Source organism: Chiloscyllium punctatum, chromosome 38, assembly GCF_047496795.1.
Source record: "Chiloscyllium punctatum isolate Juve2018m chromosome 38, sChiPun1.3, whole genome shotgun sequence".
Taxonomy (NCBI): Eukaryota; Metazoa; Chordata; class Chondrichthyes; order Orectolobiformes; family Hemiscylliidae; genus Chiloscyllium; species Chiloscyllium punctatum.
In genome coordinates, this window is record NC_092776.1 from 29,551,640 (window position 1) to 29,695,818 (window position 144,179).

Below are 144,179 nucleotides of genomic sequence, written 5' to 3' on the forward strand. Positions count from 1 at the left end.
TCAATGATGGTAGAAGGTGACAGGAAATTTTCTCCCGCAGGTTCTGTATATAAAACTATATTCACACAGGGTAAAAATGAAGATTGTTTAACTGCTCTGATCCACAGTATTAATTTAAATGGGATTTAAGTTCCAGTATTGTGGCTGTAGAATTGTGTCCAAGATGTTTAGAAAGGATATAATGGAGTCAGGAGCTGAGTGACATTGCTGTTTATCTTGATAGCACTGTTGACAACATCTTTGAAGATATTTATTAAAGTTGTTGATATTTCATTAGGAATGGACCTTGCTGGACATAGGTCTTACACCTTCACAAAGAGTCAGAAGAATCTGATTCAGCCCTTTAAGTGACTATGTATAAAGGAGATCAAATGGCCTATAAAAATCCATGATTCCCTGTAATCCTGCTGAAAGTAATTCTTTTTTCCTTTGTGGTTAATATAACAGAATTTGAATTTTTAAGATCAGTTCTCTTTCAACATTTTTCAATATTATCTTGAGTACTGTACATGTAAATTTATGAAAAACAAGCAAGCCAGATTTCAAGTTAGCAAGTAAAGCTTGCTTTGCTGTTGTTTAATAACTCATTCAATTGAAAGTACAGATGTTATTTAAAAAGTAAAATTGCACCAAATGCTGTGATATACACGCACAAGCAAACAGATCAAGTTACAGGGTGGGAGATGTAGCATCAGAAACAATTACAGTCTAATAGAGAGAAAAAAATATATAATGTTTAGTTTATGTTGATTTTAGTTTGTTACAATAAATGTCTTGAAATGTGAAATCTTGTTGTGTGGTCCTTTGAATTAGTCACTGGGAATTCAGATGTCTTTTTAAAGTTTTCAGTCTCTATGAGGATCATAATATTCTAAGGTAATATTCTGTAATTTACTTTTCATATAATAATATTAATCGCATTCCTGATCAATATATTGATACTATCTATTATGTATTGATTAGGAAAGGGATTTGGGAACTACTGTAATAAAAATCAGATCAACATGTTGATGTTGCAGACAAGAGGAACATGTAGACAAGGTATAGAATGGCATTGGAGGAACAGAATACAAGCTAAGAGCTGATGTTATTTTCGGTTGGACCTCACCTGGAGTTCTATACGTTGTATTGCTCGTTGTGCTGGACAGTCGATATAATCACCTTCAGGTTTAATTTGGATTATAGCTTTTTAGACAAATTACAATGTCAAAATTGAATTTTGACTTTTATTCCACAAATTATGTATTGTATATCAGCTGTAAAATATGATCATTACTTAATCAACATGTGTTTCTTTTCTTTCTACATCATTGAAGATATTTATTGAAGATATATACTTATTTTGATTGCCAGTCAAGAAAGCAAGCATTTTTGCAGTTGCCTTATTTACTAATGATAGGAATAGAGCTTTGGGACCATAACAATCATTGAATTGTAATATTTAATCTTCATTTAGGGAATTTCCAAATAACTAATGGATATGTAGATGACAAAGTGGGAGATATTTTCCATTTATAAAATTGAACTATCTTTTATCCACACAAATGTTGTAAATTCATGTTAAGAAACACCGAAATTCAAGTTTAAATCTAATCAAAAATGAAATGTTTCCTATCCTATTTCTGGTTTTGCCACTTGCACATTATCAAGTCTCTCTCCTTTATAAAATAAATTGGATATTCCATTGTTCTTATTCCTTTGTTTATACAAGCTTCAACGTCTCTTGTTAAAACATTACATTTTTGTGAGCGTATTCATTTAACACTCTAGCCAATAAAATTAAAAATTCAGAAAAATGCATTTCATTGAGATACTTAATCTTTGGTCATCTTAACATGCCAATTATGAATCTTGATGTCAATGATCACCTTGTGGAGGGATTATAAACCAGGCAGATTTTCCAATAATACTGCTGGAACAATAGTATGCCTTTAAATTATCCAGAATAATATCAACTCTCTGTTAATTAATATTTTTAAGAGCATAAATCATGAATTAGAAATTATTCATACTTGGCTTTAGGCATAAACCCAATGGGAGCCACAAACTGCAGCACCGATATTAATGCACAATCTAACACAATACAGATTTTAAGTGGAGTATTTCGTAGGCAAAAGTTGAACTAACTGTGCCTTTTAATCTAGATTTTAGGAAACTACAAAATAAGTAGACTTAAAGGAAAGAGAGTCACAATGACCTAAAATGAACCTGCTAACAGCCCCCAAGAGCACACAATGATTTCTTTAATAGAACTCACTGACCAAATCCTTTCTCGTGTGCTATTTGTCATTTTCAGCATAAGATGATCAATACTTTGGCTTTGAAATAAATAATATATTATAACTGTCACAATAAGTTACATCATCTGGAAATGATCACGTTGAAGTGTAAAGCACAATGTTGGCTAATATTAAGCACAAAAGTTCTGTTTGAGGAGACAAGAGGTTGAAACAGTGTTGCATTTTATTCCATTTCCCTAATGTTTCCCTTAAGAACATTTTATAATCAGAAGTTTTTATTGTACCAACTGTTTAATGCCAGAGTTGAGCCAATGGTTGAATATATGCAATACAGATTTAACAGCTCAAGACCCTGCAGGACTTTGCATTGAGGTCTTACTGCGTTGTTGCATTATCTCTGCTCCTGTATAAAAACTAGAGACAATGGTCACTCAGAAGTTTGGTCCACTTAATGAAGTATCCCAGACCAGACTTGTGGCAGTTGTAGATTTTGTTGTGTGCCGACAGGTGCATGGGTCATGCACATCGATAGTCCTGTTTTCACTGAATCCTGGAGCAATAGCAGCAATGAACAAGCATGCTACTTGCTTGTATATAGTTAGTGACATTCAGAAGAAAAAGGACTGTGATTAATTATGGATAAGCATGTGACTGATTATTGATAAACACAACCTTATGGATGCAAATTATACAGATTTTTGAATGCCTTCTGACTCACATGGTGCCTTGTATTTATTCTGTCACTGTTACAACTGGAACATCAGCGTGGAACTCCACTTAAGTGTGCTATTGTGCATATTTTAAAGTGATATTTGTTAACAACCATCCTGAAGAATGCATTGTTGTGTAAAGTAGAACATCTGCCATAGCTAGAAGAACGTTGATTTCTGAAAAGCAAAGAAATGTCCAGCAATGCTTTACTCAATGGTGTCCAAAGGAAAGAGGGACAAGTATATTTAAAGGCTATAAGGATCTCAATTTAATGCTTTATGTTTTTTGTAGGGTTTCTAGCCAGTGGTTTGTATCTGCTGCTAAAGTACTCCTGAAAAAATTGGTATTGATTTTTTTTCTCAGTCTTGCAAAAATGTAATGAGATACAAAACTGATTACAAAGATAATTTTGATAGGGTGAAGGGTTACAACTGGTTATCAATGTATAATAATCTTAAGATATTAAAAACATCATACCCACAAAGTAGTTTCACTTCTCAGGGAAAAAGAATAGTATAAATACAGCAATCATATGACATCATAGACTTTCAGACTGTCCTTCATTGTTATCAGTTGCCCTTTCATCCATGTGATGTTATTGTATTGGTTCAATGTGCATACAAAACAATAAAAGATCACCAGCAACATCAATCAATGCTAAAAATAAATATGTTTTGTTGATTAAGTTAAGGCTCATTGGACTCTGATTTAGGCCACTTCTGCTCTACCTCACAGCTATACTTGCTTTTTGTTCCACTCTTCAATGCAAACTGAAACCATACTTTACTTCTTACTAGTCAATTCAATGGGATATCACAAGTGTATAAGCTAACAAGGAATACCTAGTTATAATTCTGATAAGCATGAATCGTGATAAATAAGGGAACTAGTAGGTAACTAGGGATAGGCTGGAATATGGCATGATCAGATCAACTGTGATCTTATTGACTGTAAGAGTAGGCTGGAGGATCAAGTGGCCCAAAGCTATTCTTAATCTATATGAGACTAAGCTTAATTGTCTGTTAAGTTTTGTCATTTGGGGTCAGAAACAAAAAAAATCACACAGCACGGAAACAAACCCTTCAGCCCAACTTGTCAATGCCAACCCAATTTCCTTAACTTAACAAGTCCCATTAGCCTGCATTTGGCCCATATCCCTCTATATTTTGCCTATCCATGTACCTGTCCAAATTTTTTTTAAATGTTGTAATTGTACTTGTTTCTACCACTTCCTTTGGCAGCTAGTTCCATAAGCACACCAACTTCTGTGTGAAAATATTGCCCCTCAGATCCCGTTTAAATATTTCCCTTCTCACCTTCAACCTATGCCCTCGAGTTTTGGACTCCCCTACCCTGGGGTAAACTTTTGGCTGTTCATTTTATCAATGCCCCCTTTCCCACCCCCCCACCCCCACCCCACCCCCTCATGAATTTATAAACCTCTGTAAGGTCACCTCCCACACTCGAACAAAAAAATGTCCCAGCCTATCCAGCTTCTCCATATAACTCAGACCCTCCAGTCTTGGTAGCATCCTTGTAAATCCTCTTTGTACCCTTTACATTTTAACTACATCACTCCTGTAGCAGGGTGACCAGAATTGTACTCAGTACTCTAAATGTAGCCTTACCAGTGTCTCATACAGCCGTAATATAACATTTCAACTTCTGTTGACAATGCTCTGACTGATGACAGCAAGCATACCAAATGTTTTCTTCACCACCCTGTCTACCTGTGACACCATTTCAAGAAGCCATGTACTACATCTTTAGGTCTCTCTGTTTGACAACACTCCCCAGGTCTCTACCATTAACTGTGTAAATTCTGCCCTGGTTTGGCTTACATATATCTGAATTAAACTTCATCTGCCATTTTTCAGCCCATTAGCCCATTTGATCAAGATCTTTCTTCACTATCCACTATACCACCAATATTGTTTTCTGTTTGTTTTAATGAAAAGTTGCCTGAGCAGATTGGTTGGAAGACACCAGTAGCACACCAGAACTTCAAAAGAGTCAGGTGGCAAAGGTTGAGTATAATGGCCATCACAAGGAGAAGGTGCTGGGGAATGTGAAAAGTCTGAAGGTGGATAAATCACCCAGACCAGATGGACTACACCCAAGGGTTCTGAAGGAGATAGTTGAGGAGATTTTAAAGCCATTGCTGGTGATCTTTAAGGAATCACTGGAGTTGGGGAGGGTCCCAGTACACTGGAAAGTGGCTGATGTTACATCCCAGTTTAAAGAAGGAGGGAGGCAGAAGGTGGGAAATTATAATCTGGTTAGTTTGACCTTAGTCATTGATAAGATTTTAGAGTCCATTATTAAAAATGAGATTGCGGAGTACTTGGAAGCACGTGGTAAAATTGGGCTGAGTCAGCGCAGCTTTGTCAAGGGGAGGTCATGCCTGATAAACCTGTTAGAATTCATTAAGGGCATAACAAGCAAGTTAGACAAAGGAGAACATTGGACATGATCTATTTGGATTTCCAGAAGCACTTGCCAAGGTGCAGCACAGGAGGCTGCTAAATAAGATAAGAGCTCATGGTGTTATGGGCAACATTAGAAGATTGGTTGACTGGCAGAAGGCAGAATATGGAAAGAAAGAAGTCTTTTTCAGGATGGCAATGGTGACTAATTGGGGCTACAACTAATCTCATTATACATTCATGATCGAGACAAAAGAACTAAGAACAGTGTTGCTAGGTTTGAAGTATAGATTGAGGGACAGGTAAGTTTTGAGAAAGTGGGAAGGATGCAGAGGGATTTGGGCAGACTCAGATTGGGCACATAAATGGGAGATGCAATACAATGCGGGAAAGTGTGTAGCTATGCACTTTGGTTGGACGAATAGAGGCATAGACTATTTTCTAAATGGGGAAAGGCTTCAGAAATCTGAAGCACAAATGGACTTGAGAGCAGGATTATTTTAAGGTTAACATGCAGAGTGAGTTGGCAGTTAGGAAGGCAAATGTAATGTTCACATCGATTTCAAGAGGGCTAGGACACAAGAGCAAGGATGCACCGGTGAAGCTGTGTAAAGCTCTAGTCAGGCCACATTTGGAATATTGTGAGCAGTTTTGGGTTCTGTATCTAAGGAAGGATGTGCTGGTGTTGGAAAAATTCCGGAGGAGATATATAAAAAATGATCCCAGGGATGAAGGGCTTGTCATTTGAGGAGCAGTTGAGGACTCTGAGTCTGTACTTGATAGAATTTAGAATGATGAAGGGGGATCTCATTAAACTTACATAATAAGAGGCCTTGATGGAGGGGGTGTGGTGAAGATGTTTCCAATAGTAGGAGAGACTAGGACCCGAGTGTGTAGTATGAAGGGATGATCCTTTAGAACTGAGATGAGAAGGAATTTCTTCAGCTAGATGATGATGGATCTGTGGAACTCATTGCTGCAGTGAGTATATCATTTAGACAAGTATTTAAGACAGAGATAGATTCTTAATTAGTAAGGGAATCTGGAGTTATATCAGCCATGGTTCAATAATGGAGCAGACTTGGTGGGCCAAATGGCCTAATTCTGTTCTGAAATCTTATGATCTTATAAAACCGTTATTAACAAGATGGTAGCTCACTGGTTAGCACTGCTTCCTCACAGCACTAGGGACCTGGGTTCGATTCTAGCCTTAGGCAACTGTCTGTGTGGAGTCTGCACATTCTCCCTGTGTCTGTGTGGGTTTCCTCCAGGTGGTCCGGTTTCCTCCCACAATCCAAAGATGTGCAGGTTAGGTGAATTGATCATGGTAAATTGCCCATAATGTTCAGGGATGTGAGGGTTAGGTGCATTAGTCAGGGGTATATGTAGAGTAATAAGATAGGGGGAATGGGTTTGGGTGGGTTACTCTTCAGAAGGCCGGTGTGGAATTGTTGGGCCGAATAGCCTGTTTCCACACTGTAGAGATTCTATGATTCTACAATATTAATCTATGTGTTTAATACTGCTCTCAAGAGAGTTCTTGTCCAAAGTTTGAAAAAAATAGCAAATTCAAGCAGACTGTTTGACTTTTGCAGCTTGTTAAAAACAAAGTATAGACAAATAGAGCAGAATTATTTGAGGAAGGGGAGATGAATGGAAGTGAATATAGAGCTCTAATCAAACACATAAATGTGAACTCAATATATGGAAAATTGCAAAATATCAACACAGCTGCAGTAAAACAGGAAAGAGAAGCAAGAGGTTACGTACTAAGAGGGAAGACCAAGAATCAAAAGTCTTGCCTTCATCTCTACAAACTATAAGCATCTTTCTTTGTGTCAGGTATGATTTCAATCTGTAAAAGTTTTGATCACAAATTTCCAGTGGCTTAGCTCTTGCTCAGAGTTCTTAAAGCCATGCTGGGTCAAACGTTTCCTAATATCAAGTGCTGCTACCCCCCACCCCCCCTCTCTCCTGTTGAGTGCAATTGTTTGCCTTTATTTAGACTAAGGTCATAATGAGGTTTGGATTTGAGTGAGAATGGCAGAAATCAAACTGAGCCTCAGTGAGTAAGTCATTACTGTGTAAGTGCTGTTTGATAACCTTGTCTACAACACCTTCCATCATTTTGCTGATAATGAGGGTAGATGGATGGGTAGAAATTGTCCAGATTGCAATTGACCTGTTTTTATTTTGTGGACAGGACATATCTGGGAAATTCTTCACACTGCTGAATAGATGGGGTTGTGAAATGCCTTTAAAAAGCAACTTCTTCACTTATTCTGCATCTGCATAAGTTAGGATTTCCAGACTTGAAATTATAGGTTAGCTACCATCTCCAACACATCAGGATTCTCATAATGGTGTAAATCAAATTGGGGGTGAGGATATTTTCATGCCTCTCACATGGAAATGGGCAAACTGTTTCATTACTCTTGAGTGTAAGCTTAATTTTAGCTCAAACTGTCTGGCTGTTGGTCATGAGACTCAGAGCGAATCTGCCTTTCCCTCAAAAGATGCTTCTAGATCTATTTAGTTTCTCCAGTGCTTCCTGTTTTTTGTTTCAGATCTTCAGCATCCACTGTTCTTTGTTTTATTTCATAGATATTTTTATTACTTTAACAATTTGAATGCTCAGTTCAAAGTTTTATTTGAGAACTGAAAAGATTTTACTAGCTGTATTCATTCAAATATGAAAAATTGGATAAAAATAAGGAAACGTGAATCTGATCCTGTGGGAGTCTAATTTATTGCAAATACTTAGGATGCAGAAAAAAAATCAATCTGCAGATATCTGTCATACAGTCAAAAAAAAATTGTATCTTATGGAATGAAATCATTTTGAGAAATTTCAGCCCATAGTTCTTTTGGAATCCTTTAGCCAATATTTCCTCCTCTTCCCCAACCCCTTCAATTTCCCATCCAGCTTCCAAATTCTAAACTCCCTTCGCTGACCTGATGTGATTCTAGTCCCCATATTTTGATGCCTCCAATGGCTCCAGGAGCCCATTATCTCCAAAACACGGCTCATACAGAGGCCCAAGCCTGTCTCTGTGTCTCTCTCTTTCTATCTATCCCTCTCTTTCTATCTATCCTCCCTCCTCCCTGCTCCCCAGCTGAGGGAATGTAGCAGGCAGGCAACCACATAATTTTCAATCTGGTCAGCTCTGGTTCTAAAAAAGACGGAAATTGCAAATCATACCCCACATAGTAAATCCAAAGACCTGAGGGAAACTGTTGTTCTGACTTTGCCAACTTCAGTCACCAGCTTCCAGCCCAACTTCATGTTGATACCATGCCATAGCTTCTGTTTAAACCTTACAGGGATAGTTTAAACTTTTGAGAATAGCATAAAAAGAGCAATATCAAACGAGCAGTGCATTATACACTACGCCCACTCTTCCTTACATTTACATTAACAGAAGAGAAAGTACAGCAAGGTATATGATAGATGGCCAATTTGTCCATTTTGCACCATCGCCCAAAGTTAAAAAATCCCTCTTCAATTTATTCATTCATACTTTACTTCTTACATGTTCAAGATGGTTTCTTTATAGCTGCAGGTTACTGAACATAAATTAAACCATTATTTAAAGCCATAAGAATTTTCAGGACCTGGAAAGAACCATCAAGCTCAAACAAGCTTATCCCTTTTTCACAGATTAACCACACCTCACAAATCTTTCTCTCTCCAGAACTACAGCTAAATGTCTCTTGAACCCATATTATTTAATTAATGGACTATTTAATGAGAGTTTGTGTTCACCTTTCATAACAGTTTTATTCTCCACTAATATCACGAAGAAGAAAGTAAGAATTTTAGTCCTACAGAAATGTGATTGAGATCTTTTTACTTGCTTTGAAAGACTTAATGCTTCTGAATTATGAACCAATGACATATAAGAATTAAACTCAACAACCATTCTCAGTGTGTTATCCAGTATGTTAATTCATCTTTTTACCATTTTCCTACATCTTTGGGCACCTCTAATGCTACTTTGAACTGGCAAACGTGAAGTAATCTGACTTACTGCATACCAAATACAGCACACTGCTTATACAGAAGGTACTTGCAATATGTTTTACTCAGAAGATAGCAGGTTTAATTCTTAACAAGTGATTTGTTTATTTCTGCTTTGGAAGGCACATAACCACAATGTCAAATTTAAGCAATCTCAACTGCATACCTGACTATTCCATAGAATCAAACACTACAAAAGGAGGTACCCCAACCTATCATGTCTATACCAGCCTTGAACTTTTCCCCATTTCAAGTATTTATTATTGATTATTACTACTGAGTTACTGTTCAACATAATGGCCTGGTATGGCAACTGCTCTGCCGAGGATCGTCGGAAACTACAGAACGTGGTGTGCACAGCCCAGGCTATCATGGCAGCTAACCTTCCATCCATGGATTCCATTTACACGGCTTGCTGCCACAAAAGCCAACATCAGCAAAGACCTTTCGCACACAGTAATGATCTTGTATAAACTCTTCCATCAGGTAGATGATACAGAAACATGCACACATCAATAGGTTCAGGGACAGCTCCTTCCTGGCCATTATTTGACTATTGAGCTGACTCCCTAGCCTCAAGTAATGCTGGTCTTGCTAGCATGATCCTTCTCTTATACACCCTGTGCAATGTTGACTGTATGCCACTGTCTAAGTTTTTTGTTCACTCCATCCTTACTTACTACGATCTGTCTGTATTGCTCGTAAACAAAGCTTTTCATTGTACTCCGCACATGTGACAATAAATCAATCAAACAATCATCCAAACTGCTTTCACTAACCTCTCAGTCACTGAATTGTAGATTACCATATGTTGTTGGTTGCAAAAGCATGCCCTGGAATCAGATTCAACATTTTTGCCAATTACTTGCAATTTATAACCTCTGATTACTCACATTTTCACCACTGGAAACCTTTCTCCTATTTATTCAATAAGCATTCATACATTTTGAAAATCCCAATTTAAATCGCTCTTTAATTTTCTTCCCTTCAGGGACTTCATTTCCAGTTTTTCTAGTCTCTGAAGTCCCTCAATCTCAGTGTAATTCTAGTAAATATCCTCTGCACCTTCTCCAGACCTTTGATATTCATTCAAATGTGCAATGCCCAAAATTCAGCACAATATTCCAGAAGGTGTTTAAGCAGTAATTCATAATGCTTGAGCAGAACTTCCCTCCTTTTGTATCTTCCTGTGCTGGACTAAATCTGAAACCAGGAGAGTTTGAAGGAGGGAAACCCATAGCCTCTGAATACACAAAAGACAACCGAACTTCCAGCTATTGAGTAGCTGGTGGACAAAACCTTATAGGGCCCGAACAATGCAGGTATGCTGAGAAATCTGAGAATTGCTTCAGAAATCAAGAAAGGCATTTTTAACTTCATAGGCATTTTTAATTAGTTGCATTTTGCAACAGAGTTCTGGGTCATTAAGATGAGGATCTCATTATGCAGCAGCAAGGGGAATTGTTGTTTGTTGTCAGTCTAATTAATATTTTGCCTCGTTAATATTCAGCATCCTATTCCTCCACCCGCCACAAGGAATCTAGATGCTTGGAATTTTTGGTATGGATGTCTGAAAGTACCTGGTAACTTCAAACACATTCACACGTGCTGGCATTTAACACATGCCAGCCTCTCCATGGCACATCTCCAGCACTCTTACACAATGCTGCTACACTGCATTGCTGCACTTTGGAGCATGCCACAATTGTCATTGAAATACTTCATTAAGGAGCTTTTGCACATGGGGAGAAGCACCAGCTCATGTACTGGACCTAAGGCTGCAACACAGGTACTCTTTCGTTTTTAGTGCTCACCCACTTGTGTCCACCTGGATGCTCACAAGCATCCCTGTCTTACATTGGCTTCTTGGGGGCTTTGTTTCTAAGCCAGAGCTTACAGGATCATAGCACTGCTGTATTTCCTTGTTATTTAGTGCAGACACAAAGCCAGGAGGCTTGCCGTGGTTGTCAAGAGGATGAACATGTTGCTGTATGGTACATTGCTACATCGGTGTCATGCCTATACCATGTGGCAGCAGTATATGTGCCAACATGTGCTTCAAACAGCTATGTTTCAAAGACTGAGGGCAGGTGTCCTCACCGATGTCCCAGGAGACATCTACCAGTCAGGGGTCTTTGGTACATTGAGTAAAGGGCAGCCTCTGAGATTATTCCAGGCCTTCGGCACGGTCACCCATCCAGCTGGGATGTTAATGGTCAGGTGGTCCTTGTGAGCAGTGAGCATCGATTGTGAGCAGTGTCCTGGTTTCCAATGGAGGACAGTAAACTATAAAACTTAGCTTGTTTACTTCGTGTGTCTGATGCTGTTAGCAAAGTGGACCGATGTAGATTCAGATGGAGGGGTTAGGTGAGGACTTGAGGAGTTGCAAGAGCTATGGGGTTGATGGAGAGGGCTACCAGGAAGAGGTTGTTGACACCTGTGTGTTAACCCACACAGCAATGTAGAGCCTGGAATTCTCAGTCCAAAAGGAATGGTTTCGATTAACTTCTAGTGTTCTGTAAATCACGAGTGCACAATGGAAGGTAAAATGGCTGCAATCACATCCCGAATAGGTAGGATAACTGTTGTTATCTTGGAGAGAGGGACCTTCTACCTATAGTGATGTATGGCCCTACAAAGTGCAACACTGATGAGCTCAGTGTTCCTTGTTATTCTTGAGCACCAGCCTACTGAGTGCAGTCCAACTCCCTGAGGCCAGTTTTCTTGACCATTTCATGCTGGCTAACAATTGAACCCCACTAATGTCTGTGATGCAGTAGCAATTCTATGTACTTGGAAAGATGGAATCAAGTTGCCAAGGTTGTGGACACCTCTGATTCACCAGTTGCCTACTCACAGGGCAGCAGCTGCTGACTTTACACCTTTGTCCATAAAGCACTATCTAGGGTTAAGGATCAATGGCTTCAAGCTTTATCTTTGGCTGCACAGGCACTCACACAAATAGAAGATCATCAGAAGTGAACAAATATCTGCAAACACCAGAAATGTATTTAAAATCAAGTGTCACACACGCCTCAGAAGGGCTCTTCTTCCTTTCGTCGCCAGTACATCTCAGTGCAGTCCGTTGGCCTTGGTGCTTTCAATAGCCAATCATGGGGACATTTTCATCTAGTGGGCCTAGCCATGCTGACTGCGTCTTTACCAGAGATAAGCACAGCCTCCTCAGCTTGGACTCTCATAGGCAGAGTTGGGTAGAAGGCTCAACTACCTCGGAACTGTCCTCAGAGGAGACTTCTGGCATGGGGTGTTGCTGTATGTGGTTCCTCTTCCAGCTGGGTGTCTACTGTGTGAGGAAGGAATACCAAGAAAGTTGCCTGTTTCCCCCTTTTGCTTTGTTGTTGGTGCTAAGGACCATGACTAAATCAATGGAATCCCAGTCCATTCAGATATCCAGCAAATTCACAGACTGGTGGATTTGGCTTTCTTTGGCAGCTGCCTACCTGTCCATAGAGGTAGCTGGACTAGTCATGCCAGCAGCCGCAACAGGCCCCCCTTGGTGTTGCTGCATTCCTGCAGCCATTGCGATCTGACAGTCATTGATCCCATAAACCTGCGAGCTGCTCCAGTGTTTTCATGTGTATTTTTATGAAGTCACAAATGGCCAACACCATGGGGTTCCCCTCCTGCGTGGAGCTGAGTAGATTCCTGGTCTCTGGCAGTCCTCCAAGTACCAGTGACCTGGGGTATTTCTTCCTTGAACAGCTGCAGAGAAATGGCAGTGATGTGCTCCCAACTGTACTCCAGCTAAAATACCCACTGAGGTATCGGTCTCTGAACTGGTGGACAGTGCAAGAGGTGGCCTTGATGGTGCATTTCCTGAGGGATTCATGGCTTCTTCCTCAAAGATATTTGGTGGTGACACTCTCTTGTCACTGAGACTATGGACATGATGCTGGTACCTGCAAGATATGAAAGAGAGAAAGCACCCCACTAGATCTTCAGCAGTTGCAACAAACATTTAATTATTTGCCTACTCTGTGTACGATGACAAGGGGTATGAGTTATGCTGGGTGAAAACTATATTGATGGTGAGGAAGATTTGCAATGCAAGGAGTGTGGCTCCTATGGCTGGATGTGAATGTTCTGGCATCTTCTCAAGCGTAGTCCCAGTCTTCTCCAGCCAGTGCCAGGAATCTCTTCTCGTGACTGATGAGGAGATAGATCTTAGGCAGCCCACCACCTGTTCTGGCTCTTCTGATGTTATAGTGGTCTGCTTTCCATTGGAACGAGAGTCAGATTGTCATAGCGTCATTCAGCATGGAAGCAGACCCTTCGGTCCAACTCATCTCCATCAACCAGAGATCCCAATCTAAACTAGACCCATTTCCCAGCATTTGGCCCCTCTCCCTTTAAATCCTTCCTGTTCATATACCCATTCAAATGCCTTTCAGATGTTGTCATTGTACCTGTCTGCACCACTTCCTCTGGCAACCCTTTCCATACACCCACCACCCTCTGCATGAGAAAGTTATCCCTCAGGTCCTTTTTAAATCTTTCCCCTCACACCAAAACCTATGCTGTCTCATTTTGGACTCCCCCACCCTAGGAAAAGATCTTGGCTTTTCACCTTATCTATGTCCCTCATGATTTTATAAGCAAGGTGTGGTGTCCTGGCCACATCTGGAACTCCTGGTGAAAGAGAATAACTCCCCTTTCCACCAAGCCATCCACCTGGAGCCTGTCAAAAAATGATGGTGTAATCTAGCTTTATCGGTCATACATATTAAGAGTGTTTGCAACCATACAAGGCAATTTCAGAATGCCAGCTGTTATTCAGTTGTGTAACAGTGTTTTAAGGATGCCAAGGTTCTAGGTCTATTACAGGATATCCAGCCAGTGGTGAGTTCTTCTGACTATGGTGAGTGGGAACATCCAGCTGGCATTGGAATGTGAGCACCAGAGGATTGGGGTAGGTCATTGATGAGCTGAGTTTGGGTTGATATGCGAAAAATATTATTCAGCCCCAGAGAGAGAAACCCTCCATAAACTTGATGAAAATTGATACTTAGCCCCCCAAAAAACTTTCCCTCTACTTTGTTCTTGACAACCTCATTAACTTTATTTCTGTATGTAAACGTTCAGATCTTTTGCATCCACTTTAAAATTGTATTACTTAGTCTTCCTCATGATTCTTTCAAAAATGTATCAATCACAACTCATTGCATTCAATTCCATTTGCCAAATATCTGGCCTTTTCACCAGAATATATCCTCGAGAACTCTTTTACTACCCTCTTCACTATTTGCTACTGTTCTAATTTGGAACAAATTTGGAAGTTACGCTCTGTGTACCGAAGTCTAAGTCATGAATATATATCGAAAACTGTCTTGGTCCTAATTCCTGAGGGGCGCCACATATACTTCTTTCCAGTCTGAAAGATGACATTTCTTACTACTGTTTTAAACAATAAAACCATTAGACCATAAGATGTAGGTGCAGAGTTAGGCCATTTGGCCCATCAATTCTGCTTTGCAATTCAATCATGATTGATATGTTTCTTAATTCCATTCTCCTGCCCTTTCCCCATAACCTTGATCCCCTTACTAATCAACCTATCTCTGTCTTAAAAGCATTCAATGACTCCTTATCTTTTTACTATCTTTTTCTGCTTTATTAGCCAATATTTCTTCATTATTATATTGGTGACTTCTTGATCTCTAGTAGTTGCAACAAACATAATACTTTTAAGTATTTGCCTATTCTGTAAATGATGCCAATATCAGTACGATATCCTCTGCCAGTCTTGTCGATAACAATCTAACTCTGTCATCTGGGCAAAATTGATTACAAACGTGGGTTGAGATTTGATATAGGAGTTCAGTTCACTTTGTTCGAAGTGTCGGCCAGTGTGCTAACCTTTATTTTATACATGTATTTGTATTCATTTTAAGATTGTACACAATACACATCATTGCATGAGAGGTTGTTATAATAACCAGATAATGGAATTAGGTTACAAAGTTACATGGAAGTCTTTTAGCAGCTATTTTAAGCAATACATATTTCAAATCTATTCTGATTGCGGTCATAGGAATTGCCAACATATCATAAAATATAAAATTGCTCACATTTTTTAATGAACAATTATAAAGTAAATAGTCCTGAACAGTAGATGGGGATAAATGAATGTCGAATTAAGAAACAAACCACATGGTGCAATGCAATGATACAGGACCTTGTTTTGTTACCATATTATGTGATGTAGCATTTGGGCCCCAGTTTATCTTTGATTCTTCACAAAGTGTATACCTAATCTTGGCTGAATCATTGACATTATCTGCCAAACTCAGCACTGGACTCCCTAAATAATAGCCTATGGAGACAGAAAGAATGGGTTGAATCATCCTAATAAAAAGACCATAGTCTGCATAGTTCAAGGGTAAGAAACTGAGAGGGGCCACTAAAGTAAACACTAGACGTATTGAGATAGGAGTGAAATTCTCAGGAATTGAGTATCTGTAAAAGGATAGTATTGGGAAGCAAGTTGAAACTTGATTCTACTGTTTGAGTTAAAGTCTTTATAAGTGTAATGTATATGGCTTTTTTTGTATACTAAACCTGTGTTCTGTTATTAAAGAATATCTCCAGCCTCAAGTGAATACATTTCAATGACTAACCATCAGAGGAACCAACTGTAAACATTAAATGTATGAACTATCATGCAGGGTTTCATTCTGGGATTGGACTTTGCAGCACTATCGTCGTCATGGATTATAACACCAGGAACTTTTCCTCATCATCATTCTGAACCTCATCATCCTTGAACTGGGAAGGCTTCAGATAATTCCTTCATCCAGAACTTTTCATTGGAATTGGCTGTCCCTGATTACCTCACAGTGTCAGCAATGTGAAAAGCTTCAGGTGGTCAGTAATAGTTTTCCTGGAGAAGCCATTTCATGTAACACTTCTTAAAATTCACAATGAGCCAAAACCTGGATTTCATTCTGGTTTTCTTTGCATGTCGTGGGTCTTGACATTTTCATCATCTGTCCTCAAGACTTCAGTAGCTTGTTGTGGGAAGGGGGATGTTCTGTGCCTAGCAGTAAAACAGCTTTCCCAGTGCCCTCTGACCTTCAGTGCCTTTTACCACAGGGCACAAATCACCTAAAGAACCAGTCCACACATATCTCCTGTCATTTTGACTTTGTTATTGCTCATTTATATGAGTGACATATAACAATGCCACTTAGCTGTTGCCTTACTTAAATTCCTGAATTCTATTGGCTTCAGTCTTGACAGACAGTGTGATGTCAGGCAGCATCTTCTAGAACAGTCTTGTCTCATCTGAATTATACCCTTGCCCTGATGTGAAGCCTTCTTCGGCCAGGTAGGTTTTCAGTCCTGATGATTGGGTTAGTTGCAGCTCTCTCTCCATATCATCTCTTGAAGCTGTTGAGCTAACCATCACTAGCCAGGTTCTCTGTCTGTCAATTCTTACTTTTGCACCTGGGTCTTCACAATGGTTCTGAGATGGGTTCTGCTGCATTTTGAGGTGGGAGTTCCTTCTGCCTGCTCCTGGACAAACCAATTGATCACAATTGAATCTACATTGGAATCACTAGCTCTTTTCTTGGCCAATCCTTCAGTATCACTGATGCTGTACACAAGTGAACTCAGCTTCTCCCCTACTTTGACCCACTGTTACAATGTAGATGCTGGATTAGCCTCAGGATTGGCTTTAGCTTGCGATTACCCAGACTGAATCTCCCTTATCAATCTGAGTTTTACATGAATATCGTAACAGTCCCTCTCCCCATCATTTTAATACTGCAGAACAACTTCTTGAATCCAGGTTTGCTCACACAAACATCTGAGATTAATTGTCATTAATTTGGTGCTAGTTATATGATAACTATTGGGATTACGTGGTAATGGCTAGGTGAGCACATGCATTTCTACTTTTGGGAGTTATGAGATCCCACAGTGGCTGCAAGAGCAGGTGAAATGCTAGGAATAGTGGGCAATTAATCATCTCCTAACTCTCCAAGCCTGTCCACCATCTACAAGGCACAAGTCAGGAGTGTAATGCACTTGCCTGAATGGGTGCAACACCAATAACACTTAAGAAGTTTGACACTGTCCAGGAAAAAGCAGCTCGCTTGACTGGCATCACGTCCACATGCATTCACCCCCCTCCACCACCAACACTCAATAGCAGCAGTTTGTACTATGTACAGGATGCAGTGCAGAAATTCACCAAAGATCCTCTGACATCACCTTCCAAACTCAAGACCACTTTCATCGAGAAGGACAAGGCCAGCAGATACATAAGGACATCACCATCTTCAAGGTCTCCCCCAAACCACTAACCATTCTGACTTGGAAATATATCATCGTTCCTTCACTGTCGTTGGGTAAAAATCCTGGAATTCTGTCCCGAATAGAATTGTGGATCAACCCACATTATGTGTAATGCAGTGGTTCAAGAAGGAAGCTTACCACCAGCTTTTCAAGGGCAACTAGGAATGCTGTCCCAGTCGGCAATGCTCACATCCCACAAATGAATAAAGAAACTCTATCACCATTTTTGGGATGCATTGAATATTGTTACAATGGGCTTTCACTTTCTTAACATCTATCAGTTCTGATTTAACTGGTAGCATTTTCCATTCTGAGTCTGAAGGTTATGGGTTCAGTTCTCACTCCAGTGATTCAGTACAATAATCTAGGCTGTTACCTCAATACAATATTGACCAAGTTTTGCACTGATAGAGATGCTGACTGACCCTCCTGTCAGAAGGAATGTTAAATTGAGGCCGAGTATGTTCCATCAGAGTATGGAAAAGATCCCATGGCCCTATTTTGATGAAGAATAGAGAAATTGTTCCTAAGTATCTTGGACAACTTATATTTCTAAATCAATATTGCAAAACATATTATCGTATTGAGTTATGAGAAAACTTATTATATGCAAATTTGCTGCTTTCTTTACTACATTACCACTGTGACTATACTTCAAGAAGTATATAATTCATTATAAAGCACTTTAGGATAATTGCAAAAGTATATATAACTTGTGGTGTCCTATTTAAAAAATTAACATTTCTTTTAATTCTATAACTTCTTGTACATACGTTTAGTCAGCTTTGTTAGATTATTAAAACATTTTCATTAAATAAATTCAAGAAATCTTTTCTTTGACCAAATACACTCCAGATTTGGGAATGAGGTACAGTATCTGACCAGCAGGGTGTGTTGTGCATCATCACATCATCACAACCATGTTCTGATATATGTTGAAATTCAAATCAACTTCAGCATTTTCACAAAATAAAATGTTGCCTATATTTCTGATCTTCCACAGCACACGCACATAAAAATGTATCTTATTATTAAGCCAGTGACAGATTGTTTAACTTATAATGATGAATCTGTGAGCAATTTTTAACCCTGTCCAGCAGAACAGGGTGAATGGAATAGTTAAATTTACAACTATGGCCAGCCTGTTCCCTTCCAAATATTTCAACTGATCTGTGCGGCTATGTGTCAGTTAACTGCATTACCAGGTGTCCAGATTTAAAAGTCAAATTTATATTTCAATGCAACCTTATCAGTTCCAACCATATTTCAACTATAAATTTCAGATGCCCTCTTCCCATTCTCAGTCTGTCAGTACACCCTAGTGGGTTTGGCATTTGAAAGCTTTAACATAGATTAAACGGAGGGAGGGGTTCTACAATCTAGCTCACCAGACTACAGGATCTTTAGTTGTCTGAATCACCACAAGCATTTCAAGCTTCCAAACCGCTACAACCATTTGCAACACAGCCTGCTGTTTGCAAGGCTGGCAAAGATGGTGGATGATAAAATTTAAAATGACCCACAGAAAATTCTTTAGGTCTAAAACAAAAGTAGGATTTATTATTGCATTCGAAAGACAGCAAAATGGTGCTTTCACACACACATGCCCAAGAAAGAAAGGAAAAGAGAAGTTACAAACTGGAAATTACTTAAACTCAAAGATATCCATACTCATTTTACATGAATGAGTCCAGTAACCCGGTGTCCACTAGAAGTTCTTCCAGTTGTCTGCGTACAAAAACCTCTTTCTCAGGAGGACAGATGCAGTCAAACTGCTGCTAATGCTGAGGCATTTGTCAGCTGGAAGTCAGTTCACTTTACAACAAAATACAGGGGTTTTTTTTTCCAGAAATCAGACTTTTGAGAAATTGAGATCAGAGAGGTATGCTTAGAGCTATATACTCTTCTGGTGTTATGAGCAGACTGTCAAAATAACTCAAAAACTGTAAAATGAAAAGTGATTCATATCACTGATTTCAGACACTTTTGTTTCAGCTACTCTTCTATAGAGGTGAATTTTGAACACCTGGATAAAACCTATTGTGTTTTCTGGCAGATCATTATGGAGTCATGAGTACGAAAACAAAAATAATAGGTTTTGATGGTCTCCTTTGTTCAGAACAGGCAGAGGTAAACATCTTATTAATCATTCCTTTGTATTGATTTTGTGATAATGCCGTTCCTTTAACAAGGTTATTCTGTCCTTGGTATTTTCTCAATAGGGGTTGTAAAGGAAGAGGTGCTGAAATGTCTGAACTGGTTATTTTAATAATGGCTAACAGATGCTGCCTAAGTCAACAGTCAGAAAAGGCTTTCAGTTTTAAAAACAATTCTGGTACAATGAAAGGGGAGTGCCCAGTTCTCCCACTTCAGGGTTTTTCCTAGTTTTGGGTTAGTTTTATATGGGGACCCAAAGATGCAGCTCCAGGCTGATGCTTTCTCTCTTTCTCTCTCTGATATGTCGCTCCTGTAAGAATCTGTTTGAATTTACCTTTTTGCTAAGGGGTGTATTAATAGAATGTTGCAGGTAATTGGAACAGCTCTTTGTTAAATTATGTTTTTGTGTTGATTGGGTTATCAAGTAGTTATGCTATTTTAAATTCTGCTTTCTTTTGTTCATGTGCAAATGAATTCTGTTTTGTTTAAAACCAAGTGGTTTGACCAGCTGCATCGCTCCTGCAAAAGTTAGGTTCTGGGCTACCTTCCTAAAATCTTTTGATGGAGTCTGGCCTGGTCCATAACAGTTTGGCTGGAATGTATGTCCAGTTCAAGAAGTTGGCATTCCAGGAGGATGGCATAATCTTTTGTTTCGGTTAGTGCTGATCAGAATTTTCCAGAAAGTGTGTCAACCTATGTCATGTGATCAGTGACATCCATGTTCTTAGTCAAGCAGAGGGCCAATTTTTAAGAACATTCAACCAAAACAATACTGTTTTTGCAAAGGAAATTAATGACCTCTAAAATTATTGATCTCCTTATTCCAGCTCTGTGGGCATTAGACAAGCCAAAAAGTTAATAAACACAGAACTGGGCACATAAATGTAATGGCTACAATGTTAGGAATACTACAGTGAGTATCTCACTTCCAACTCCTCAAAGCCTGTCCACCATCTATACGGTACAAGTCAGGAATGTGATGGAAGACTTCTCATTTGCTGAATAAGTACAGTACCAACAATGTTCAAGGAATCTGATGACATCCAGGGCAAATCAGCCCACTTGATTGGCATTTGAGTGACTGTTATGTGGTAGGCCAGGTGGATGTCTTAGAATATGAGTTCCCTGACTGGGGCTGTTAACCAGGTCCAAACAGAGAGCCCAGGCTGACAGGAAGCTGGACCAGTATCAGGCACATTCCATATGTAAAGTAAGGGTAATTTGGCGATGGTATACTGACCTCTGTGGAGTTATTTTACTGGGACAAGAGAAAAGCATGTTCCTGAAGAAACCCACTTGCAATAGTCATCTTTGTGTTGGGGTAAGCATTTCTGACATCATGCCATTATTTGGGAAGCTTGACTCGTTTGACCATGCCATCATAGACCAGGCCCTGTATGTGGAAAGAATGTGTTGTTTATTCCAGTGAAATGTCATTGGAGCAGACAAAAGCAATGAGCAACTCTTCTGACAGCTTGTGGACCCGCAGCTTTTTTGGATATTAGGAGCCTAACTTTCCCTGCAGCACTAGATCCTAAAACTCTTCAAATGTTGACGGATTTAGTTAGGGAATATTATGATTCCAAACCTTCTTTAATTCTGAGACACTATCAATTTTACCTGGCAATTTGAGAACCAGGGAAATCCAAAATGGGATTTTTGACTAGGTTAAGACAACTGGCAGATGAATGTGTTTTTTGTTTATCCCTGAATGACATGCTGACAAACTATTAGGTATGTGGGAAATGAAGAAACAGCTGTCATCTTTTAAGATATTGGCAGATTATGATCCAAAGTGAGATCTGGTATTGACATGCTATGTCTCCCTGTTACAGCTTTGGGGTAATATTAGCTGACAGGTGGCCCAATAGAGAGGAATGCTCAATAGCAGATGCATCCAGGACTTTGGCAAATTTAGAGTGTAAATACACCCATATGGAGAAGGATATTTTGGTAATATTTGGAGTAATAGATTCATAGAGATGTACAGCAAGGAAACAGATTCTTTGGTCCAACCCATCCATGCCGACCAGCTGTTCAAACCCAATCTAGTCCCACCTGCCAGCACCTGGCCCAAATCCTTCAAAACCCTTCCTATTCATATACCCATCCAAATGTCTTTTAAATGTTGCAATTGTACCAGCCTCCATCACTTCCTCTGGCAACTCCTTCCATACACGTACCACCCTCTGCCTGAAAAAGTTGACCCTTAGGTCTCTTTTACATCTTTCCCTCTCACCCTAAACCTATGCCCTCTAGTTCTGGACTCCCCCACCTCAGGGAAAAGACTTTGTCTATTTATTCACTCCATGCCCCTCATAATTTTGTAAACCTCTATAAGGTCACCCCTCAGCCTCTGATGCTCCAGGGAAAACAGCCCCAGCCTGTTCAACCTATCTGTATAGCTCAAATCCTCCAACCCTGGCAACATACTTGTAAATCTTTTCTGAACCCTTTCAACTTTCACAACATCTTTCCAACAGGAAGGAGATCAAAATTACACGCAATATTCCAACAGTGGCCTAACCAATGTCCTGTACAGCCGCAACATGACCTCCCAACTCCTGTACTCAATACTCTGACCAATAAAGGAAAGCATACCAAACGCTTTCTTCACTATCCTATCTACCTGAGACTCCACTTTCAAGGAGCTATAAAACCTGCAATCCAAGGTCTCATTGTTCAGCAACACTCCTGAGGACCTTACCATTAAGTGTATAAGTCCTGCTAAGATTTGCTTTCCCAAAATGCAGCACCTCATATTTATCTGAATTAAACTCCATCTGCCACTTCTCAGCCCATTGGCCCATCTGATCAAGATCCCATTGTAATCTGTCCACTTCACTGTCCACTACATCTCCAATTTTGGTGTCATCTGCAAACTTACAAACTATTCCTCTTATGCTCACATCCAAGTCATTTACATAAATGATGAAAAGTAGTGAGCCAAGCACCATTCCTTGTGGCACTCCACTGGTCACAGGCTTCCAGTCTGAACCCTCCACCACCACCCCCATCTGTCTTCTACCTTTGAGCCAGCTCTGTATCCAAATGGCTAATTCCGTGAGATCTAACCTTGCTCACCAGTCTCCCATGGAGAACCTTGTCGAACGCCTTACTGAGGTCCATATAGATCGCATCTACTGCTCTTCCCTCATCAATTCTCTTTGTTACTTCTTCAAAAAACTCAATCAAGTTTGTGAGACACGATTTCCCATGCATAAAGTAATGTTGACAATCCCTAATCAGTCCTTGCCTTTCCAAATACATGTTTATCCTGTCCCTCAGGATTCCCTCCAACAACTTACCCACCACCGACGTCAGTTCCCTGGCTTGTCCTTATCACCTTTCTTAAACAGTGGCACCATGTTAGCCAACCTCCAGTCTTCTGGCACCTCACCTGTGACTATCAATGATACAAATGGCAAGAGGCCCAGCAATCACTTCTCTAGCTTCCCACAGAGTTCTCGGGTACACCTGATCAGGTCCTGGGGATTTATCCGCCTTTATGCATTTCAAGACATCCAGCACTTCCTCCTCTGTAATATGGACATTTTTCAAGATGTCACCATCTATTTCCCTACATTCTATATCTTCCATGTCCTTTTCCACAGCAAATACAGATGCAAAATATTCATTTAGTATCTCCCCCATTTTCTGTGGATCCACACAAAGGCCGCTTTGCTGATCTATGATGGGCCCTATTCTCTCCCTAGTTACCCTTTTGTCCTTCATGTATTTGTAAAAACCCTTTGGATTTTCCCCAATATGTTATGGACACAAACTCCTACAAGGTTTACTTAAAGAGGACAATTTGCTGCTGCCATAGCGATAGGCCAAATTCAGCCATGGGCTCTAATACAAAGTGCAAATAAGTAGAACACTGTCCAGGAGGCTAAGTCACGAATACGAAATTTTTGAGCTGCCTGCCACTGGTAGATACATCACCAGTGGTACCACCATTGGGAAAGTCCATGATGGTTTTAAATTTTCTGGACACATTTCCAGTCCAGCTGATAATATCAGGCTTTGGACACTGTTTGTCCTTGGCCAATCTGAATCAACTGGTGATGATGGGGGAAACCTAAGGGTCATCACAACAAGAATTGCTGTACCCAGAGAGACCAGATCAGAGTAGGAGATGGCATATTATTATAGCGAGCAAGAGTGATTGGCCTGAGCAAAAGTCACTGCCAGATACTCATCATCCAGGATCTCCAAAATGAAGATGTTGGCGAGACATTATGTCTGGTGGTCAGGATTGGATGCAGACAAAGCCAGGTTGCAGGGGCAGTGCCTACAATGCCAACAAGGACTAAAATTACTGTCAGCAGCTAAGTAAACTGTGGACCCAGTTATACATTAACTATGTAGGTCCTTTCATAGGCTCAATGTTCTTAGTCATTGTAGAGACCCATTCTAATTGGTTGGACATGCAAAGAGTTCATTTGTCAAACACGGGAATGATTTTAGAAAAAACTGTATACATGTTTTGCAAGAATTCCTGGAAGTGTTAGTCATAGATAATGGGTGTATAGGATGGGCTGAAGGGCTTAAAAGGTGATGATGATATTCGACAGCTGCATGAGAAAATAGATTGAATAGGATGGGCTGAAGGGCTGAAATTGTTGATGAAACTCAACAAGCTACATGGCCTTGAATGAGTCCTGTGAACATTCCTTTATGTGCTGAAGGTGGCAGCTACAGCTTGTTTTCCTGTAGCTGTGTTTTCTGTACTAGGCAGCAGTTATGTCTTCTATAGCTGTTTTCTCTGCCTTGCTGTTTATCACACTGTATAAGAGAGAGAGTTTTGTTCCAACTCGTTGGACTTCACTTTGGACCAGGATTGCGAACGGTGCCAGGAACAAGCTAAACCTCCAGACCAGCTATCGATCGAGAGGTCCCCAATGGGCAGCAGTCCGTATGTTTATTGTTTTGTTTTCCTTCCTTTTTTATTTATTATAATTATTATTCAATAAATGTTCCTTTTTTTTGTTTTCTATTATAACTCAGTCAATGTTCATATTTAAACAAATTGGTGTTGTTGAGCTTTCTCTTAATTATGCTTCGCCAAATCCAAAAGACCTGCTTGGGTACACCCTGTGATTCAGGACACCCACATATGGACAGCTAACTAAGGGAACTGAGGGCAAATTACTGGCATGGCTGGGAAATTGGTAGAGTGGCGGGCAACAGTAAGTAGGCATAGTGGTTAGGCACTCAAATTAGCAGGAGGTGACCAATGGTGTCCAACAGGAATCTGTGTTAGGGCTTCAACTATAAACACAATCAATGGCATAGAAAGTCATTTATCCAAATTTGTAGAATGACACAAAGTTAGATTAAAAATCACACAACACCAGGTCATAGTCCAACAGGTTTAATTGGAAGCACTAGCTTTCAAAGTGCTGCTCCTTCATCAGGTGATTGTGGAGGACACAATTGTAAGACACAGAATTTATAGCAAAAGTTTACAGTATGATGTAACTGAAATTATACATTGAAAAATACCTTGATTGTTTGTTGAGTCTCTCATCTGTTAGAATGACCATGATAGTTTCACTTCTTTCATATGAAAATCACAAAACTTTTTTAAAAAAAGTTACATTCTCAGTTTAACTGTAACAATTGGATTCAGCCAGATAATGTGTTGAAGGTGTTAGCCCCCTGTTCCCTGCCTGTGCCAGAACGTTTAGACTGATTCTAATCTAATCAGCAGTGGCTGATAGCTAAAGTCCGTACCCATAGGGAGGGCCTCAACCGAGACCTTGCGTTCATGTCACACTACAGGTGACTACCTTTGCACTATACACATACACACACACACAGACACTCATACACAGACACTCACACACTCACACATGCATCCTCTCAAACACTCACACACAAAGACCCACATGCACACATATACATATACGTTTGTGGGGTGTATTTGTACTTGCAGAGTTTCATTGTACTTTGCTCAAAAACTGCATGAATCCATGTAAGACTCTGTTAACTCACTTTTTAGATTAGAATAAGTCTAAACTTTATGGCACAGACAGGGAACACAGGGGGCTAACACCTTCAACATATTATCTGGCTGACACCAACTGTTACACTTAACTTGAGAATGTAACCTTTAAAAAAAAGTTTTGTGATTTACATATGAAAGAAGTGAAACTATCATGGTCATTCTAACAGATGAAAGACTCAACAAACAATCAAGGTATTTTTCAATGTATAATTTCAGTTACATCACACTGTAAACATTTGCTATAAATTCTGTGACTTACAATTGTGTCCTCCACAATCACCTGATGAAGGAGCAGCGCTCCGAAAGCTAGTGCTTCCAATTAAACCTGTTGGACTATAACCTGTTGTGTGATTTTTAACTTTGTACACCCAGTCCAACACCGGCATCTCCAAATCATGACAAAGTTAGGTGGTATTGTAGACAGTGTAGATGATAGCATAAAATTACAAACAGATATTGGCAGATTAAATTAATGGGCAAAACCACGATAGACGAAGTTCAATGTAAGCAAAGGTGACGTTGCCCATTTTAAACCAAAAAATGGATAGATGAGGGTACTTTCTATGTGGTATAAAGTTAAATACAGTGGATGTCCAAAGTGACTTGGGGTTCAGATACATAGATCCTTGAAATGTCACTAGCAGGTGCAGAAAATAATCAAGAAAGCTAATAGAATGCTGGTCTTTATACCTGAAGGACTGGAGTACTAGGATGCATAAGTTCTGCTGCAGTTTTATAGAGCCCTGGTTTAACCTCCCTGAGAGTACTGTGAGCAGATCTGAACACTACATCTTAGGAAGGATATACTGTTCTTGGAGGGAGCACAACATAGGTTTAAAACATTATACTTGGCCTTCAGAGGTTAAGTTATGAGGCAAAATTATACAAATTAAGGTTGTTTTCTCCAGAAGTTAGAAGGTTCCAGGATCATCTGATTGAAGTTTTCAAGATATTAACAGGAAAAGGCAGGGTGAATAAAGATAAGCTATTTCCACTGGTTAGGTTTCTAAAATTAGGGGGCATAGTCTGAGAATTAGGGCCAGACCATTCAGGAAAGATGTTAGGAAGCACTTTCACATACAAAGGGTGGTAGATGTTTGGAATTTCCTTCCACAAATGGCAGTGGATGCAGAATTAGTTGTTAATTTTATACCTGAGATTGACTGACTTTTGTTAAGCAGACAAAGGCCAAAGGCAGGTATCAGAAGTTAGGCCATAAATCAGCCATGATCTCGTTGAATGGCAGAACAGGCTTAAGGGTTGAAAAGCCTATTCTTGTTTGTAAGTTTCTATTTTCCCCTGACTCTACATCGCCTGATCTTCTTCATTAATCTATTAAGGAGTGCCATATTAAAGACATTCTGGAAACCCAGATGTGTGACATCTACTGCATTACCATTCCATTTTCTGCACTCTCTGTTACCCCCTCAAAAAGTCAAATATAGCTAACCAAGCAACATTTTCCCTTTGAAACCTATACTGATTGTTCTTTATATTTCTCATTTTAAGATGTTCGTCCCTTGTCTTCATTAGTAAGAATTCCATTATTTATTCCTACCACTAACTTTAAGTTGGTAGGCATAAAGCTTCCAGAACATGTTCTAATACCCTACTTCTACAGCCAATGACCCATCAGTCCCTTTCTGTTCCAAAGAATAATCATATGGACTTGAGATTTTAGCTCTGTGGCTCTCTCCACAGATGCTGTCAGACCAGCCAACTGTCAGTAGCATTTTCTATTTTTATTTCTGTCCCCCTTTCTTGGTGGCTCAGTGGTTAGCACTGCTGTCTCAGAGTGCCAGCGACTCAACTTCAATTCAACCCTTGGCAGCTGTTGGTGTGGAGTTTGCACACTCCACGCAATGTTTGCACCTTCTCCCTGTGTCTGCAGAGGTTTCCTCCCACAATCCAAAGATGTGCTAGTTAGGTGGATTGGCCATGCTGAATTACCCATAGTATCCAGGGATAGAACATAGAACTGTACAGGCCCTTCAGCCTTCGACGTTGTGCCGACCTTTTATCTTACTCTAAGTTCAAACTAACCTACATGCACTTCATTTTACTATCAGCCATGTGCCTATCCAACAATCATTCAAATGTCCCTAATGTATCTGAATCTACTACCACAGCTGGCAGTGCATTCCACACAACCATCACATTCTGTGTAAAGAACGTATCTCTGACATCTCCCCAAACCCTTCCTCCAATCATCTTAAAGTTATGCCCCTTCATGATAGACATTTCCACCCTGGGAAAACGTCTCTGGCTATCCACTCTACCTATGCCTCTCATCAACTATCAAGTCACGTCTCATCCTTCTTCACTCCAATGAGAAAAGTCTCATCCTTTCTTCATAAGACATGCCCTCCAGCCTGGGCAGCATTCTGGTAAATCTCCTCTGCATCCTGTCTAATGCTTCCACATCCTTGCAATAATGAGGCAACCAGAACTGAACACAATATTCCACATGTGGTCTAACCAGGGCTCTACAGAGCTGCAGCATGACCTCACCATTCTTAAACTCAATCCCCCGCTAATGAAAGCCAACACACCATACACCTTCTTAATAACCCTATCAACTTGGGTGGAAACTTTGGGGGATCTATGGATGTGGACCCTAAGATCCCTCTGTTCCTCCACACTGCCAAGAATCCTGTTTTTTACACTGTAATCTGCATTCTAATGTGACATTTCAAAATGAATCACTTCACCCTTTTCCAGGTAGAGATCCATCTGCCATTTTTCGGCCCAGCTCTGCATCCTTTCAAAGTCCCGTTGCAAACGACAACAGCCCTCCACACTATCCACAGGTCTACCTGCCATTGTGTCATCAGCAAACTTACTAACCCACTCTTCCACCTCCTCATCCAAATCATTTATAAAACTCACAAAGAGCAGAGGTCACAGAACAGATTCCTGCGGAACACTGCTGGTCACTGAGCTCCAGGGTGAATACTTTCCATGTGTGGGTTGGATGGATTAGCCATGGAAAATGCAAGGTTGCGGGGATAGTACAGTGGGTAGGTCTGGATAGGATGCTCTTTGAAGGGTCAGTGTGGACTTGATGAGCTGAATGGCCTGCTTCCATGCTGTTGGAATTCTGTAATTTTGTAGAAATACAGTAACTATTCAGTTGTCCACTGGTACTACCTCTTTTACAAGCAAATTATGAATTGTAATTCATAATGCCTCTGCTATCTTGTTGCTAAATTCCTTTTTAAAAATATTCAGATGAGACGGTTGATCCTATTTTAATTTGTTCAGTTTATGCAATACATCATTTTTAAAATTTCAAATGTTTTTATTTTGTTACTCATCTCATTATTCAAATTCAAGTCAATCTGTTCTATCACCCTGGGAAGTACAATTATTTTGTATTTCTTCTATCTCTTGATCATTACCTGTGTATTATGACGTCTATTCCCGAGCTGTCTTATTCACATGAGAGTGTTTTTTTTAATTGATGTATCTGTAAAACATCTGACTATTTTGTTTCACATTCCTTGATAATTAAGTTTCAGCATTCTGCTTTAGCTTCCTACTTGTATTTTGTTTGCTCCTTTCCTAAATCTATTTGTATTCTCCCTTATCATGCCGAACTGTCCTCCTATAAATAGATTGAAATTGTGGTTGTTGAGGTTTGTAATGTGTAACTCTGTAAGTGCTCATAAAATTAGTCAATCATTCACTCCAGTTTTGTCCTTCGCCAATTGACTTTTGGAATATACTCTGGTAGTAGAGGATAGTTGTCTAAATGTGAAAGTTGGAAATTAACAAAAACTGCAATTACAGTGGTCCTTGTGGGATGATGGGGACAGCAAATGTAAATGGTGTACGGGCTTGGCATCAGAAAATAAAGTATTTTACGAGTTGGATGCCTGTCAGTTGGATATGATGAAGGTTTAGACTTCCTAACATTGCTGTAATATTGCTCTTGGATGAAGTCTTCAAAAAATATGATTTGCTGAATGCCTTTGAGGAATGGTCAGACTTTGATAGATTCCAGAAAATAGATGGTCATTCAACCGTGGAATATATAAGGGATTGACAAAATTCAATTTGTGGATTCATGGCTCAGTACAAGGATTTAAATTTCTGATTGTCCTGAGGTGTCTCATATGAACAGGCTATCAGTTCTTACAGTTGCTCAATTGTAGGACATGTATTCAGCTTGCTAGTAATACAGGGCCTCAATGATCTCTTATCCTATCACAAATGGCAATCTGGAAGATGTTGCAAATATCACCTGCAAGATACCTAAAAGCTCATGGTGCAGAATGCAATGCCCATGCACATGGATGTATTTGGGGGCAGGGAACCAGGTGATCAGAGGGGAGGTTTCAGTTGGTGGTCCTGCTGCCATCGAGACTCATTCAAATCAAATCCAGAGCAAAAATGCTTGTGAACTCCTCTCCTGCTGGAATCTCAAACAAATTATTAATTGGCCATTTAACAGCAATTTTATTAACCTCATCCTGTTGGATTGTCTGTAATACATTAGTGGGTCCCTCATTCGTGGGTGCTCTGTCCCCAGTTAAAGGTCCTGGTATTTTTAACAGAAGGTCCCCTTCCTGCTCTGGCTTCCAAAAACCTCCCCCCTCTTGCTAACAAAAACCTCCCCACAATCCCCATCTGACCCACACTCATATCTCTCCAGCAATCCATTGACGATCCCTGGTAAAGACCCCGCTGTAATACTAGCATTGGTTAATGCTCCTGGTGATGCTGCCCGCGCTGGAGAGCTGCTGGCATTTGGTGGTCAGAAGCTCTCCAGATATGGATTTCTGCCATACGGTGAGCTTAATTACAAAAGACCCTATGCAGCTAAGTATTGATTGGATTGTAATTGCTTCAAGCCTCCAAGAGAAAAACAACGCAGTTCCCCAACTACACGTCATTCACATTGAGTTCCACCCATGGACATGATCACCTTTACAGTTGCAGGGAATGTCTCCCTTGGCTTATATTGAAGCAGCATTTGGAGCTGCACAAGATGGCAGATTTCAATCAGCATGTCCTTGGTGATGTGGAGACATCCAGCATGCTGCTCCTCTCTGAGGATGAAGTAGGTAAACTCCTTAAACATACTGAATGGATATAAGAAATTGCTGAAAGTACTTTTTCTTTTCATCTTACCTCTTTTATCCAAGAGCTTTCACTGCTTTGTCTCCTTTGCTCAATATCCCTGTCATGTTATAGCGCACACTATGGAGTCCAAGCCTGGGAATAGGTTGTACAGAATGTTGCATTCAATGCCTTTCACACCAATTCCTGTAAATGTCACCACATTTAGGTCACTCTAGAAACCATCAAAAACAACTACAATCATAACAAGATCCAATGGTAATCAATCAGCAATTAATCTGAAATTATTTAATGATCCCTTGAGATCATACTGGTGGGTTGGTCCTTGCTGCTGAAAGCTCAAGGTTCAGTGAGGGAGTTAGCTAGAGTTTGATAGGGTCTGCTCTAGTGCAATGGGAATATCCCTATCTCTGGACCAGAAGGCCTGGGTTCAAGTCCCACCTACTTCAGAAGCATGCAATAAATAAAATTGAGCAGGTTGATTGGAAAATATGAATGAGTGTTGAGCTCCAGCATGACAGTACTGGTCTCAAATCACCCTTATAGACTGATTGATAGCCACTGTCTGTATACATATGGGAGGCATCTGGTATGAATGCCAACGCCTTTCTCAAAATGAGCACTAGGAATGTGCACTGCACGACAGACTCCTTAATACAGTCAAAGCAGCACTTCTAGAATCAAGAAAAGGTGCTAAGGAGCCTAATTTCATGATCTAAATCTACAGTAATTTCAATGTTGAGTAGGACAAGTTAACTAACCCATGGCCAAAGAATTTATCACAAATATAAACCAGTCTGTTGGATTTTCTTTCCTTTGCAGACTGTCATTAGAAAAACAGTGGAAATCTTGATTTTCTTCTCATTGTCGGCAATGATGTGACTTCTGTTGGTTTGAGTTATTTTTAGTGAATTCCTTCGTACCGTTAGATGCAAGAAATTCTTCATTCTTATAATGATAGACTGTGAGAAATGAACTGGAAATGGACTCCATAGTGAGCCTTTTAGTTATTGTGACTTACTCTATTTCTCATCCATATGCAGTTACTATTAATGTCAATGCACTATTGTAAGGTTCTACTTGTAACTGATGAATCAGGATGCCATGCAATCATTCTGCAGTTTTCTGAGGCCAACAGACTTTATTTCGTAAATATTTCACCAATATGAATTATTTTTAAGACGCGGCAATGTACCAACATAGAGTCAATACAAAAACACAAAAAGCAAAGTACTGTAAATGTTAGGAATCTGAACCAAAGACACAAAATGCTGAAAGTACTCTATCAATAAGGCAGCATCTGTACTGAAAAAAACATAATTCATCTTTCAAGTCTATTACCTTTCATCAGAACTGGGAAGAGTTAGAAATGGCGTGAGTTTTTGAGCCAGTGGAAGGGTCCGAATGACAAAAACGGAGTTCAATACCTCTTCACCATTACCCCTACTGACAGTCTGAGAAACTAAATAAAAGCAAAACAGTGCGTGCTGGAATACTGAAAAAACACAGGAAGTAATGGAGGAACTCAGCAGGTCTGGCAGCACAAGTGCAGAAAGAAACAAGAGTCTAATATACTTCTTCAAGTTCCTGCAGAATTTTCTGTGCTTGTTTCAGTGTGAGAACTTCCTGCTTCTTCCTTGAACAGAGGCCAGCAGTCTCCATTCACAATCCTGACTGAACTTGTTTTCACTTTGAACAATTTCAGCTCCAATCACTTCTTCAATATAAGGTATGTTTTTATGGGTGTCTGCATGTATCCCAACTATGCTTGTCTTTTTACCCATAGATTTTGATTGCCACCCCAAACTTCAGTTCTCAGCCATTGACTCTCCCCAGCAGATATCTGAGACCAAACAAATTGTTTGAAACCTTGACCTCATTTTTGACCCCAAAATGAGCTTCTAGGTACCATCACAAGACTGCCTATTTTCACCTTTGTAGAATCACACAACTCCATGCCAACTTGGTTCCATGCACTGCTGAAATCCTCATTATGTGTGTTATCTACATACTAAGGCAGTGCCTCATTTGCTATACTTTGGTAAACTTGAGGTAATTCAAAACTCTGCAGCCCTCATTCTATGTCATACAAAATCCTGTTCACCTATCACTCTTGTATTCACTCATTACATTTGCTTCCAGCTAACCAATAATTCAGGTTTAAAACTCTGATCATTTTCTCCATTTTCAAATCCCTCTTTGACCTTGCCTTTCCTGCCTCTCCAATTTCCTTCAGCCCCACAACCCTTCACACCTATGTCCTGTAATTTTGGTCTATTCGGCATCTGATTTAAATAGATCCACCATTGGCGACCATGTCTTCAGCTGCCAAGAGATTAATAATTCTCTTCTTAAATCTCTATATTTCTTTACCTGTTTTGCATCCTTTATGAAACTCTTTAAAAACTATCTCTTTATCAGGCTTTTGATCATATGCCCTAATATTTCCTTATGAATGTCCATCAATTTTTGTATTATAATGGTCCTGTGAAGCCACTTAAGATGTCTTAATATGTTAGCAGTACAATATAAATATAACTTGTCATTGTTGTTGGAATGAAAGCCTCCATTTTCTATAAGGTATAAAATTTCCACATGAATGACTTCTGCCCTTCTTTAATCAAGTTCCTAACGGGTGTAAACCAACAAGACAAATTGTCTACAATTCTGTATTAAACAACATTAAATTTACTCTCACCTCTGAAGGCCATAAGGTTAAGGTAGGAAGAGGAATAGTTCATACCGCAATGTTAAGGATGTGCTTTAATGCTGGGACTACATAATGATGTGCAAGTTCCCTTCCAAGACACAGAACATTCTGACTTGGAACTTTATTGTCATTCTTTTCATCAATGCAGGGTCAAAATACTGGATCTCCCTTCCTAACAGCACTGTGGGAGCACCTGCACTGAAACACTGTAAGATTCATAGAATCCCTACAGTGTGGAAACAGGCCCTTCAGCCCATCAAGTCCACACCAACCTTCCAAAGAGTAAACCACCCAGATCTATTCCCCCTACCCTTTTTTTTATCCCTGACTAATGCACCTAACCTACACATCACTGAACAAAATGGGCAATTTAGCATAGCCAATTCACCTAACCTGCACATCTTTGGACCATTGGCCAAAACCAGAGCACCCAGAGGAAACTCACATGGACATGAGGAAAATGTGAAAACTCCACACAGACAGTTGCTTGAGGCTGGAATCAAACCTGGCCTGATGCTGTGAGGCAGCAGTGCTAACCATTGTGCCAACATGCCAGCCCTCACACCTATTCAAGAAGGTGGCTTACAGCACATTTTTCAAGGACAGTTATGGATGGGCAATGAATGCTGTGTTTGCCAGCGATGGCCACATTCCATGAATAAACAAAAAAAAAGCTAGTCGTGTGATATCTAAATGCAAAACATTTGATGCTGACAATGGATGACTGTTGCATTCAGTGAAATGTGAAAGGTGCGCACACAATATCCAGGGAGCTTTTACATTCTGGACCACGAACAAGACGCTAACATTATTAATGTCTCTAGTCAGAGACAGGTTGGCTTTTGAAAGACAAGGACTATGCTTTCAAGACCTATCTGATAACGATTGTCAGGAATCCTCAGACTGATTTCAAAGAGAGGTACCACCATGTACAGGACTCCAAAAGGACCACTATTAAACAGACAAAGGAGGGCTGAAAATGAGATTGGAGGCTGGGGCCAATCAGGCAATGGATTGTAATATACACCAGATAGTGACCTGTATCATTTCCAGCATTATCATGGCATGCTACGCCCTCCACAACATCATTTAACAAAGGTGGATGTTACGGGAGAGGAAGAAATGTAGGGGAATGGAATGAGGAAGGGGAATGGAATGATCCTGATATGTATCAGGAGGTCACTCACAGACAGGAAGAAAGAAGGGCTAATGGAGGAGGCAGGCCCATGACAACCTTCTACATGACCTATTCCTGGATAATTGAGGCACCTTTACACATTTTCATCTATATTGTTTTGGAAAACAGTTTACAGGATGGAAACTATTTCCACTTTGTGACATAGAACATTGATTGAGAACTGTCTAACTTTGCTGGTTTAACTAACTAGTGATCACTTAGAAGCATCAAAATGTGGGAATAAACTTGAAGAAGAGAGGCAGATTAGGCCAAACGGAACATGTTCCCCAGTTCTCATACAACCTGCTTGATATCATTAGTTGCCTTATTCCCTCACTATCCCTACAATTCCGAAGAGTGTTAGGTTCCTTGACTGTACCATCTGAGAATCCTGCAGTTGCTGTACAGACTCTATTATGAGTTGGACAAGCCTAAAAATAAGTAAAGTTCTCAACTTTAAGTGCATCGTCCATCTCTTATCCTGAGGGTGTCTGGCCTGGCATTGGAGACTCCGGATGAGAGAAACATCTTTCCTCTCAACCCTGCAGAGCCTAGTGACATTTCGCTATCACTTACATAGATATTCTATGTGGCTTCCATCATGTCATGGTCCTAGTGTTCTGGCTGACAGGCAAGATCACTGCCCCTGAAATCAGTCTCGTGAGCCTTGACTGCAATCCTCAAATGATAGCTCTACATCCAGCTGAACTTTGAGAACAATTTGAAGCATACACATTGCTTATGATGTTAGACAATGACAGTTATCCTAATGGAATGTCAGCATCACCTTCAGATTGACATAAGCACTCCCCTCTTTTCAGTTCAGCCAATCATGTCAGCACCGAGTGGTGTAATGAGACTACAATGGTGCAAGTTTATATATATTTAGAGAAGAGCAGACCACACGCATGTAATGTATATCTGTACCTCCTATTTACCCTCAAATCATTATTGAATGCCAATCAGTATGCCAAGGTGCTGCCTGACATCCCCAATGAGGTGGAGGCAGCCTGCCCAGTTCTATATCGAGGAGTCTGTGATGTGTTTGACAGTCATTCTTTGACTGCTCAAAGCCCTAAGGGCCTGGCCTGCTCAGAGTCTCCTTCTGGGTGCAGATGACCACTTCTCGGCCTAATCTGCTGTAGGTAATTGGGTCATTGGCAAAGGGGAAATAATGACTTAGGGCACCTATGGAGTGTTTGGCTCACATCCTTCCTCATTATGAATGCCTAATGGCACCACTCTGTCTCCATAAAATAAAGGGGCACCCTGATATTAGGTAATGGTGCCTCATTCTCCTCTTGCTTAACCTTTGACACTGTGTACCCATGGTTACCGTGATAGAGTGCAAGTACAAGTGCATGGATGGTAGCCACTGAGGTAAAAACAATGACTGCAGATGCTGGAAACCAGATTCTGGATTAGTGGTGCTGGAAGAGCACAGCAGTTCAGGCAGCATCCAAAGAGCTGAAGGGCTTTTGCCCGAAACGTCGATTTCGCTGCTCTTTGGATGCTGCCTGAACTGCTGTGCTCTTCCAGCACCACTAATCCAGAGGATGGTAGCCACTGTCTGTCCTACTAGATCTAGGTCTCAAAGGCAGCTGCCACTCTCTCCATTGAAGCAGCAAAATGCTCACTTGTTCAACCCCTTATTAATATGGACTCCTCCATCTTTTGCTCTAGTCCACTGGGGTCTCTGATATCACTGCCTAATGTTCCTCTGTCTGTCTGCGTGTTCAGCAAAACACTAATGGTTGAGTACAGAAGCACAGGGCTCAGCAGGCAGAAATCAGTTCTGAGGCTGTGCCAACATGCATTTATGCACTACTCCTCCAGGTTGAGAATTTGTTCCTGGCCATTCATTTCTGTTACTGACATTATTCTGCAATTCCTTTTTTTTTGTTCATCTTTTCCAAATACTTTCTAATTGTCAGTATTTTAAAGGAAATAGGTTTACATTTTTTCAAATTAGTCCACAGATGTGGTCTACTCTCACACATATAACTCAGACTCAGCTTCAACAGTCCTTAGGCAATTGTTATAATGAAAGTTGGTTTAAAAAACTACAGTTCATTAGAAGAGTATTCTGCTGTCCTTACCCAATTACAATAATGTCTCTTTTAAAACATAGCAATGAATTTCATTTCAAAATTAAATATTAATTCAGACTAGTGCATCTGCAAGTAAATCTTGGTATGTTTTAAAATCCTTCCTATTTCTATGATGGTCTGTTCATACGGTACAAAGATCTTGCCTTTCTATTAAAAAAGAGATAGACTTTTGCAAACATTAAAAATTACAGTACATCTGTATTAATAATAAACGAAACTGCAATGCAATAGGTGGTGACTCAAATGTTTCCTACATTTTCCATTGATACCAATTTGCCAGTTTTCCTTCACTTGTTTTGGATGCTCACAGATACTACAGGGTCTTCCAGACAGATTTTTGTTTTTTTTTCTCAGTGCTCCTTGGGTCTAGGTCTACTGAGGTGACTCCACGGGGAAATAGACATTCACTTTCCACACTTGGCCTGAGCACCATGAACCATTTTTTTTGGACATGTAACCTTTCGCCTCAGGCGACTGACTGTGTGGAATTTGCACGTTCTCCCCGTGTCTGCGTGGGTTTCCTCCGGGTGCTCCGGTTTCCTCCCACAGTCCAAAGGTGTGCAGGTCAGGTGAATTGGCCATGCTAAATTGCCCGTAGTGTTAGGTAAGGGGTAGATGTAGGGGTATGGGTGGGTTGCGCTTCGGTGGGGCGGTGTGGACTTGTTGGGCCGAAGGGCCTGTTTCCACACTGTAAGTAATCTAATCTAATCTTTCCTGATTTCCACCTTATCGCAGTGCTCCCCTTTTGTTCTTGTTCCCCACCCTCACTCTTCCTCTTCATTCAGACTCTAACTTTTCCAACTTCTGATGAAAGGTCAAGGACCTGAAATGTAGTGTTTCTTTCTCCCCAGATGCAGCCAAACCTGCTGAGCTCTTCCTGTGTTACTGTTGAAATTCCTTTTCCGGACCCCTCCATGGAAAAATAGCCCCTAGCTCTTTGGGGGAGGAGCTAAAAGACTGGTGACCTCATGACATGCCCTTTGGGAAGAGAAATAAGAGGCGAAAACTAAATTGTAAGAAAACGTTGTCAAAAATTTACACCAGCTTTTTTGTGGTCATTTCATTTCTCTTTTGGTTAAACAATGGTCGCTGATGGATTCACTTGGCAAACATCTGGAAGGAGTCACTGAGTGGACAGCGTGAACAAATTGATTTAGTGTCAATGGATAATCATGAACCCAGCAGGGTCTCAGCGTCCACTGTTCGTATTCACTTATCTTACTCACCTTTTTAAGACTGGGACCCATCCGTCAGCCAGTTCCTCGCCACCAACATTCAGCAAAACAAAAGCACCATTAAAGGCAACAATAAACCAACAGATAATGACAATTCTGGACGACAGCTCGATCGAGGAGGCAATAACCGTGACACCTCATAAGGCAGATTTGAAGCGTAGAACATAGGAGCAGGAGTAGGACGTTCGGCCCTTCATTATACTGTGTACCCTCCAGAGAAATTTGGCATATTAAACTAGTGCGGATGACAGTACTGGCTCTTGAAGTTCCCCAAAATAATTTCATGCGTGAGATAAAATCATGTAAATTAGATGCTTCCCGAAGCAGAGAATTGCAGCGCCATCAACCGGTGCCGGTGCATTGTGTATATCTTTTCAGAAGTAGTAAGGAATTCCGGGCTTTTCTCGCCTTTTCAGCGCAAATTCTGAAAACAGAAATCACTTTTCTTCTTTGTCGGTCGAGTGATTTGTGGAATTCAGGTTCACAGAGACTGATGAAGTTTCCAATGGATCGTGGGCATTTGCTGCGAGCGGTGAACTAATTGATTGGAATGTAGGCAAATGTAATTGAAGGAAACACGTTGACCGATTGTTGCACGGTTGTATCCTTTCTTGACGCCCTGTCCCTTGAAGAATTCGAGGCAAAATATATTGCAAGAATATCAATTTTCACAACCGTCAAAATGGTGTTGACACAGGCTTTTTCCAGCAGTAAGAAATGTGCTTATCATTTCGATAATAATCGATAATTATTTATTTTTGCAATGAAGATTTTTGAGAAAGCAGTAAGATCAGGGGCTACACGTGAAATGTTTTATTGTCATTTCACGGCTTAATAAACAGATGCAGGATTAAAGAGGAAACATCAGCGATGCATTTTACACCAAACCGGTTACAGCCTATTCTCCCCCAACACTTAACATGAGACAACGAACAAATATTTATTATTGATTTTAATATTGAACAGGCAAATTTCTGAAATTAATAACACGCTGTCTGTGCTTAGCATTTAAATGGGAATAGCTGGAGAGAGAGTGCAGTTCTATAATTAAATTGAGTAAATGTTCTATTTAACTTTAGTTAAATATTTTATACTTTTTAAATGATGTGCTTTATGCAATAAATCATATATAACGTGTTATATGAAATCACCTAGAGCACCTAATTTAAATGGGCAATATCTGGACTAAAGCAATGTTGAGGATTCCTTGCCCAGAATTATGTGTAACTGGAATCTCCCTTCGTAATATTGAATGGAAATCAGCAGTTTCCAGTGATTGGCCTAATTCTATTAACAGTACGCGTTATAGTAGATGGTTTTGCATTACTCCGTACCACAATAATGAGCCACACTTCAGAGTCACACACAGACTCAGCCAGCTCTGCACTGCACTTTTTTGGACAGCTGAATTTATTCTGTAAAGTCAGGTTTGTACACCTCCAGTTTTAATAGAATCAGAAATTCATTGCTTTCCAAATGGTATTTTCCCCTCTAAATCCTTTTAAAGATTAATCAATCAGGGTCTTTGGCATCAGGTCATTGGGTACAGGACTAACCTTTCGATTTGCAGAATTGAGGCCTGGCGGGGTCTGGTTGATTTCTCCTTAAGAGAAAGCTGGCAAGTAAGATATTAATGGCTTGTATTCAGTGTATGGTGAATGCCTATGTAACTGTTCCCTTCATTTTTGGTCAATATATTGGATAGATCGAGCGATGAATGCACATGCTGCTGTAGAGAGAAACACTGCATTACTCTATTTTAGTCAATATCTTTTCTTGAACGTTTTCGTCACTTGCCTTTCCTCGTCTTGTCAATCCGGAATATACACTTCAGGCAACTTTAAAACAACGAACGTCAAACGAGCCAAACTGTTGTGTACAAATGTAACCGAAGAGGAGCAAAAAAAAGTCCCAACATGAAATGCTGGTTCGCTTTTCAGATTTCAGATTAGATTCCCTACAGTGTGGAAACAGGCTCTTCGGCCCAACCAGTCCCCACACCGACCCTCTGAAGAGTAACCCACCCAGACCCATTTCCCTCTGACTAATGCACCCCTTAATACTATGGGCAGTTTGGCTTTTGGGTTGTTTCTACTGCAAATCAAGCCAGAAATCAAACGCACTGACTTGGCTGGCGCAAAAAAAAGTGGCAATCATTATCATAAAATCTGCTTTCTCTGCATAGATGCTGCCAGACCTGTTGAGTTTCTCCAGCAATTTCAGTTTTTATCTCAGCGTCTGCGTCCGTTAACGGTGATGTTGAGCGGAGCGATCTGTTGGGGTATCAATACCCAAATGAACAAATCTCATGTTATCACTATGACAAAATCTGAATTGTTTGCCTGTGGTCTAAACAACCCCTTAATAATGAACGGCGACTCCAATATTACATGCTACTGAGCTGCCGAACTTTGGTTTGGATAAATTATTTAGAATCGTGGCGAGGTTAGCATTTTCTCTGTTACTCATTCCCCCACTGTATCATGATTCAAAGCTTTCACTTGGAGCATTCATCATGACCGAGCGCGATAATGCAATAATATTTAATAATTCACACAATCTCAAAATTGTTTTGGTCGCATATTGCCTTTTGCCAATAACGGAATTATGACATTGATATTGACAGCATTCCTGAAGTGTTCCTAATTATGGTGATGCATATTGCATAACGTTGGAATCATTCACATTTATCTGTGCAAGTGCCGACACGTTATTATTGACTATCCATGTCATTCCAATTCTGCCTTTTCTTTCAAGACCTTGGTGCGCAAGTTGTGTGTGTGTGTGTTTAAATGTTTAAATTGCCAGGCAATCCAGGAGAGATCAATATTTGTGTTCCTGATGTTTTCATGCAACACTATGCAACGGATTTAATAATATCACAACCTTTAAAATGTTAAATAGTCTTGGCAAAGTACTAAAACGCAACTGTCACAATTATAGAGAAACAAGGACTGGCTTTGTAAAGACATTGCTGAGTTCCTGGTATCAGCCTGATCTGCATAGAAAATATTCAATTTGGTAATGTTCAGACCTTGAACCTAAATCATAATAACTTCTGCATTTTAATGCAATGTGTAAGACAGCAAATCATATGGTGTGCATAATTTAAAACCAACTACTAATGTGCCTAGTGGTTGAGTAAATACAGGATGGAACCAGATTGTATCAAAATCAGAACCAACTGTAAAATGTCTACGGCCAGATTGGATTGCTGTGTATTTCTAGTCGTCTCTGTTTCTCTACTCAGATCCGCAGTGTTTTCTCCTCATTTCTGACACCAGCTGGAGTTTGATTTCTAACAACCTGTTCAAGCAGTCAGTAAAAGCACAAGCGAACTGAAGATTTTCCTCCTCTGTCTCTCCAGTGGGTTTTTAATCCGGACATGTGTAAACAAATAATTTTGCATTTATCAGGTTTACAAATATGTTTATTTAGAAAAATGGGACGTTTATTTTTAAAAGCCTTCTGAACAGATTAGGGTTTGATTGACCCCCCTCCACAACCCCCAAATCAAACCATTTCATTTGCACTGTATCTGAAAAGACACTTCTTTCGCAGTTTGTTGAATGATACATTCGCGTTTTGGGATTTGTCTCAGCTTTGCCTAGAGTCCCATCTAGCTTTCATAACCATTATGTTAAAAACAGGTTATAGGGTTCTGAACTTAAAATCTGAAGTGCTTTCTTTTTTTTGTAAGTAATGTCCTGACACCTGCTTTAAAACAATCTGGAGTAGCTAACATTTCATTAGAGGAATTATAAAGAAGGGTTTCTAATTTCACTCCCTCTTTTCATCGTGAGCGTTTGTAACGATTCACAAGTTTAGTAATACGGGTATCTCCTTTTTGTTCATTGTTACTGTTGAGCTGAAAACAGGATTCCAATTTCCATCGAGATCGCTTTGACTCGATATCGTCAATTTGCATATATGTTGTCAAGAATCCATTAGAATCATGTGCTCCATGCAAATCAGTCCCAAATTCACACTGATTACCGGCTCGTCTAGAGTCTTGGAATTAACCCAAACTAGATTAAGAACTAGATTTATATAAAGTAAAAAAAGTCCAACACAAGCAATGATCCCTCGGAAATGGCAAATCCAGTATCATAAATTCAGCTTTTGCAGATTTACACAAAGTTTTCTTTCGGTTACTGCCAGACGTGTTTTTATTATTTTAGTTCCCGACTCCAACAAAAATGAAAGAATTTACACCAGGTTTTGCTGTTCCAAATAGAATAGCAAAATGCATGCCGCTGACCTGTAAAGTGCTTGCAGTATAGTGATAAAGATCATATTTATCAACAGGGGGTGCTGTACAGGCAGCGTTCAGCGCACAACCCTGTGTTAATTGTGAATCATTTATACACTCCCATCTGCCGTATTTCTTCGTCAAAAGTGACGGCACTTGTTCCTGAACACAACCCTTGTGAATGGCTTCATCAACCAGATGAGGAAAGTTAGGGGTTTAACATTCATAACATAACTTTAAACTCCGAGAACTAATGGTATACTTCCCCGCCAGACTGGTCTGTTTCCAGCCACAGTAAGTAAGTTATCCCCAGTCATGAAAGAACGATTATGCCAAACGGGCAGAGTTTCGCCGAGATAACCCTGCTCGCACGACACCGAAGACAAATAGGATTGTGAGGTGTGGTTTCCAACTCTCACTGCTCTTACTGCAGCAGACAAAAGGTTAATTGCCCTTGGCTTACTTCTGTTTCTGTCTACTGACATGATTGTTATCTCTTTAAAAAGAAACTGAAAAATAAGAGGGAAAAAAGAATCATTCCCTAAAACGATATAAGTCTTCCACATTCAGGGACAACACCTAAAGTATCAAGCAGCTCGTTTATCTCTTGTTTCAAGACTTCATATTACAAAGGAGCTCCCTGATGATAAGTATCTGCTGTCAGAGAGATTGACTGCCCTGATGGACATGTTCGCGGTTTCTGATGTCTCCTCCTTAGGGGTTGTTTTAAGACCTCGAAAGATGTACCTCTCTGATCTGTCTTCCCATAACCTGAAGGGAAATGATTAGCAACAACAAAAAAAATCAGTCTGTAACACAATAGAGGGACGAAGGTGATCTCCAAGCAGCATCAGAGAGAACAATGCATTCCTTTAGTGAAAGTCATGTAATTAATAAGCTGGGTCGTGTAAAAAGAAACACATTGTCCAATTTAGATGTCTAATAGTTTGTTCTAACCACTAATTGCCGCACTCAAAAAGAAGTCGAATCAAAGTTTGTTAGTGGTGCTTTTCAGCATTGTTGTCTAATTTAGGGATTGAGTAATGCTGTAATATGTGCATAACATTTAATAATAAATATCCCGTTCATTTAGTTTGATACTGTTCACGATGTTATACCTAACCCTTAAATGTTCTTCCAAGTTCTTGGAGAAGTCACTGTATGTTTTGTTTAACTTTTTGGTTGCAGTACACTGGTGATTGCAGAATTTTGGTCTACATGCGAACTTATTGTGGCTTCGTCAGCAACACTTACAAACCATTATTTTCAAATAGAAGACTTTGGTGTGATTTAGGGAACTTTGTGTTATCCTTATATTATATACTGCCTCAGTAAATGAGGAAGGGAATGAATTCCTAAAAACAATATATAGTGGAAGAAAAGTACAGAGAGTTCATACGTTGAACGTTAAAATAAATCCAGGAGTGTGGGTGATTCTAGGTATCATACATAAACATTTACCTATCCCTTGAGAGCAACCTTTTCTCTCAAACATCAATCTATAATAATATATGCATGCATCTTCAAGGGTACTATTTACATCGCTGTTAATCTGTTTATCAATGCCAAACTGACAAAGAGAAACATTCTGTTGTATTTATTATGTTTGAAAGTGTAAAATAGTTATTGTATACTTTACTTGTACCATCTGATATCGCAGCACTGTTCCAAATAACTGGTAAAATAATTCACTAATAAGAGATTTAAAGTAATAAAAGACATGATGAACAATGGAGACATGAAATCTAAGAAAGCGAGGCCTAGATGATGTAGGTGAATATGATAAGAATAGGATTTTAAAAGGATCTTGAGCATTTCAAATGTATTAAAGTTGCTGGACCCACTTAAATTAAAGCCTTAAACTACACTCGCCTGTTGGTTTACAAAATCTGGTAATTGTTAAAGAAATTATAGCATTCGTTACACATAAGGGCATTCCGATTTTAGTTTCATTATTACTGGTTATTCCACATAATTGTATCAATTACCCTAACCCTGCCGCACATTGTTGTTAATGTAATTAATGGTGTTGCATCCTATCCAGTTCCTATCATCATGAATATTAATTCAACTATAATATAAAGAGATGATGAAAAAGTTCCCAAATGATAACAAAGGCTAAATCTGTCACACGGCGGATTCGAAAGAATATCTGCGCACGTTGTCCGCATGTGCCTACACAAACTGCGATTCATGTTTTGATGTCAAACCTTTCTGGGAGTGGTGTTACTGGCCGATGTTTGAATGAGGAACTGCGGTGTTGGCATCAATCAGAAGAAACCCCAAACATATTCACGTTTCATTTGAAAGAAGTCACAGTCCCATTTCGAACATTATTTGGTTCATTCTTCTCCAACTTCATCTATTGCATGTCCCTTTTGATGGCCCATTTTAGATTTGTTTGAAACAGTTGGAAAAACGTATCTTGTTTTCCATTTGAGCGTCTATGGATATTACAGTGTGTATGATCATTCAGTAGGTGCCTTTAAATAACTAACTGGTTTTGCCACCCCTCATCTCCACCTTCCCCTCCCCCACCCCGCCCCACCGCCTTGCAAATAATCTTCCAAACAATCGTGCTCAGTCTCCTTGACTATATTTCAGTTCGCAGGCAAATATGCAATATTGTAGAACAAAGGAGCTTTATAGCGTTGGCGTAATGAGGTTCGAACTTTAGAAGTAAGTCCAGTCCCTTTTATAATGAGTATAAACATGACAATCCTTCTGTGCGTGCAGGTGATTCTCTTTTTGAAAGACAAATTAATTGCAAATGCAAATCGTGAATTACTCTGCAGCCCGTGGGGAAATGTATTGTAGTTGTAATTATCTTTGCAACAGCTACCTTTACTGCCCTGCATAATCGTTAACATGTATTTTTATATATAAAGTGATGCACCCATGATTCATTTTCCCCATAGATTTGACTAAATGTTTTCTGGGTGTCAAGGCGCGTAGAATTGCTTAATTTGCGTCTATCAGAATGGACAATAATGTAATTGTAATAGGTGCTGAAAGATAAAACGTTGTCGAGTTGTAGGTGCCAGTAATTAAACATAAGAGTCAACGGCAAATACCTGGTATACCCGTTTATAGTACGATGCAGCCTAGTAACCAGTGGAATGGCACTAAGGTGTGCACATTATCATTCAGCCGAATGAAACGAAATGTATCATTGGGTAAACAGCTAAGGCCGCAGGTTGCAAGTTATATACAGGGAATGATGATGGGTATTTCAATTTCAACGCACACCCATCCAAATGTGTTGGCATGTTCCTCAGTGCTATAACTTATCTGAATTATAGATAAGAGCTGGGCTGTAGTAATCATTGTCTATTATGTGCTGTCGGGCCAAACTGCAAATTGACGACATATATCCGCTTACAGTTCTGGAACATTATGTAAATATGTAAGTCATACAAACACTGTGCTGTATTCACCGTTAATGTAAAGGAAACGCATTTGTAATATGAAAATATAGATAAACTAAAAGAAAACCTTAATTAAAGCTTTCAAAGAAAATACAATCGAATTCCCATGCAACACCCAGTTATGTCGTTAACCAAACTGAGCTGGCGCGCTGTGTAGAATAAAAGATCTGTCGTGAGATTTGCAGCGGTATAAATTAGAATAATAATAATCAAAACAGGCAGTCCTCGGTTGACATTTACCCAAACCAAGTGCTGGATCTAAGTGGTAGCTTAATATAAAATTGTTCTCGTTTACTGACAAAATATGTCACCTTCTTCAACTCTCCTGATAAATTAGCGCTGTAACATTTTTGTATGTGTTTCCATTGGGTTATAAGCTTTGCCAAAAAATAATACATGAAAAATATTAGAGTCCTTTCTGCTTGTATTTTTAGAAGCATCTGTGTACAAACAGTTCGACTTTGGTGTGTGTGTGTGTGTGTGTGTGTTGTGGGGGTGGGGGGGGTGAAACTGGGAGTTAAAGTCAGGCAAACAGTGAAAATGGTTTGTCTCTATTAAATGAACTCATGAGAAATACAGTATAACATTAAAGTGACATATGCGAAATCCTGCTTAAATCTGAGGTCACAGCATATCGGTTCTACTTATAAATCTTCATATACAAATTGGGCTTGCTTCCATAATAAAATTATTGCTATTTCTTGCAGTGCTACACTTCATAAAATCGCGTTTTAATGTGCCATATATCCCTGGCATATAACACTTTATCACGAAAACCTCACAAACTGAACGTCTCTGTTCAAAGCCGCATGGAATACTGCCTACATCTCTTTTCGAATCTGGCTGCTTCAAATGCGGAGTAGCTTTATTTTCTGTTATTACGCCATCCAGCCAAGCTAGAACCTGGACTTTAAGTAAAGACAAAGCCTGGAAAGTAACCGATTCATAGAAACCAGGCTGTTTTGCTTTCCCGTTGTAAAATGCACTGCCTCAATGGGCACAAACCAAGGCTTGAGGCGCTCAAAGTGACAGAGGAGGAAAAGCCTGGGCACTTTAAACAAATTTCCCCTCCAGATGGAAATGAAGCAGCGTTTTGTGCCAATGGACAGGAGTAAGTCATTTGCCTACTGCTCGTCTAGTGGTGGTTTACAGGACGAGTTTCTTTTGTGGTATTAGTCTCGTCCTCATTTGCTGCCTAATTGGACTATATAAAGCCAATAACAGGCGAGCTCTTATAGCCTTAAGCGAAGCGCAAAGTATAGGGAGGTGGACTCATTACATGCCATTCTTTTTTTCCCTTCGGTAATCCTATTTGCCATTGTGCGTGCCCAATCGCCGTATACTTTCTGCATTTAACTTGTATGACATTTTTATTTCATCATTATCATCTGGCGCCAGATTGAGGCTGAATGCCTCCGACTCTGTTGCAAATTGCTGTGGAGTTCCACTGTCCCCACATGCAAAAGTTTGGTGCGTTTTCCTGAACTCACGGGATTCTGAACAACGCGGTCCGCTTTCTCGCCCGAGCCTCCGCACGGTGCCTGCAGTGTCTGCCCGGAGTCAGGCGGCCATGCCTGAGACAGCAGCGCAGGAGAGTCCCATCGCGCCTAAAGAGTCCTCCTTCTCCATCAAAAACCTGCTGAACTGTGATCGAAAGCCGTCAAAGCCTAAGACTTTGCTGTCCACCGTGAAAGGGGTGGTCGAGGGCGCGACTTTCTCCTTACCTCACTGCAGGGAGCCCGGCTTCCCCAGGTTTGAACTCCCAGCTCAGAGGTTTGCGCTGCCGGCGCACTATCTAGAGAGGTCCCCCGCCTGGTGGTACCCTTGTACACTCACATCAGGGGTGCATCTCCCACGGACTGAAGGTAAGTGATCTTTAAGCACGTTCTCCTTTCTGATGCCCAGCTTCCTAATCGCTTTGGTCTGCAGCGTGTCTAACGCCAGTGCTTTTCTATCCTGCTAGTTGTCGAGAAGAGCAGCGGATGTGCCCGAGACTCCTCCCCGGACAGGGACTCTCCCGAGCCGGCCCTCAAAATCGAACCGGACCGCAAAGAAAAGGAAGACGCCAAAAGCCTGGAAGAGATCGTATTGGAGGAATCGAGCGACGCTGAGGAACAAAAGAAGGAAGATAATAACAGTGAGGACTGGAAAAAGAGGGCGGAAAGTCCCGAGAGAAAGCCCTGTCGGAAGAAGAAAACTCGCACGGTGTTCTCCAGGAGTCAGGTTTTCCAACTGGAGTCGACCTTCGACATGAAGCGTTACCTGAGCAGCTCAGAAAGAGCAGGGCTCGCCGCCTCCCTCCACCTGACTGAGACCCAGGTGAAGATCTGGTTCCAGAACCGCCGCAATAAATGGAAAAGGCAGCTGGCTGCCGAACTAGAAGCAGCCAACATGAGCCACGCGGCTCAAAGGATAGTCCGGGTGCCTATCTTATACCATGAGAACTCGGCTTCGGAGTCTGGGAGCCCTGGTAACGCACCAGTCACCCAGCCATTACTAACATTCCCACATCCAGCCTACTACTCACATCCTGTAGTCACATCTGTACCCCTCCTGCGGCCAGTCTGATTTTATTTTAATATTTATCTTGTTATTATCTTTTTTGTAAGATTAGACCTAGTAGTTTTGAAGCAACGAACCACAGGAAGACCAGCTGTAAATGTCTACATTGCTCACATCCTCCAGCTTCAGCTGTACCCCTTTAAAGGCTACTCTGGGTTTATCAATTTATCCTCATTTTATTTGACCAATTCCGTTTTGTAAGATTAAGCCATGTAGTTTTGAGACGATCTGCTGTAAATGTCTTTTTTTTGTAAGTACTTAAAAGGAGTGGTGAAAATGTTGTTCCTTATTATGGTTTCACGTATCTGTGCAATATTGTACTATAGAAGTTAAAGCACTGTTTTGGAGTTTAAAGAAAATCATTGCAAGTTGAAACCCAATATACATTGGTCTAAACTGGAAGAACGTGTGACGAGTAGCGACTCTGGACGCTATCAAGTTTCTAATGTCAAGGCGCTTTAACTGAAGGACAATCAAAAAATATTTAAGGTTCTTTTTATTTATTTAATGAATGTATCGTTTACGTGGTGACAACGTATATTAATTTACCTGGATTGTAAATTTATTGACAGAGGTCAAAAGATAAAATTTCTAAATTTTTTCAAATAATACTGTTCTGTTTATTATTTCTGGTTATTTCACCAGATGTAAGATAGTTATTTACTGCGAGAATAATTGGTGTTCTGTATGTTTTAGACAAAAAAAAGAAAATAAAATACTTGCGTTTTTGATATTGTAATGGCGAATTTTGTTGAACAGACTTGTTGTGAACTAAAATAAAATGTAAGCAGTCTTTGTTACTCAAATGTGTAGTTTCGTACAACCATTAACTCAAGAAACAGGGAAACTACTGTTTTGCTAATAAAGTATGAATAACAACGCTTGCGGCCAAAAACGGCACGATATTTGCAAATACCAAAACATCGTCAGTTGAAAAGTGTAAAATCTCATGGCGTCCATACTTGCGGGCACAATTACTTAGCGGGAAAACGAGCTGGATTGATAGTTTGGATGATGTGTACCTAGTCTGGGGATACGTTATTCTACCTGGCAAAAGAAACCCTACCTCAGCTTTTATACAATTTTTGAAGCATTCTTAGTCAACTATTATCTGATATAAGGTGTATTTTATTTCGTGTTCAGTGTAGTGAGGTTCTTGTTTATTTGGTGAGCCACATTTAGCAATACAATCTCGGCTAAAGCCTCCTTCAACGGCGATATAGCATTGAAACTTCAGACAGTGTTTAATTAAACTAACAAGTTAGGAAACTGCTGTGCAACCGATATAAACTTTATTTTTCAAAAGTCCCTTCAATTGACAGTGAAGAATATTGGGAGGATTAATTGATTCGCCAAGGGTTTGCTACGCTGAGACTATCTACACTTACATGTATAAACTGTCGACATTTTTCGCAGTAGCTGGCGGGGTCAGTTACAGTGCACCTCACCTGGTAAGTGGTTGTACACACAGGGATAGGGATCTATTTAATAATTAAATAATAAAGCTTTATGCTAAATGACAGTTCGTTATTATTAAATGAAGCTGCTACATGTACGAGGACTTTTATATGAGAGCTTTATTCTATTCAACTGCCCTTGCTAGATCAAGTACAGACCAACTGCGTTTAGTAAACCACTGAACGCATAGGTATGTGCCGGAGTACTGAAAATATATTTCAACCATTCCCATTTTTAGAGAAGGTCACAGTTAAAGTCCTTTACAGATGAACAACTCGAGGTTATTCCGTGTGCATTTTTATGGTTGACATCCAAGAAACCAGCAGCATCATGTTCTGATTTTCAGATAACATTGCTGTTGGTTTTTCGCGTGAAAGCTGTCAACAGAGCTGTCAGATGATTCACAAGTGCCATGGCGCTAATAGGAAGCTCTGCGCCTTTGATTGTGTTTTAATTTGTTATGCATCGTGGCTGAAAATAAACATAACACAGAAGCCAAAATATGTCGCTCCTTGTGTGAAGTAATAACAAAAATTGGGTCTTGTATTGTTGGCGATACTAACTTTATGACAACAGTGTCAGCATGAACTTTTTAGGACGTTTATACAGCAAACACACAACCGTTTAATCAACAGAAAACAGCGACTACAAATATGCAAAAGTACTTTTACTTTATATTGAATGTCGTAAAAGTACCTAGCCCAACCTAATCTTAAACTCTGTCAAGAACTGGCCGATAAAAACAAGGTTATACTTAATATTTTGCCCGTTGACAGCATTTTAAAATTGATCAAGTTGTAGAGCATTTTCTAACAGACGCTCTTGTACGAGAAAGGCGTGGTACCCTGTTACAGATGTTGCTTTACTGATACAATAATGGTGTTCTACCGAATCATTACCAACCTGTAGGGACCTGCTTCACGCCAATAATCAATTCAACTTCACAAAAAATAAAGGATAAAAACACAATCAATGTTGGATTTTTTTTGTCTTTGTGTGATTCGCTCCACGCTCCCTCTTTCATTAAATTCTGTATTTACACAGAACTACGATCTGTTTCTTAATTAAGACAATATTGTAATATAATGAAATACAATCACAGTTTTGATCATGCGATTATTATAAATAGAGCTAAACCAATTAACTATAATTCCATATGGAAGATTTACGCTTGCAACAATCAAAATTACTCTCGCAATACTTTGGTAATTTTGTCGCTTCACTGTTACTAAGTTCTGTCTGCTCAGACGCGTTTCAGTTTTCCAGGTTTTATTTACAACAGTAAATTGGAATTTCTTCAAATTATCAAAGTTCCGGTTAAAAAAATTGTCAATTTGTTTGTACTCTTGTTCTTATATCATTAGCACCACGATGTTACTGATCCAAAGAAAACATTTGACAAAAAGATGTAGACTTATTTCTTGTTCAGGTCTTTCTTTCATTCATCTTTTTGGCTTTTGTTATAGATAGCTTCCCATCAGAGTTACCGTAGCCACCAATGTTACTCCTCATCCATCCCCCTACATAAATAATTTTCTCGCTCGACTCCTACATTAATCGGCAGACAGCTACTGTTGAGCGAAAATTGTATTGTAAAATACCTTCTGAAAATCACTTTCATAAATCTGCATCGATGAAATTATCTTGCTCAAACATGCAGCTAAGAAGCCTTTACACCATTATATAGTAATCCAAGAAACGTTTTCATATGAACACTGTTCCTTCCGTTATTCGGCAGAACTTTATTTTTAATAGAACATGAGTGTTTGAAGCTTGTTTAATGGTTGTGAATAATTACTTAAGCAGGATTTACACAACCGTCATTATAATAGAAAAAATGGTAAGTTATATATTTATGATAAATATGAACAACAGTTATGTTTTAAAGCCGTACTTTCAAAACATTGGCTTGCATACAGAGAAAGGATCGCTTTTGTTACACACAGTCGTTTGTCAGAAATCAGAGGCACAATATATACAAAGGTTCATCATGAATGTGAACAATCCCTGCATTGCACTTAAACGTTCCGGTCTCCAAATCTCTGTATTTGTTTAATCATTCCTGCTCATTTCAGTAAACATGGCTGCAGATATGCCGCTGTCATGTTTGTACCTTACACACACATGTATTTTTTTTTATTTGGTGCAAAATACAGGGAACTTTTGTATAGCCAACACTGCAATCATTCCAAACAGATATAACCTTTCCATCACTCCCCCAGAACAGGCTTCAGAACTACCGTGCAGACCATTTGTGCTGAGCTCAGTTCAGCTTCGGCAGCCTGCGGCTATTTTACAGTTTAACAACTGCACTAATTTGCGTCGAACTGTCCAAAATATCTGTTTAACTGCGGCATTAATCTGTGCCTGACTCTCAATTGTACTTAGTAACTTTCCGGGGGCAAATCGGTCGCATCTGATAGGTCAGTATGTTTGGTTGCAAACTTTATTTGTACGTAAAATGTGTTTATTTGATCAAAATGGGGACGAGTTGCAAACGTACCTCGGAGATAATCACGTTCCTGTATCGACTTGGACGATGCAAGCTCTGCGAGGGGCCATTAAAGAGCATTAATAGATTGGCATCGCATTATGCTTTAGTACGTATTGATCGCAAAATGTCTGTAAAATATTGTTTCAATGAGCTGCATTGTTCATCGTATGCTCTTGGAGTCTTGTGACCTTGGGTTGTCAGCAACGAGGGGTAAAAAGGAGTCAAAATTAGCACATGATACCAGGGTGCCTTCAAACTTGCTCTCTGAACACTCGCTATATTGTTAGACTCATCATATTGGTAGTAAGCAAAGTCAGAATGCAGTTCAGCTGAATGTCTTCATTCGCTGGATGTGTTTTTGTCTCTTGTAAAGGCATCTCTCAAATAGGTTAACTCAGTAATTAACCGGGATTCACACCCAATTTTTTAAATGCTGCACAACAACATCATTAGATGGACAAAATAAATACCGGCCCCCAAGTATCTACTGCTCAGTTGGGAACTAGCACCTTGTTCTACCTGGAGTGAGACTTGAGCCCTATCGAGCAACACCCGGATCTATTATTTTTTTTTAGAAACGCAGTTTAAAGAATCCGTTGCACCTCCGAGTCCCATTCGCCTCAGTGATGGAGTGTAACCATCAGATTTTCATCAAAGTTCTATTAAGTGAAACATAGGTTGCAGGGCACCTCTGATTGAAACAGTTTAAATTTTAATTGTGTTTTTAATTTGACATATAGTTGCTGAAAAGAATGACACTACACGCTACGGGGCGGTCGATTTTCTTAATTCATCCCCGAGGAATTGATGAGTCTATCAGTCCAGTAGATTGGAAACCCATTAACGCTCTATGGTTTACGCGTCTTAGGTTGTTAATTGGAACTTGATGGATTGTAGCCCTTTGATAGGCTATGCTGATCTAATCTCGATGACTTCTGTTTTCCAATAAATTACACAATTCATTTTCCAGGCCCGATTACATAAATTGTACACCTCCAGGCTCCCGTGGAATAGGGAGGCTTTCTGCAGCCCGTTGTGAGATGTCATTTGTACCAGGAACAGCAAGCTTTTGAATGAAAATCGAAACATAATCAACGTTTATACTTAGAAAATTTATTGATATCATTTTCTTCGGTAATTTCCTTATTTTAAAGTTCGACGCGCCATACATCATAATACACACGTGTAAAAGGACTGTGTTTAATATTTATCGAAGCTTGATTCGCAGATCAAACTTGTTTATGACTTCATCTGTCACTGCAGGTGGAACCTTTGCAATATTCTAGGCGGTCAGGAGGCGATTTTCTAGCAGCATAAACCCACTGAAGATCTATTTTCATTAGCAACAATACGAGCCTGACATCCCCTATACTTTTTTGGGGGCGGGGAGGGAGGAATCAATTTTCTGTGCTCCTGCAATCTGTGCTTAAAGCTTAACAGGCGTGATACATTCGCAGTGATTGCAGAACAGTTTCAGTTTAGGTAGGTTACCACTGGCCAGGGTACAAAAGAAAATATCAGGGAAAGAACATATCCAAAAGCTCTAAGGACGTAGAACAGCAGAGGTGGGTTTAGGACGAACCCGTTTCAAAATAGGTGATTTGAAGCGCTCTCTTTAAGCAGATGCGCGCATATTAAGAGGCTTTTAAATAGTTAAGGTGCACAAAATGCGCCTATTTAATACGTCAATGTAGATTTCACGCTTTATCTTTATTACCTTCAAACTCCATTCAAACACGGTTCCCAGCTTAGCTGTAGGCAATGTATCACATGATGAAATGTTTGCTTCTGTGCACATATGGCGACGGATTTGGATTTTAGTTGAGTAACTTGAAGGGAAACTAAATTACCAGGATTTATATGGCGCAATTAGTTTTTAATACAACTTAAGAACAATACTTTTGCAACTCGAGTATGGTACAATGGTAATTCGCAGCAAATGAATCTTTGTTATGCTCTGAAAAGATGGAAACGTTGTTTTTGAGAAATGTGTTTAACATTACAAATCACGCTGTCTGGAAGTTCCAAATAATTTCAAATCATTTGTACTAGTTTGTGTGATTTTCCAACGAGAGTTCCAACCAGGTTTAGTGTCCGCATTAGGAACCTGGAGGATAATAACGCTCTGTTTGGAACTTTCTGCGGCAGCTACAGTTTCTGTTTGTAGTTTAAATACTGGAGGCAGCCCCAAAGCCTGACTGAAAGCGGAATGAAGACTGATCATCCAGCGCTGTTTGCAAGGGCGCGCCACGTTAACGAGCTGACACAATGATTAAAGCTGACCATTTGTAATGTGTCGCGACCCCGTGAAAGCATGAAAAGGTTAATGTGGTAGAACGGTGCAGGGCTCTCACACCTGCCGCCCAGAGCAGGACAAGAGCTCAGCCCCTGTCAATCAATCAATTAACCATGCCCTTTCCGCAGTCAGCTTTCAGCAGCCAGCACAATAATCAAGTAAACAAAGTCGAACTCTAATAAGATCGATTGGGGATTAATATAGAAAGCTTCAATATTAGAAGCAAAGTATTAGCAAGATCCACGTTTACAAATAACACACGATACATGAAGAAGTGGTTTTATTAGATACTGCTGTTTTGGAATTAGTCTAACGTAATAAAAACGCTCGCTTTTGGAGCAAGGTCCAAATATCTATGACAATCAAAGCATATTTATAAATCAAGATGCTTTTTGGCAGTTGTTAAGATTCAGTCGCCAAGGTCTGTAATTTATAAATAACATGAATCTAATTGTGATGAAAGTCAAGCTTGATGTCAAAGTTCTGCTTATCGGAAAAGTCAGATCAGTGATTTTTTAATGTATTTGATCATTACAGCCCACTGAAAAGTTAGTTTCAATTAATCTCATGCTTACAAGACTCCACAGTCTAATGAGATAATCAATAGAAGGGATCATGCTAAACTTTCGACAATCCAGCAACTTTATGGGCAAGCTAGAACTGCCAGTCAAATCAGTAATGCGATACTTTGAGGGAGTTAATGTACCTAGAAAGAGATTTAAATCTAATCAGCAAATTTCTAGTTTGTGTTTATTATCAGGACATTATTATCATTTTTCAAAATCATGTCATGCTATAAACTCTGCCTGGTCAGTACGGTTAATGTGTTATTCCAATTTTTCATATATCTGTACATCGGGAAATGCTCAGATTATGGGATAGGTGCATCTGACTTCGATCAACCGGCTAACCAGCGAGTTCCTTAATTAAACCCAGGATTCAATTAGACAGTCATAAATTAATCCACTTCTTAATGTACATCTACCTCAACTAATCTAGCTGGGGTGTTGGAAATTTTGTCATCGATCAAGGAACTGATTAATTTATTCACTAATCAACTGACTGTCCAATGTGCTCCACATACATGTGTGTTACTAGCGCTTGCATATCCGTTGGCATTTGAAAACCTCTACACTTTGTTCACTGTGTCTCTGACAACAGCTGCCAATGTTGTACGACTTCGCTGTTCTATAAGATCTATTGCGAAGTGTCAGTAACATGTACAGTGACAGTGATTAGAAATCGTGGTTAAGACTTATTATAACGTGGATGTTTTTAAAATGTGCTTTCTATGCTGAGTCTTGAGTACTTATGCGCAATCCGTATTATTTGATAAATTGTTAAGTATACATTAGATGCAAGTCCACAAATATCCAGCTGCACATCTCTATTTATTTAGTTCAACGTCTGGAATTTTATTTCGACAACTAGACATACAGCTCTTCAAATGCTTTTATGGAATTCAACTTCCGGAAACTTTATTCCAGTTAGTTTGCTTCTATCCCTGACCTCAGGAATGGAACATGAAATGGCCAAAACACTATAATCTCCGTGGCGAATTAACCATCGATCCAAGCATAAAGGAGGGTTCGTTTAACATAAATTATTCAATCTCGTCCATTCCAATAGGAAAGGCAAGTAACTGTATCTGGCCACTGGCAATCGCAGTCCAATTGAATACTAACGATGAGTTTTAAAATACTAGCATCAATTCCGTTTACTAAGTTGTTTATCTTCTTTTTCCTCCTGTCATATCAATAATTTGTTGAATGTCTGTTGCGATCTCGTATTGCATCTTGCCCGTCGTCGCCATGCTGCCTGACGCCACGAAATGTGCATCCAATCTAATTGTTGTACCTGGTTCCTGACCCTCTAACCACATTGAATCTTAGTTTTCAGTCAAAACTACAAAATCAACTATTCATAAATTCAACCGTGCGTTAACGCAACTCTTATGCCAAACCCACCATAAAGGGAAAATAAGCATCCTTCAGTTCTCCAGTCTTAGAGTGCAATATTAGATGGCTCTTGTTTCCAGCTCCAAATCACTGGACAGACCGGGAAACAAATTTACAATGATCGCTTTAGTCAGCAGTCAGATTTTGGTAACGTTTAAATGGCTCCACCTCAACCAAACTTGCCCACTATTTTCCCATTCAATAGTACTGCCCTAATGTTATGTTTAGTTATTTCGCAAAACTTGATCGTCGCTAAATGACCAAGCTTATTCAGCCTTCGGTTAAGGACGATATAAGATGAGAGTAGGTTCCATTCACATCTTTAGCAATCAGAAATCATCATCAACCAAAATCAATCAATGTTTGTTACTGGTTTAAGACTATTGGCCACCCACTCTATCTTCCACAGACTGGTAGCCTGATTTGATCCATAATGTCAGTAAGTGACGGTCTCGATATGCAACCACAGCATAATTGCAACCTTAGACGTGAAATCAGACTACGGTAATTCAAATTCCGAATGTATTTTGCTATTTGTTGAATTTGTCACCATTTTCCACTATAATATTAATGGCTTCAAATGAGATTACGATCCTCCTCTCCCCCTCCATTAAACGTGACATGAAAACTCAACTGCAATCTTATTTGTATTTTTAAGAAATAATTGTTTCGTGGTTTGCACATTGCAACATATCCCCACTTGATTTTTATTCGCTTGGAACACGATGTTACAATCTGCTTCACTCACAGTCAAGTAACTGCTCACACTACCAATCCTCACGACTGCATTGTAAATAAAAGCGGAAATGCTTGCATCAAGCCAGATCTAATTTGGTTCAATGGGGTGAAGACGTGTTCACCATTGTGGTATTTTCTGGATCTTTCAAAAAGAAAAACAACGTGAATTTTGCGAGTTAATTTCCCATGCGAAATGTATTTACCCTGAAATTCGCCAATAACATTTCATGATTGTGAAAATTCGGCTTCATCGCGACTAGGCAGCCCACACCCACTACCTACCTAACCATCGCCCCAGAACCTTAGGTACAAGCCATTTACTAACTGAAACCACCAATCTTTTTAAGCCTGCAACTGTGAGTAGCCTCAGTTCTGATTTTCAAGGAGTAATAAATAGTTTTCTCTGAGGCGAGGATCTGGCCAGTCACATTGACCTGTACTGCAGCCTTTAGGTCAGTAAAACTTTAAACACATCAGAGTCACCACGTGCGCCTATTGGGGCAGTATCTATTGTCACATAGGATTGCATCATCTTTCTTCAAAGCAAGAATGTTTTTACCATCTCAAAACATCAACAATCAATCAAATTCTTGGCTTAACCTAATCATCCCTCAGCTTGTGTAAAGTTCAAAAATTTCCGGGACTGACTGCTGTTTTTGATTGGCTGCAGCAACTCAAACCTACATGCAAATCAGCCAACGCCACTGCCTCGGCAGCAGATCAATACAGGTTTACGGGACGCCGAGAATGCATTCAGCTCGTGCATGCTCAGGGAAAACGACTGCAGAACAAAGCCACAACAATTTACGGCGCCTCACACTCCTACAAGCGATTGTAAGTAAGTTTCTTTCCTTTTTTCATGAACGCAGAATGAGCAACAAAGACGACATCACAAAGTGTTCCCCTGCCCCGATCTCCAGCTTTACGATACAGTCCATACTTGGGACCTCGTCGGAGGAAGAACGCACAGGTTGCAATGACAATGCAAAGGTAAATGCGAGGAAGCGCTGTTTGTCCGACTCCTCGGACGAAGAGTTAACCGAGGAAGGATACAAAGACCTCGCCTGCTTCTGTTCTGACTCTGGCCCCACAGAGCCCTGTCGCAGACACCAGACTATCAGCTACACTTGTGTGAGTAAGTGAAGCAAGAATCTTTATATTTACGGTGCATCATTACCTTCAACTTCTTTCGGCGAATAGCTTTGAAAAAATAATTTTGTTTGAGAGATACAATGCCTTTGCCCCTTGAATTTGATTTTGTTTATAGCGCTCTCTTATATAGTTTCCTATATGGTATATATTTGTCTCTTGCACGATTATCGCTAACGTCCAAGCAGGCACCAGTATTATCGGCCACGTCAACAGTGACTCTTACATTAAAAAGTGAAAATGCTGGAAACTCTGGGCAGATCAGATACCATCAGCCGACTGTTTATATTTGGGATGGGATTTAGTCGGTGAAGCTGCATTTTGCAAACGTAAAGGGATTTCACATTTTACTGCGGACAGAAAACATTCACTCAATTTGTTTTCCACACCTAAATTGCACAAAATAACAGGGTCATTCAGTAAATAGAATACAGGGAATGAACTTTAACAGTTACATGGTGACTGGAACCCAGGTAAGAGACAATGAAAAGAAAATTCACTCGCACTGTCTATGCGGCCAGAATAATGGACTGATACAGAATTCACTTTTTAAAATTCTCCTTCATTCTGGAGCGTATGACATGCGTCACTCCCTGGAAGCTTCATATGAGGAACTCCCTTTAATTATACAAAGTGTCAAAAAAGAATGAACTTTATTTAACACTTGGTGATAAGAAAACACGTTTCTAATTCTCTAGCTATCTCGGCAATGAATTAGCAAAGAACCCCAAACATGTCCCACCTATATTTACTGTCAGTCTTGCAAATTGCCGCTGTTTGGCTCGGTTCATCTGGCTTTGTAAACGCTCAGCTAAATATGACCACGAAGCGCATTGCCTAATTTCCATTGCAATAAACTGTGTTAAATTTGATTTCAATAAATAGTCGTGGAGATGTGTTATAATTCAGAGTCAATATGTTGTCAATGGCCGCATAGACAGTGCGAGTGAATTTTCTTTTCATTTAGAGGTATAGGTATAGCGAAAAGATGAGGATTACAAAGAATGTATCTGAGAAATGCCATTTGTTTTTGATTTTTAGGTAATACTAAAGGAGTTGGCACCGCTGGCCAGGAAAGTGCAGAGAGAAGGCAGCAGCAGTACCTGTCGCAAGATGGTCAGGTTTACAAGGAAGAGAAAGAGAAAAATTGCATGCAGACATCAACAGACAGACAGAGAGAGGGAGACAGACAAGGGAATCCGACCAAGAAGAAAACTCGCACTGTTTTCTCTCGCAGCCAAGTCTACCAACTAGAATCCACCTTCGACATGAAGCGTTACCTTAGCAGCTCGGAAAGAGCCTGCCTCGCTACTAGCCTCCAGCTTACAGAGACCCAGGTCAAAACCTGGTTCCAGAACCGCAGGAACAAGTGGAAGCGACAGCTCTCAGCAGAACTCGAGGCAGCCAACATGGCCCACGCGTCAGCGCAGACTCTGGTCGGAATGCCTCTCGTTTTCAGAGACAATTCCCTTTTGAGGGTTCCAGTCCCCAGATCAATTGCATTCCCAGCTCCTTTGTACTACCCAGGCAACAATCTTACAGCTCTTCCCTTCTACAATCTCTACAACAAAATCGAATACTGACATTTTCTGCTCCACGTCTCTTTATAATTGTTTAACAATTAAATTGTATATTTATATAATATCCGTATCTGTTTAAAATATATCTTTCTTATATGCAGCCACTTGCATAATTATAAAGACAATGTGCTTCTCTATAAATTGTATTAAATATACAGTGTATATATGGATTATTTGCAGTATTTATTTGAAAATCAGACACTTAAAATTACAGACGGGCGCAATATGATAAAAACGTTAATATGAACGTCACGATCAAAATATGAAAAACACACATGACGAAAAATGTACAGTCCGGGTTTTAAGAACATTTCTTCATGCCTAACAGGGAACCACACTATATACTTCCGAGCTGATGGTATTGATGGACTTTGATTATAGGAATTCATTGTGACATAATAGAATTTTTGACAAAAGCAATGAATAGGCAACAATGACACAGGAGAAATAATATTCATGCATTTTCGTTTACACTGAGACTTGGTTCACTCACCAAAAAAGTCTGGCATAATGTTATTTACAACAGGAAATTCAGACAAATGTATATTCGTTGTCAAACACAATTAAGGTTGCGGTATATTAATACATTGAAAATCTGAAAGAGAAAACATATCTTAAATGTTATGTGCACTGTTACGGGAAAGTTGTATTTCCAAAGCAATATGTTTTTGACTTAGCTGAGCCTGAAAGATCGTGAGCAAAAGGTTATAGCTCGGAGTTTTCACAAGCAGTACTTTCAAATCTTATAATTTGTATGACAAAATTAATACATAAACCTGAAACATAAAAGTAATACAATAACACCGTCCAAATATGGATACTTCAGATATTTTCCTATTCTTAAATTCAGTACCTTTGAGTAAGTTTCGGTTCAGGATAGTACATTGGGTAAAGGTAAGATTAATCCAGGGTGTTCACAAAATGTTGAGAGGCAATTTTTTTTATTTTAAATAATTTATAAAGACACCTTTTCATTCTATTAAACTCAGTTTCAAAAATGTTAACAAAAATGTTAAACATTATTCACTGCAACAGAATGACAATCTTAAATAATAGAAAAGAGCCAAGACTGAAGTTTTGAACTAACTATGGAGACTGAGGCTCGTGACTGATAATTACATTTATCATCGACAAATTAGCGTAGTGCGTCTCTTAACATTTAAATTTAATACATTTATTATAATAATTTCGACACATTAATACATTTTGGATGCAACAAATAATTAAGAAAATCTGGAGGAGAAACTTTCACTTGTTTTATGTGTATTTTTATTACGGTCATGCGCCACTTTGTAAAACATACATTCACATTTCTCCTTGGCGAAAATAAGCATTTTACATTACTAAGACGTTTCTAAGATGAATGATCATTATTTTCAAATATTGTTGAAATTGCTGATCAACGTACATGATTCGTAAATGAGATGCTTATACCCAGTTTGAAACTCCATATCTTTTTGCAACAAGTTCTGTTGTCGATCAGCATACAACAAATTACGATAATATTTATCGTTTGTCATTTAATTACCCGTTCTCAAGATTGCAATACTATGTTCTATTGCTTTTTACCAAATTGAATATTCACCTTCATTATGAAAAGGGCACTTTGGTTATATTTTTACTCAATTGAATTTTAATTGAAATAACAAGCGGTTCTTTTATTTGAAAGGTGCATATGGATTTTTTAATGTTATTGTTATAAACATATTGCATAACAAGGCAGTCAAGACAAGGTCTAACTTGCGCTTGAACGATAGGATAGAATATTAGACAGCGAATTTACAGTTTCCGAAAACAGAAAGCACCTGCTAATCTATCATTTTAATTTAACAAAAACTTATTTTAGAAATAGTAACAGCTCATCAACATGATGTGTGACAGCAGGAAGATAGTTTCAAATTTTCCATTGTACAATATTACTCAATATAATGTATGTTGTACTTGCGTGTACGTGAATGAGTACACAACGAAAGTGAGGTCTTCGCTAGAATCAAACGCGACTTAAATACAGTATATTGGGACATCTTTGTATCGCATTATAGGCATTTAAACAAAAAAGTTCAAACAGAACTGATACAATCCTCAAACGTGACAAATTTAAACAATGCTTTGAAAGATAGAATGGGCGTGTTTCATCAAGAAAACCATTATGACCAATTGAAAACAATTCCAAAATCTTCAGTCGTATTAATTCGTTGGATCATTTTTGAGAAGGCCGCAATTACGTTTACAGCAATAACAACAGGTACTCCAAATACATTGGTTTGCAATATTAACAAAAACATTGAATTATAGAAAATGAAGTACATGTATTGAAAGTTAACCACATAAATTCAAACGTATATGTCTATCTTATGAAGAGCGTCAATAAGCTTTAAGAACATGCATTGATAATAAATGTAGATTAACTCAAAGTATTGATTATCTGGATAACATTCAGGAAGGTAAAATCATTACGGTTGCGTGCTATTTACTAGCGATACACTCGGTATAATCTCTATGCATACACGTTACAATATTGCATTCCCATTAAAAAAGTAAGGGTTACTTCCTTCGTGATTGAAAATAAAATAGCATGTAGTAAGTTACAAAATTTTAACATTGACATTAATATTGTATGTTTATGAATACTATGTTTTCAAAGTATTTGAACTGTTGCATTTCTCCAAAGTTGCTGCACAACGTCACAATGTTGTATGCTTTGCCCTAAAGAAATCCAACAATATATTTTAAAATTTATAGTTCCTTTATAGGACCTTTCCGTCGTTGATTTAAAAAATGTCCTTGTGTTTAAATGTTCCTCGTTCAAGTTGAAGTTGGGATATTGCAGCTTTAAGGAACTGACCTGGGCATAGGGAATCACGTGACCAGACGCCCTAACATCACATCCGCCAGGCAAATAGGCGCCAAAACGGTCCGTGTTCAAACCGACCAATCAGGAGAAAGGATTAGGAGCGGCCAGGACGGGTACAGCGGCAGCGCCTTCTGGAACAATCCGAGTGAAATCAACGGCGGTTCGAGTTCAGGTCCAAAATAGAGAGGACGAGAAGGTAGGGGGGGTGGGAAACGCGAAGTTGTAGGCCGGTTGTTCACATAGTGCGCGGCTGCATGGCTGGCCCCGTCTCTCTCCATCACATCTCCGGCGTTGATTGTGCTGGAGGCCGCCGGCGCCGTAACCACTAGGCCTGAACTGCCGCACACGGCTCAATTTTCCTGTCTGTTCGCCCTAGTTTTCTGGCTTCGGGGGGGAAGGGAAAGTATCGTTACATCGATATCCAATTTCTGCCAAGTCAAAGGCCAGCGAAATGAAGGGGATCTGGGTTTTGAGATTGAGCGCCGGCATTCACATCAGGTTGACATGGCGGCCATCTTGTTGATCGGCTATAGTCCAATTCTAGTTTCCAAATATTGTGGCCTTTTGCAAACAATAACTCCTTCATTAGATTTTTCACGCAATGTTTAAAATTCCTTCAACTAGTATTTGACGCTTGTATGGCTAATTCCTTCGCTACTGCTTTGATAACTTACATAAATAGAAATGTATAATTAACAATGGCAGGTTGCCCCTTGTTTCTGTTGTGCCACTAACAGCCAGAGATTCTAACTGCCCATAATCAAAATGGTGTCAGTGGTAGAAGAGCAACAAGGGGCACCAGTGTTTTGACCCGGGCACATGTTCTTTCTGGAAATAACATGCTGTCTTGTTTGTCAGCTGGACTGTCTACTGCAACATATTTGTAAGTGGGAGAACTTTTTTTAAACAAAGTTCAACCTTTTTGTTGAAAGATCATTCCTTATGGAAGAGGGAAATGTACAATTTACTACAACGGTGGAAATGCAAACTTTGGAGGGGTGTGTGAATCTGGAGAGATGATGAGAGATTATGAAATTTGAACAGGGATGAGGGATTTATATTGGGTGTGTTGTCCCTTTAAAGACTTTGTAGATTAATAAGGGTGGGTGGTTTTTGAGTGGAGCTTGTGGGATGTACTGAGTATCAGTTTTGCATAGCATGGTGGGTGGGATGCTGTCTCAGAATGCATTAGAACAAGTGTTTCAACAATACATTATTATGGATGATAGAACAATTGGTATTTGGTAGGGTGATGAACAGGATATTGTGCTTATTACTTACTTCAGCAATATCTGGCATGTCTGCAGGAATTTAAAGCAGATATGCTATGGGAAATAGCAACCTTATGGTGTAGTGATCATTATGGGTAGGGAATCTTGTATAGAGTGTCATGATGTTTTGGTACCAAAAAAACACACACAAATGGGGGTAACTGGCTTCTTTAATGAACAGCTTAAAGACAAAGTAGTCCAAAACCAGGTGTTTTGCGCATAAATTATTTTGTGTGAAAGTCTGTGATATAGTGGAGTGTAGGTAGAGTTATACAGTATGGAAACAGATCCTTTGGTTCATCCATGCTGACCAGATATCCTAAACTTATCTGGTCTTGTTTCCCAGCATTTGACCCATATCCCAAAATCTTTCCTATTTATGTATCCATCCAACAGATGCTTTTTTAAATGTTGTAATTTAAATAACCCCTTCCTCTGGCATTTTGTTGAATACATGAACCATCATCTGTGTGAAAAGGTTCCCTTTTAAATCATTCCCTTCTGACCTTAAACCTATGCCTCCTAGTTATAGACTGGCCTACCCTGGGTTGGGAAGGGGAGGGGGACCAACCTTGTCTATTTGTCCTATCCGTGCCCTTCATGATTTTATAAATCTCCATCAGGTCACCTCTCAGCCTCCCACGCTTCAGGGGAAAAAGCCAGACAATTCAGCCTTTCCCTATAGCTCAACCTTTCAATCCTCGTAAGTCTTTTCCAAGCCTTTTCAAAAGTTTAACAATGCCTTTCCAGAATTGAATGCAATACTTTAAAAGTGGTCTAACCAGTGTCCAGTACAGCCACAACATGACATCGCTCCTATACTCAATGCACTGCCCTCCTCCTTTACCCTGTCTACCTGCAACATCCCTTTCAAGGAATGGTGCACTTGCACCATTAGGTCTCTTTGTCTGGCAACACTACCAGTTCTACCAGCTGTGGTTTGCCTTACCAAAATGCAACACCTCACATTTATCTAAATTAAACTACTTGGCCCATCTGATCAAGGTCCTGGTGTAATCCAAGATAACCTCCTTCGGTGTCCATTACATGACTAGTTTTGGTGTCATTTGCAAACTTACTAACTATACTTCCTATATCTACATCCAAATCATCTATATTAATGATGAAAAGCTATAGGCCCAGTACCGCTCCTTTTGCCACACCATTGGTCACAGGCCACTAGTCTGAAAAATAACCGTTTAGCTTCGCTGTCTGTCTCAAGTCAATTTTGTATCTAATTGACTTGGCATCCATTGGATTCCATGTGGTCTAACCTTGTTAACCAGTCTACCATGTTGGACTTCGTCGAATGTCTTGCTGAAATTTGTGTGGGCAACATCTACTGCTCTGCCTTCATCACTCTGCTTTGTCACTTTTTCAAATGTTCAGTAAGAGTCAGAGAGATGTACAGTACGGAAACAGATGCTTCAGTTCAACTTGTCCATGCTGAACAGATATCCCAAACTAATTAGTCACATTTGTCAGCACTTGGCCCATATCCCTTTAAAGACTTGCTATTCATATACCCATCCAGATGGCTTTTAAATGTTGCAGTTGTGCCGGCCTGTGGTCGCTCATTCCATACACACACCACCCTCTGTGTGAAAAAGTTGCACATTAGGTTGCTTTTATGTCTTTGCCCTCTCGCTCCAAACCTATGCCCTCTAGTTGTGGACTCCCCTACCCCAAGGAAAAGATCTTGTCTATTTATCATTATCCATGTCCCTCATAATTTTATAAACTTCTATGAGGTTACTCCTCAGCATTTGCTCCAGGCTCTCCAGTCTATTGTTCACTGGCTTTTCCTTACCGCCTTTCTTAGACAATGGCATTACGTTAGCCACCCTCCAGTCTTCTAGCACCTCATCCATGGTTATTAGTGACTCCTGAGATGCCTGGGAAGCAGATTGAAGAAAAACTGTCTCCAATATCTCTCATGCTGCAGAAGCATGAGCAGCAGCTAGGAGACCTGGAGAAGAGGACGGATGAGGTGGAGCACAGGGTCGCAGTGGTGGGAGTTGATACCAGCTCATCCAAGGATGAGATCCAAGCTCTGAAGACGCAATTCCGTAATTTGCGTGAGCAAGTGGACCATCTTGAAAACGGGCAGGAGAAAAAACATTCAGATCATTGGTCTGCCTGATGGTAAGGAAGGTGAGTGGCCTGCGGAATTTGTTGAGGATTGGCTTCTGAAATTCCTTGACTTGGAGGCTGGCATGAGAGGATTGAAGATAGAGAGGGCTCATCGGGTCTGGGTCAACGTCCTCGTCCTCTCCTGGTGCGGTTCCATCATTACCGGGATAAGCAGAGAGTCATGGAGGCTCCCAGAATCCAGGGGAAGGATCTGAAGGCCCTGATTTACGAGGGTTCTAAGATCATGTTTTTTCAGGGCTTTTCAGCGGCGGTGATCCAGAAACGCAAATCTTGCAATGGTGTCAAGAGGAGACTGAGGGAGCTTGGGATTCAGTACTCCCTGAGATACCTGGTAGTGCTTCGGATCACCTTGGATGGATCTGTGCATCTCTGACACATTGGAAAAGGCAAGAGACTTTGTGAACAAACTAACCTAATTTGAACAATTGTAGTATGTATAAATAGTGTTGTTTGGGTATGCGTTTTTCACTTTGTAAAAGAAACAGAGGAAATTGGTTGGAGCTTTATTTTTCCTTTTTTTCCTCTATTGATGATAATTTGGTTGAAATTATGTCTGGTGGTGGTTAAGATTTACATTTTCAATTTCTAAGTTAGGATATACCAAGGGATGGGTGGGGTATTTATTTCCCCCTTTTTAAATATTATATAATTTTTTTTACTCATATCGATATTCTATGGGGTGTTTATTCTTTTTGGCTTGTGTTTGCGGTGCGACTCTAGCTGGGAGAAGTGAAGGTGATTGGGAAGGTCAGATGCCTACTTATGGGCAGTTCGGGATGGGTAGTTGCCCCCTCCGGGCAGGGGTAAGTTCCTCAACTCAGCGCTGTTGGGACTTCATATGTTGGTCAGGTTTTTTCGTTTTTGTTTTTTATTTTTAATAATTTTGCAGGTTTGTTAAATGTAGTGGTTTTAGTTTATGTAGTTTTTATATTTGGTTGATCATGTGACACTAAGGTTCAGCAGTTTGTGGTTCAGGATCCTCCTCTCTGAAATTTAAATGTAATTGCAAAAAATTATGGCAAATGATTTGATTAAATGGTGTACCTGGAATATCAAGGGAAGTCACTCACCAATTAAGAGGAAGAAGGTACTCTTGAGCCTTAGAAAGGAGATGGTGGATATTGCTTTGTTACAGGAAACACATTTAGATGACAAGGAGCATCTGAAATTACAGCAGAATGGCTTTGACTGAGTTTATTTTTCATCATTTTAGTACCACAAGTAGGGGAGTGGCCATATTGGTTAGGAAAAATCTCCCATTTAAATTGTTGGAATGTGTTAAAGACACATCTGGGAGGTTTGTAATTCTTAAAGTCTTGTTTTAAAGGTTTATGTCCTCCATCTCATCCCCTTAAATTTTTGGAAGATGCTTTTTCTAAATTGATAAGTCTCAAGTCCCGGCACATCATTATAAGGGGAGATTTTAACTGTCTCATGGATCTTACAGTAGACAGGTTGCTCAAAGGTCCCTCGATACTCTTCTGTACAAACTAAACGGCTAGTGGGTCTGTGTGGGGAATTAGGGTTGGTGGACGTCTGGAGGTGTCTCCATCAGTTTTTTTTCTTCTGATCCCTGCAGTAACCCTGGATCTGGTGGCATCTTTTACGATTGGTAATATTACCATCTGTAATCATGCTCCAGTGTACCTTATGATTAGATTAGATTACTTAGTGTGGAAACAGGCCCTTTGGCCCAACAAGTCCACACCGACCCTCCGAACAGCAACCCACCCAGACCCATTCCCTTAGATTTACCCCTTCATCTAACACTACGGGCAATTTAGCATGGCCAATTCACTTAACCTGTACATCTTTGGACTGTGGGAGGAAACCTCAGCACCCAGAGGAAACCCACGCAGGCACTGGGAGAATGTGCAAACTCCACACAGACAGTTGCCCAAGGCGGAAATTGAACCTGGGTCTTTGGCACTGTGTGGCAGCAGTGCTGACCACTGTGCCACCGTGCCGCCCGTTATAGTTAAGACTAAGGACGTTACAGTGGGTTCAAGGTACTGGCGAATGGATCCCTTTATTCTAATGGATAGTAAGTTTGTGAAGTATTTCTCTAGGGAATTTCGGGCGTTCCTAGACATCAACATAGGCTCGGTTGATAGCTCATCCGTCCTCTAGGAAACTGCCAAAGTCTATGCTATGGGGGTTAATTATTTCATATTCCACCAGTAGGAAGCATCAGATGGATGAGCAGCAACGTCTCCTTGAAGCCTGGTTGAAGGTAGCCGAGAAGGCCTACTTTGACAGACCCTCATTGGTCAAACTACAGAGGATTACGGCACTGTGGTCTGCACTAAATTCCGTGCTCACACAGACAGCAAAGAAGGAGCTGGCTTTTGCAAAGCAAAGGTTATACGAACATGGGGACAAGTCAGGCAAATATGTAGCATACCTTGCCAGAAAGTGGAGTGCCCCACAAACCATTACAGCGATTAGGGAGGAGTCTGGAAACCAAACGTGATTCTAAGGAGATTAATGTTTTACCAATCTGAGGATTGTGAGGAGGGGCACGCCAAAATGGAATTTGTTTTTAGAGATCTGAAGCTCCTGGGTGTGGCTCCCGAACAACAGTCCTTTCTCAAAGCCCCATTATCAGAGCAAGAAGTGCAGGAAGCTGTGAGGCAGCTTCAGAGTGGAAAGGCACCCAGTCCTGATGGACTTCCCAGTGAATTCTATAAGGAATTTATAAGTATACTGTCAGGCCTGATGCAGACGATGTCCTAATTTTTTTTTTGACAAATCCAACAGTTTCGGTGCCTCACCTGATACAATGCATTCACGTGTTTCGTGCTTTTTCAGGGTATAAGATTAATTTAGCTAAATCAGAGGTATGCCTATAGGTGGTCTTACGAAGGAGCTGGCTCTTGAGGGTGACTATAGATTCCCATTTAGGTGGTCACAGTGGGTGTTTTGTGTATTTGGGCATATTCATTACTCCAGTTCTGGATTGGCTGTTTAAAGCCAATTTTGTTCAATTATTTGGAAAAATTAAACCAGATCTTCAAAGATGGGAGGCACTTCCAGTCTCGCGGTTGGGTTGGATAACGCTCATTAAGATGAATATTCTCCCTCATTTGCTATACCCTATACTGATGCTCCCCCTGATTTTCAGTAAGTAAACACTCAGGAGACTGAACGGCTAGTTCAGCTCCTTTATTTGGCATCGTAAGCAGCCCCTCATTAAATTAACCAAGCTGCAATTGCCTCACAGATCGGTGGGGAGTGGACCTTCCAGACACTAAAAATGACCAATTAGCTCATTTTTGACCGACGTGAGTGATTGGGTTTGTGGGGATCCTCTTTCAATATGGCTAGATATCGAAGCCTCCCAGGCAAGGTGCCCCCTTACCAGTTTGCTGTTTTTGGACAAGACGAGGACAGTTAGGGAATATTGCCATAACCCAGTAGTCATCAATACTGTTAAAGCATGGAGGACAATTTGGCAGAGGGAAAGCAAAATTGGCAAAACATCTTTGTTTACACCTTTAGTCGATTTGCCGGGTTTTCAACCGTGTATGGTAGATTCAGGATTTAAATGTGGGCAGCTAGGGGTGTTTCTTGCACGGGCGATTTATTTGAAGGAGACGTAATGATGTCCTTCGTTCAGTTAGTATGGGAGTACAAGTTATTTAATAGAGACCTGTTTTTTTCAAGTTAGGGATTTTATTCAAAAAAAGACCACGTTTTTGACCCCTGCAAATCTGACATGGAGAGGGGGGTGCTAAGGGCTAAGAGTACACTCTCTGTCAGTACTTTATATCATCAATTGGGGGGTGCCACCTCAGATGAGTCTGATCTGCTCTGCAAGATGTGGAAAAGAGAGCTGGGTGTTGAAATTTCCTCAAAGGCATGGGAGGATATTTGGGAGAATACAAGGAAGATATCAATTTGCAATAGGACCCGTGTTTTATCGTTGAAGATTCTCCACAGGATCCACTTGGCTCCAGACCGTTTTGTCAAAATTTAAACCAGAGGTATCTTCGGCAGGTCCGTAGTGCAAGGTCTGCATGGGCACTCTTACCCATTGTCTTTGGTTTTGTGATAGGCTTCAAACATATTGGAGTGCTGTGACGGGCGCAATGGAGAGGCTTTTGGGTGTAAGGGTGCAGAAGGACCCTATCTCTCTCCTTTTGGAACTACCCACTGTATTTCCTGCAGACGTGCATAAGAAAAATCTTTTCTCAAGTTCTGTGCAAGAAAGAATATCTTGTTCGGTTGGATATTCAAAAAACTCCCAGACTTGTTGGGTTGGCAGGAGATTATTATGGAGCATATTCCCCTGGATTTTCTCACCAATATGGTACAGCACAAAACTGAATTTTTACAAGGCTTGGCAGCCCTTTTTTGCAATACCTGGGCACAGATTTATCTGTCACACGATTAAGGGCTTTTATATAGCCGTAATGATAGTGTTTCACAAGTTCAGTGTCCAGGGAGGATGAACTGTGAATGTATGAGTGTTTTGTTTGGCTAGGCTGAGTTATTGCTATTTATTTGTTTGTTGGTATTTATCTATTTAGTTAGTTAGATAGCAAGTTTAGGTTTTTTTAACTTTTGTACAGGAGGGTGTGTTGGGGATTTTTTTGGGTTGATATTTGTACTGTTTTGAATTGCATTGTTTTGTACTTGTGATATTAAAATCTATTTTTTCTCAATAGAAATAGCTTATTAAAAAGCTCTTTACAACATCATTAAAATGAGTGCAAATTATACATACTAATCCTAGCACTGCTTATGTAACTAAATTATGAAAGGGGCAAAGATCCCTGACAAAAGGAGTCAATAATGGGCATTATATGGAAAGAAATGCTGAAACGTAAAAACATAATAGTTGAGCTGTAGATACTTGCCAGACCTTGGAAAGGTCAGCAGACCTAAAATGCATACCATCCCATCAACAGGTGTACGTGCATTCACCCAGTTCCACAACTTCTATACAGCTGTTCTCTCTAGCCATCACCTAGTGTGGAAGAGTAAATGGAAATAGAGGTGTAGGTTTAAACCTTGAAAGATACCTAATCAAAGGATTATGACCCTTAAGTTTACACTGAACCTCATCGAAACAGTATAGTTGGCCTGTTATGGAACAACCCAGGGGAACTGGAGAGTTAAATGGCAAGTAAATTGCAACTCGGGGTTATGTTTGCTGATGAACACAAAGCCTTTCTTTAAACATATATTTATAGTTAAAACCAATTTATGTTTTTTTTTTAATCAGGAAAGTATCTACATGCTTTTAGGGCTATATATTCAATTACTACTATTTTAGTACTAAGTGCTTCATTATGATTTGCTTCTGTCACTCGTGTTACCAGTTTTAAATATTGTCACTATGACAAAGCACAGGACAGGCACAATGAAATTTACTTCCAGAGCAGATCTAAAAAAGATACTAAAGTTTTATGTAGCTTGAAGAATAAAGTTGTATTTTATCCACTTCTGAGTGGTTTGCCTGAATAACCTGTTATAGACAGGATTCATCACTAAGAATTTTTAGTGCAAAAGTTGGCCATTAGCTCAAGTCCACAGCTTTGTTGATGTTTGACATGAGGCAATTGATATTGCCGTTTTCTAGGATACCCTGAGGTCCAAAGTTATAGATATTTAACTAAGTTAATGCTATTAAAACAACTGCGTTTGGCAGATACGAATAGTGCCTGTATTGTGCATTTTCACAAGATATTGACAATTTCGTTTTTTGATTTGATAATTTATTATACATGATTCAGCTTTTATTTTCACTTGTGTTCTGACACCATTTGGTTAGTATGTGAAGGAGACATTTTTATAAAGCTCTAATTTAGAGTCATACAGCAAGCAAACAGACCCTTTGGTCTGAATCATCTGTGCTGAGCAGGTTTCCCAAACTAAACTAGTTCTATTTGCCTGCATTTGGCCATATTTCTGGAAGAAAGGTGACCCATTTTATTCTTCTGGTCATTCTTATTACTGAGGTTGCCTTTCCTATGATCAAGTCTTCCCCTTTAAGGGAAAGAAAGCTATGTAGGCCTTGTAGTTGAAAACAATTGGAGAGAACACAAAAAGCTCTGGTGTATTGATTAAAGAAATTGCTTACGTTATCCTTGCTATCTCTTCCTACCACCACCCCTCCCTCCCCCCCCCCCCCCCCCCCCCCCCCACCGACCGAGTATTTAAGTGCTATTTACATTAAACCAGTTATGATCATTACTGATGGTTGTAATAAATTAATCTTCTCCACTGTTTCTTTGATCTTGGTTTGAAGTTTGATAATCAGAACTAACATGACTGAAATATTATGTTGCTTATTTCCAGATGACTGGATCAAATGAATTCAAACTGAACCAGTGTCCTGAAGATGGTATCTCTGCCATTAAGTTCAGTCCGAACACCTCCCAGTTCCTACTGGTATCATCCTGGGATTGTACTGTCCGTTTGTATGATATCACATCAAATAACATGCGCCTCAAGTACCAGCATTCAGCAGCTGTCCTGGACTGCGCTTTTCATGTGAGAAGAGATTTATTTTACTGCTGAGTTTTGCTAACCTAGAATGTTTGAAAAATGTTTTATCTGGTAGCAATAACCTTGGATAGCTGTATAATACTACCAATAAGAGTCCACTGTCAAATATCTCTGATATCAGCCTGAACCTAAGCTGTTTCTATTAATATACCATACTCCACAAAGCAATTTTGTATATCTTGAGTACTACAATTTAATTTATTGTTTTTGTATTAATCTTTAAACTGAAAGCTCCCAATTTGATAAACTTATTTTATTTCACTTGCTTTCTAATTTATTCTTGTTTCTCTCATTCCTTTTATTTGCCATTTTTGTTTCTTTTGTGTGATTCCCTTAATCTTGTAACATTAGGTTACTTTCTCCCCCAGATCATTCATTATTCTTTTAGTATGAGGGTATTCATTGCCATCTTTTTTGACTATTTTTAAACCTTTTGATCCAGGACTTGCCAGATCATTTGTGACAGCTACACAATGTGTGTTTGCACTCCTGAAGAGAAGTGCATGTCTGTGTTTATAAAGTCACTGTAATTGTGTGCAATATTTTTTTAGGGGGTCTGACTAATGCTGTGGAGAGATTTTTTTTTAGTATAATTTCAGTATTTGTGGTCTGCATTTTTGCTAATTTTTAAATACTTGCATTCAATGCCAGCACTTAAGTATTGTCAGCTCTTACCCTGATCATCATACATTATAAACCAAAAATGTGCACTGAAAAATGACTAAAACAGCTGTGTAAACTATTTACATTTAGCAATATTAAATGTCATTTGCTCTTTGCAATAGAAAAGGTACTCTTGATCCTTCTTCGATTATTTTACTGCATTGTTTGTCAATTGATCTGCACATTTGTCAGCAGATTTGACAAACCTGTGCTTTTTGATAATCCTAAGGGTTATGTACCTAGTTTACATAAGGTAGAACACGGGCAGGACCAATTTTAGAGAACATTTTTTAAAAAAAGGAACCTGTACTGCCAAGTCTGCATCTCAACTCTTCTTGCTGCACTGTGCCCTTATTCTTCAATTTCTCTGTAAATAATTTCAAAGATTCACGACCCTTTCAAAGAAATTATTTACAGCTGAGATATTGAGTAATCAGGCCTTTATTCTGAGACTCTGGCCTGGTTCCTAAATCCTAGCCTCTAACGTGGGATAGATAATGTTGAAATTGCAAACTATTTTATAGCTTGTCGGCAAACAGTGAAACACTGTTATACCTGGCATACTATTTCAGTACTTATTATGTTTGTTGGTATTACTCACTTTATAAGTTAGACAATTTTAATTTTGAAGGGTGAAATGCCGATTATGATCGCTTATGATTTTCATTTTGTCTAGAGGCAAAAAGGTGTGTTTCTTTTAAACCTTTTTTAAAAGTGCTGGGAAATCTTAGAACATTTATGCTTATTCTTTTTCAGTTTGGTAAATGTGGGATCAATATTGGTTTCATCAGTGTACCAAATTATGTTGAGCACAAAGTGTTTAATTTTTCTCAATACCATCATTCCCTCTACCCCTGTAACTAGGATCCAACGCATTCATGGAGTGGCGGGTTGGACCTTTCACTGAAAATGCGGGATTTAAATACAGACCAGGGTGAGAAATGCTTATAATAAATGCTGTTAAGGAGTTACATGATGTTCTTGAAAAGCCTTTTAAGCAAATTATGCTTTCATGTTGTGATTGGGATTATGGAGCCTGTTGCCTGAGTTGACTTTCTAGTAAAGCCTTTGACAAGGTTCCGCATGGTAGACTGATTTAGTAAAATTTGATCATGTGGGAATCGGGGATAACTTGCCGGTTGGATACAAAACTCTCTTGACAGTAAGAGATGTGGTGGGGGGTTTTCTTTTGAACTGAAGGCCCGTGACCAGCGATGTTCCACAGGAATTGGTGTAGGGTTCACTTTTGTTTGTCATTGTATAAAAGATTTGGATGAGTATTTAGGAGGCATGCTTATTAAGTTTGCGGATGCTGCCAAAATTAATGGTATAATGGATAGTGAAGCAGGTTATCTAAGGTTACAAAAACATCTTGATCAATTGGGCCAACGGGCTGAGGAGTGGCAGATGGAGTTTAATTTAGATAAATGTAAGGTGTTGCATTTTGGTAAAATGAACAAGGGCAGGACTTGTACAGTTAATGGTCTGACTCTGGCAATATTGTCGATCAGAGACTGCCAGGTAGACAGGATGGTTAGGAAGACATTATCATTGTTCAGAGTGTTGATTTATAGGAGTTGCGATGTCATGTTGAGGTTGCACTGGATATTTGTGAGGCCACTTCTGGTGTACTGTTTCCATTTCTGGTTGCCTTGCCACAGAAGGATATTATTAATTTGGAGAGGGTGCAGAAAAGATTTTTCCAGAATGTTGCTGGGTCTGGAGGGTTTGAATTTTAAGGAGAGGCTACATAGGGTGGGACTTTTTTCACTGGAGCATAGGTAGCGGTTTATAAAATCATGAGGGGGCATAGATAAAGTGAATAGTAAAGGTATTTTCCTTAAGGTCGGGGAGATCAAAACCAGGAGGCATATTTTTAAGGTGAGAGGAGAAATATTTAAAAGGGACCTGGGGGGCAACCTTTCAACTTGATGACTCCTATGTGGAATGAACTACCAGAGGAAGTGGTAGATGCAGGTATAGTTACAACATTTAAAAGATGTTTGGACAGATGTATAAATAGGAAAGATTTGGAGGGATATGGGCCAAACACAGGCAAATGGGACTAGGTTTGTTTGGGAAAACTGGGCGAGTTTGTCTGAAGGGTCTGTTTCTGTATTGTGTGACTGACTTTTGTTGGTCAAAAAAGTTTGACAGCAAATTATATTAAACAAAAAAAAATAAATGTATTTCCTGTTTGTTTCTTTTAATGCAGCCTAATGTTTTATTCTAATTTCCATTTGCCCTAAACAGTCCATGCTAGTGTTATCCTACTAACAGTAGGCCTAATCGTTTGCTCAATCTGTCCATTATAGCTTTATTTCTTTCCCTCAAACACCCATCTAACCTATTTCTAAATGTTGGCATTGCCTCTGTTTTAGTAACTAACAGATCATGTATTATGCAGTTTCTCAACCTTCTATAAAATTATGTCACATTTGTTCAGGTTTATTCCATTGTTCTGGATTCCGTAACCCGTGTGAAGACTGTTTATATTTCCATGTTCCAAATCCTTCTTCATTTTAAATGCCTCTGTTCCTTTTACTGTTTTGATTTAGAATTCGGTAGCTACTGATTCCAATTTGCAGTTTAGAAGTGTACGTTGTTTGTGTGGAGAGATTTGGTGATCTTGTGATGGACAACTTTTTTGTGTTGAAAGATTGAAGAAGATAATAGTACACACATCTAATTTCACAATCTTTAAAAGTCTGCTTTGTATTCTTGCAAGTTAAGATATAATGTTTTATTGTCTTAATGGGCAAGCTTTTTTAATGTCTCCTGTGTTGGTTGCAAAAACTGTTGAGTTATTAAAATGGGGGACATATTCCTATAATGCTGAGGGGGGAAAAGTAAAATTAAGGGGTGGATCAACTTCTATTATATAACTGCAACTCATGACTTTAAGCAAACCCTGGTATGACAAAGATGGATTGCATTGCAAACACTTACAAAGTTAGGTTTGTGGAGAAGAGCCATTACTTCAGTTGATTTGCGGACTGTGTTTTGGAAGAGGGTAATCTCAGAGTAGCCCTTGGATTGGTTTGAACCTCTTTCCACTCCTGCCCCTGGTTTTCACTGTAGACACTCCATATTATTGATGTCAGTGAAGTGGCCTAGGGTCACGAGTTCATTCCTTTTCAAATAGATTTGATTATTCTCTGATTGACATCAGAGGAATACTTTATACAATAAACATTTGGACTGGAGAGATTCCAGTTTTCAGTTTGTGGCCAAGTTTGTAACCTTGAAGTCCAAGTCTTTACATTATGTTCACATTTTATAGTTCTGTCTAGCTGCTTTGTTCTACGTGATGATGTTACCTTTACGTCTTGGTGGTTTTCATTTGCTTAATTGGTGGCTGGATGAATTGTGGATGAAAATATGAATTTTTAATATCCAGCAGCTCAAGATAGCAAAAGTATTTATGAAAAATCAGCATTTCCTGCATGTCACATGGATGCAATGAGTCCTATTGTAACCTGAGATGGAATACAAGGGCAATCTATTTTAGACTTGCATGGCCCTTTTGAAGGGTGTACCCCCAGATGTTGACACTGGCAGTTGTAACGACAATAAAGAAGTCTCTCCTATGAAAGATAAATAACCAGCTTTTTTGCTTTCAAATAAACCAGAATTTGCCTTATTATCTTTTTTGTAGAAACAATTGTGGGTTCACATGATGCTTCAATTCGTTGTGTTGAATACTGCCCAGAAGTTAATGTAATGGTTACGGGAAGTTGGGATCAAACTGTCAAGCTGTGGGATCCTAGGACACCTTGCAATGCTGGAACGTTTGCACAGCCTGAAAGGGTATGCATTAATATTGTTTATGATGTAATGCTCAAATTATTTGCAAATAAAGCACAATTCCGTGTTTCTGTATAGGTATTTGCATTATTCACAATGTTGGCTCTATCTTTTGAGGCATAGAGTAAGATTGGATAATTATATATGATTGTAAATCACTATGTTGACTTGTATTCACGAGAATATAGAAAATGAAAGGGAAATGTGATTGAACATGGTTAAATTGATGCCAGAAAGTATTCTTTAATACAAAGGGTGGTGGAAATTCTGAAGCTCTTCCCAGAAAACTGAGCTTGGGTCAATTGAAAATTTCTTAAACCCGAGGGTTGCACATTTGTATGACAAGGTATAAAGATTGAGGAAGGCAGGTAAGTGCAATTTTAAAAAAAAGATAGATTATCTGTAATTGAATTGAATGGCAGAATAGTCTGGTGAGGCAAAATGGCTGATTTTCTGTTCCTACATAGTGATTTTTGACTAGTGCAGCATTCCATTTTGTTTGCTTTTTTGGTAAGTATCTAAGTGCTTAAATTAATAAACACTGGAGTATAAAATGTGTACTCAAATGCAAGTATAGACAAAGCACAATATTTCCCAGAGGCATTTACCTAATTCTGTTTAAGAATAAGAAAATCTATATCTTTGCTTGAATAAATTTTATAATTGAGGGGAAGATTCTTGGAATTTGAAAATGAAAAGAAAAACTTAACTGTGTGGTTGGACCAACCTGCTTTAAAATAATGCTTTATGATGCAAGACACTTGATAAAGAAGGGTGTTGTACCTAAAGCTTTAAAGAAAGGGGCTCCATTCCAGCCTAAAGCACAATCATTGCCATTTTAAAATCTGTCATGTACTTTCCTTAGTTTGCAGATATGTAGTTATGTTATTTTCCCATTTCCAGGTGAAACATTTTTAAATGCAGTCTGGTATTATGAAAAATAGGTTGACATTCTTACAGTGGATTAAATAACATTGCCAATATGGGGATGCATTTCCATGGTTTTTTATTTTGACCAAGTAATTGTAGGTAAGGTTTGAATCTAGTAAATTATAATGTTTGCATGGTAACATAGGTAAATTTTGTGGAGTCAACTGCTCACCTAAAGCACCCTATTCTTACTGTATTATCTACCACATTCATTACTAAGTGACCATGAAGTCACCCTATTATTCTTAGCCTAATTTTTAGTAAGATCTTAGTTTGAAGAAAATAGCTTGTGGTGAATGAGAGTATGATTTATTACATGTTAGCTTCCAAGAGCTAGTGATGAATCTGTGACAGAATGGAGTGGAACAGACAGGCATTGTCAATGGAGCTGTTTATTGGTTCACTGGGGCTCATTATGGCATCAGGTTTTTTATCTGAGTGAGTAATACTTCTCCTGATGAATGTGTGCACTGAGTAGACTGGCAGAATCTGCATGACCCATCAGCTCTACAGTTTGATTTATGAGTGCATAGGAGTTGGGAAGATCACACTTGCAGTGCAGAAAGTACTTGACAACCAGTATTTCTAAAGAAGCAGATGTATTATCTATTGCTTAAACCGTTGATCCAAATTACAGGCTTGAATTCAACATTATGATTTTATAGCTGCATGTATGAATATATAAAAGATTGTTAGTTGTGGGTGTTTCCTATGGGAATGTAAGTATGAGAAATAGCTGTACTACTGTAAGTATAGTCAAACATTCCAAACAGTGTGCACATGTGTGATTTAAAAGATGCATGCATTACTGAAAATAATTGATCTGATTTATGAAACTGTGCTATGACTATTGTATAATTGCCTTTTACGGTATCATAAATATACTAAGCAAATTGTGGTTTGGAGTTGTGGGGGGTGAAAAAAGTTGACATTTTTAAAAAAGATTAGGCCTCAAGTTAAACATGTTTAGGAACACAATCTGAAATACAGCTTAAGATAAAGGGATATGGTCAATTGTCAGATATTTATGAATCTATTAATTGTGCACTTGGAATGAGAAAGCAGAGATTGCTATCTTGAGAGAACTCTTGCAGAATTTCAGAACAAAGTATATGATTAAACTTCCTTTCAATACATCCACTAGTCTTAATGACTGTACAGATCTGTCAGTGCTGGTTTCAGTTTCTCTCACTTGACAATGTGCATTGTACTAAACGCTAACTCCTCTTGCATTCCTTTATATTCAATGAGGCCAGAGGAGAGCATCCCAAACATAAAAGTCCTGCTGGCAGTATTCACTTGACAAATAGGTAGTCGCACCCACTTGGTCCAGAACAGCAGAGTAAGATTGATCAGAAATTAAGATAAACGACGTTGTCATTTAGTATTTTCTGCAGAAACTCAGTTGCAGTCTGGGTCTAATGTTTAGTTGGACCAATTCTTTAATCTGTTCAGCATCTTCCATTCACTCCCTTTTAGGCAGATAAATGATAAATGCTCTGAATTTGCAGGGTTTTTGATGGTGGACTGTGATCCCAGTTTCAAGGTTTAGTGCAGATTAATGTGACAATCCTAAGCTTGCAGTTTGTCGTTTACTTTTCTGCAGGCAGTGCTGTGGTCCTGCTGTCCCATCCATGCCAGCCACCTGATGAAACCCTTTGTTCAGTGAAGCATCTGAATTTTTATTGATGTTTGTAAAAACTGCTGCTGAACAACAAATTTGATCATGAAAATAATTTTATATTTGGTGAATGATGTTGCATGTTTTCAGATCTAAATAATTGAATTTTAAACTTTGTTCATGGTGTTTCAGCTTCCACCTTTCTTCCCCATATGTTTGTCTCAGTCTTTATTGTGCATTCTAATTAATTTTAAAAAATTGGATATGTGCTTTTGATTTCATAGTTTACTGTTTGATCACTCCTCGATGTGAATTGCTGATTGCATAGCTTGATGACATCACTCGAACTTGACTCTGTATTCCTGTTAAACAATACTGCAATTAAACAAGAGATGTGAAAGTTCTAGCCACAGAATTTAAGGTATCTCACCAAGGCTTTCTTTGCAGCTGGTTTGGAGCACCCTTGCTTTGATCACAAAATCCCTCTGTCACTGTCTTTGGGTGAGGTTTTTATGAAATATCTGATTGAAATGATCAGTGTATTATGTGCAGTCTTAACATTCACTTTTTTAACCCTTTTAGGATATGCCCTATCTACTCTTAAAGCTAGCTTGAACAGTTCACTCCAGTTTGCTTATTGCTTTATTTGTTGGCCTGTACAGATTTCGTGGATGTTTGGAAAAGGCAGTCTCTAATGTTTTTGTCTCATAAGTGAACACATTTTTAAATCTGACCAAATTAGAAGTCATTGGTCTCAGCAACTTAAGATTCTTCCCTGCTGCCAAAGATGAAAAGATACCTTATTCCTGTTAAGTTTGTTTAAGTCACAGGTTACAAGCACTGAACAATTCGGGATTCATAATCCAATAAGATGTCATAGGCTGCCCTTTTCTAAATTTCAGGCTGCACAATTCAAACAGAAGTAAGCAATGAATAAGAATTAAGTGCAAGTTGAAAGCAGTTGACTGGGTTTTAAGACCACACTGCAAAGGCTGAATGACTACAATTTTCACACCACAATCTAGATAATTAATGGGGATCAATATGCTCACGGTACGTGAAGTTAAATGATTGGGAGAAGAAGAACTGAAGGTAGATAAAGAGGATGCTGTACTGTAGTTTCTTTGTTTGTTTGGCTAAATGCTCAGTCAGTTGTTTGAGTCATTTTTGGATGTCAAGAGTGGCTAAACTTAGCTGCAGGACTACTTTGAAGAGACCCCCCCTCCACACATGATCACAGTAAATCCAATTGGTCCTATGGTAAAATCAGTTCTGAGTGTCTCATGACTGAAACAACGATGAACTAGTTATTTCTGACTAAGAAGGGAACTCAGTCTAACAAGTTAGTTGTCTACTGCACTTTCTACACCTCTTGCTGATGTATTTCTCTGAATCCATACTTTCATTCTCTCCTTATCACACCATAATTTGTGATTCTTGCCTTGATTTTTTCTTTCTATAGCCACAAGGCTACATTCGAAGAGTTTCATGATTATTTGACTCCTGTTTCTGTTATGTGTACTGTCCTTGCTGATATCTGTACGATGTTCAATTTTTCATAATCCTGCATTCTACTGTTGCATTCTGTCACCTGATTGTTCGTTCTGTGTTTAAATTTGTATGCTATTTCTGCATCGGAGTTTTGATTTCAGATGTGATGTTGAACTAGGGCCCTATCTGTCCATTGAGTTGATGTAAAATACATAATGACTTTTGTCACCGAGGAGTTACCACGGTATACTGCCAATATTTATCTAACAAACAGCATCCCTTAAAAAAACCTCTGTCATCACTAATGTTTGTAGAAGTTGTCTGTGCACAAATTAGCTAATGTGGTTCCTATACAACAGCAGTGTTTTCACTTCTGAAGTGTTTGGCTTGAAAATACTTTTGAGGAATTAAGTGATTATGATAGACACCATAAGTTCAGATCTGTCCTTCAATCACTACCATTCTGTCATTGTTGTTGAAATAGTCACGTGTCTTTTGTCTGCTCCAAGATTAACTTCTCTTAAGGGTGCCATTCCCCAGCTTTTATGAAGATGATATTTTTGATTGTGGACTCAAATGGGAAAAGGACTGTTTTTAAAATGGAGAATTGTGGAAGGAATTGCTATATGTAAAAGCAAGTTGCCAGCACTTGTCTATATTGTTGTTTTGTTCAAGCAATCTGGGGAGTTGTTTTAGTTGCAGACAAACTGACACTGGATCTTTGACTGGCAACAAGCAGCTGATTGATTTGAGGAGTGGTCCAGATGGTGATGACAATTTGCCTTCTGCCTAGCAGCAACTACATAGTTGGCTCCCAAGTAGCTGAACAGCTTGTGGATGTGAATGAGATGGCCAGAAAGTGAGGTGCTTTTTCTCTTCAGTGAAAGATACATAAAACCTGAAGAAAGTCAGTTTAATTTTCCTTGGCAGTTGCTGTAAGTGTGGCTTTTGACCCATTTTATGTTTTAGAGATGTTATAATTCGCAATTGAGTCACTTCTTCTCCTCCTGAAAGGAAGTGAAAGTAATTGGAGAAGACCGATCTGAGGAGCAGCAGGTACACTCATCCCAAAAGGTGACATAAATTTAAGGTGAAGGGTGGAAGGTATAGGGGGGATGTCAGGGGTAGGTTCTTTAGTGGTGGGGGCATGGGATACGCTGCCTGTGGGAGTGCAGAGTCAGAATCATTGGTGACCTTTAAGTGGCAATTGGATAGGTACATGGATAGGTGCTTAAGCTAGGACAAATGTTCGGCACAACATCGTGGGCCGAAGGGCCTGTTCTGTGCTGTATTGTTCTATGTTCTAAAAGGATCGTCTTAGTGAACCCTGTAGAGAAGGACCATTTGAACTGCCTTCCAGTTTTTCCCTCCCACCAGTAAGCACAATATATTTTGTTTCTGTGTCTGCATGTGTTTATAGGCGGTTAGAATCCTTTATATGTTATATGTGAAGTTAAATGTTAACACTTCATAGTTACTTAAAATCTATTTTTAATAAATTGTAACTCTGAAGTAATGATACACGGTTGAGCTTTGTCAACCTGGGTCTGAAAAGACAAATTGGGGAATTTTGTGTACCTTTTAACAACCTTGACTTTTGTGATGACTCTGAGAATAGAAGTCTCTAATTTTAATGTGCACTACCTCAGTGAAGTGTAACACCAGCTGAGCTACATCCCATACCATCTTCAATGTGAGTTAAATTCTGTTGGCTCCTCCCTATATAGTATCCCTGTCAATATTCATATCCTTACTAATGAGTACATGAAGATGCAAACTCACTAAACCTTCTGTGCCATCTACTGATTTGTCAAACTAGGTCTGTGGAAATAGAGAGGGAACCAACAAGAGGAAAATCCATTTGACCACGCCATCACCTGCAGCATATACATCGGAAGTAGTGACTACCACGCTACCGCTGTGTTGACTGGAATAGATTTCGAATGGATTCTTGCAACACAAGATTGGATCATTCATCAAGTGCTGTGGGCCATCAGCAACACCATTTGTAACCTGGCATATCTTCCATTTTGCCTCTGTTATTAGGTTAGGAGCCCTGACTTAACAGGTGTAGGATAGCATGCCAGGAGCAGGTGTATGACTAGGAAGGGTTTAGAGGGATATGGGCCAAGTGCTGGCAAATGGGACTAGATTAATTTTGGATATTTGAATGACATTGGATCGAAGGGTCTGTTTCTTTGCTGTGCATCTCTACAATTCTGTTTGTTGCCCATCCCTAGTTGAACTGAGGACTCGCTAGGCCATTTTGAGGCAATTGGGTCATAGAATTATTTGAATCAACCATGTTGGAGTATGGCTGAATCGCATGTAGGCCAGACCACAAAAGGATGATAGATTTCCTTCCCTAAAATTACACTAATGAATGACAGTTGTCATTAAGCAGGTTTTTAGTCCTAGACTTTATTGAATTCAAACTTAACCATCTGCCATGGAGGGTATGAAATCCTTGTGCCTAGAATAATACAGCGTGACGCAAGGAAGTCCCAGTTCTTGCATGGTATTTTGTAAATGACATTAGTTTTACTTGTTGTCTATATAGTGTCTTTCAAGTTCATTAGCTGTTGTTCAAGTGTGTTGGTGGGTTTGTGGGCTACTATGATGCCAAAGGGTCCGAGTAGTCTGGCGGTCATTTCAGAGATGTCTTTGTAGGGGAGAGTGGTTCGGGTTTCTGGATGTGTTTTGTCTGCTTGTTTGGGTTTATTGCTGAGAAGTCGACGGACTGTGTTCACTATGTACCCATTCTTTTTGAATGCACTGTGTAGGTGATTTTCCTCTGCTCTGCATAGTTCCTCTGTGTGCTACAGCGTGTGGTGGCTCATTGAAATAATGTTCTGATCCATCTTAGTTTTTGGATGTTGGCATGATTGCTTCTGTAGTTCAATATTTGTTCCATATGTGGTGTTTTCCTGTAAACGCCGGTTTGAAGTTCCCTGTTGGCTGTTCACTCTAGTGTGACATCTATGAAAGGCAGTTTGTTGTTGTTTTCCTCCTTTTTAGTGAATTTTATGCCAGTAAAGGTATTATTGATTGTCTTGAAGGTTTCCTCTAATTTGTTTCATTTAGTGATGACAAAAGTGTCATCCACTTAGCGGGCCCAAAATTTGGGTTGGATGTTTGGCTTTTGTTCAAACTGTTTGTTCGAGTCTCTGCATTACTGTCTGTAAGAACCCTGATATTGGAGATCCCATGGGCATTCCGTTGGTTTGTCTGTAGGTCTTGTTGTTGAAGGTGAAGTGGGTAGTAAGGCACAGGTCCACTAGCTTGATGATACTGTCATTGCTGATGAAGTTGATGGTATTTGGTGTATGTGTCTTTGGGTCTTCTAATAGTATAGTTAGTGTTTCCTTGGCCAGGTTGATTGATGTGAACAGGGCTGTTACATCAAAGGAGACCATTATTTCATCCTCTCTATCTTAGTGTCTTTGGTCTTCAGGAATTCTTGGGTGGAGTGGTTGGAATGGCATGAGTCTTCTCCTAAGGGTTTAGTCTTTGATGTAGCTCCTTGGCCAATTTGTAAGTTGGTGTTCCAGATGGCGAAACACTTCATTTAGGCAGAAAACTAGCCACCAGGATACATGAATGTCAACTAGCCACAAAACGACATGACCCTCTTTCACTGGTATCCTTGCATAAAGATAACGAAGGACACCACTTCCACTGAGACAACACATCTATCCTAGGACAAGCCAAACAGAGACACGCACGAGAATTCCTAGAAGTGTGGTTTTTCAACCAGAACTCTATCAACAAAAACATTGACTTGGACCCCATTTACCACCCCCTGAGACAAAGAACAGGAAATGACGACATCACCACAGGAAATGACAGCACCAACCCAAACATATAAATAGAAAGCAGGAAACATCAGTGCTTTGTCCGGAGGCTCACTGAAGATGTTACCTAGTATGGTGACGAAATGTCTGAAAATTAACCTTCCAGCTCAGCAAGCAAACCAACATCCAGAACCTCAACCTGAGCTGCAAATCTTCTCAAAAAACTTGCTAACAATAAAATATATTCTATTCTATCAAGGATATTCTATTATTATTCACTGGCTCTGCATGAAGTTAGTGTTAACCGTAAGGAGGATAGAAGGTCACGAAGAGTGTGCCATCATTCGCAAACACCGTTGAGTACCATTTGTTGCTCCTCAGATACTGAATCAGTCTGTTCAATTGCAGCATGACCAGAACAACAACCAGGCTTGGCCCTGTAGGTGGCAAGTAGCATTCATACCATACAAAAGCTAGGCAATGCTTAATAGGGAGCCCAATATTGCCTCTTGATCCTCAATGACTTTAATGTTGTTGAATACCTATGCCAAATTCTGGGGTTTACTATTGACCGGAAGCTAAACTGGGCGAGACATATGTATGTGTCGCTACAAGAATTTACTAAAGGTGTGCAGCAAGGATTGGTGCTTGGTCCACTGCTTTTCATTAATTTAGAAAATGATTTGTATGTGAATATGGAAGGTATGGTAGTAAGTTTGAAGATGACCCCAAAGTTGATGGTGTAGTGGACAGTGAAGGAGGTTTCGTCACAGTGTAACGGGACCTCCATCGGATGGACCAACGAGCCAAGAAGTAATAGATGAAGTTTAATTGAAATATGAGGTGTTGCATTTTAGTAAGGCAAATCAGGGCAGACTAGGGATCTGGGGAGTGTTGCGACAAAGGGACCTAGGGGTGCAGGAGACAGGGTAATGAAGAAGGCACTTAATGCGCTGACCAATCAAATCAAGTGTAGAGTTATAGGAGTTGGGAGGTCATGGTGCAACTGTACAGGGCATTGGTTAGGCCCCTTTTTTAGAATACTGAGTTTGGTTCTGGTCTCCCTGCTATAGCAAGGATGTTGTGAAACTTGAAAAGGTTCAGAAAAGATTTTGAGGTTGTTGCTGAAGTTGTAAGGTTTATATAGGGAGAGACTGAATAGGCTGTGACTTCTTGATTGTCAGAGGCTGAGGAGTGACCTTTTATAGAGGTTTATCAAATCATAAAGGGCATGGAAAGGGTAAATTTGAAGATCTTTTTTCCCAAGGTAGGGGAATCCAAAATAGAGGGCATAGGTTTAATATGAGAGGGCAACTTTTTCATGGAGAGTGGTGCATGTATGGAACAAGTTGCTAGAAGTATGTACACTTACAACACTTAAAAGATGTCTGGATGGGTACATGAATAGGAAGGGTTTATTAGAGGGGTATAGGCAAATTCCTGGCAAGTGGGGCTAGATCCATTTAGGATATCGGTTGGCATGGATGCGGTGCACCGAATGGTTTGTTTCCATGATGTAAAGTTTAAGACTGACAGATTAGAGACTCTGAATTCAGTATTTCTCATCCTGTCTTCACAGTGCCAGTCCCTTGTCCACAAGTTACGTATCTGGAGTGTGATGGAGTGTTCTTCAGTTGCCCAGACAGGTGCAGCTGCAATACACTTAAGTTTGATACCTTTGAGGATAAAGTAGTTCACTTGATTAGCACTTCATCTAGCCCCTATAACATTTACTCATCCTACTACTGATGGACTGCAGGATCCTTCGTTACTTTACATATCCATGCCCTCGACTGTCTAGAAAGATGAGTTCAGCAGGTGCATGGGACCACCATCACCTGCAAGTTCCACACAAAGTCATACATCATCCTGACTTGGAGCTCTGTCGCTGGGTCAAAATCTTGGCACTCAGTTCTGAAGAGTGCCTCCATCCCAAGTATTGCAGTAGTTTGATTTGGTAGCTCACCACTTTGTCCAGGACAATTAGGGATGGGCAATAAATGCTGATGTAGTCACTAATGTCCAAGTTCCCTTTTAACAAATAATAAGATGGTTATCATTTGGGAATTTGGAGTTTTAAAATGGTGACATATTTTGGTTTTAGTTCTTGAATGTAAATTATCTGAGATTAGAAAGTTGTTTGGAATGGTAACCTAAATACATCCATTTGCAAGTAAGCATGCTTCAGTTAAGTGCCTAATAGGATACTTGTGCGTTATTGATGAAATCTTTATACAGCTGAGTTTAGGACTGATGGAGAGTACAGACTGCAACCACACTAGTTTAATTTGACTTCAGTTTGGAGAATTAGAACTTAGTTCTGGAGCACAATTTCCGCTGAGCAAAAGAATTCAGATTTTGGTTCAGAAGAGCCTTTTCATCTTAATTTTAGTTTCTGAAGTCCACGCTATATTTGTGTAAAAAGTCTCAACTTGGTGGAACTGAAGGCAAGCAGAATGGGAAGGCTGTTGTAAACTGCAATATAAGAAGAATAAGCTGGAGGGGGGAGATAATTCGACAGCTGAGTGGTATTTCTGTTGGATTAAATATCTATAGGGATGTCGATGGGAAAAAGGTTGAAACTTTATTTGCTGTTTGTTTAAAATCTTTCAACACTGTCATTTTTGTTTTCTTTTGTGCAGTAAACTTCTGTTCTTTATATTAAAAACCTTAAGCAGCTCCATGTGAACATACTCTGTGACTAACTACAGAAAATAAATGTTTGATCGATCAAGCTGGTTTCCAATCTGGCTAGTCGTCTTACCATCGGCTGAGATCATAATGATCGGAATGCACATGTATTTGTCACTATGTAATTTTCAAAACTATTCGAAGAATCTTGGATAATGCACTGACTGTAAAGAGTCAGTACAGTCACTTCTGATTTTAATGAAGTATGGTGTCCTAAATGCAAATTGCCTTAAGATATTTGTCATCGTTAATTGAAAAGTGGGCAGTTCACTTAATTGTTATTTCCTTTTGATAGATTAGGATTTAGTGTTGCATAGATATTTTCTTTAATGTGTGCAGTTATAATATAAAGTATTACTCTTTTTCTCCTTAGGTGTACACGCTTTCTGTTTCAGGAGATCGCCTAATTGTGGGTACTGCTAGCCGCCGTGTGCTGGTGTGGGACCTGAGGAACATGGGATATGTACAGCAAAGGAGAGAGTCCAGTCTGAAGTATCAGACACGCTGCATCAGAGCATTTCCAAATAAACAGGTATTTAATGTATTATTCATCTTAAGCAATATTATAATTGGCTCAAACATGTTTTGGTTGACTCGTACACTATGCAAAGTTAAAGTCATCGTAGGGCTGCTCTCAGATCAGAGAGAGACAACTGGTGGTGATTTAACCTGAGGGTCGTCACACCTCAGGCCGGGGAGAGGTTGAGAAGAATTTCAGGATAGCGTTCATCAGCTCAGGAATTGAACCCGTGCTGTTGGCATCACTCTGCAGCACAAACCAGTTGTCCAGTTAAGTGAGCTAATTATCTTTACACTGTATGTCAATGTATAGAATGTAGGAGCTCCCATTATCTTGGAGATGGGTTAAAAAAAGATAATTTGATGCATTTAGAATTATTACACCTGATAAATTGTATAGCAGCATGCCATTCTAACTTCCCAAATATCTTGAAGTATCTTGGGAAGTGCAAAAACTAGGCTGAAGGAAATCATGCAAGCTCCAAGAGACTTTTCCGTCGTATGTTGCAATGTGAATTAACTAATTCTTCGTCTTCTAACTGGCAATGTTCTCTTCTGTCTGAAGCTTTCAAATTCATATGATTGTGAGAAGCTCAGTTATCACAAAATATGGAAGTTGTTGTAGATGGCTGATTCTAAAATGAAAATAAAAATGTAAATGTGTCTTGGCAGCCATAGTTGGTTCTGCGATAATTTGGTAGTTTTGTTCTCATGTCATGCCGTGTCATAGGAAACTTGTGTAGTAGCAATACCATTTAAATTAATGGGGTCGGAATTGCATTATAACCAATATACACTTTAAAAGTTCGCGCTATAGAAATAATGTCCTCAGTTTGTCAATCGTGTTATATCAAATTTGCTGGCCCATATCCCTCTGAACCTTTCCTATGCATGTGTCTATCCAATTGTTCTTCTACACCTTTCCACAGCCTCCCTATTCTTAAGATATGAGGACCAAAACAGATTAGTGATTTCAGTTGCAAATATATAAAAATCCTTATCCTTCTCTCTGCAGATGTTGTCTGACCTGTTGAGTATTTCCAACATATTTAACTTTATCTGAACTTTCCAGAATCTCCAATATTTTGTTTTTATTTTCACAATAACCCTATGTGATCTCTGGTTTATATTCAACAGTCCTAAAAATACAACCTAGAGTCCTGGATGTTGTGACTAGTGGAGAAGCAGTGATGTTTGCTGATTTCAGAGATAGAAACTTAACCTAGTTTGTTAGCTGCAGTTAGAACCACCTTCTCTCGCTGCAGCAGGGCATTGCACCAGGAGGAGCAAACGTTGTGTTAATATAACACTGATGAAACCTTGTTGCTGGGGAATTGGAGACAAACCCTTGAGACCAATTTTCAGCTCATTGACAGATGAGCTTATTTTAAACCAGTTATGACACTTTTTTTTTTAATTTTAAAAAATCTGACTTTATAAACTTAAAAGTATTAAAGTATTTAAAACATAAGAATACTGAGCCAGAGAGAGAGAGTGTGTGTGTCTGTGAGAGAGAGAGAGAGAGAGAGAGAGAGAGAGTGGAGGGAGGGACAGGGACAGACACCAGCATGCGAAAGTTCTGTGACAGTTAAAAGTCCATGTGTTAAAATACTGTGCAAGTTATTGGTGAGTGGCTGAAATTCATGCGCTCCTTATGTCCGAGTTTCTTACTGTTAGAAAATCTGGGCTACTGTATATCTTGTGAGCTGTAAACTCTTAACTTGTTGTCATGTTTCTTGAACAAGCCCCTTTGCAAGATGCAGTTTTCCACCTTCTTGTGAGGTACTGCAATTGTCCAACTTATTATATTTTGTTTTACTAGCAGAAAAAAAAATGATATCTTATTAAAGTTTTGGTCAATGTAAGCAATGTTGCCTGCTTATAGTATTCGTGAAGTACTCATCATAGAAAATACAATGTGTTTTGACTTGTATTTAAAAGAAATATTTGATCAATGTTTTCCTTGGATACATTATAGACTGTGAGGTTCTATAGATTTCCTCATGCTATGTTAGGATATGTGAGGCAGAAGACTTAGTTGCACAGATGGCAACCAGTCTGACGACAATTTTTTACGTTGACTTTTCCTTTGCAACTACTTCCACGGGTTCATAGTGGGGAAAAAAACTGAGTTAGTTTTTGATTAGAAATGTTATAAAAGATGGACATAGCAGTTTAACAATGCTGTGAAATTGTTTCAAATTGCTGCAAAGTAGCTATAGTTGCCCACTGTAGTATGGTTAAATGCCAGTTTAATGCCTGAAATCACTGATGATTTCTACTAGATACTGAATCATGATTTTGACCTGGCACCAGTGTAAGAGTTCCTGTCAGTGAAAAGCAAGTCTTAACAAATGATTCATTGTACTTGTATCTTTTAAAAATATTATATGATCTCGTGTGAGAAGCAGGCTACAACAGAATATGAAGGTCAGTGGGTTCATGCAAGAATGCATGTGGAAGGTATTGTTGTGCAAGACATAGATGGTGATACTACTTTGGCCTATTAGTTAAATGCTTTGTGTCGTCTTCTCAACTCTATCCACTTTCACTTTACAGGTATCAATTATAGTTGAAAAGTGTGGTGCTGGAAAAACACAGAAGGCCAGTCAGCATCCGAGGAGCAGGAGAATCGACATTTCGGGCATATGCCCTTCTTCAGGAATGAGCCCTTCATTCCTGAAGAAGGGTTTATGCCCGAAACGTCGATTCTCCTGCTCCTCGGGTGCTGCCTGGCCTGTGTTTTTCCAGCACCACACTTTTCAACTCTGGTCTCCAGCATCTGCAGTCTACACTTTTTCCTAGGTGCCAATTATATTCAATATTACTGTGTATTTACAGTAGGTTTTGAGCAGTGGCAAATGAGAGCTAAATTATGTATTGATTTCTCCTGTCTTGCGTCGAATGAAGAAGTATTAGGGTATTGTGATGATTTACGCATAAAGATTTTTTTTCATCTGGTTTTGGAACTTCTGGAGTTTTCATGGTATCAAATTTTTCTGCTTTTTAGGGTTACGTTCTGAGTTCAATTGAGGGACGCGTTGCAGTGGAGTATCTTGATCCAAACCCAGAAGTGCAGAAGAAAAAATATGCTTTTAAATGTCACCGATTAAAAGAAAACAACCTTGAACAAATTTATCCAGTCAATGCAATTTCCTTTCACAGTGTTCATAACACATTTGCTACAGGTAAGATGTAATACAAAACATGAATTAACTAGCTTTCTGAAAAATAATGTTTTGATCTAGTTACATTTTCTGTTACTTCAGGTTCAAATTAATGTATGTTTTGGTTTATGTGTACAGAAACATGAATTCAAGTAAGCTGGATCAATTTGAACATATTTTCATCAGATATGGTTTTGTTTATACAAAACATTGTTTAAACAAACTTTTTTTCGTTTGTTTTTCTTGAATTTGAAATTCCTCCTCTATTATATGAATTTGAGATTCCCAATTCAGTTCATGATATTTTAGATTTTTGTCTGCTTCTTGTTTATTAAATCAGAATTGGTTAGATTTGTATGATCAAAGTAAACTTCAGTACCAGGCTACTACCTTTCAACTATTCTTGGCACAGTTAACATTTTCCTTGGATTCTTCACTTGGTTACCCACATGCACCAGCACCTGTCATTTTTAACTTTGGAGATATTAAAGTGCAGTTGACTCATCTAATGTATATGCTGTTGTTACTTTCCAATACCAGCTGCTGTGCTTTCTTCAGATGCTAGTCAGGGGACCATTGGAGGATATGGAGGCTTTTGTATACCGTAGCCTTTTGGTTTTAGTTTTGTGGATTGAATAGCATTAAAAACAGAAAAGATCTGTGTGCATTTCCCACATTGGTGCACAGGCCAATCATCTCCATGTGATTATTTGTAATCTTTGCAGTTGTAAGTATGCAAATCCTGAAATTTATATATCTTCAGAAAATATTTGTTTATATTTTGTGTTTTGGAATCACTTTGACCATGTAGTGGTTTTAAAAATAGATTCTAATTCCCTGAGCCTGTCTTTCATCTGCAAGTCAGGTTTGGATTACACTCTCCATTTGCCTGAACAAAATTAAAGAAGCTCAACACCATTCTGGATCAGCACTCCATCCACCAGCTCGAACGTTTACTCATTCCACCATGATAGTGACAGTAGCATACATTCAAAGCCTCTATTGGAGCAGTTCACCAAGGCTGCTTCAACAGTACTTTGGAAACCTATGACTTCTACATCCTAGAAAGACCAATGCAGCAGATCAGAGAAGACTTACCTGCATGTTGCTCAAAGCGGCACAACATCCAGACTTGTAACTACTCCAGTTCCTGTACCGTCACTTTTGGAATTTGTTTTCCAGTGAACCTGCACAAAGTCATCTGCAGCATCAAGTTAGAGATGGACAACAGGTGCCTTGCCTGTAATGTCCACATTCCATGAAAGGATAAAATGATTTATTTGCAGATAATTTAAGCAAAGCCATTTAAAAATTGATGTGAATTTTAAAATCGATAGAACAAGAGACTGAAATGGCTGTGATAAAAACCGATTAAATGATTTTAGTTCATGGATTGGAGCCTTGGAGTGGCACTTAGTTCTGCAGCTTGGTATTAGAGTCACATTTACTCTAGAAATTTAAACAATAGGAACATTTTGTGGAAAATGCATCTCCTGACTATCAAACTATGTTTCTTTTTCTTTTAAAAGCTTTACAAAAATAGCCCTAATTTTTCTTTGTGTTCAAGAATGTTTTGGCACTTTTAATTATTTTAGTTAATTTTAAAACATGGCTGAATCTTTAATAATATTGTTATACACGTAACCTTCACATGTAAAGGCAGGTTGTTTTTGACTGCTGGAAGCTGAAGTGGTCTTACAAACTGCTGTGGCGAAAGAAATTAAAGTTTAGTAAAACTGTACCCTGACCTTAAATTTACCTGGAATAATTCATCAACTTCACCAACACATTCTACCCTGACCTTAAATTTACCTGGACCATCTCTGACACCTCCGTCCCCCTTCCTGGACCTCTCCATCTCCATTAATGACGACCGACTTGACACTGACATTTTTTACAAACCCACCGACTCCCACAGCTACCTGGATTACACCTCTTCCCACCCTATCTCTTGCAAAAATGCCATCCCATATTCCCAATTCCTATGCTGTATCTGCTCCCAGGAGGACCAGTTCCACCACAGTACACACCAGATGGCCTCCTTCTTTAGAAACCGCAATTTCCCTTCCCACGTGGTTAAAGATGCCCTCCAACGCATCTCGTCCACATCCCGCACCTCCGCCCTCAGATCCCACCGCTCCAACCATAACAAGGACTGAACACCCCTAGTGCTCACCTTCCACCTTACCAACCTTCGCATAAACCAAATCATTCGCAGACATTTCTGCCACTTCCAAAAACACACCACCGCCAGGGATATATTTTCCTCCCTTCCCACCGCCTTCCGCAAAGGCCGTTCCCTCCATGACTACCTGGTCAGGTCCATGCCCCCAAACAACCCACCCTCCCATCCTGGCACCTTCCTCTGCCACCGCAGGAATTGCAAAACCTGCGTCCACACCTCCCTCACCTCCATCCAAGGTCCTAAAGGAGCCTTCCACATCCATCCAAGTTTTCCCTGCACATCCACCAATATCATTTATTGTATCCGTTGCTCCCAATGCAGTTTCCTCTACATTGGGGAGACTGGAAGCCTCCTAGCAGAGCGCTTTAGGGAACACCTCCAGGACACCCACGCCAATCAACCACACCGCCCTGTGGCCCAACATTTCAACTCCCCCTCCCACTCTGCCGAGGACATGGAGGTCCTGTGCCTCCTTCACCGCCACTCCCTCACCACCAGACGCCTGGAGAAAGAACGCCCTATCTTCCGCCTCAGAACACTTCAACCCTAGGGCATCAATGTGGACTTCACCAGTTTCCTCATTTCCCCTTCCCTCACCTCGCCCTAGTTCCAAACTTCCAGCTCAGCGCTGTCCCATGACTTATCCTATCTGCCTATCATCTTTTCCACCTATCCACTCCACCCTCCTCCCTGACCTTTCACCTTCATCCCCTCCCCCACTCACCTATTGTACTTTATGCTACTTTCTCCCCGCCCCCACCCTCCTCTAGCTTATCTCTCCACCCTTCAGGCTCTCTGCCTTTATTCCTGATGAAGGGCTTTTGCCCGAAACGTTGATTTTACTGCTCCTCGGATGCTGCCTGAACTGTCATGCTCTTCCAGAACCACTAATCCAGAATCTGCAGTCATTGTTTTTACCCTGAATTAGATTCAGTACAATGCTAGCAGAAGGAAATTCAAACACAGACATAGTAGGGGGGAGTTAGCATTAAACTGGAAGAAATGTTTGGCACACATCAATGGAGGGGATGCAGGTACAAAGTTTATATCAGCAACAAATTGCAACAGCCCATATCCCCTATCTAAACAAAGTCACAATCACCAATACGCTTAACCTTAAACCTATGTTGACTCTTTACCCTCACTGCATTTTAACACCTCCCTCTCGAGGTCAACATTGCCTCCCACAATTGCAGATTCTTTCTGTTTTTGAGCTTTTTGAATATATTCTCCCCTTCTTTTGCCTATATTGTCATTTGTTTAGTTCTTTGCTGTTTCAAAACACACTCTCTGAACCTCCTGTTTGCTCCTAACCATTTTTTAAGGTATTTTCAGTTTTACGCTTGCTCTTCTTTTGGATGGTGTCCTTTCACTTAGTTATCTTCATTTATAAAGTGTCTTAATGAATGGCCAACATTTTGAACATGGTATTTTGATCATTTGCATATGAATGTTGACCATGTGCTTCTGAATTATCATTGAGTATGATGTACACAGGTTTGAACAGGAAGTTGAAGGTGAAGCTGTAGGTAACAGGTGAGTATGTGGTTATGAAGACAAAACTATTGGAGTTGCTATTATGTCATTGTTCAAGCCACTAATAGAAAGAAGAATGGATTATGAAAATAAACTGCTGAGGTGAAATTTTAGCGAAGTTGAAGGCGAATGAAGAAACTGAGCCTCTGAGTTACAGTATAACTTTTCACATTACCCAATGCTGTTTGACAGGAGAAGTTAGATTGGAGGACTTCAGAAAGTAAAGCTGGATAAAGCATGTTATTAGATTTTGGAAAGTAGGCAACAGTGGGAGTTTGTTTGTTTTTGAGAGTGGTTGGAAGTGTTGAGCTGGCTGATGAGCAATTTTGCCACTACTTCAGAATTGCCCAGAAGTCTTTGAAATATGAAATTGTAACCTCTTCAGAATTCTCATTGAGAGTAAAAATCGAGAAAACATAGGAATATTAAATCAACTTTTTTTTTTCTTTCAATTATTGGAGTTGATCAAAGTGGCCAAAGGTTTTTTGGTCAGATTGAATATTAATCTAAATGGGTAACAGTTTCCTCCCTTACCAGTTGAAGTGGGAAAACAATTGAGGATAGACTAATGGTGAGAGTCTGAGGTTAAAAATATAAACTCAGCAAATCTGGCAGTATCTCTAGGTACTGCATGTGAAAGTAATATTCTAGTCCTATTTAACTTAGTCATCCAGTGTATTGGCCTAGATTGTTGGTGTTAAAGAAGAGCTGGGAAGAGGTAAAGAAACAGAGCCTCTGGTAGCAATCTGATTTCTATGAAATATATTTTATGGCATTTAATGTTTGTTTTAGTACCAAAGATTTTGTTCAGCTTTGGAGTTTCTGCTAGATTGCAGTAAACCAAGTCAATGTATCTGCAATCCATCCAACCCAAATGACGTCCAACGCAAATTAGTTTTCAGAATCTTGTTAGCTTGAAAAGACAGTCCTGATGATTGTGACTGTAAAGGTTAGCAATTAATTTAACAGTTTTTTTTTGTTAATTGTGCTGATTTGTAGACCTTGGAGAAGATTCTAAAATTGAGCTTGTGACAATGATTTGTTTCCATGTTAGAATGTTGAGTAGCTTGAATGGGAGCCTGCAGGTGGTTGTCTCTGCTCCCCTTTTTCTTCAAGATGGGCAAGGTTAGAAGGTGCTGTTTAAGAATCCTTGGTGAATTTCTGCAGTACATCTGGAGTGTCAGTGGTGATGAGAGTAAATGTTGGCAAATTATAGTACCAATTGGACAGGCTAATTTGTCTTGGATAGTGTCAAGTTTCTCCAGTGTTGGAGCTGCACATCTTCAGGCAGGTATTCCATTGCACTCCTGATTTGTACATTGCAGGTGATGAGCAGGCTTTGGAGAGTCAGCAGGCAAGTTATTTGGGATGCATGATTCCTGGCCTCAGACCTGTGATGTAGCCAAAGCATTTATAGGCTAGTTAGTTCAGTTTCTGGTTAATGGTCACCCAGGATTTTATTATGGGTTTCAGTTAAGCAATACTGTTGAATGTCAAGGAGAAGGTCAAGATTGTCTCTCAGTGGAGGTGATCATTGCCCAGCCCTTGTATAGCATGAAGGTAACTTGCCACTTGTCAGCCCAAAGCTGGATATTGTCCAGGTCTTGCTACAATCGAACACTGCTTCAGTGACTGGGGAGTCAGCGCTAGTCGCACAGTAAACATATCCACTTCTGTCAGTTATGATGATGGGAAGATCAGTGAAGCAGCTAAAGATTATTGGGTCAAGGATGTTTCCTTGAGAATCTCCTGAGATGACTGAACTTAAGAAACCACAACCATCTTCCTTTGTGTTAGGAAATGGCTGAAGACTGCCCTCTGTTGCAGGATATCTGAAAGAGGCTGAGATGAATCATCCACTTAGCAGTTCTAACTGAACTCATGAGAACAGGTCTAAGGATATTTTGGTAGTAATGGTTCGGTGAAGATAAAGTAGTTGCAATTACTTAAAATCTGATTTATGGCAAATGACTTGAGTTATTCTGATTCAAAATTGTTATTTTGTGTTGTCCATTTTCAGCTGGATTACTAAAAGTATACTGATTTACTATTCCTAAATTTATTGAGAAATATTTTTGAAACAAAGTTTGAAAAAAAGTTCTAAAACGTCTGATTAAAAATGCTGTTATTTTTGCAAAGTTTTAAGTGGAAACTTTTTTTATTAAAAAACACTTTCTGGAAACTAGGGCAGTTTTCACCTGCGTTGCAGATTTGACCCCAAAGTGGAAACTGCCTGTGTTTCTTTGCTTGAGCTGAAAACATGCCTGTCTGAATATGTAGACAAATATTTCACTCATCTTGAAAACTAATCACCTGAGATGTGTACAGAAGACCCTTGACTTCAGAAAAACTCTTTGTTTTACGTTTTAAGAGTAGTTTAGATTTGGAGAGAGATTGAGGGGAAGATGTGAATGACAAATCAAAGTTACCTCAACATGCAATTTTGTTGCCATTCTTTTTTTAAAATTCTCCTGGATTGGGCATTAGAAAACATAATCATCCTGAGCTTCCTTTGGGCTGTTGCTTGCATTGTAGCAGCCAGTGCGACAAAAGGTGTTCTGATACTGACGGGATTAAATTTTTGTTAATTCTTAAACTTGTAACTTATTATGATAAAATAATAGCAATATGTTTAGAAGTTTGACTGGTGTGTGGTTTTGAAGTGATGATATTGTCACACACTTGCTGCACTCATATCTTTGAAAAGATTTGCATTATAACAATATTACTTGGTCAGAAATTGAAACAAGATTGTCAGCATTACTGAGCATTTGAAATGTGCTGAATCGAAGGGTTGATTTGAAATAATAAATATTTGTGAACCTAGCCCTCCTTTCCTTGTACGTTGCTCTATTAACATTTTGAAATGTCATTTGTCTGAAGCATTTGCATGTAAATGAAAATTGAATGGATTTCAAATTCAGGATAATGTGTTAATTTTTAAAAAATAAGTATATTAACATCTTACTTGGGTAAAGGTTCAAACTAAGCCAACCAGTCCTAATTATATTAAACAAGTGGAACTGAACCATTTTTGGTGTTTACATTTTAGGGGGCTCTGATGGATTTGTGAATATCTGGGACCCCTTCAACAAGAAAAGATTGTGCCAGTTCCACCGCTACCCAACCAGTATTGCATCGCTTGCTTTCAGCAATGATGGCTCTGCAATTGCTATAGCATCATCATACATGTATGAGAAAGGTGAAATTGAGCACCCTGAAGACAGTATCTATATTCGACAAGTGACAGACGCGGAAACAAAGCCCAAGTGAGTTTTTCTGCAACTGGGTTTTATCCTTCCTATCGTTTATCCAAACATTTATTAATTTTCCTAATTTCATGAAAAAATATTGATGTTGAGTAGATAACACAGCTCTGAGCAGAGCTAGTATTGATTTTATCTTGTTCTCCCAAGCTTTCAATATCCGCTGTATGATAGACGTCACATTGATAAAAATGTGCTTACTTGTTTTCTGAGGCAGCATGTCAAATAGTGTCATTGTCTTTTCTATATAATGGAGCTTGGATCACTGGTCCTTTGCATTAGCAATATATTTTCTCCAAATGGAATCTCTTAAACTTAAGACAATAGCTGATAAAGGGGAGTTGGAAATTCATTTGGAGACTACCTGTGGAAGCTTTGACTTGGAGTAATTTTGCTTCCTATATCAAGTTGTCTCTGTTCTGCTAAATATTTAATTAACTTAGAAATACTGAATTCTTAGTGTTAATGAACAGTTCTTATTCAGATGGGAAGCCAACTGAACTTTCGTGTTGGCAAAGGATAGCACATCAGCAGAGGATTTTTTAAAGTTACCATTTTGTAAATAAATAATTTCTAGTCATTTGAGTAAATTTGCAATTTGTTTTCTATTGAAGTTGAATTGTAATCATTGTTTAATGCATTTATGTTCTGAAAATGTTACATGTTTTGTTTTAAATTTAATAAAGGCAGTAATTTAAATGGTGACCTTGGTGTTTTGTTTGTCTATGGTAAGTTCTCTCATTCCATCACATGGAATTTTGAATATAGAGCAGATTTCAGGTTCAATTTCTAGCTTGTGCAGATCTCAGTTGGAATATGCACTTAGGGAGATAAATGGGGATCCTGTATTTGATTGCAGTATTATCCTGGAAAGTGCTCAAGATGGAGTTTATGGTTCTATCACCTGAATTTGTTTTCTGTATTCTTGTGAAGAATGACTAATTTAGATAAGCATCCAGTACAGACATCACAGCACTCTTCAATTAACAATAGTAAGTGCAAATGCATTGCCACCATCTTCTGTACTGCACTGGTTATTCCGCTATTTGGAGATGTAGAGCTTCAGACGCAACTGCATGAGTGTCTGCAACCTAATCACAAGTATCTTTGTTTCATTTTGCTTCTAAGCAATAATTTCATCAACTGCAATGACTAGCTCACCTGATTTTTACACAGGCAAGGAAAACCATCTTTTGTTGAGACAGCTATTGAATTTCCAATCATGTTGTTTAGGGTTTTAAAATGTATAATGTGAAATTTGCTGCTGCGATGAGAAATAATTGTCAAGTCCTTAGAAGTATCTTTTGACAAGTATACATGCATTGTGTGGTTGATGTACATTGTTGCTTGATACTGATTCTTGCTGAAAACCGGTTTCACCATCTTGTGTAACTGAAGAAAAATGATACTACTTCATCTAGCTGTTCATACCAAAATCTCTTCTGACTTTTCTTCAAACTTGCTTCCAAGAGAGGTGCCTTCATGAAAGGGTTCTGCCTTGGGACCCTGCAACCCCACGAGCTTAATAGGGATTTCATCAGTTTCCTCAATCCCCTCTGACCTATCACCTTCTCCCTCACCTTCATCTACCTATTGCACTCTGTTACCTTTCCCCCAGCCCCAACCCCCTCCCATTTATCTCTCCGCTTCCCCCTGTCCACAGTCTCATGATGAAGGAATTATGCCTGAAACATCGATTCTCTTGCTTCTCGGTTGCTGCCCAACCTGCTGTGCTTTTCCAGCATCACACTCAACTCTGATCTCCAGCATGTGCAGTCCTCACTTTCTCCCAATGCTGTCCAACTTTTTGGAGTGAATGGGGAGTATTTTTAATCTTCTAATCAGGAACTACTGTATATTTGTAAACTTTGCATTTGCTTCATTTGCAAATTAAACCTGATGGGTTTCCGCATGTTTATTGCCAAGGACATGCTTAGTCAATTACTTAACATGTGGAAAAAACATGTCCAAGATTATGAATTCTATGTTGAAGCTTCGGTTGCATTAATAGTGTTCTGACCTACAAAAACCAATGACTGCCAGCGTGTTACTAATTACGGAAGTATGGCTTCAATAGGTGGAAGTAGCAAAGCCCAAGCAAAGATGTAAATAGCTAGAAAAATGTCAAGAACTCTTACCTGAGTAACAACGTTGCAGCTTTATAGGTTAACTAATAAGATCTATCTGTTCAGTTGTGATTTGAAGAAGATTATTATATATTTCATCATCCATAGGTTTGGATTTTTATAAAGCTATTTTGCATTTTTAAAGCAGCTAGTGCTAATTTTAATCCTGTTTTCTCTTCATCCATTTCCAGAAAACTACTATAAATGAGGATTGGCATGGTCCCTTCAAGATGCAAAAACATGCTAAACTTTAACTTTTTTTTAAAGTAAGACCACTCTGGGTTTATTAGAGAAAGTGCTGAGAGCTTGCATTTCCTTGCAGTTTGAGAAGAGCATAGAAACAGCTCTAGTGAACTAAACCTGGAGAAAGCTGAGTGTAAAATTTTGATAATTTCTGTAAAACATAATTGTATACATTTTTTTTTGGATTTAATTGTCAAAATAAGAGTTGTGTGCTGTCTTGGAACTTGACCATATTGAGAGAGATGATAAAAACCCATAAGTTTTGGGAAATTTTTGTTATCGTGAATGCACTTGCGTGCAGCCTATTTGACTACTTGAATTCTATTGATTAAACTGCAGAGCTATGAATAAATGTAATTTGGAGATAATGTATAGTTTACAGTGGAACTATGGCTAAATACACTTGGAAGAACCCCAGAGGCTTAACAAATTGTCCAGCAATGTGGGATACAATGATGTGCAGTAAACAGGAATTTGATGGTGGATATATCCTCAGTGCTGGGTTAGTGGTGCTGAAGGAGCACAGCAGTTCAGGCAGCATCCAAGGAGCTTCGAAATCAACGTTTCGGGCAAAAGCTCTTCATCAGTGCTGCTATTGAAGGAACTTTCTGCATCGTGCTTTGTTGCTATAGCTTGTAGAAACTCATGTCAGATGTTTAGGAACTTATTACGGCAGAGAAAAGGACAGCACCTTTAATTTCTGAGGTTTTAATGGCTTCAGACCAGATATTTACAGCTACTGGGAGTTCATCTACCCGGAAGCCAAACAAAGTTGTTTGCACACTTAGCAATCAACAAGTAGTCACCACTCCACAGACAATCAGCTATGTGTTGCTGGTTGAAGTTTCCTTTGTTCACATCCCAGGTCATAGCCCATCTGTAATCTCTACCCCGTCGCTGCCACTACTGCTTGAACAGGCAGCACTGTAAATAGCTCCAGCAATGTGTCAGGAACTTTCTAAAGAGTGCAAGGATTTTTTCAAAGTCCTCAATTTATAAAACAGTAATTTTCCCAATTCAGTCTGCAACTAAAAATAGAGAAAAATAAAAATATAATTTTTCCAACATTATTATAGGAGCAGTGGTATTCGCCCAAGTGCTTTGGTCAATATCTCCTCAACAATGACTTCTTAAAATCAGATTATTTGGCCGTGATGGTTGTGAAATTTTGCTATGCACAGATTAACTGCTGTATTCTTAAGCAGTGCTTTATTGCTTTAGAGTGATACCTGAGATCATGAAAGGTGTTATACAATTGTACATTCTTGTCTATTTCTCTGTATCTCAGTCTCTCAGTTATGAGAACACCCCTCATTTATAATGTCCTTTTAAATACTACTCAGAGCTTGGGTTGTTTTATACCTTGTTAATCTGTATAGTTGGACCCTAATTCAATATTAAGACTAATCCAGTACTTCAACAGTTATTTTGGTGCCTTGATTCATTCTTCAATGATGAATACAGATATAGATAATATTTTCAAGATCTTCTTAGTGCTTACCTACATGAAGCATTTATTGTTTGATATTGTAAGCTTCCCTTCCTGATAGTAAAAGTAATATATAGCTTTTGGGCACCTTTTTTTTGCTATCCTATGTGAAACAGTGTTCAAAATGTAGTATGTGGAACATAGAGATGAAAACTAATTACAGCAATTTAATCTTTGAGAATTGCTTTGCCTCTATAAGTAAAGATCTTGTTGTTTTTTCCTGTGCTTTAAGTCTTCATTTTAAAATCTGTATATCAGTATAATTAGAGCCCATGGTTTTTGACCTGAATTTAGCAGAGACGTAAACTGGAATGTGTTGATTTACAAATTGTAAGAGTCACTTTTCAGCAGAGTTGACACCACTGTTATTTCCTAGCTGGCCTCTACATATTGTAAATACCTATATTGTAAATATGGATGATTTTAAGTTACCTGTAAAAACATGATCATGCACTTGTTAGTAATTGGCTACTGAAAGCAAATACCATTTGACAAGGTTAGTGTACAGATGCTTGGTGATATTTTGCAAGTGGCCTTCTACTTTTCTAAGTAGCAGATGGCTTGCAATTTCCTGGGTTATTCCAGAACAGAATGGTTAAGGTTGGTCTCCTGAGGATTGCTGAGATTTTAATTTGATTAGGTAACAAAAATAAAACCATTAATAGTAATTGTGGCATCATTTCGTGACTGGAAGCAATTGGCTATTGGCAAACAATTGGTCCCAGTGGAAAGACTGCAACTGCGTAATACTCGGCCAAAAGCAGAGTTAAACCACTTATTTATAATTTTTTAAAATGGTAATTGCATTGCATTAGAGCAAATGTCGACTCAGACAATTTGTATTTAACAGAATCTAATGAACAAACTACACATGAATTTTAAGAGTTTCCAGCAACTGACTTAAATAGCCTGAATTCAAGAAATGAATGTCATTGCTCATTGGTTTAACAATTTCTCTTTTTTGTGACATCAAATCTTGGGTGACAAAGTACTTTTGTTGAAGGAAGGTTGCAGAGAACATGATTTAAGCCATTTTCAAAACTCTTATTATTGAATGCAAAAAGTAGCTCTATCAATTGCATTTGCAAATAGGCAAGTGTTCCTTTAAGTATAATTGGAGAATTCAAGCTTCTTTAAAACTCTCCAGATAGCAAGAAAAATATTTAAATGTTTTTGAATAATAGCCAATCCCTTTGCTTTGAGTTAGTGGTCCAAATCTGACTATTTCAAGTCAGAGAATTTCATAGATTGGTAATGCAATTGTTCATGCAAGAATTCATTGAGAACCATTAAGCAGCCACAATGTAATTTTGTGCAAGTAGGCAGAAAACATCAAGCCAATTAAGATTTCTTAGATCATGAAGTGGATAATCCCACTAAGGTCTTGCCTTAGGAGATATTGGCAATAGAGTCTGCTCAGTGAGCAAGGGCAATAATTGCTGTCTTTGGTCTGTTCTAAAATTATTTTGACCAGTATCTTGGCTCTAAGTAAATGCAGGAACCTCTGAAGTTTAGGGCTTAATTTCTTTGGAGGTCATGAATACTAAAAACAGGTTAACGAAATATAATCATCACTACAGTAATTTTGTAAATCTTTTGAGTATAATTAAACTTTGTTTAATAGATTTGCTTCATTGTTTGGTATTTTCAAGGAATTGCTGTACCATATCATTCTTTTTAATTGAATCTACACACCTTTTAATTCAACAAATGCCTGGATTCAGCTTTCTTCATCAATGTCAGTCAATGCTATCTTCAACTCCTGATCGATCACTTGTAGGAATAAAGAAACTGGAATAAGTTGTTCAGTCTCTTGAATCAATTCTGCAGATCGTCTCTGGTCAAAAATGGGTAAGGAATCCTACCTAATTGTCAACTACTTCCTGACCTCAGCCAATGAACTAGTACTGTACTATGTTGGAAGAAACACTGGGAGTGACAAGGATACAGAGTGTAGTGTATGGGGGATGGAGCGAGGACTTCAATGTCTATTTGCAAGAACAGTTGAATAGCACCGTTACTGATCCTGATACTGGCTAAGTCCTAAATGAAATAGCTGGTAAATTGCACCTGTGGCAGCTGGTAAAGGAATTAACAAGAGGGGGAAAAACCACCATTTCTGCCTATCATGGGTGCATCTGTCCATGACAAGAGAAGTAAAAATCATCCCTGCGTTGTCCTTGTGGAGACAAAATGCTGCCTTCTCAGTAAGCGTAGTCCCTGTCGTGTTGTGTGGCACTACAAGCATGTTAAATAGGACAAACTTGGAATAGATCTAACTGCTCATAACTAAGCATCAATTTCTGCTGTGTGTTCTATTGGCAGCACACTCTGTAACTAAATGGCCTAGCATATCTTCCGCTCAAATGATGGAATCAAGCTGGGAGATTAACTTTACTTCAATGATGAATTTGAAGGGCATGTCAGAAGCAGCATCAAGCATATCTAAACAAATGCAGGGATAATCTGGTGAAGCTACAACTTGCCTGTCAAATGATGGAAACAAGGCCATAGGGGTATATGATTCCTAAAGAAGGGCTTATGCCCGAAACGTCGATTCTCCTGCTCCTTTGATGCTGCCTGAGCTGCTGCACTTTTCCAGCAACACATTTTTCAGATAGGGGTATATGATCCCAAAACTGCTAGAACAGATCTAAAGCTCTGTATTCCTGCCACATCCAATTGTGAATACTGTGAATAAATAAACAACTAACAAATCTTCCCATTCCCAATTAGGGGTATACGCAGGAGGATAAGACTAACATATTTGCATCCATATGCAGCCAGAGGTGCTCAATGGATGATCCATCCAAGCTGCCTCGTAAGTCCCCAGCATCACAGCCAAATTGATTCAGTCCTGAGGAACAGCTGAAAGCATTGGATAGCACAAAGACAATGGAATCTGACAACATTCAGGGAATAGTACTGAACATCTACTGCAAAACTAGCAGCATTCCTATACAAGATATGACTCTGGCAACTACCCGGCAATGTGGAAATTTGCCCAGGTATGTTATTACCACAAAGCAGAATAAATCCTATCCAGCCAATGACCTGTTTGCTTCCAATCATCAGTAATGTAATAGAAGTAGTTGTCGACAGCATTAAGTGGGACTTGTTCAGCTTTTGCCAGGACCACTTGCCACGTGAATTTATTACAGCCTTAGTCCAAATGTGTTCAGAATAGCTGAACTCAAAGAGTAAGGTGAGAGTCTTTGCCCTTGATATTTAGGCAACATTTGACCTAACTGGCATCAAGGAATCCGAACAAACTTAGAATTAATGGGATTGGGGAGAACTCTCCATTGTTGGGAGTTATAGTTGGCAGAAGGGAGAATGGTTGTGGATATTGGAGGTTAATCATCTCTGACCCAGGGCAACTCTGCAGGGTAGTGTCTGAGGCCCAAACATCTTCAGCCATTTCATTAATGATCTTCCCCTATCATAAGGCTAGAATTTGGGCTGATGATTTTCAAATGTTTAGAACTATTTACAACTTTGACACCAAAGCAGTTTGTGCTCTTATGCAGCAACACCTGAACAAAATTCAGGCCGAGGGTGATAAGTTGCAAGTTGCAGTCAAAATTCACATAGGCCTGACCAGGACCCTCAAATGAGAGAGTCTAACCATCACCAATTGGCATTTAATGGCATTACCATCTCTGAATCAGAGGAGCTGCTCCTTGGATGCTGCTTGACTTGCCGTGCTTTTTCTAGCTGCACATTTTATTGACCTCTATCATCTAATAGTTCAAGAGTAGTACTGTTTCTGCTTGGGTTCACTGCTATCTACAAGATTTCCTGTAAACCACTTGCCAACCTGACTTAGAAATTGTATGAAAATTGTGGAGTTCTTTTGCTAAGAGCACTGAGTATCCCTATATTCCAAAAACTGCAACAGTTTGAAGAGCCAGTTCACCACCACTCTCACGGGCAATTAAGGAAGACCAATACATTACACCTTTTATTCTTTGAACAAATAAACCCATCAATTAGTTCATGGCTAATATGAATCTTAAACCTCTGAATCCCATTTATCTGTTTCCGTTTCATAACTCTTATTGTCATTGCTTAACAAAAGGAGACTTTGAGTAAGCCATTGCCTCCTAATTTAGTGAACTGCAATTAACAAGGAAATATCACAAAATGGTCTGCATTAGTATGATCATTGAGCTATCTCAACAAAAAGCTGGAGATTGAATCTGGATCTCAGTATGTCAGCAAGCTGCAGACGTGTTAACTTTTGCAAAAAAAATTACTTGTAATTTACATGTCATTGGATACAGCAGGAACTTTAAATATTTTCAAATTAACCTGTTCAGAGATATGTCCCACTTCCGGAGCAGATGGGACTTTAACCCAGAGCCTCTTAGCCCAGAGGGATGCTATCACTACACAAAGAGCCCTTAGCTATAACCTTAATAACAAGCAATTTAGTTTGCCATACAGATACTATTCATACTGTTGTAGTTCTTTCTTTCATTGAGTAGCATCTTCTGCAAGTTGGTAAGTGAACACCAATTATATAAATTTAAACAATTAGTTTGATTTTGTTTCTGCCAGTATAATTCTAGGCTGGTATTTATTACTGGTCTTTTTATGTATTTTATGGAGACAGTAAATTTGAAACAAAAATGTCTAAGCGTGTAACGTATATATCTAAAGAAAACTTTCCTTGAAATACTTGTTGGGCTCTCCTTTCAGCGGTAGAGTAAACAATCTCTCAATTTATTTTCTCAGTATCAGCAACAATACATGCAATACCCTTAGCGACAGTAGTTCTTTAAAATTCAGATAGCACTTTGCAGGATACTGAAACAGGAAATTGTCCATAGTGTTGTTAACACAGTTTGTTTCAGTTTGGATATTCTTACAGATTCAAATCACTGTTGCAATATAGTAATTTATTTTGTATATAAAAACTAAAGGTAACATCTTTCTGAGATGATCATGAAATGCGATTATTTTGATCGTCAAAGATGAGACATTTTAAGAATCGAAATATAAAGTTGATGTTATTTGCTGTTTATTGTTTGATTGTGGATATCAGCTGCTACCTAATGCATGTTGACATATGTATCTCTTGCAAGTAAATGCAATACCACTGTAAATGATGAATGGATTATTTACAATTATGTATGCTTGTAATAGGTATTCTGCAATTCTGCCGACCAGTTGGTATGTAATTGACTATTGTGAAATAGCTGGATATTGAGAGACATTACAACACCAATAGAACAAATGTCTCCACACAAGTGCTATCTCTGCAGATTTATGAAAATTGATATCTGTAATCTCAAGTTTTTTCTTAAATAACTAGGTTTGACTAGTGACGCCTAGATTGGGCAGTTGTTCCTGGCAATTGTATATGTCAGGGCTTTAGGGTTTAAAAAAAAAACCCAGCCATTTTTATGATTCCCAGATGCCACGCTTCACATGAAATCATTATGATTGAATCTCATCAGTAATAATCTCCAAAGCAAAGGATTTTCAAAGCTCATTTAATGCAAATAAAACTTTGAGGTAACCTCGCATCCAAAGAATTTATAATAGAACATAAAAGATTTATACTGTTATACAGAACAGGAAAAATAGTTCTGTGTAGCAAAACAGTGATATGCTAGTGATTATTCTGTTAGACTTCATATTCCTCATGTAAAGGTCCTAGGCAGCTAGTTTTTATAAAGAATACAAAATCTTTCTTATCTGCCCACTGAATATCTCCATGTAAAGACTTCACCTTACATTGCCTAAACGTTTCTATCAGAGTTTTGAATCAGTGGCCGCTCTGGGCATAGGTAAATGTAGTATTTGTGATATCCTCTTGAAAAGGAGTATTACTTTTTAAAAACATTTTGCAGATAAAATGATTGTTTTTATCACTGTTCCAACTCCTGCATTTTTGGGTTCCAGTTAATGTGAGAGATTACTTCAATTTTATTTTGTCCACACAGACGTAAAGGTAGTGGATTCATTGTGCATCTGTAAAGACTTTTTAAAAAATTTTTGCAACTATGGAATGACATGTCTGAAGATATTTTGATTTTCCCACTATTTTGAAGGAGAACTTACTCAACAACGAATTAACTAGTTGATAAGTAAATCCATAACAATTCTATAATTCCACCTCCTGAAAGGAATTACACCTTGACTATATAAAAGGCCACTTCGCAAGTGATAAGCAGTGGGGCTAGTGACTGGCCTGTAAAATTGGTTGAACCATGCAAGGCAGTAACACTTGGTCATCCCAACAGTCTTTTGAGGACTACATGTGGTTCCAATGGGGACAGTTTAATTTGTTAATGTTCACGAGACATTTAACAGAGGTTTTTGAATGGAAAGTAGGCACTTCATTGATTTGGAGCAAGGAATTATTCCACCAGAATAATCTATATTTAATGAACATCTAAGACAGGTCCAGTGTATATTGTACATCCCTGATTACCCTTGTGAACGTGGTGACCAACCTTTGTGAACTATTGCAGTCTGTGTGTTGAAGGTACTCATACAGTACTGTCAAATAAGGTGTTGATCCAACAACAATAAAGACATGATGATATATTTCCAAGTCAGGACAATCCAGTGGTAGGGACACTATTACTGTGATGCAAGAGCCCTTACTTGTACTTGACACACGTCGGTCCAAATCTGAAAATTATCTAGGTCTTGTTGATTCTGGATATGGGCAGTATGAAATTACCAGCAAAGATTTTCACGTCTGACCTTATGTTGGTGAAGCAGCAGACGAAGGTTGTGCCTAGGACCCTGCTGAGGAACAAGTCTGGGTGATATCCTGGGACTGTGATAATTGGCCATCAACTAACTATAAACTATTTCCTTTTGAGTTGATTGAGATTCCAGCCAATGGATAATTTTACTAGGGCGGCTTAATACTATACTCCACCAATAGCTGCTTTGATGTGGAGGAATCGCTCTCATCTGTCACCTCTTCATATTTGGCCCAAGCTTGTGATGAGGTTTGTAACTGACTGATCCTGGCAGAACCAAACTAAGAATCTGAGCAGTTTTTGGTGAACAAATGCCACGTGATAACAATGTCTGCAATAATTTTCATTTTATTCGTAGTTTGTGAATTGAAGAGGCAGTAACTGGTTGAATGCATACCAGCTTCTTTTCTACTGCTTGTCTTGAACAACTGAATTTAGAGGGGCTAGCAATGGGATTATTTAACTTAATTAATGTAGTCCACCTTTTTTAATTTCACAGCAGAATAAGAAAGAAACATGATCCTTGCTGAAATCATTGCATTAAACTTAAGTACTATAAAAGGAAAAGCATTGCTCAATTTTGTGTTATTATGGTGGTCAAAAAATGTTATTGAGAGTCAACCTAGAAGTAAATATTTTGCATAGAACTTGGCTAATGTACTACAAATGCAAATTATAAACTGTGGGCAGTTCACCTTATATTTAATGTCATGGATACAAAGTTTCATGATCATATTTGAAAGAACTTGAATTAACGTCACATCCTTCACAATCTCAGAATGACCAAACTTATTTCACAGTCAATGAGTCATTCTTGTACTTCAGTATACAGGTAAATGTTGTTATAATGTATGGAAAAGTGCTATCATTTGCCCAATTCTGAAGGGTAGAGCACAAAGGGAACTACTGAATGAGGTTTCTCAAGTCTGCATACTGGGATCACGGCTCTGTCTAAATTATAAATATTTTCTTAGTCATCCTGTTCAGAGATGTTATGACATACCTCGGGAGTAAGCTCTGATTTGAAACTATATCTACCTGACTCAGATGTAGGGACACTACCATTGTGCTAGATGAACCCCTCAGTTTAAATTAAAACAATTACTTGAATTTAGGGACTTAATGCACTGTAATTAAATTTGAAGATTGCAAAACATAAGACATAGCACTTATGTTTTGCAATCTTCAAGACATATATAGCACTTTTAACATAATGAAAGGCACTTCACAGTATGACACCAAGCTATGTAAGGAAAGCATTAACAGTTTAGGGAAAGAGGTAGAGTTTTAGAAATGACTTAAAGGAGGAAAGCGAGAGAGAGACAATTATGCAAGGAGTTTCAAAGCTCGGGAATTTAGGTAACTGAAGGCCAATCCATCAATAATAACTAATTATGACAAACCAGAAACTCAGAAATTGAAGAATGATTTGGTTAAATATGTAATTTATTGTATGTTGGGAGAAAAATTGGAGACAAATCCACTGCCATCAGTGCAGTTGAAATAGCCAAGGATAAAGTTGCAAGAGCCCAGGGTACTTTGTACAAAACCAAACAGATGTAAGTCAGAACATCGTAAGGTCAGAAGTGGGGATATTCACATGATTTGGGCAATGTGCAGGACCGTTTGCAACTCAGATACTGGAGCAGTTCATGCTCAAATGTAGCTAGACCTGGACCAAGCCTGGGCTGAAAAGTAGCAAGTAACATTCACTCCACACAAGTGGCAGGTATTGAACATCTCCAGTATGAAACAATCTAACCATTGTCCCTTGATATTCACTGGCAATACCTTTGCTAAATTTCCCTCTCTTGATATTCTGGGGGGTTAATATTGACCAGAAACTGAATTGGATTAGCCATATGTATAGAGTGGCTGCAAGACAGGGTCAGAGACTAGCAATACTGAAAGATTGACTCATTTCCTAGCTCCTCAAAGCTTGTCTGCTATCTACGAAGCACAAGACAGAAGTATAATGGAATACTCTCCACTTGCCTGGATGAATTCAGCTCCATCAACACTCAAAGTTTGACACCAACCAGGACAAAAATGCTTGCTTGATTGGTACTATGTTGACAAACATCCATACCCTCAACACTCAACAGCAGCAATATGTGCCATCTACAAGATGCACTGCAGAAATTCACCAAGCTCCTTAGACTGCACCTTCAAATTCTACAATTGCTTCCTTCTAGAAGGGCAAGAGCAGCAGAGTGCAAGTTCCCTCCAAGTCAGTCACCATCTGGACTTCGAACTATAGCGCTGTTTTTCACTTGCTGGGTCAAAGTCCTGGAATTAGCTCACTAATGGCTTTGTGGACATATCTACAGCGTGTGGAGTGCAGTGGTATAAGAAGATATTTCACCACTACCTTTTCGAGAGCAACTAACAGTGGGCAATAAATGCTGACCCAGCCAAAAGTGAATTAACAAAAACTGTTAAATGTTTTCACCTGAAAGTTTGACTTCTCTTCCTGATAGAACCATAATCATTTGTTTACATTGAACATCTTTAGACAATCATTAAAGCTAGTGGGGAATGTTGAACAGCCTGTAATTCAGCCTGTTGTATCAGTGCTACCTCTCCAAAGGAGCAATTTATCTAATGACATTCCTTGATATTCATCCTATACCCCAATACATTCATTCATTCTATGCATAACAGTGACATTTTTAAAGATGACTTAAATAAAGATCAATAAATATCTAAAGAAAATAAAAATGAAAAATAGTAATGAAAGAGTATATTGGTGAAGAGGAATAAACAGTTAAACAAAATTGGTTTCTTTTTTAATGATTTTTTAAAAAATTGCACGTATGCAATATTAAGACAATCTGAACAAAAATCAGATGTGACCATCTGCAGTCATCATTCATCATCACGTTGTTGGTGTCAGCAGACATATTGTTCCAGATAATAACTCAATTTCTCCTGAAATTCCTCAATTTAATGCACTCTTGAGAAGTCTCTGGCTGTGTGGTAACCGTGTTACCATTGCTTCGTTGCTCTGCTGTGCTCTCTACAATCTTTCTATGAATGGGAATCACTTTTCACTATTAACTCTGTTGGGCACATGATTTTCAATACCTCTATCAAGCCTCCCCTCAATGTTTTCCAAGGAAAACTGTGTCAACTTTTCCAATCTATTGATGTAACTGAAGTTTCTCAACCCTGGAACATTTTGGTGAATTGTTTTTGCATTTTGGCTAACGCTTTCAAACTTTTCCATAAGAGTTGCTCAGAGTAGTCGCATTATTCCAGTTGAGGCTGAACCATTGTTGTCTCCAAATTTAACATAACCTTTTTGCTCTTGTAAAGCCCAGAATTCCGTATGTTTCATGAACCACTCTGTCAACCTGTACTACCATCTCCAATGACTCATGCACATAAATAAAGTCCCTCTGCTTCTACCTACTTTAGCGTTGTGCTGTATTTTGTATATTGTATCTCTGCGATCTTCGTACTAAAATTAATCTCTTCATCCTTCACTGCAGCAAAGTCTACTGCTACCAGTCAGTTCATTCCATTGACCTGGTACTGCTCTCTAGAAGTTCTATTATCCTTACTGTTTCTACGCTACCAAGTTTCAAATAATTCACATATTTTGAAAGTGTGCATTGTAAACTTGGCAGCATGGTGGCTCAGTAGTTAGCACTGCTGCTTTACAGTGCTAGGGAGCTGGGTTTGATTCCACTCTGGGGCCAAGGTGTGGAGTTCACACATTCTCCTGGCTATGTGCACTTGGCACATGTTCCTCGTGTCTGTGAGGGTTTTTTTGGGTGCTTCAGATTCCTTTCACAATCCAAACATGTGCAAGCTTACATGGTTTAGTCTTTGGAAACGCAGTGTTACGGGGATAGGGTGGGGATTGGTTTGGGTGGATGCTTTTCGGAGGGTTGGTGTGGACTTAATGAGCCAAATGGCTCTTTCCACACTGTAGGGCTTCTATGAAACCATGGTGTGCGCCATTAAAATAATGAAAAGAACAAGTCCCAACACCAAACCTTGGTAAATTCCATTATGAACCTTCCTGTAGTTTGAAAAAGACCTGTTAACTGCTACTTTGTTTCTGGTCAGTAAGTTAATTTTGTATCCATCTCACTACAATCCCTTTTATTTCCCAAGTTATATGTTGCATCAACAGCACTACTCTCATCAACCCTTGCCATTATCTCATCAAAAACTCCAACAAGATTATCTAAACACAATTTGCCATTAAAAAACCTATTCTGGGCATTTCTTCAATTAACTCAATTACAGAACAACCTCAATTATTGAGACGGGCATGGAGTATTTTGTTCAGATAACTGATTGGATAAACAATCTGATCGTAAACAAAGGAAGCATTTGCGGGACCTTGAGATCTTCAGATAACCTGAAATTTGGATAATTGATGTTCGGATGACCAAGTTTGTTCTGTAATAGCATTATGTTAGTAGAACCTAAGCCAGTGAGGGCCACAATCAAAACAGTTGTTGTATGCCTCACAGCTGGGATGCCGTATATATGCGGCATGCTCATGGTATTGTTACCAAATCATAGTATGTGATGGTATAAAAGTCTCAGTCTCCATATTATTGGATCCAGTTACAGCATGACACGCTGAGGGAGGTGTGCTGCAATTTGTAATCACATTACTCAGTGTTAGAACAGGCATAGGTGTGCCAGAAGATGAATCGCTGCTGAAGGTAAACAACTCATTACTGCATCCACAGTAGATTGTGACGACAGATCAGATGTCGGAGTGCAGCTTTCTGGTGTTAGGATGCTGGACCCTGTTGCCCAAGTTTATAGTATGATCTGGACAAGGTCCACTAGCTTTTATTTTTAATGTATATGAAATATGAGATTCAAGAAACTTTAGGGAATAAAGCCACAAGAATCCATGGCTTTGAACTGACAATAAATGTCACTGTACAATGCTAGAAGAATAACGCAATCTACAACGTATGTGCAACTTATATTCTAAAACTCCGAATTAAGATGTGGTTCAGGGATGAGACACTGTCATTGACCACCCCATGGTGTACGTCCAATAGCAAATGCAATGAAGAGAAATGGATAATCATGGCTTTCTCAGCAAATCCCCCAAGACATCATTGAGAAAGTGGGTCATCAAGTCTTATTCAATTTCCCAATGGATTGCATTCTTCACTTATCTGATCTTGAAACTCCTTCCCCCCCCCCCCCCCCCCCCCCAGTATCAACAACTGCTTCTATTGTGGTCAATCATCCTCTTTTCCTGGGCATATGTTTGACTTTGAAAGTTGCATTCCAACACTCACTGATGTAACTCCAGCTACTCACTGACAGTTAATTAGTCCTGGTCTTTTTTTTCCCCTAATCTTGCTCAGTTACATCAAGCAAATTTTGCTTGTGAGCTTTTCAAACCCCACTTGTTCACTTAATACTTGTAACCTTCTTCTGAGATCCACCCACCCCCCCCCCCCCCCCCCCCCAGCCCCCATCCCCCATCCTCACTAATAGCTTCCCACAACATTGAACCAATGATCTTCTCACTTTCGCAGCTCCCCAGGTCGTAGATTCTGACATTTTGTCACCTGCTAATCCCTAGAGTTGCATACAGCCAACTAACAGCTGCCTTCACAGTTTTACAGCTGACTGCAATGGCTCCATCATAAAGTCTATACCTGCCCTTGTCTGTCTCCCATAATTACTGTCTTTACCAACTGCTTCAACAATTGAACTTCTCCAACGAGCATCCCTCCTACTCCCTTTCCAAATTGTCCTGAGTGACCCATTGTAAACGTTGCAACAAGTCCCTCTCCTATTGCTGGCATAATTGAAGGTCACTGACATTTTGAAACTGTTGGAACGGAGTGTACCTTGAAGAGTTCACTCTCACAGAATGTTGGAAATAGATTTCATCACATCTGGTCAGACTCCAACTAGAGCACTGATGAATAAGACAGAAATTAAAGTGCTAGAGGCGCTACAGAGATTAATTTCCTGTATAAAAGAATGGTGAAACTTGAGCTTTTCGCCAGGAAAAGAATTGTTTTACGTTTTGCTTTACAATGACATAAAGTCATTGAACTCGTGGAATATAATCTGGAATTAAAATAAATTATAATATAGGGCAAAGCCAAACAGTTTTAAACTGATAAAGATGCAGTTTAGAATGAGCTTAGAAAATTCTTCCTGCAAAGTTTGATCAACACTTGCAGTTTACTTCAGGACAAGAACAGTGATAGTGAATAATCTGTAATAATGTAAATAGCATAATTTGCTGCACTATTGGGAATATGAAGTCTTTTTAAATGGAATTAAGTAACTTCATTTTCTGTATTTATCTTGTGGAAAGTGCATCTTGAAAGTTATAAGGAGTGAGCAGGCTGGTGAGTTTAGATCAGGCAGTTTAAATGAAGAAAAATATTAGCACAGACTTGAGTCAAAACATTTTGTTGTGTTGTAGTGTTCTATGACTAAATAACAGAGGCACCGGAATGAATAATATTTTTCATATGGAAAGGAAATCCACGAGCTCCTTCACCAGCTAAAAATGGAGACAGCAAGAGAAAAATGTGTTGGAAAAGAAAAAGAGTCAGTGGTTATCTTTGCCCTTCATCAGGAGAAATGTGAAGTCCAGTAGAACTTGATATGATGCAGCCAGATTTAGCAGTAGATGGTTTGTACAGTTGAGGTACCATGTCCCTGAACTTGGGGATTGAAATGGTGTCTTTAGTAAACTGTGCACAGTATCAAAACGGCTGCCGTTTTCTCTTACTCCTGGGAGGTCAATTTTCTTACCCGACTATGTCTTCAATAACATTTATTTCTCAACTAACATTGCTAAAACAGATTATGTCATGATTATCACATTGCTGTCTGTGAAGGTTCGCTATGTACAAATTGGCTTCCTTGTCTTATCCAATACAACAGTGACTTCTTTTCAGAAAATACTTAATTAGTTGTAAAATGCTTTGGTACAACATGTGAAGTGCTTTATAAATGCAAGTTTGTTTGTTCTTTCTGTATACTGAGGTCTAATGGCATTAATGAATAAATTCAGACTGCTCATATATATTTTCTGTTAGCGATTGTTGAGAAGATGTTTAGCTCATGTTGATGATAAGTATATAAGTTAGCTCGCTGAGCTTGAAGGTTTGTTTTCAGATGTTTCGTCACCATTCTAGGTAACATCAACAATGAGAGTCTCTGGGGGTATGCCCCGCCTCTCTGTTTATAGGTCTTGGTTTCTTAATGTGTGTTGATGTCATTTCTGGTTCTTTTTTTTTCAAGGGAGGATAGATAGGGTCTAAATCGATGTGTTTATTGATGAAGTTCTGGTTAGAATGCCATACATATAAGAATTCTCATGCGTGTCTTTGTTTTGTCTGTCCTAGTGTCCTTTGTCTTTATGAATAGAAACTAGTGATAATGGGTCGTGTCTTTTGGTAGCCAGTTGGTGTTCGTGTATCCTGGTGGGAAATTTCTTGCTAGTTTGTCTGATGTAGTGTTTCCTACAGTTCTTGCATGGTATCTTGTAAACGACATTAGTTTTGCCGGTGGTACCTAATGGATCCTTGGTTCATTGGTTGCTGTATAAGTGTGTCACTAGGTTTGTGGGGCAACTGGGACAACAGAGACTCTCACTGATGATGTTACCTAGTGTTGTGACGAAACGTCTGAAAACAAACCTTCAAGCTCAGCGAGCTAACGTACATATGTATTTTCTGTGAATTAAGAGATCTCCTAGAAGGTGGACTGCCATTACACTGGAGTAAAGTTAAATCCTGATATTAAATTTACACCCAATTTCTTTGAATTGATATGGATCAAACTATTTTAATGCTAACATGCAAGTACACGTGAACAAGTCAGTTTACACATGCTCCCTTCCCAGGCCCACCATTGATAAAGAAAAGTGATTATATGATAGGAACAGAATGCTAACTATTTTCTGCATCATGAGCTGCATGTTAAACAAACTGACACCACAGTATTTACCTAAAATAATATTATTCGTGATACATGTTCTTTTTAAATTGATATAATAAAATATGCTTTTATATATTGGCTTTTACATCTTCAGCAAAGCTCCTCAAAATGATACGATATGTGGTCATTTATTGAAGGAAAACCCAGGAAGATGGGAAGACTGTCTTTCTCTTTTTCAATAGGATCTTTTACATCTGTCAAGGTTAATTTTCTTATTAAATCTACATTCCCTGGTTGTGTTACTAAGCTTTGGTAGGACTTGAAACCATGCCTTAGTAAGGCATTTGATAAGGTTCCCCATGGTAGGCTTATGCGGAAAGTCAGGAGGCATGGGATAGAGGGAAATTTGGCCAATTGGATAGAAAACTGGCTAACCGGTCGAAGTCAGAGAGTGGTAGTAGATGGTAAATATTCAGCATGGAGTCCAGTTACAAGTGGAGTTCCGCAGGGATCAGTTCTGGGTCCTCTGCTGTTTGTAATTTTTATTAATGACTTAGATGAGGGAGTCGAAGGGTGGGTCAGTAAATTTGCAGATGATACAAAGATAGCTGGAGTTGTGGACAGTGAGGAGGGCTGTTGTCGGCTGCAGAGGGACTTAGATATGATGCAGAGCTGGGCTGAGGAGTGGCAGATGGAGTTCAACCCTGCCAAGTGTGAAGTTGTCCATTTTGGAAGAACAAATAAGAATGCGGAATACAGGGTTAATGGTAGGGTTCTTGGTCAGGTGGAGGAACAGAGGGATCTTGGGGTCTATGTACATAGATCTTTGAAGGTTGCCACTCAGGTGGATAGAGTTTGTAAGAAGGCCTATGGAGTATTATCGTTCATTAGCAGAGGGATTGAATTCAAGAGTCGTGAGGTGATGTTGCAGCTGTACAGGACTTTGGTTAGGCCACATTTGGAGTACTGTGTGCAGTTCTGGTCGCCTCACTTTAGGAAAGATGTGGAAGCTTTGGAGAGGGTGCAGAGAAGATTTACCAGGATGTTGCCTGGAATGGAGAGTAGGTCGTACGAGGATAGGTTGAGAGTTCTCGGCCTTTTCTCGTTGGAACGGCGAAGGATGAGGGGTGACTTGATAGAGGTTTATAAGATGATCAGAGGAATAGATAGAGTAGACAGTCAGAAACTTTTTCCCCGGGTACAACAGAGTGTTACAAGGGGACATAAATTTAAGGTGAAGGGTGGAAGGTATAGGGGAGATGTCAGGGGTGGGTTCTTCACCCAGAGAGTGGTGGGGGCATGGAATGCGCTGCCCGTGGGAGTGGTAGAGTCAGATTCATTGGCGACCTTTAAGCGGCATTTAGATAGGTACATGGATGGGTGCTTAATCTAGGATAGAAGTTCGGCACAACATCGTGGGCCGAAGGGCCTGTTCTGTGCTGTATTGTTCTATGTTCTATGTTCTATGATTTTCTCCTTCAGATGTGAAAGTCTTATTCCTGATTCAAAACTGATATACAAATAGAAAGGGATATAGTCATAGCTTTGTCCTTTGTCCCCCATCATCTTAAGCTAATTTCAGGATTCAGCATTTTTTATGCATTTGAACTGAAAAGTTGTAGACAAAGCTAGTTGTAGAGAATACACAAATTCTTTACTGTTTGCATAGTGTATGAAGAATGCTGCAACATTGTTATCAAAATTGGAATGCAAAGTTTTGCTTGACAAATGTTTTAATAATTTTTCCCCTCTCATATGAGAATATTGTTATGTGTAGACAGCTACTACTTCACAGATTTCTTGTTGCCTGTGTATTTAACAATGAAGGCAAACCTGATCCTACTTGCAGCAAATGTACACATAAACCCACTTCTCATCAGAAGCTATTCAATAGTGATCAGAAGTTTTACTGAAACCTTCGCCTAATATCTCACCAATAGGAAAACTTGATATCGAACTATAGTCATCCTGCTGCCGCCCTGTGATGAAATTTATGAATATAGTATCCTTCTAATAACATTATTGTATTTGATGCATCATGATATTTGATGAACTGGATGATCCCTGCGTGTAATGTTGCATTTGATGCCCAAGAATCTTTTTGGTGCATTTACACATAAACAAAGCAATGTTAATTTGTCGCCCCAAGGTTTATCATTTCACACCAATTTTTTCTCCTGTATGTATCTTCATTTTTTATTGCATCTCCGTGTAGCTTCAATGATAAATGAGGTGTAAGACAACATGTCAACGCTGTTACGGTTCACCAAATATTTTTCCTGCAATCCCAAATATGCCATCAGGGATTGTTATTCGCCGAAGAGAGGTACTTTCATATGGAAAGGAAGGAAACAGAGTGTATTTTGCTTTGAGCCACTCTGTGTTTGGCTTTTGGAGAACACTATTGTCCCATTTGAAATAATTTTAAAAATGAAAGAAAATGTAATATATATATATATATATATAAATTAATACATTCAAAGTTAAAATTGATTTAATCTATATTATACTCAAAAACTGAGCACTGCTTTGATCATCCTTAAAATGTGGAACTTTTGAGTACTGCTCATTATCACTTATTTTACCAAACCAGTTGTCTAGTCATACTGTCTGAAGGTGGATAATCTGAGTACATTTCTTTTGAACCCTTCATTTGAAGTCTATTGTATTTGCCCTTTTGACCAGAACTCCTGATAAAAATCAAACAGACAATTGTGAAATGGCCAGAATATCGGAAATGATGCTGGAAGTGGGTCAGCCTGACAATTATCTGCTGAAGGAGTTAATTTATTTGTGGTCAGACATGAGATGCTTTGTTCATGCCAAGTCACCATGTGCAGTATAGGAAGGCTAATCCCAAAGACTGTTTTATTTATTTTAATGGGAGGGGATATCATTTTACTTGGTATCATTATGAAATCCCATAATAGACTGGGCACAGCCTGTGATTTTGTCAGAATGAAAAGCCTTTGTACATTGTTTCAGAATAAAATTGCATTGAGTTAAAATAGAGCAGTAACTGCAGTCTATACAGAAGTTTGCGAAGGTATTTGCTTGACTGAATAACATTACAAAACTCATGTAACTTATTTTTGAATATGCCACAGTTGGAAAATTCCCCTTTCTATGTGGACCCATATTTTTGTTCTTTTGGCACTATGAAATGTAAAATCCATACTCACCATATAGGACATAAGTTCTAGGGCCCACTACCTTATTTTTGCATCAGGTGGAAAAGTGATCTCTGTTCTCACACTGGTCTCTTTATGTTATATTCAATTTCTTGTTTCCAGCAGTGAAAATACTCTTCTCAGCAGGACGGAGCTTATTAGACACTGCAGAGGAAGGCTGCTATTTTTCTGGTCTGATTTTATATTCACTGATAACTAGGAAAATTGATAGATTTTGGGGAAGACCAAAAATACCAGTGTTCAGTGTCAACTGGCTATATTCAGATGATTCTTATATTGGCCAGAACACTGATTCTCAGTTGTCCTTCACCGGTGGATCCTGTACCTAGTTACATATGTACTTAACATGGCACAAGTGGAAACTTTGTAAACTTTTCAGTGCACTCATGTGAGTACATGTGACAAACCTAATTCTAAATATCTGATGATCTTATGATTGAAGACTTCACTGAACTGGCTACCACATCCAGGGGCTTCAATGTGAGTGAACAGCTGTCATTCCTGACATGTATGGGAAAGCACATCAGAAAACACTGGGGAGAGATACAGATGTTCAAAGAAGCCCACAGTGAATCAGGAATATAGCTTCCTTCCTCTGCGGTGTCAGGGGAACACAATCTCTGCCCAGATTGGGTGAAAGGAAGATTCCTGCATTGATGCCTGAGCCCATAATGATGCTGGAGCGGCTTCAGTCATTTTCTTGGACATTGCCAGTTAAACCTCCTCCATGTTCCACTCCTAACAAGGGCTTTTGAGAACAGCAGAAGCCTGTTACAGGTATAGCAGGAGTTTTATTTGTACAAGCAGATGGAAGAAAGGCTGGTCTTTGTATTTCTAGAGCTGGTGAAGTTGTTCATTGTCACCATCTTCCTGATCCCTTCAAAGCGACCAAGGAAGCTGGCTGAACAATTCTCTTGCTAAAGTGGTGAGGAATGGCGATATCCAAATGAAGTTGAGGAAGCTAAATTGAGACAAACCTCAAATGTACTTCTTTGAAGAACGGGATCACATCATCCAGAGATTGTGGGGCAAGTCAGACTCCCGAGAAGAAAAAAAGAGGCTACCATTGGTGATGTGACTATCAAGTGCAGATGGGGATGCTGACCTCAGTTGAAGAGGCAGGCAGAGCAGATTACTCCAAACAAAGATAGATCAAGGACTTGCTCTCCTATTCTAATGCTTATAGGCAATCTCACCCAAGGGATTCTCCAAAGACATGTTAGAATTGTGAGAGGGTTGAACCACAGCCATCGGTGTCATTAAGTATAGAGACACCATCCATTATCACGGCCTTCAGTCCCACCAGACATTAAACTAGTTGGGCCTCTCGCTGAAGGCCAGCCAGGGGAGCATGATTCCTTCAGGGCTCATTCATATGTAGAGCGACAGGGACTTTTCCTACAAGGAAAGTGAAATCTGGCAAAGTGGAAGCATCATGCCCAAGTGACAAAGGAATGAAGACATCAACCATTAGTCAGCAGCTTTTTCAAGGGAAGTGGGCATGTGGACTGAGGGGTATGAGCTGAATGAGATCTCTTTTCTTATCTGGATCTCAGTTTTGCAGATGTCAGATACCTGTTTTCACAGCTACTTCAAGTTCTCTCCATCTGTCTTCCATCAGACCTGACATAACCTGGGGTTTCTGGTAATTCATGATGCAATTGATACACCTGTGTAAGTTAGGAGGTTGAGAATGTCTATAGTGTTGGGGTCAACCATGTTATGTGATATCTTGGCATTCTTGGAAAGCACATGTAGTGAGTGCTCTGTGTAGCACTTTACACAATTGGCAGAAATGACTCCTGCCTCTGACCTTACTCAATGCATTCAAGGCATGTCACTTTGTACGGGACTTTAGAACTCTTCAAGTAGCAGGCCAACTGTCTCCAAACTGTTGACATCAGATCTTGCTAGAGTGTCACATGTCACATGGAGCTGAGCTCTGACTTGGTGTAACTCTGAGAGCCGCCCTCATCACTGTGAGAGAAAGGCAAGAGTACAAGTTACCAGTTTCAGTGACAAAGTAACATCCAATGATGAATGCCCATAGATATCCTCAGTATGGGTGGCATGGTGGCTCAGTAGTTAGCACTGCTGTTTCACGGCACCGGGTACCTGGGTTCAATTCCATCCTTAGAGTTGGCACACTCTGCCTTTGTCTGTGTGGGTTTTCTCTGGATGTCTGGTTTCCTCCCACAATCCAAAGATGTGCAGGTAATGTGGATTGGCCATACTAAATTGCCCATATATCCAGAGATGTACAGGCTAGGTGGATTAGCCATGGAAAATGCAGGGTTACAAGGATAAGGTAGGGGCCTGGGTTTGGGGGGATGCTCTTCAGAGGGTCGGTGTGGACTAGCTGGGCCAAATGGCCTGCTTCCACTTTATAGGGATTCTATGAACCTTTATAAAACTGCCAGTGATGTGGACAGTAGACCAACTGAAGTAGACATCTCAAACTTCATTTCAAAGATAGGCATTGCTGTGTTGGAAGAGATCCAGATGAGGTAGATTATTTCTACACTCACCAAATACAGGATACTGAATCGCACTCAAGTATCATCCAAGTTCCTATGCCTGCCCCAGTCTTCAAGAGAAAAAAGGATGGAAAACCAAGGATCTGCCCAGATTACCTGGCACCCAAGGCAAATAACCATAAAGATGTTTGCCCTCCACCTAGGATTGGAGAACCATTATATTCTGAATGGTGCAAAGCATTTCTGCAGTCTACATTTTGCTACCTATTGTTGAACAAATCATTGAAAAGATGCTTTCTGAATGGGCACCATATGACTTGACAAATATCAAAGAATGACGGTTGTAGGTTTGCTCCCTGAGCTGGAAGATTCATTTCTTGACATTTCATCACCCTACTAGGTTACATCTTCAGTGGGCTTCTGGGTGAAGCACTGTTGATAATTCCTGCTTTATATTTATGTTTTTTGGGGGGTTGGTGATGTCATTTCCTGTGGTGACATCATTTCCTTTGGTGATGTCATTTCCTGTTCTTTTTCTCAGGGGGTGGCAAATGGGGACTAACTCAATGTGCATGTTAATAGAGTTCCAGTTGGAATGCCATGTTTCTAGGAATTCTCTTGCATGTCTCTGTTTGGCTTGTCCTAGAGTGGATGTGTTGTCCCAGTGGGACCTCCAAACCTACAACCAGAACCTCAACCTGAGCTACAAATCTTCTTAAAACTTGCTCAAAGAATGCCATTTTGGGCTCTGGAATACCTCTGCATGTGATGGATACAGATGTCGACAACATTAATTCCCACTTTGTGTACCTGGATAATGCACTCATCTTTTGCTTGACATTCAAGGAGACCTTTGAAAGACTAGATATTGTCTTAGCTACTTGTTGTTGTTCAACATAAAAGTCAAACCAGAGCAGTGCCAATCTTTCCAGATAAAAGTAAAATCTTGGACACTTCATTATAAAGGGAAGCATTAATACTGACAATGAAAGTGGCCTCAGCCTAAGACAGAGAAGGAACTACATTGAATCATTGCTTATTTTTGGTTGGACATTTGTGTAAAGTTATACATAGTTGGCTGCTCCACTCCATGGTAAAAACAATGACTGCAGATGCTGAAAATCAAATACTGGATTAGTGGTGCTGGAAGAGCACAGCAGTTCAGGCAGCATCCAAGGAGCAGCGAAATCGACGTTTCGGGCAAAAGCCCTTCATCAGGAATAAAGCTACTCCATGACTTGCTGAAGTATTCCGACAATGCTGAAGGAGCCAATGGAAAAGGATGTACAGGAGAGATATTTCACAGAACATAATAAGAAGTTGGCCCCAGTGCCTGAAGACTCCTGTTTTACCCTTTAGTAGAAGCTTGTCTCATCACCTGTCCTTGGTTGCCTAAATTTCCATTTCCTTTTCATACTGGAAACAAACGTCAGTTCTTGGCCAAGGAGTTGTATTACCTCAGGTTCATGGGCAGGAAAGAGTGATTAGTGCTTATGCTAATTGGACTCTCAAACCAAATGAGAGAAATGTGCAGAGCTTTTCCAATATGAAACTTGAACTATGAGCTATGAGGTGGTCAATTTCATAGAAGTTTGGAAACATTCTGATTGGTGCAGAGTTTCAAATATTTACAGACAACATCTTACTCGACTAATTTCAAACTTCTGCCGAGTTGGCAGCAACAGGGACCAAACGATTTCTGTTTGATTCCAGGTCTGGCCCAGGTCAAGTTAAAAGAATGCAAAGGCTGATGCTGTTAATTGGAAGACTGATGGAGGGAACTCTGCCCACTCACTAACAGATTTGGTTGATGCCATGCCCATGCATCAAGTCAAAGGCAGAATTCTAACCACATTTCTCAAAGACATTCAGACTTCAGGAAGGGTAAGAGAGGTAGGCAGCTAGTGCAGGAGTCTTTTGTGGACATATCCATTTCAAACCAAGTATGCTGTTTTGGAAAATGTATGGGGTGATGGATTCTCAGAGGAACGTAGCACGAACAGCCAAGTTTCTGGTATTGAGACTGGCTCTAATGCAATTAGGGGGACGTCGGCTTCCAAGAGGTCAATTGTGTTAGGGGATTCTGTAATCCCAGGTACAGACAGATGTTTCTGTGGCCAGCAGAGAAAAAGCAGAGTGGTGTGTTGTTTCCCTGGTGCCAGGATCAAGGATGTCTCAGAGAGGGTGCAGAATGTTCTCACGGGGGAGAGGGACCAGCAGGAGGTCATTGTCCACATTGGAACCAATGACATGGGAAGGGAAAAGGTTGAGATTCTGAAGGGAGATTAGAGAGAGTTAGGCAGAAATTTAAAAAAGGAGCTCCTCAAGGGTAGTAATATCTGGATTACTCCCAGTGCTACGAGCTAGTGAGGGCAGGAATAGGAGGATAGAGCAGATGAATGCATGGCTGAGGAACTGGTGTATGGGAGAAGGATTCACATTTTTGGATCATTGGAATCTCTTTTGGGGTAGAAGTGAACTATGGAGGACGGATTGCACCTAAATAATAATATACTGACAGGGAAATTCGCTAGAACTGCTTAGGAGGATTTAAACTAGTAAGATGGGGGTGGGTGGGTGGGACCCAGGGAGATAGTGAGGAAAGAGATCGATCTGAGATGGGTACAGCTGAGAACAGAAGTGAGTCAAACGGTCAGGGCAGGTAGGGACAAGGTAGGACTAATAAATTAAACTGCATTTATTTCAATGCAAGGGGCCTAACAGGGAAGGCAGATGAACTCAGGGCATGGTTAGGAACATGGGACTGGGATATCATAGCAATTACAGGGATGGACAGGACTGGCAGCTTAATGTTCCAGGATACAAATGCTACAGGAAGGATAGAAAGGGAGGCAAGAGAGGAGAGGGAGTGGCATTTTTGATAAGGGATAGCATTACAGCTGTGCTAAGGGAGGATATTCCTGGAAATATATGCAGGGAGGTTATTTGGGTGGAACTGAGAAATAAGAAAGGGATGATCACCTTATTGGGATAGTATTATAGACCCCCCCCCCCAATAGTCAGAGGGAAATTGAGAAACAAACTTGTAAGGAGATCTCAGCTATCTGTAAGAATAATAGGGTAATTATGGTAGGGGATTTTAACTTTCCAGACATCGACTTAAGTGTGTACAAGACAATTTTCTGATTCAGTATGTGGATGTACCTACTAGAGAAGATGCAAACTTGACCTACACTTGGGAAATAAGGCAGGGCAGGTGACTGAGGTGTCAGTGGGGGAGCACTTTGGGGCCAGTGACCATAACTCTATTCGTTTTAAAATAGTGATGGAAAAGGATAGACCAGATCTAAAAGTTGAAGTTCTAAATTGGAGAAAGACCAATTTTGACGGTATTAGGCAAGAACTTTCGAAAACTGATTGGAGGCAGATGTTCACAGGTAAAGGGACGGCTGGAACATGGGAAGCCTTCAGAAATGAGATAACAAGAATCCAGCAAAAGTATATTCCTGTCAGGGTGAAAGGGAAGGCTGGTAGGTATAGGGAATGCTGGATGACTAAAGAAATTGAGGGTTTGGTTAAGAAAAAGAAGGGAGCATATGTCAGGTACAGACAGGATAGATCAAGTGAATCTTTAGAAGAGTATAAAGGAAGTAGGAGTATACTTAAGAGGGAAATCAGGAGGGCAAAACGGGGACATGAGATCGCTTTGGCAAATAGAATTAAGGAGAATCCAAAGGGTTTTTTCAAATATATTAAAGACAAAAGGGTAACTAGGGAGAGAATAGGGCCCCTCAACTATCAGCAAGGCGGCCTTTGTGTGGAGCCACAGAAAATGGGGAGATACTAAATGAATATTTTACATCAGTATTTACTGTGGAAAAGGATATGGAAGATATAGACTGTAAGGAAATAGATGGTGACATCTTGCAAAATGTCCAGATTACAGAGGAGGAAGTGCTGGATGTCTTGAAACAGCTAAAGGTGGGTAAATCCCCAGGACCTGATCAGGTGTACCCGAGAACTCTGTGGGAAGCTAGAGAAGTGATTGCTGGGCCTCTTGCTAAGATATTTGTTTTATCGATAGAACGTAGAACATAGAAGAACATAGAAGAATACAGCGCAGTACAGGCCCTTTGGCCCTCGATGTTGTGCCGACCCAAGCCCACCTAACCTACACTAGCCCACTATCCTCCATATGCCTATCCAATGCCTGCTTAAATGCCCATAAAGAGGGAGAGTCCACCACTGCTACTGGCAGGTCATTCCATGAACTCACGACTCGCTGAGTAAAGAACCTACCCCTAACATCTGTCCTATACCTACTACCCCTTAATTTAAAGCTATGCCCCCTCGTAATAGCTGACTCCATACATGGAAAAAGGTTCTCACGGTCAACCCTATCTAAACCCCTAATCATCTTGTACACCTCTATCAAGTCACCCCTAAATCTTATTTTCTCCAATGAAAACAACCCCAAGTGCCTCAGCCTTTCCTCATACGATCTTCCTACCATACCAGGCAACATCCTGGTAAACCTCCTCTGCAGCTTTTCCAGTGCCTCCACATCCTTCCTATAGTATGGCGACCAAAACTGCACACAATACTCCAGATGCGGCCGCACCAGAGTCTTATACAACTGCAACATGACCTCAGGACTCCGGAACTCAATTCCTCTACCAATAAAAGCCAATACGCCATATGCCTTCTTCACCGCACTATTTACCTGGGTGGCAACTTTCAAAGATCTGTGTACATGGACACCAAGATCCCTCTGCTCAATCCACACTACCAAGTATCTAACCATTAGCCCAGTACCCCATCTTTTTGTTACTCTTACCAAAGTGAATCACCTCACACTTAGCTACATTGAACTCCATTTGCCACCTTTCTGCCCAGCTCTGCAGCTTCTCTATATCCCGCTGTAACCTGCCACATCCATCCTCACTGTCAACAACTCCTCCGACTTTTTATCATCCACAAACTTGCTCACCCAACCTTCTAACCCCTCCTCCAGGTCATTTATAAAAATGACAAACAGCAATGGTCCCAAAACAGATCCTTGCGGAACACCGCTAGTAACGGCACTCCAAGATGAACCTTTACCATCAACTACTACCCTCTGTCTTCTTCCAGCCAGCCAATTCCTAATCCAAACCTCCAACTCACCCTCAATGCCATACCTCTGTATTTTTTGCAGTAGCCTACCATGGGGAACCTTATCAAATGCCTTACTAAAATCCATATACACCACATCTACCGCTTTCCCCTCGTCCACCTCCTTAGTCACCTTCTCAAAGAATTCAATAAGGTTTGTGAGGCACGACCTGCCCTTCACAAAACCATGCTGACTATTCTTGATCACATTATTCCTATCCAGATATTCATAAATCCTATCCCTTACAATTCTCTCTAAGACTTTGCCCACAACAGAAGTGAGACTCACCGGCCTAGTTACTAGGGTTATCCCTACTCCCCTTCTTGAACAAGGAACCACATTTGCTAGCCTCCAGTCTTCTGGCACTATTCCTGTAGACAACGAGGACATAAAAATCAAGGCCAATGGCTCTGCAATCTCCTCCCTTGCTTCCCAGAGAATCCTAGGATAAATGCCATCAGGCCCAGGGGACTTATCTATTTTCACCCTTTCCAGAATTTCCAACACCTCTTCCCTACATACCTCAAAGCCATCCATTCTACTTAATTGTGACTCAGTATTCACATCGGCAACAATGTCCTGTTCCTGAGTGAATACTGATGAAAAGTATTCATTCAGTGTCTCCCCAATCTCTTCAGCCTCCACACGCAACTTCCCACTACTATCCTTGACTGGACCTATTCCTACCCTAGTCATTCTTTTATTCCTGACATACCTATAGAAAGCCTTAGGATTTTCCCTAATCCTACCAACTAAGGACCTTTCATGTCCCCTCCTTGCTGCTCTTAGCTCTCTCTTCAGGTCCTTCCTGGCTACCTTATAACTCTCAATCGCCCCAATTGAACCTTCACGCCTCATCTCTACATAGGCCGCCCTCTTCCATTTAACAAGGGATTCCAATTCCTTATTAAATCATGGCTCCCTCACACGTCCCTTTCCTCCCTGCCTGGCAGGTACATACTTATCAAGGACACTCAATAGTTGCTCCTTGAACAAGCTCCACATATCAATTACACCCTTGCCTTGAAGCCTACTTTTCCAAGCCACGTATCCTAAGTCATGCCTCACCGCATCATAATTTCCCTGCCCCCAGCTATAACTCTTACCCTGCAGTGCACACTTATCCCTCTCCATCACTAAAGTAAAAGTCACCGAATTGTGGTCACTGTCCCCAAAGTGCTCACCTACCTCTAATTCTAACACCTGGCCTGGTTCGTTACCCAGAACCAAGTCCAGTATGGCCTCACCTCTTGTTGGCCTATCTACATATTGTGTCAGGAAACCCTCCTGCACACATTGGACAAACACTGACCCATCTAACGAACTCGAGCTATAGCTTTCCCAGTCAATATCAGGAAAGTTAAAGTCCCCCATAACAACCACCCTATTACTTTCACTCTTCTCCTGAATCATCCTCGCAGGATAGTCACAGGTGAGGTGCTGGAAGACTGGAGGTTGGCAAACGTGGTGCCACTGTTTAAGAAAGGTGGTAAAGGCAAGCCAGGGAACTATAGACCAGTGAGCCTGACCTTGGTGGTGGGCAAGTTGTTGGAGGGAATCCTGATGGACAGGATGTACATGTATTTGGAAAGGCAAAGACTGATTAGGGATAGTGAACAAGGCTTTGTGCATGGGAAATCATGTCTCACAAACTTGATTGAGTTTTTTGAAGAGGCTTTTCTTTTCTTCTTTTTCTTTTCTTTTTTCCTTTTACCCACCTCTTGTCCTGAGCAGTGGCTAGAAACCCCAATGCATATTTGAGTGGGCCCAGTGCAGACCTCATGGCGGCAAGTGAGCCCCTACTTACTGTTCTGGGGTTAGCACGGGACCTGTGATTGGAATTGGCAGCTGCTACATCAGCAGAGGTGATACTGGTGAGGTAGGCCCAGTGGTGAGAGATGGCGCCTGAGGGTTGGCGACTTTGTCGTTGATTGTTTCCAGCACTAGGGGCGGCAAAGCAGTGGCATAAGGGCATCACAACAACATCGACATGGTGGGCCCAGCTGCAAGTGATGCAAATCTGACATTGGTGGGTCCACCACAGGTGGCAGCGAGGCAGTGGTGGAGGAGAATCAGCCCAGCAGTGAAAGATGATGCTTGAAGAGTGGCAGCTTTAATGTAGATTGGGTTCAGTGTAGACGGTGGCGAGGTGGTGAAGGAGGGATGGCAGCAGAGGCATCATTGACGATGAGCTAGCTCAGGACTGCGGACGGCACGGTGGCACAGTGGTTAGCACTGCTGCCTCACAGCGCCAGAGACCTGGGTTCATTTCCTGTCTGTGTGGAGTTTGCACATTCTCCCTGTGTCTGCGTGGGTTTCCTCCCCCAGTCCCAAAATGTGCAGGTTTAGGTAAATAAACTTATCTATAACTTCTATCTTTCTGTTGTTTTCTTACTCTTAAAACTCTCAAAACAGTGCCAGATAATGGCAACAGAGGAAAAGCTTTTTACCATATTTTACTGATTTTCTCACTGTAAAATGCATATGGCCAATAAAATAAAATCATTCAAAATAAAATAATTTATTAGCTGGTTCCTAGGCAATGGGAGAAAAGTGAAGCAATCCATCCTTCCCAACAGCCTCTTGTGATAAATGTTGGTTGCAGTTCATGATCAAGCAGGGCATCAAACATGGAAAGGGCCACTGTCCTAACTAAAGAGTCCGGGATGGCTGCTGATATCGATGACTACTGTCCAAATTGTGAGAGGTGTAGCTTGGTCAAAACTAGGAAGTGCCATCACCCCATTTTTGGATCCCTGATTATCAAGAGATTTCTTGAGGTCTTTGCAATACATTTTCCAGTCCTTGACCCTAGTAATAATGGGACTGATGTCATTTGTGTATATCTTCAACTGGTTAATTCATTCCCACCTTTGACTAAAAGGCTTCGACTGTAACCAGATTGCAAATATGGGATTAACTTGTCGGTTTTTGCGTTCCATGTCAGTATAATTGTGATCAGGACACAACTTTGAGAAGAAGATTCTACAAGAGCTTTACAAGGTCTGTGGCATTGCTTGGAGCTGACCATCTGTGAACCTTGCCTCCTGGAAATAAGTAAAAGTGGCCTTTGGGAGCTGATTTATGTTTACAGTAGTATCTCACAGGTTATTCTGCATACTATGTCCTCTTTGAATGAGACCCAGTCTTTCCCATCTGCCTGGGCTCAGCACATCTTCTCTGGAAGAAAGGGTGTCTTTGTCAAGAGGCCTCGTAGAGAGAGGGAAAGACAGACTAAGGATTTTCTCAACCAGATGTGAACACCAGGCTTAATTCCATGGAAGTACTGCTTTTTTTCCTCACTTTAATTTTCATGCTTGTAAAGTTCAGATCCCAGTGAAATAAAGATTCCCCACTTCATTACCTTTGGGCTGTCTGTTTGCTTAAATCTCGCGTTACAACTTTGAAGCTATATAATTAATAATGCAATTCCTGGTATTCAGCTATAGAATATTGCTTAATTATCCTGTGCTAATGACTTTGGAGTCATTTTTCTTCAAGTCTGAACATCATCCTGGATTATAGGCTTACAGAAAGTTAGCATACAAACATAAAACCATTATCAGCACAAAACCGATGCCATATGCTATACCCACTACCAAAAACATTGTGACTTCAAAACTAAAACCAGATTTCACATCCTGATCATTATTAAAAACTGGTTGAGCTTTTATTTAATTGTTTATGATGTAATCCAAGCTCGTTGAGTAAATTACTCCATTACTTTTGAATTTATGGCAACCAGTAATTTTAGTTAAAATGATTTATTCACTTAGTAGACATGCCTGTTGTAAAATATATTTTCCATGCTGAGGGAGGAATGTTGACTCTGATATGAATATTGAAATTATTACACCTACTTCAGCAAAGAGATGGGGAGTTGGCTTAATATCTCATCCAAAATCTAGCATTTTTGACATTGTAGAACTAATTTAGTAGTGAACTAAAATATCCAACTCAGTTATGTTCTCGGGTTTGTAGTGTGGTTTGAATCCTTGATCTTTTGAGTCAGAGAAAAGAGTGTTATCAGATGAACCAAAGTCACATTTAAGTATTAAAATATGAGGGACATCCATCATCTAATTTCCCAATTTGTGTCCATCTGACCAGCCCATCTGTATCATTCTGCAGTCTGATGCTTTCCTCCTCACTAGTTACCTCACCCCAATTCTTGTGTCATCTGTGATCTTACTTATCATACCTATTAGATTTGTGTCTATATCATTATTACTTGTATAGCAAACAGAAAGGACCCAACACTGAAACCTGTGGTTCACCATGGATACAGGCTTCAATCACAAAATCAGCCTTCGACCCTCTGCTTCCTGCCACTGAGCCAATTTTGGATCCAATTTGTGAAATTGGATCTCATGGTTCTTACCTTCTTAACAAGTTTCCCCATGCATGATCTTGTCAAAAGCCTTGATGAATTCCATGGAGATTATATCAACTACTCTACCCTCGTCTACATACCTAGTCACCTTCTCAAAGGAGTCTCTCAAATGTTTTAGATATGTTCTCCCCTTGACAAAGCCATGCTGAATATTCTTAATTAATCCTTACCTCTCCAAGTGGAGTTTAATTCTGTCCCTTAGATATTTTTCAAATGGATTCCCTATTGTTAGACACACTGGACTGTAGATTCCTGTTTTATTCCAACCACTCTTCTTGAATAATGATACCACATTAGCTCTCCTCCAGTTATCTGGCACCTTTTCTGCAGCCTGAGAAGATTTGAAAAGATAATATTAAAATCCCTGCAATCTCCTCTCTTGCCTCCCGCAGCAGTCCCAAGTGCATCTCACTTGAGCCAAGGGATTTAAGCATTTTTAAGCCCCCAAAAACCATTAATATCTCCCCCTCTCAATGCTAATTTGCTCAAGTATATTACAGAGGCCTACATGAATTCTATGCCTACTTCAAGTTTCTTTATTGTGAATACAGATATAAAGTGCCCATTTAAAACCTAACCTATATCCTTCAGCTCCAGCTATAAAATTTTCACTTTTGCCCCTAGTGAACCTTACTCTTTTCCTGATCATTGTCTTGCCCCTAATTTACTTATAAAACACCTGTGCATTTTTCTTTATTGTACCTACCAGTGTCTTTTCTTGTCTATTCTTCATTTTCTTAATCTCATTTTAGGCAACTCCTTGCATTTTCTATACTTTCTTGATATCAAGGGATCTCTGGACTTACTGATCCCACCGCTCACTTTTACAGGAACACGTTGGCCTTGAACTCTCACAGTTGTCTTTTTTTAATGATTCCATTGCTCTGTTGTAGATTTTCCTCCAAGTAGCTGCTTCAACAAAGAGAACAAAAAACAATACATCACAGGAGCAGGGCCTTCGACACATTAAGTCTGTGCCGACACATGATGCCTTTCTAAACTAAAAACCTTTTGCCTTTATGCGGTCCATATCCCTCTATGCTCTGTGCCAATTCATATATCTGTCATGATTCCTCTTAAACATTGCAATTGTATTGGGCTCCACCACCACCTCTGACAGTGCATTCCAGTCACTTACCACTCTCTGTGTAAAAATACTGTCCTCTCACATGTCCTTTAAACTTGCCCCCTTTTAGTTTAAAACTATGTCCCCTAGTAATTGACTTTTCCATCCTGGGAAAAGACTCTGACTATTCATTCTATCCATGTCCCTCATAATTTTGTAAATTTCTATCACCCTTCAACATTCAAGTGAAAAAAGCTTCCAGTCCACTTTAGCCAATTTCCATCATGAAATTGGCCTTTCTGCAATTCATAACCTTTACTTCTGAGTCAAAGTGACTTTTCTTACAATATCTTCCAGACTATTGTCATTAGCTGTGCACCACTATGACATTTTGATTTTCTAATCTCTGCTGGGATATCCTGAGATTCCTGGTGCTTGTGCCATCTTTGAAGCCCAGCCCTGGACCTGGTTAAGTACTTGATATTGGGAGCTAACTGGCGTAGAACCACAGAATCCCTACAATGTGGATGTAAGCCATTTGGCCCATCAGGTCCACACCAACCCTCTGAAGAACATCCCACCCAGACCCACTCCCCCTATCCTATCCCTGTAACCCTACATTTCCCATGGTTAATCCACTTAGCTTGGACACTATGGGTATGGTTTGTTTTATTTTCACAAGACATGTGGGACTGCATTTTGCTGGCAGGTCCTGGATGTCTTGGTGGTCAGGGATGTGTGCAGGTGTTGCCCATGGAGCCTGCCCTGAGATGTCAGTGACTGATGAAGACCTGGAGTCACAGGTTACCACTCTGACTTTCAGATCAAGAATTGTCACAGTCCAGTCCAGTGGATGGGAGAATGGTAGCATGTCAACGAGGTGAGATAATGTAATAATGAGGAATTAGATTAGATTACTTACAGTGTGGAAACAGGCCCTTCGGCCCAACAAGTCCACACTGACCCACCAAAGTGCAACCCACCCAGACCCCTTCCCCTACATTTACCCCTTCACCTAACACTACAGGCAACTTAGCATGGCCAATTTGCCTAACCTGCACATTTTTGGATTGTGGGGGGAAACCGGAGCACCCAGAGGAAACCCACGCAGACATAGGGAGAATGTGCAAACTCCACACAGAGTCATCTGAAGCAGGAATTGAACCCTGGATCTGGTGCTGTGAGGCAGCAGTGTTAACCACTGTGCCACCCACACGGATGGATGTCGCCCAAATGGATGTAAATAGGTCTCTCATCACTAAGTAGTGAAATATCATCTCGTTGTTCAACACTTGGTTGAAAAATAGGAATTTTTCCTCTCAATAGCAGAAAGTACCTTGTTTCTGACTTGATGCAATTCTCCCAACACCTCGCCAATGGCCATGTCATTCAATGCTTGAGAAAATTCTGTTCCAAATGGTTGCTTTTTTTAACCTTCTTAAACTGATAACTTCTTCTATTCATCTTATTTTCTCGATTCAAAATTGTCATGAGAATTTGGAAAATCAATAAAAACCATATAGGCAGCATAGTGCTCAGTGATTTGCACTGCTCTCACAGTACCAGGGCAACTGTCTGTGTGGAGTTTGCACATTGTCCCTTTCTTCCGGGTACTCCGGTTTCACACCACTTCCGAAGATGCGCAGGTTAGGTGGATTGGCCATGGGAAATTGGATTTATGGAAATAGGGTGAGGATCTGGGTGGAATTAGGGTGAGATACTGTTGGGTGTAGACTTAATGTGCTGAATGGCCTCCTTCCAAACTGTACGGACTCTATGATTCATATGTAGGAAAACAAAAAATTAATAGAAATCCTAATTTGTCTAACAGATACTAGTAATTTGCAAGGATGCTCTTAGTAGCGAAATGGATTTGTTCTTGTCAGATGTACTTTGTTTTGGCAAAATAACCCTGTTTCTGATATATACATCAGAAACATTAGCACAGAAATAAAAGAATTAAAATGATAGAAAAAAAAGCATGCATTCTTCCTTGTGTAATAATATGAAATCACAACTTTGCAAGAAGAAACTTTGCTTTCTTACTGTATTAAGCTATGATGGACACACAATTGCTGATCCTTGCACTCAATATAATCAGTCAATAGTGTAGACTCGGTTAGCACATATGGTGAAGCCTGAAAAAGCTGCTGCACTTTTTTTTAACAACCCACTAGCTGTATTGTCATCATTATGTTACATTATGAGTCAGCCTTGATTTTTGTATTCAATGCAGACTGCTCTACCCTTCTAGCTCTTTTCAACAGTTGTTTACAGTATTTTGTGTCCCTTTTTCCATCTTGGAAACCCTTTATTTTCTACTGAAGCAGACAAGCCTGAAATTATTCCATTAAAGAGGTGCAATTTTTGTAATGGGTCTTAGAGTGTTCTGGAGAAGTGCAGGCAAGTTTCTTCAATATCCTGAGCATTATTCGCTCATTAAGTTAAATGATGTTTCTAATTCCCTGGTAATTACATGTAATGAGGCACTCTTTCTCTTCTTGATGGGACTGTAGCATAATATAAGATGTCGTTCTTTTTAGGGATAATTACCTTTCATGGGAAAGCAGGGTTTGTTGTGTAGAATATGGCAAATTACATTATTTCCTGCCATTTTGACTGTCCATAAATTATAAAATGAAGTTTATTTCAGTGGAGCATTAATACCATTTTGGAGAAGGAGGAGACCTTTATCAGAACATTGATGTCCTGTGGGAATACCAGGCTGTCAAGCAAAGGAAAAAAGACTTTTACCAGTTATAGTAACTAAATCAATTCATTCAGTTACTTTAAAGCAGAAATGTAGGACAAATCATCATGGATGTTTTCCAATACATTATTGTAATATTATACTTAGCTAGGTCGTTTACAGTATGACATTTTAGTTGCAAGCATTTTATGTATACATTTATGAAAAATAATCATTAATATTTTCATCAAATGTAACAGGCATTTTATTAATTTGTAACATTGGATCATTTAAAATATTTGTAAAAGTACCATACCTTTTTAAAACAAAATACATTATGTTCACTAAAATGCTGTCTCCTGGTCTGCTGTCAATTTATAAAATAATTCACTCAGCGCATGGTGTTAAAGCACCAATTTACTATCAAAATAGACACATATGGTTGGGATGTTGCCAACTCTTTGATAACACTACCATCGTAGTGGGAGGGATTACAAAAAGGAGGACAAAAGCATGACCAAAAGAAAGAAAAACATTAGCAGCTGCTTGGTTGAGCCTCTTACTCTTCCCTTGTATCAGAAGAGAGAGTATGTTACACATATTTACCTAACATTGGTTTTCCAACACCATGTGCTGCAAGTTGTTCTTCTCAAAGGTCAGGCCATGGCATACAATTTGGATATTTGTTGAAATATGTTTCAGAAACCAACACAATAAAAATCTGTTGCCATATTGGAACCCCTAATAAAACAGAACCATTTCATAGAAAATTATACAAAGAAGAACTACTATCATGATGGTATATTTTCTGACTATTGGGAGACTTATTAATGGGTATCAATGTAATTTGTCATTCTATGAAATTTAATTCGGGTGACTTTCTGGTTTATATAGCTCTCAGCATTCAGGAAACCTAACTGACCGATGGTGCAGTGGGATGTCTCTAACAGGTGGCAAGACAGTGATGTAAAGCAAAAACTACATGCCCATATGCTTCTCACTTTAACTTGGTCTAAACCACTGTCAGATTACAGGACCATTACGACTGAATTCAACTCTATTTTAATCTAGTATCACACAAGTGCACTTCTAGCAGGGATCACTAGGCGTGTACTATTTTATATGTCCCTTCCCTAGCCTGGTAATACCAGAATATTTTCCTCCACCACTACCTGATTGGGATTGGCTAATATAGCCAGGACAGAGATGAATAGATAAGCCTGACTCTAAGCATTTCATTTATCCAATGATTCAAGTATAGAGTTACTGTAGAATATTTTTTTCTAATATGCAGTTTTGTAGGAGTTTATTTAAACCATTGTTTACTACAGAGAAGCCTGAGTCGAGATATCTTGTATTAAGTGTTAGATGGACAAATATGCCAGTTGTAGACTTTTTTTTCAAAAAGGTACTTTATCTATGATAATTGTAAGGTAACATTACAGCACCATCCAATGTCACAATTCACAAAGTGGAATATGGATTGATTATGCTAAAAATAGTGCATGACATTCAAGGCTTCTTTACTCCATTTACAATGCATCTACATTTATGTTGCCTTAAACATTTCTAATAAACACAGACTGAAAAGGTTTCCACTGGTTCCAGCCACTTACTGGACTATGACAGGACAACCCTGAACCGTAGACTTTCTCTATTAAGCCTTTTGCTGTAGCTACCTCAAACTTCAATGTATCTCTCAGTATGTAGTCATGGACTTTTGTGTACACAGTCATGGACAGCACCTTACACTGGAATACCAACGGGTTTCATGCAGATCAAAAATGATCTTTCACCATTCAGCCGGCAGCAGATGATATTTGGTTTATTATGTGCCCTGGAAATAGCCTAGAATCCTGAGTTACAGAGGTGCAACGGCCTTACATGGTTTCAGATTTGTCTGAAATGCTCCTTGTTTCATACCCATTGATTAAAACTATGCTTCTGATGTCTGTTGAACTTTTGTCAATTTTGAACAGCATATCCATCATGTGAGTGTTATATTCTACCAAAGTATTCTCCTAGTCCAAACTTTTTTAAGCAGGTGTCTGTTGTAAATTCAATCCTAACTATTGCTCATCACGTTGTGCAAGCTATTCAGTGGATTTGTTGCCACCATCCTCTTTCCTGGTCAGGTTCTACAGGTGCTATTTGGTCTACTCTGTTTGGTGGAGGAAAATTGCTAACACAAGAAGAACAGACTCTTGCCTTAAGCAAGGCTTACAAACTCTTGTAATTTCTCCATAACCCACATTGGCTGCAGCAGGAGCAGAGTCTGGAAGTTTTTCTGCATCAGGACATTTCCCATTGTCTTTCTTTCACTTTTGAAGAGTTTTGAGAATGAAGAACATTTTGATGTTCACTTCGATCATCCCATGTTAGTACATCAGGAAACTACAAAGGTGTTCTAACCTTTGTAATTCCTTTAGAGGTTCTCAACACTTTGTTGGGGCCCAGAACTTTGTGTTCAGCTTCCTTATCATGCAGCCAATATTCTGGTACACCTGTAGGTGACAATGAGCCAGTTAGAACCTGAGAACAAAGGGTCCAGAGTGTATCATTTGGCCCTATGAGCCTGCTCAATCAATCACTAAGGTCTGGTTGTTCTGGATGTGGTCTAAGCTTCATTCTCTTAGATGCGCCAAAATGTTTTGGCTCTGTTGCCTATCAAAAATCTATCTAACTCTGCATTGAATAAATTTAAAGATCTAGCTCCCACTAACTGCTGCCGAAAAAAATTCCAGTTTCCAATGGCCCTTGGAGAGAAAACACGTAAATCTTCAGCTCTGTCTTAATAAGAGACTAACCCTTTATTCTCAAGCTATGTCTCCTAGTTTTATTCCTCCCAAAAAGAGGAACCATCCTCCCAGTGTCCATCTTATCCAGATCCCTCAAGAACTTATGTGTTTCAATAAGATGGCAACGCATTCTTCTAAACGCCAATGGGTAAAGGCCAAACTGGTTTAACCTTTCTTCATAAGGTAAACTCTTTAATGTGGGATGGAGGTGAGTGACCTTCTCAGAACTGCTTGAAAGAAGTTTTGAGTTGGATGTTACATGCCTGTGTTTGGATAGTGGTGAGCAGGTCATGTAAAGTAGGATGGATGCCCAGCCCACCATCTTCCCGTTCATCCTTGAGCTTACTTCTATTATACAGAGGATGGTGTGGTGCCAAAAGCAATAGTCCGCCCAGCCAGTGTAAATAAATAATTTGTCAACTGAGCTTGTTGACCCCAATATTATTGATCATGTCACAGAGCAGTTGATATGGGCATATAGGCAAGACTGGGCTTCTTTTTCTCTTAATACAGACTTTCAAACAACAGGAAGGTGTTGCCCTATTTTGGAGGGTTGCCGTACATACTTTGGGGAACCTTCCCTGAAGTTAGAATCCCACCTATATTCCTTGAAAACCCATTTCTTCAATCCCCTTGTCTCCTCCCCAAGGTGGCAAACACCTCCCTGCCTAATGCCCCTAGCGTACTGGGGTCTAGTTTCCAATATGCCTTTTTTCTAGGGACTGCTTGAAGTCTCAGCAGCATCCACTAGCAAGCTCTGGTTTGTCAGGCCTGCTGCAGCCGGCAGCTAGTCAGATTGAGGGGAACATGTCCCATTCTACACCAATTTAGCCCACCCTATGGCTGTGGGATAGGCTCCTTCTGTTGGCTGGCTGCCAATGTTCCTTCTGGGACAACACACCCTCCACCCCTTCCCCCAGAAACTTCCGCCTGATACCTTTTTCAAACAAGAAGACCAAAAAACTACACAGTGTTTCAGGAATTTTCTCTCCAGTTCCCTCTACAACTTCAGTAATATCTCCCTACTCATATCTATTACACTTGCAAAAAATTCCAAATTCCATTTGCCTTCCCAGTTACTTGCTGTACTTGTATCCTGATTCAGGATCAGATACCTCTGCACTACCAAGTCCAACAAGGTCTCTCAATTTACATAGCATACTGCGTTACTATTATTCCTGCCAAATAGATAAGTACATATTTGCCAGTCAGTTAAATTGTTAATAGAATGTAATGATCACCACAATGTCCATGACTCTGACAGTGAACAATTTTCCTGGCATTTACGAAAATTTTAATTAAAGTCAACTTCTGTTGTAGCTAGAGGCTAAATTAAGGTAAGTGTTATTATCAATTTAAACAAAATATGAAAAAGATAAGAAAAATACAAAATGTAATAGAAAAGCAAACACAAAATAAAAAGTTTAGGGAAAGTTCACTGGTAGCAATGCAGCCAATAGCACACCTTCGATTCACCAAACCGCTATTACTTTCTTGAGATTTGTAGTCTCTAGAACATTTGGGGCTTGGAGGACAAATAGGAAGTCTATTCTGGAATGAATGAACTGCAGATGCTGGAATCCAAGATAATCAAGCTGGAAGCTGGAAGAACACAGCAAGTCAGTTCGTATCAGGAGGTGGAGAAGTCAATGTTTTGGGTATAATCCTTTTTCAGGACTGGAGATGGCTGTAAGGGGAGCTGCAGATAAAGTGGGGGACTGGGGGAGGGTTTTGGGTGGGGAGTAGGATGAGTTGTGAGGGTTAGGTGAACACAGGTTGCAGGTACAGCCTAGTACGTCGATGGGAGGAATGAATCCGGTTGGTTCTGGAAGGAAGGGTTGATCACAGGAATGGAAGGAAGGAGGAGGGGCTGGGAAGGGAGTTGGGGAATAGGAAGGGAGGTTATTTGAAATTAGAGAACTCAATGTTGAGTCCTTTGGGTTGTAGGCTGCCCAGGCAGAAAATGAGATGTTGTTCCTCCAATTTGCGGTCTGATTTGCTATAGCAATGGAGGAGGCCAAAGATGGTCAGGTTGGATATGGAATGGGAAGGGGAATTTAAATGGGCAGTGACTGGCAGGTCAGGTTGGCCTCTGCAGGCCCAGCTGAGATGCTCGGCAAAATGTGCCCTTACTTTACGTTTGGTTTCCCCGATGTAGAGAAGATCACATCGGGACCACCCGATGTATCTATTTGGCATACCATCTGCAAGATCACTGAATATGTTTAGTTGGGTGTCTTTTGCTGCCTGTTAGGATGCAATACTCTATTTATTCTCGGCCCTGTTAGATTGTCCCGTCACATCCATGATATCATTGAAGACACTGACAGCAGTAACTGACTTGGAAGTTGCTCACACATATTCTTCGAGCAATTCATTGATGACTTTCTGCTTATAATTCCTATAGACGAATGCACAATAGTTGGCTACCATGTGTTCAGATGTATCAAACATGCAATACACTGAGTTGTTCTGCATACACCATGTGTCCTCAACTTTCTCTAATGGCAAACTGGAATGAGGTGGGTGGTGCATGATAACTCCTTTATCATTCATTTTCAGGGTCACCTCACGCTGCAGAGAAAAATTATACGTGGGAGTTAATGCTTTTATTAAACTTTGGAATAAGTGGTAAATGCTAAACATGCACTAGTGCAAAAATGATGTACCAGAAAAATATTTATAATGTTACCAGTATCATGAAATGATTTATTAAAATCTCCACATTTATTTATATTGAAATACTTCAGTAACTTTGATATTAACTTAAAAATAGTCTTGGAAATATACTTCTCGGATCAGCCTCACTGCATTTATAAAACAAAGAAAAAGAGGTTAGGGATAATTGCAGTCTTAATATGTTTTGTGCAACGTGTGACAGATTGTGTATCACCTTGGTGGGAGGGAAATAAAAGATTATGTGGAAAGAGGGATTTCCTAACAGTGATAAATAATGGAACATATCTGGGTGTGCATCATTGTTTTCTTCAGAACTCTGTTTAGTTTAAACACAAGTCGAAAGAAGGCACTTCAATGCATAAGTTCATTTACATTTAATTGAGTGATACCCACTGGCAAAATCTATTTTGTTTTGTATTCTATTTTTAAGTTCAAGAATTGGAAAGGACATTGTTTAAAGATTTGCTGTTTTAAATTGGATTTTTTCTGGTTTGAACCAATTCAAGCACCATATGAAATTAAACTTTAATAATGCTACTTTGGCAAGTCTATATTCAATTTTTGGTGAATCATTGGAATTATTTCAAATTTCAAAGATATAAAATCTCTAAATTATACAGTCTTCTACTCTTAAATTGCATTTATATAAAAGTTTGAAAATTCATGCAAGAAATTAATAAATGATAGACCTGAACAACTCAATTGTCTTAAACTTCTTATCATAGTCAAGCAGAAGTTCCCAAGCAGAAATGTGGGTTAAAATGGAAAATGATGGGGTTTATCCAACATTGTTAAATATTTTCATTCAAAATCATTCCCAAAATCTGACAACTCTGTAGGTGTAATGAGCAATTGTAGATGGTTCTTTGGATTGAATAATGTTTTTTGGGGGAAATAATTTGAAACTAGTTTGATATAGAGTGTAAGATAATTGTGGTGTCTAGCCTGGTTTTCAAAGTGTCCAGGGTTTCAATTAAACTTACCCCACTTCAATTTAAAGTCGACAAACTGGGATACTTCCTTTCCCAAAGTCTAAACAGAGAAGTTTATAACTGCTGGAAAATACTTTTATGTATCCACATGCCTGGATATGTTTCTATGCTCATATGGGATGGACAGGAAAGTGGAGGATAGGCTACAATCAGATCAGCCATGATCTTATCAAGTAGTGAAGCAGGGGTGAGAGCTCAAATGGCTGCTCCTAATTCGTACTTTTGTATTCGGTTTTCAAAACCAGCTAATGGTATGCAGTAAATACTTCCTTCACTAGTAATGCCCAGATCGCAAAAATTATTTTAAAAATTGCAGGCATTTTCAGAGAAATCTCCTGACATGAGAAGCAGCAACCAAGCAAGGTGATGTGATTCTGCTTAACCTGGATCCTGTTACCAGTGTTGGTTGCAATGTAAATGCCTTTTTGGAGTAATATGAACTCAGTGAATTTGGTTTTCATCACTCCATAGGCACCACTTTTAAACTTGTGCAAACAAGTAACATGGTTCCAGAGGAGAATTGAATAACCACTTGATTAAAAATGAGATTAAATTGGAATAAGCAGGAATACCTTCAAGGAAATGGAATTGGGAAAAGTTAAGTAGATTATAAGAGCATGCTAGTATCTTCTTTTATTGATTATTTTTAAGGCATACTTATGATTTGGTTATTTATATCTCTCTGCAGATTAAAATTATTGATAGAGAATCCATAACAATGAAAATTGTTCAAAAGAACAGAGTACCTACACAAACTGGCTTTGTTTCAGTTCACACTTTGTGATCTTACCAAACATATGGAGAAGCTGTAGCAATATTTTGGAGTGGTAACTGGTACTCACAGTAAATAAATAAATTGTTTGAAATTAATAAGTGTGCATTTTGTTTCATTTATAACTGCAGAAATTTTCATTACTAATGTTAAAACACCATGACCATGAACATCCCAGAAGATGTTGAAGCAGAAGACTGAGATCTGTTTGCTTCTATCATTACATCTAAATATTTTGAATGTCACAGTTCAGATGCTATTGTTACACATATTACATTTTGATTCAGAAGTAAAATCAATCTTTACAAAAGTCTAAGTAGTGGAGCAAAGCTAAACTGCCGAGAAATAATGAACTCTAATTGACCTTGGGACATGCTTAATAGGAATTGACTCTAATTTACCAAAGGACACAAGCTTATTGACAGTGATTCGACCATGTGGCCTTAAGTGGGCAGTCTTGATTGTAAACTCTGCAACTCAACAGTAGAAAGTCTGTGTGACAAGGTATACAGTTTCCATCCTTCAGGAACAGCATATCTTTGAACCAGCTGTGAGCCCTGCTTTGATTCCCTTAATCAGTGAGGGAATCAAGAGTTATGGGGAAAAGGCAGAAAAGTGGAATGGCCTACTTGGATTATTTGAATGGCCATGATCTCATTGAATGGTGGAGCATACTAAATGGGCCAAATGGCCTACTTAGCCTCCTACATATTATGAGAAATTTACTTGGTCTTTGTTATAAACTTCAAGTGAATCAAACAAAGTTGAAATTGCCTGACTCTTTGACTATCATATTTATTTTACTATAATATTTTAGCATCATATTTCAGATTGAGATACATTAAATAATTGCTTTCATTGATAAGACGTTTAAGGTTAAATAACAAAGGCAGAATTTTGATAACTAAATTCTGAAATAAAGTAAAA

The 144,179-nt window shown here is 39.5% G+C and overlaps 3 protein-coding genes across 5 annotated transcripts; all 3 read left to right on the forward strand.

Moving 5' to 3' along the window:
- The first annotated feature begins 19,805 nt into the window (after positions 1–19,805).
- Positions 19,806–60,251, forward strand: hmx2 (H6 family homeobox 2). 3 transcript variants are annotated; one of them, XM_072557513.1, is made up of 3 exons: positions 19,806–19,850; positions 58,267–58,532; positions 59,588–60,251. In XM_072557513.1, the coding sequence occupies exons 1-3, from the start codon at positions 19,822–19,824 to the stop codon at positions 60,127–60,129; spliced, it is 837 nt and encodes a 278-aa protein (XP_072413614.1). In that variant the 5' UTR covers positions 19,806–19,821; the 3' UTR covers positions 60,130–60,251. The 3 variants fall into 3 exon arrangements, with proteins under 3 accessions (XP_072413614.1, XP_072413615.1, XP_072413613.1); XM_072557514.1 differs by lacking the exon at positions 19,806–19,850 and adding an exon at positions 52,164–52,334; XM_072557512.1 differs by lacking the exon at positions 19,806–19,850 and having other exon boundaries at positions 57,986–58,532.
- LOC140463490 (homeobox protein HMX3-like) lies at positions 47,143–49,246 on the forward strand. Its single transcript, XM_072557511.1, has 2 exons — positions 47,143–47,756; positions 47,855–49,246. The coding sequence occupies exons 1-2, from the start codon at positions 47,462–47,464 to the stop codon at positions 48,457–48,459; spliced, it is 900 nt and encodes a 299-aa protein (XP_072413612.1). The 5' UTR covers positions 47,143–47,461; the 3' UTR covers positions 48,460–49,246.
- A 2,780-nt stretch (positions 60,252–63,031) lies between the features above and the next one.
- bub3 (BUB3 mitotic checkpoint protein) lies at positions 63,032–99,296 on the forward strand. Its single transcript, XM_072557515.1, has 7 exons — positions 63,032–63,176; positions 72,712–72,906; positions 74,449–74,518; positions 77,243–77,394; positions 88,292–88,450; positions 91,448–91,625; positions 98,378–99,296. The coding sequence occupies exons 2-7, from the start codon at positions 72,712–72,714 to the stop codon at positions 98,596–98,598; spliced, it is 975 nt and encodes a 324-aa protein (XP_072413616.1). The 5' UTR covers positions 63,032–63,176; the 3' UTR covers positions 98,599–99,296.
- Positions 99,297–144,179: the final 44,883 nt, after the last annotated feature.

Coding starts and splice junctions, on each gene's coding strand:
- LOC140463490 (XM_072557511.1), top strand. CDS start 47,462: ATGCCTGAGACAGCAGCGCAGGAGAGTCCCATCGCGCCTAAAGAGTCC. Junction 47,757..47,854: donor GCATCTCCCACGGACTGAAG/GTAAGTGATCTT, acceptor CTATCCTGCTAG/TTGTCGAGAAGAGCAGCGGA.
- hmx2 (XM_072557512.1), top strand. CDS start 58,082: ATGCAAATCAGCCAACGCCACTGCCTCGGCAGCAGATCAATACAGGTT. Junction 58,533..59,587: donor TATCAGCTACACTTGTGTGA/GTAAGTGAAGCA, acceptor TTTGATTTTTAG/GTAATACTAAAGGAGTTGGC.
- bub3 (XM_072557515.1), top strand. CDS start 72,712: ATGACTGGATCAAATGAATTCAAACTGAACCAGTGTCCTGAAGATGGT. Junction 77,395..88,291: donor CGTTTGCACAGCCTGAAAGG/GTATGCATTAAT, acceptor TTTTCTCCTTAG/GTGTACACGCTTTCTGTTTC. Junction 91,626..98,377: donor TCATAACACATTTGCTACAG/GTAAGATGTAAT, acceptor TTTACATTTTAG/GGGGCTCTGATGGATTTGTG.